The sequence below is a fragment of the Trichomycterus rosablanca genome, chromosome 2 (genome assembly GCF_030014385.1).
Source record: "Trichomycterus rosablanca isolate fTriRos1 chromosome 2, fTriRos1.hap1, whole genome shotgun sequence".
Classification (NCBI taxonomy): domain Eukaryota; kingdom Metazoa; phylum Chordata; class Actinopteri; order Siluriformes; family Trichomycteridae; genus Trichomycterus; species Trichomycterus rosablanca.
Genome location: NC_085989.1, coordinates 44,437,900 through 44,568,110, shown reverse-complemented (window position 1 = coordinate 44,568,110; position 130,211 = coordinate 44,437,900). Strand labels below are relative to the sequence as shown.

At 39.6% G+C, this 130,211-nt stretch overlaps 3 protein-coding genes across 5 annotated transcripts; 1 reads left to right on the top strand and 2 right to left on the bottom strand.

Moving 5' to 3' along the window:
* Nucleotides 1–5,069: 5,069 nt before the first annotated feature.
* LOC134334058 (phosphomannomutase 1) lies at nucleotides 5,070–28,945 on the bottom strand. Of its 2 annotated transcripts, XM_063016229.1 has the most exons (8): nucleotides 28,632–28,945; nucleotides 23,886–24,003; nucleotides 20,101–20,177; nucleotides 18,676–18,767; nucleotides 17,422–17,521; nucleotides 16,293–16,368; nucleotides 7,098–7,213; nucleotides 5,070–5,586 (listed from the first exon to the last, which is right to left on the bottom strand). In XM_063016229.1, the coding sequence occupies exons 1-8, from the start codon at nucleotides 28,728–28,730 to the stop codon at nucleotides 5,464–5,466; spliced, it is 801 nt and encodes a 266-aa protein (XP_062872299.1). In that variant the 5' UTR covers nucleotides 28,731–28,945; the 3' UTR covers nucleotides 5,070–5,463. The 2 variants fall into 2 exon arrangements, with proteins under 2 accessions (XP_062872299.1, XP_062872306.1); XM_063016236.1 differs by lacking the exons at nucleotides 5,070–5,586; nucleotides 7,098–7,213 and adding an exon at nucleotides 14,040–16,033.
* Nucleotides 28,946–49,382: 20,437 nt separating this feature from the next.
* On the top strand, nucleotides 49,383–97,601 carry gucy2ca (guanylate cyclase 2Ca). Its single transcript, XM_062990874.1, has 27 exons — nucleotides 49,383–49,578; nucleotides 52,375–52,487; nucleotides 54,774–54,841; nucleotides 61,064–61,282; nucleotides 62,168–62,286; nucleotides 64,217–64,313; nucleotides 64,458–64,572; nucleotides 67,855–68,005; nucleotides 69,710–69,792; nucleotides 71,160–71,271; nucleotides 71,377–71,458; nucleotides 72,827–72,929; nucleotides 74,134–74,196; nucleotides 75,427–75,498; nucleotides 76,553–76,657; nucleotides 79,262–79,348; nucleotides 83,528–83,660; nucleotides 84,394–84,531; nucleotides 88,359–88,447; nucleotides 89,914–90,005; nucleotides 90,309–90,467; nucleotides 91,581–91,773; nucleotides 92,393–92,567; nucleotides 94,505–94,603; nucleotides 94,904–94,998; nucleotides 95,979–96,055; nucleotides 96,887–97,601. Exons 1-27 carry the CDS (start codon nucleotides 49,383–49,385, stop codon nucleotides 97,059–97,061), a joined length of 3,210 nt encoding a protein of 1,069 aa, XP_062846944.1. The 3' UTR covers nucleotides 97,062–97,601.
* Nucleotides 97,602–99,586: 1,985 nt separating this feature from the next.
* LOC134309227 (nuclear body protein SP140-like) lies at nucleotides 99,587–125,201 on the bottom strand. Of its 2 annotated transcripts, XM_062990872.1 has the most exons (12): nucleotides 125,116–125,201; nucleotides 123,084–123,262; nucleotides 112,570–112,677; nucleotides 108,162–108,269; nucleotides 105,924–106,057; nucleotides 105,694–105,747; nucleotides 105,186–105,234; nucleotides 103,564–103,734; nucleotides 102,839–102,972; nucleotides 101,646–101,714; nucleotides 101,288–101,415; nucleotides 99,587–101,114 (listed from the first exon to the last, which is right to left on the bottom strand). In XM_062990872.1, the coding sequence occupies exons 2-12, from the start codon at nucleotides 123,247–123,249 to the stop codon at nucleotides 101,003–101,005; spliced, it is 1,233 nt and encodes a 410-aa protein (XP_062846942.1). In that variant the 5' UTR covers nucleotides 123,250–123,262; nucleotides 125,116–125,201; the 3' UTR covers nucleotides 99,587–101,002. The 2 variants fall into 2 exon arrangements, with proteins under 2 accessions (XP_062846942.1, XP_062846943.1); XM_062990873.1 differs by lacking the exon at nucleotides 112,570–112,677.
* Between the last annotated feature and the right edge of the window lie 5,010 nt (nucleotides 125,202–130,211).

The following is a 130,211-nucleotide window of genomic DNA, read 5'->3' as shown; positions in this document are numbered from 1 at the left end:
AAGGTAATTTAATAAAAGATGGAAAGAAAAAACGGTATGTCTTTTGTGTTATGAGGCCGTGTCTGTGCTTAAGAAGTACAAAATAGATTTACAGCATAGATATTCAATATAAATTTGGCATTTTTACACCAAGAACGGCGCTAAGTATGCTAAATTTAGCCTTCAAGAAAAACAACAAATTGTCCAAGAAATAAAGGCCAGACTGCAATCGCAGCAGGATACGTTACAAATTTGATGTAATGATAGTTACTCATTACACAAGATTCATCAATTCACAAGATTATATCGAACACAGTCATGGACAATTTAGTATCTCCAGTTCACCTCACTTGCATGTCTTTGGACTGTGGGAGGAAACCGGAGCACCCGGAGAAAACCCACGCAGACACGGGGAGAACATGCAAACTCCACACAGAAAAGACAAATGGCCCTTTGAGGGCAACCATAATGCTGATGTGGCCCTCGGTGAAATTGAGTTTGACACCCCCAATCTAAATGATTCTAGTTTATGTACCTGGTACAGGGTCTAAAGCAGGGTGAGGTATGTGATTTTACTTTTGTATGTGTTTCTGAAGGTAGATTCATTCCTGGCTGATAAGTGGGAATAGAACAAGAAAAAGAACAGACAGACCGATTCAGAGATTATTAATAACAGAAAGGTAAGTGATAGGATTCTAGTCTGAGGGTGTTACTACAGGTACATGGTAGTTTTGGCCAGTAGTTGGTGCCAGGATGAGAGATAAAAGGGAATTCTAGTCATTCAGATGACGTGAACTGTGAAAGAAAAAGCATCGATGTCTTTAACTCGTATGATTGAACCTTTTGCCTCAGTTGTTGGCCTTTAATCATTTCTTTTGATATTTGTTTATTCGTGTACCTGTGAGTGATTTTGTCAGTAATGATTGCCTGAAAATTCTGCGTCACACACTAAAATTGCACTTAAAGCTTGAAGCCCTATGAAAATACTGCCAAACTGACTCCCAGAACTGTAGTGGGAGCAATTCAGGGTAAACCATGCAAGATTTTGTGGTCCAATTTAGCAAACACGATTGGCCTCAAGAATGCACTTCTGTTTATTAGAGTAGAACGTCTTTCAGGCTGCATTTTGTCTGTTACAATACAACGTCATTTTAAATGTTGAACACCTCCTGTCATGAAAATTCCAACTGTCAGAAGTAGTTAATGTGTAGAAACTTTTAGGTTAGTCGTGCTTCACTTATCCTCGTTGCATGTTGTTAAGATTTGTCAAATAATTTCCTGAAATGAAACTTCTATGCATTTTTTCTATTCTTTATTATGTTTGTTTTCTATTTATTACGTCTTGCTTTTGTACTGTAAGTACTCAGCTGACAAGTCGGTTGTTTTGTTTTTTTGATTATTGTTACAGCACTTTTCCCCGGTCAGATCACTGTGTGGCTGGCATAATTTCATTGTAAACCAGAAAGAGTTAATAAAATTTAATTTTAGTAGTCACCATTTGTGATGCTGTTTCATTTTTATACTGAGTTTCATTTCACTTTCATTAGCTTTAGTTAAAATGTATAAAGAATTCCTAATGGTCATTCTCTTCTAGAGTAACTAAAAAAACTGTAAAATTCAAGGGTGTCTACACAGACATGATTGGCTATGTTTGAGTGGATGATGCTCAAACAGCTTAGCCATTGGGAGGTGCAGTTGCGCTCTCAGTGCCGGTCCCAGGGTAAATACATAGTCATAAGTGCAGATGCTTTTAGTCAGATTGGATTAAAATGGCAAGAGAAAAAACTCTTACTGGGACACATGTTAAAATCACAAAAAGCACCACTCAGTTGCCTAGTGTTTAATGCCATGCATGATCCAACAGCTTAGACCAGTGGTCAAGCTTAGACCAAGTATCATTCTGATTAAACCGAAACCCATACGCACCACCACACACACAACAGGTGTAAACAATAAGCCTGTGTATACAGTAAGCACATCATTTTAGTGACAGGGTGGGCCTGTTGAAAATCATGGTCTTGGTTTGTCTTTTGTCCTATTGTAAGTTCTTTCCAAAACTAGACAGACTTTCTAACACTAGCAGTTCTCAATTCAAACCCCTCATTTTTAACAGGCAGGGTAGATCCATCCCAGGTGGCATCATTACAGAACTTGTTTGCGTTTCCTTCAGCCATGACAATAATAATTTTTTGTAAGGTTTTATTTTTCCATGTTGCAGGATTTGGAAAGAAGCAATGCCTCAGAAGTAGTGAGCTTGGTCCCAACAGGTTTGTTTTTTTAATAAAACACCTAACAAAGTAATTTTAATACATTACACATATAAAATGTGCATTTTAAAAAGCATCTGGTTAGGGTCTGAAAAAGTTGTTTTGATTCACTGCATTGTCTTCTATCTATGAGACATTCAAATCCCTTTAAAGTAGCAACACATTCATAAAATACATAAATGATACAGATAATACATTTCAAAGCCACTGGTTTAATCAAATGTGTTTATGTGTTAGTTAATGTCTGGTGTGCAGCTGATATTACCAAACGTGATAAAAATAAATTTGTACCCTGGTCATGACATTCCCTAAAGGGATATAAGTGATTTTAATAATGTTATGAGCTGACAGTAAAATATATGTTTAAAATAAACAAGGGCTTTTCAACTGCATGAGGCTCTTAAACAGATTTGATCAGCAATATAATTTTCTCTAAATCTAGTCATTTAAAATTCCTGATTGTAAATCCGCTGCTGCTTCCACAACCCCTCAACTGATCAAAAACAGCCAGATCATCACACGCCCCCTCAGACACTTGATCACTCTGCGGCCACTTCTTATCACCTGCCAGTATTAGGTTCAGAAAACTCAATCAAATGGCAAGTTGATTTCTGAACAGTCCATTTAAAAATGTAGGTTGTTTACTAGTAGAGTTTAGGAAATATGTGGACGCCTATCAGAAAAATGTGGAAATAACCATGCTCGGTTTCAGTGGAGATCAGAGCTTTCTCCAGATGATTAATCCTTGTTCTTTTATCTCTGTTCAGTATGGAGTGCTGATTCCACACCCATCTAGCTTAATGAGTCTATAAAACTTACATCAGAAACATTAATACTTTATCATGGATATATTTAACAGCACATTTTGTGTACAATTGCACATTTTGTCACCGTCTGACTCTTGCTTGGGAAATTGGGACTTGATATGAAATACAGTGTGCATCAACTTTGACAAGGTAGGCCAGTCAATCGCAGTAGCCAGCTGCTAACCTTAACGTAGCAAGTATTTCACCTATGAGCAGGTTAAACTAATTAAATATTATTTTATATATATATATATATATATATATATATACATACACCGATCAGACATAACATTATGACCACCTGCTTGTTTCTACACTCACTGTCCATTTTATCAGCTCCACTTACCATATAGAAGCACTTTGTAGTTCTACAACTACTGACTGTAGTCCATCTGTTTCTCTACATACGTTGTTAGCCCCCTTTCATTCTGTTCTTCTATGGTCAGGACTTTCTATGGTCAGGAAGGTCGAGAAGATGACCAACTTAAACAGCAGCAATAGACGAGCGATCGTCTCTGACTTTACATCTACAGGGTGGACCAACTAGGTAGGAGTGTCTAATAGAGTGGACAGTGAGTGGACACGGTATTTAAAAACTCCAGCAGCGCTGCTGTGTCCGATTCACTCATACCAGCACAACACACACTAACACACCACCACCATGTAAGTGTCACTGCAGTGCTGAGAATGATCCACCACCTAAATAATACCTGCTCTGTGGTGGTCCTGACCATTGAAGAACAGGGTAAAAGCAGGCTAAAAAGGTATGAAGAAAAACAGATGGACTACAGTCAGTAATTGTAGAACTACAAAGTGCTTCTATATGGTAAGTGGAGATGATAAAATGGACAGTGAGTGTAGAAACAAGGAGGTGGTTTTAATGTTATGGCTTCAACGGTTATGGGTTCAAGCCCCATCTATACCAAGCTGCCATTAGGGGGCCATTAATCAAGGGCTTTAACCAATTCTTGGATTGTATTCAGTCACAATTGTACATCACTTTGATTAAAAACGTCTGCCTAATGCTGTCAATGTTTCTAGGTTTTGATATGAACTTCATATGAGAGTAAAAACTGTAAGAAAGTAGCAGCTGTATTCTGAATGCTGCCTTTTACAGTGCATAATGAACATGATATACAGTAACTGCTTACTTTACTGTATTCAGAATATGTTCATGTGTATGTATGTTTTGGCAAAAAGTATCCAGCACATAATAGGTTTGATATAAAAAAAATGCCCAAACATTTAAACAACTCGTACCTACCTATTTAACCAATTTGTACCTACATGTTATTTAGAAATACTGAACTGCATTAACAAAGCTGGTAAAACGGTAATGAATCAGTCTCCGCTAAACCGTAAATCAGCTTCTATCAGCACCACAATGGCAATTTCCTTTTGTCTCCAATCAGCCAGTACCAGCTTGGTCAGTCAGCAAATCACACTTTGGAAGGCCGGAGGTACCAAAGTGTCCGAAGTAAACACACACAGACATAGGAACAAGGTGACTGGAGGCCTAACAAAGTCCTAACAAGCCCTTAGGACCCATATTTCTGTGCAGCACCGCCAGTATAGGAACATACAGAGAACCTAAAGGTCTGTTTTGTGATAAAGACAGTGAGGATTTGCTAGAAAGAGCTGAAATATTAGTGTTTCAATCCTTATTTTTCTGTACCATCAGCACCTGAGAGCACCAGGAGGAAACAGAAGCTGCCACTAGGGGGCCTTTAAGCAAGGTCTTTAGCCAATTATTGGATTGTATTCAGTCACAATTGTACATCACCTTGATTAAAAACGTCTGCCTAATGCTGTCAATGTTTCTAGGCTTTGCTATGAACTTCATATGAAAGTAAAAACTGTAAAATAAAAATTGCTGCTGTATTCTGAATGCTGCCTATGTACGTTCTGAAATATCTGTGATTCAATCCTTATTTTTCTGTCCCATCAGCACCAGGAAGAAAACAGAAGCAGCATAATGTTCATCCTCAAAACATAAACAATGACAAAAATCCAGCAGTGTCACCAATATAAAGATCATACAGTGATTCACATATCAACACATCATGGTAAAAAAAAAGTAAAAAAAATAAAAAACAAACAGTTCAATCAGGTTTGATTAGTCTGAAGAGTGACGGGGTGAAATGTTAGTTCTGTCCCGTGGTAATTCGGGTCGTTGCTGATATAACTTCATTCTGGCACATTGCACAGTTAAAAACATTATTCTGACACAAACACTCAGTTCTCAGTAGTAGTGTAGGGCACTCTCATCCTCATCGTCATGGTCCATGGTACATGGTCCATACAACACAAGCCAGCTCTCACTGTATTACCCGACTCTGGACAGCAGGTGGTGGTGGTGAGACAGCTGAGCCGTGATGGTGTGTGTAGGGGGTTTGGAGTGTGCCTGAGTGTCAGGCCTCGTTGGGCGGTGTGTTGAAAAACAGTTCTCTACAAAGGCGTGCTGTGTTCTCAGGTGAGTACACGGTAAAACCGATGGTGCGAGGGTCCTCGAAGATCTCGTAATCATTTCCACCCTACACACACACACACAGAGATGTTGTTTCATCTTTACTTTTACATTTTCAGCATTTAGCAGACGCTCTTATCCAGAGCGACTTACAGAAGAGCTTCCATAGTAAACATTACCTTACTCTAGTTTAAGTAGACAGCAATCCAAGAACACAAATCTGCTAAAACCTGTTACTGTGCTTAGTAAAGAGGTGATGAAGGTTTTTAATCGTCTTTTGAAGACAGCGAGAGACTCGGATGCAAGTACAGAGAAAGGCCTTGATGCTGATGCTGGTCTTCCTCGAGTTCTGGGTGGAGGATCAAGTCGAGCGAGACTAGTGGCTCTGTTTGGGTGAGATTTTCTCAAATGTTTGTTTCACACTGAGCTGCTTTTTGACCCATTATTACCATGGGTTCCAAATATTTTGACTATTGGTCTAATATACACCAGTCAGCCATAACATTAAAACCACCTCCTTGTTTCTACACTCACTGTCCATTTTATCAGCTCCACTTACCATATAGAAGCATTTTGTAGTTCTACAACTACTGACTGTAGTCCATCTGTTTCTCTACATACCTTTTTAGCCTGCTTTTACCCTGTTCTTCAATGGTCAGGACCCCCCACAGGACCACCACAGAGCAGGTATTATTTAGGTGGTAGATGATTCTCAGCACTGCAGTGACACTGACATGGTGGTGGTGTGTTAGTGTGTGTTGTGCTGGTATGAGTGGATCAGACACATCAGCACTTCTGGAGTTTTTAAACACCGTGTCCACTGTCCACTCTATTAGACACTCCTACCTAGTTGGTCCTCCTTGTAGATGTAAAGTCAGAGACGATCGCTCATCTATTGCTGCTGTTTGAGTTGGTCATCTTCTAGACCTTCATCAGTGGTCACAGGACGCTGCCCATGAGGCGCTGTTGGCTGGGTATTTTTGGTTGGTGGACTATTCTCAGTCCAGCAGTGACAGTGAGGTGTTTAAAAACTCCATCAGCACTGCTGTGTCTTATCCACTCATACCAGCACAACACACACTAACACACCATCACCATGTCAGTGTCACTGCAGTGCTGAGAATGATCCACCACCTAAATAATACCTGCTCTGTGGTGGTCCTGGGAGAGTCCTGACCATTGAAGAACAGCATGAAAGGGGGCTAACAAAGCATGCAGAGAAACAGATGGACTACATTCAGTAATTGTAGAACTATAAAGTGCTTCTATATGGTAAGTGGAGCTGATAAAATAGACAGTGAGTGTAGAAACAAGGAGGTGGTTTTAATGTTATGGCTGATCTGTGTATTTCTATATGTCTGGAAATATATTATTTCTTCTGTCTATACATTTGTATCTGTGGGACTATTAGGTGTCTAGTTGGTTCTCCTGCTGTTTCTCACAGTTTGAGTTAATTTTCAGATTAAAAACACAGTAGTGGTACCTGACCTTTAACCTCTTCACATTCCTTTCACAGCACTAAAACAGGGTCAAACTGGTCCCTGCAACCCCCACTAACACACAGAGACGAAATCTCACCAGTGAAGTTTCGTTTCCGAAAAAGTAGATGGCATCCAGTCCCTCTCCCTCCAGCACGTCCAGACACAATCGCTTGTCCCAGCCCTCAGGAAAGATGTCGAAACTGATCAGTCCCCCTACACACACACACACACACACACACACACACACACACACACACACACACACACACACACAATTTTACAAATTGGATTGCAATACGAAATGATTGCAATTTAAAATGATTGTGATTTTCTGTGAATAAACTTTGTCATGAATAAAGCTAATATATCCAGACTGAAACAACTGAAGCGGCTCAGAAATACAGAATACAAAGTCATTCCCAGTGACAAAAGGGAGTAATCCCTGCCCCATGCAGGCTGAGGGGGGCAGCTGGCTAGTACATGCCTCTTCTGACCTTTTCAGCCATCCAGCCGATTACTACGTCAAATAATTCAGAGGAATCTTGACCAGACAGTTGTTGTTGTGGAAAGAGGGTCACCTTTTATCTGGATTTCTTTCAGACATGGGTGAGACTTTCACAGGTCTCCACGGTTAGTGCATAAGATCACTCAACATTGTCAAACATTGCACTGTCCCTTACCCCCCCCCCAATCTAATCGTGTCTAATTACCCTGATTGCGTCCTCTATACTGATTCGACCCTTCACCGCTGACTGAGGACACCTCTCAACTGACATACGCCCCCCTGTACAGTCAGTACAGACTGCATTTTTCACCTGCACGAGTCGAGTTCATACACTTGACGGGTACTGTGTATGGAGGGCCACACCCCCATCAGCATTATTCCTTAGCTCTGTGCAGGCGCCATCAGTCAGCCAGCAGGGGCCGCAGTTGCACCAGTTATGAGGAACTATGATCAGACTTTCTTACCCTCTAACCCTGAACAACATCCAATCGCTGTTCATGCCGCCCAGCCCAGTCGGAAAGGCAGAGCTGAGATTCGATACGATGTATTCGAAACCCCAACTCTGGTGCGCTACCATACTTTACCGCTGCACCACCTGGGCGGCAACATTGCATTGTCTTAAACTTCAAGGTAACGACAAGTCAATGGTCAAGCAAAGACACTGGATGTGAGGCAGAAATTCATCCTGGACAGGGTGCCAGTCTACTGCAGGACACCACAGTCACTCACTCATACCAAGGGCCAGTTTAGAGCAGCAAATCTACAACTTCAACTCAGAAAAAGTTGGTACAGAATGGAAAATGTAAATAATAAAAAAACACAGTGTTCCTTACATTTACTGTGACTGTTATTTTATTGCAGGCCGTATAAACCTGAGATATTTATGTTTTATCTGCTTGACTTTATTTCATTTATTAATAAACATCCATTCCTGCATTTCAGGCCTGCAACACATTCCAAAAAAAGTTGGGACAGTCAAGCATTTACCACTTTGTAATGTTGCCATTCCTTTTCACCACACTTTAAAGACGTTTTGGCACCGAGGAGACCAAGTGATTTAGTGTTTCAGCTTTTATTTTGTCTCATTCTTCCTGCACACGTCTTAGGATGTGTAACAGTACGGATTTTTCCTTTCAAAATTCTCTATTCTCTATTGGGGACAGGTCAGGACTGCAGGCAGGCCAGTCTAGCACCCGTACCCTCTTTTTCCGCAGCCATGCCTTTGTAATGTGTGCAGCAGGTGGTTTTGCATTGTCTTGTAGAAAAATGCATGGACGTCCCTGGAAAAGATGACATCTTGAGGGCATCACATGTTGCTCTAAGAGCTCAATGTACTTTTCTGCATTAATGCTGCCATCACAGAAGTGTAAATGACCTTTTCCAAGGGCACTGACACCGCCCCATATCATGACAGACCCTGGCTTTTGGACTTGTTGCTGATAACAGTCTGGATGGTCCTTTTTGTCTTTGGTCCAGAGCACACGGTGTCCATTTTTTTGCCAAAAAAGACCTGGAATGCTGATTCATCTGACCACAATACATGTTTCCACTGTGTGGTGGTCCATCCTAGATGCCTCAGAGCCCAGAGAAGTGGACGCAGCTTCTGGACATGGTTAACATAAGGCTTCTATTTCGCACAGTAAAGTTTTAAGCTGCATTTGTGCATGTAACTCTGTATTGTAGTGCTTGACAAAGGTTTGCCAAACTAATCCCTCACCCATGTGATTATATCAGATATTGTTGAGAGGCGGTTCTTGATGCAGTGCCGTTTGAGGGATCGAAGATCACAGGTGTTCAGCTTAAGTTTGCGCCCTTGGCCTTTAAGCGCTGAAATTCCTCCCGAGTTCTTGAATCGTTTAATGATATTCTGCACTGTAGAGGGAGAAATAAGCAAATCCCTTCCAATCTTTCTTTGAGGTTCAGTGTTTTTAAACATTTCTCATTTTAAATCATTTTCTCATGCATTTGTTGACAAACTGGAGATCCTCTGATCATCTTTGCTCATCAAAGACTCAGCCTTTTCTGGATGCTGCTTTTGTACCAAACCATGATTACAATCACCTGTTGACATCACCTGTTTGGAATCACATCATTATTTAGTTTTTTTTACCCCATTACTAGCCCTAAAATGCACACTTCCCAACTTTTTTGGAATGTGTTGCAGGCCTGAAAGGAATGTGTTGCAGGAATGGATGTTTATTAATAAAGGAAATGAAGTTGAGCAGACAAAACATGAAATATCTCAGGTTCATCCTCTCTGCAATCAAATAAAGTCAAAGTAAATGTAAGAAACTCTGTGTTTTTATTTTATTTTCATTTTCCACACTGTCCCAACTTTTTCTGATTTGGGGTTGTACCTTCTGCACAGGTGTAGTCCAGATAAAGACAAGGTTAATGGCTAAACTGGATGACTTTTCGTTCTCTTACTGTGGACGCTTCTCACTAAGGGTGCTCTAATGGGTTACTCAACACTGGCATTGTGTAAGTGTGTAAGTGTGTGTGTGTGTGTGTGTTTGCAGTCTCTCATGTATGAAAGGAAACAGCATGATGCAGCCTATCTCTCTTTCCCCACAATGTCCTTTTTTTCTTCTCCACAGATGCACGTATAAACCTCATCTAGTTTACTGTCTAATCACATACAGACAGATAGACTGAGAGGAACCTCCTTCTCCTCCTCCTCCTTCTGCTCTGGTTCTTTACGTGCGGTACGTGCCTCATTTCTCGGTCAGCATGGTTGCTCCATACTGCTAGGGTAAGGATTATAAACACCACTTAACAGTCCTGCAGTCCTGGAGGTCATTTGCCTCGCAGGGCTTTAAGACTTTCCTGCCATTAACACACGTAGCTTAATCCAGAAAATCTTAACGCCCTCGAGGCAGTGGGTCTCCAGGATTGCAGTTAAGGAACCCTGCCCAAACATACACACACAAACACACACACACTGTTTGTCTTTTTATTGCCTCATTCTAAATGACTACTGTGTCAGTTCCTCAGTATATAGCCAACAGCTGGTACAGCCTTAACCTATCAGACTGCTTCATTTCCAAACGCCCCCCAAAGGAGAAAAGAAAGCCAAAAAAACCAAAAGGATGTGTGCCTGTATGGGGTTATAGGGCTGTATTATGGTGAAAAGTGCTGACAGCAGAGATGGGGACTTGAGTCTGTGACTCGAGTCTGAGTCGCACGTAAATAGCACACACAGCTATCTAAAGAAAGAAGGTGTTTTATTGTTTGTGATTAACGGTGTAACAGTTAACGAACTACATTTGTGTTTTTGGTGGATTTGGTGACTTGACTTGGACCCTAGCCTAAAGACTTGTGACTTGACTCTAGCATAAAGACTTGTGACTTGACTCGGACACATACAGTGGGGCCAAAAAGTATTTAGTCAGCCACCGATTGTGCAAGTTCTCCTACTTAGAAAGATGAGAGAGGTCTGTAATTTTCATCATAGGTACACTTCAACTATGAGAGACAAAATGACAAAAAAAAAATCCAGGAAATCACATTGTAGGATTTTTAAAGAATTTATTTGTAAATTATGGTGGAAAATAAGTATTTGGTCACCCACAAACAAGCAAGATTTCTGGCTCTCACAGACCTGTAACTTCTTCTTTAAGAAGCTCTTCTGTCCTCCACTCGTTACCTGTATTAATGGCACCTGTTTGACCTCGTTATCTGTATAAAAGACACCTGTCCACAGCCTCAAACAGTCAGACTCCAAACTCAACCATGGCCAAGACCAAAGAGCTGTCGAAGGACACCAGGAAGAAAATTGTAGACCTGCACCAGGCTGGGAAGAGTGAATCTACAATAGGCAAGCAGGTTGGTGTGAATAAATCAACTGTGGGAGCAATTGTAAGAAAATGGAAGACATACATCCCGTGGAGTCAAAATGATCATGAGAACGGTGAGCAAAAATCCCAGAACTACACGGAGGGACCTGATGAATGACCTGCAGAGAGCTGGGACCAAAGTAACAAAGGCTACCATCAGTAACACACTACGCCAAGAGGGACTCAAATCCTGCAGTGCCAGGCGTGTCCCCCTGCTTAAGCCAGTACATGTCCAGGCCCGTCTGAAGTTTGCCAGAGAGCATATGGATGATCCAGAAGAGGATTGGGAGAATTTCATGTGGTCAGATGAAACCAAAATGGAACTTTTTGGTAAAAACTCAACTCGTCGTGTTTGGAGGAAGAAGAAGAACCCAAGAACACCATACCTACTGTGAAGCATGGGGGTGGAAACATCATGCTTTGGGGCTGTTTTTCTGCAAAGGGGACAGGACGACTGATCCGTGTTAAGGGAAGAATGAACAGGGCCATGTATCGTGAGATTTTAAGCCAAAACCTCCTTCCATCAGTGACAGCATCAGTGACAGCATTGAAGATGGAACGTGGCTGGGTCTTTCAGCATGACAATGATCCCAAACACACCGCTCGGGCAACAAAGGAGTGGCTCCGTAAAAAGCATTTCAAGGTCCTGGAGTGGCCTAGCCAGTCTCCAGACCTCAACCCATAGAAAATTTGTGGAGGGAGTTGAAAGTCCGTGTTGCCCAGCGACAGCCCCAAAACATCACTGCTCTAGAGGAGACCTGCATGGAGGAATGGGCCAAAAATACCAGCTACAGTGTGTGCAAACCTGGTGAAGACTTACAGGAAACGTTTGACCTCTGTCATTGGCAACAAAGGTTATGTTACAAAGTATTGAGTTGAACTTTTGTTATTGACCAAATACTTATTTTCCACCATAATTTACAAATAAATTCTTTAAAAATCCTACAATGTGATTTCCTGGATTTTTTTTTCTCATTTTGTCTCTCATAGTTGAAGTGTACCTATGATGAAAATTACAGACCTCTCTCATCTTTCTAAGTAGGAGAACTTGCACAATCAGTGGCTGACTAAATACTTTTTGGCCCCACTGTATTTTATGACTTGCATCCGCTGACCCCGCTCTGTCATTTTACGTGGCCTAACACTACGTGGCTGAGTTGCTGTCGTTCCCAATCGCTTCCACCTTGTTATAATAGCACTGACAGTCGACTGTGGAATGTTTAGTAGCGAGGAAATTTCACGACTGGACTTGTTGCACAGGTGGCGTCCTATCATGGAATTCACCACGCTGGAATTCACTGAGCTCCTGAGAGCGACCCATTCTTTCACAAATGTTTGTAGAAGCAGTCTGCATGCCTAGGTGCTTGGTTTTATACACCTGTGGCCATGGAAGTGATTTGAACACCTGAATTCAATGATTTGGATGGGTGAGTGAATACTTTTGGCAATATAGTGTATTATGTACATTCAGTGTATTCAAAAGTGTTCTTACATTTACATTTTTGGCATTTGGTAGAGGCTCTTATCCAGAGCAACTTATAGAAGAGCTTCCACAGTGAACATTACCTTACTCTAGTTTAAGTAGACAACAGTTAAAAAATACAAATCTGCTGAAAAGAAATAAATAAGAGCATTAGTAAGTAAGTACATGTCAGCTTAAGTGCTTAGTAAAGAGGTGATGAAGGTTTTTAATCGTCTTTTGAAGACGAGAGACTCAGATGTGGACAGACAAGGGAAGCTCGTTCCACCACTTGGGTTCATGTTCTTTAGATGCAAATAAAAGTAAATATATATAAAAACTGGTTTGACTTTATCTAAAACACACACTGTGGTACAAATTAGTATAGTCAACACATACTTTACCAGTGGTGTCACTGGTATTTTGACTTCCTATTTTGTTAATAACATGAGGTTTGGGATACGGATGCAGATGCAGGATGCTCTAACTTGGGATTTGCCTAAAAACTGTAAACTGATTCTACAACTGCCTCTATTCAAAGCTACTAACAAAAGCACTTCCTAAGTAAACATTTCATTACTCAACACAAATGTTCTGGATCCCTGGTAGAACACAAGTATATGTCGAACGTTTTTTTTGAAGTATCAAAGATTAGTAAGTGCATGTTAGTTTCAATTTAAGTGCTTAGTAACAAGGTGATGAAAGTCTTTAATTGTCTTTTAATGAGATGGCAAGAGACTTCCTTGATCTCTGACTGGTGGATCAAGATGAGCCAGACATGATGCTCGTAGGATGCATGGAGACTGTTTCATGACAGGAGTTTTTTTTAAGTTTACCCTAATTTACACTAACATTACATTATTCTCCAGAGTCTGACTAATGTACAAACTACAAGTCTTTCAAGTTATTTTGTTAAACAAATTGATGTTAAACTGGAAAGACCAGAACTGAGAGTGTCATTATAATACCTAAACAAGCAGTGGTCAGTGAAGTGACCCAGGTATGGTAAATAAACAATGCTGTTATTATATATAATACAGGTGACAAGTAGAACAACATTACATTACAAACAAAACTTTCCTGTATTGCACTAATAACGATCTGCTTCACAATATTCATAGCCTTACTGGCAGTGTTAACTTAGTAACAATCGCACATGGTGAAAACCGTTGTGTTAGCATTTCTGCACTGAGAAAACCTTTAACTTTGTAGCAAGCAAACATTTCTAAAACCGCAACATTCTGTTTATTTGTTTATTAGGATTTTAACGTCATGTTTTACACTTTGGTTACATTCATGACAGAGATGGTAGTTACTCATTACACAAGGTTCATCAGTTCACAAGGTTATATCAAACACAGTCCTGGACAATTTCGTGTTTGCAATTCACCTCATCGGAGCACCTGGAGGAAACCCGCGCGGACACGGGGAGAACATGCAAACCACACAGAAGGGACCCGGACCGCCCCACCTGGGGATCGAACCCAGGACCTTCTTGCTATGAGGCGACAGTGCTACCCACTTAGCCACCGTGCCGTCCAAACCGCAACATTCAGAATGTAACTTATAACTAAGGCCCTACCTAATTCGCGGCCAGGATAATCGCATCACAGACCGTGAAATGAGCCTTTTCCTGTGTAAAATTTAATGTTTGTGTTTAGCGATTTAACATTTTTATTCGTGTAGCGTTTAAGTGCCTAACGTTTACTGGTTAATTTGGACTATGAGGCGTCCTAGCAATCCTACGGCAATTCAGTTAGAAATCGCTTAGTCAAAATGTCTTAGGTAAAACATAACTTAGGTAACTGAGTTTGGAAAATTCCCAACCAATTCTGTGGATACAAATGGAGGGGGGTCAAAACACAGATGAGAATTTTCAAACATGAAGCCTCGCACCATCGCTGGATGTTCTAGGTTTACATTCAACTGTTAAGGTAGCTGTGCTGTGTATTATAGCTTCCATTTATTCTATCATTCAGTTTATGAGTGTAATTTAATTAATGTGATTTCCATGAAATCTGTGATTTTTGCAGAACAAGGTCCGTGAAATTAAGCACATATTCCCTGTGAATTTAGAAGAGCCTACTTATACCTTATAACTGTTAGCTGGAAGGTACTGTTCCAACTGTGGTGAGCACCTTCCAAGTAATAATTTTAGTTTAGAATTTACCTTTCCTAAATGTCTTATGGTTTTGAGAAGACTGGTGTTTGTACAAGAACAGAATGTACTAGTGACAGTCAGTGATTACCACACATTCTAATGTGTGTGTGTGTGTGTGTGTGTGTGTGTCTGGTTCGGCTACTGAGTTCGGTTAGGAATACTGTGTATTAGTGAGCTTAATGCCTAACAGATCATTAACTTCCTGATGCACACTGAGCAGAAAAACAACCCAACACGCTGCTCAATCAGAGATGGGAGTGACGACAATCACTAAACAAACTGAGAGAACTTTAACCTGACAGATCCACCCGAGTGAAACAAACAGTATAGCCTCCTACATTTAAACACTTACATTAAAGATACAGAACACCACAACCTGTCACCAAAACCCCACCACATTTAGCACAATGTAATGTTTATAGAGTGATACATTCACTCATTTTCATGTTTTTTCACTGGTCAGCCATCAAATCTTTAACAAACGTGACCTTTAAACCACAAATTTACCTCATCAACCAACGTGTTTGTTACATTTACCTCAAAAGGGGTGATGCTGTACTTAGATTTAAAAGTGAATCAGTGTACAAGCTGATATGGTGAAGTTCATAGTTTTATGTCTGTGTTATTATTTACAAGTGACATGTTAGCACTTAATTTTTTAACAACCATCTCAGACAGGCTGGAAAACAATATATATATAAACCAAGTCACACACACTGTTGAGTCACATTAGTATAACCACTTCCTACTTTCGACAGCTGTGGCAGCGTTATGGTCTGGGAAATGTTTTTGAGGAATCCTCTGGGTCCATGCGCCTATGTGGAAGGCACACTCAACCGATTTGGGTAAGAATCCACCCTTGCAGATCATGTACATCCATACATGCCGACTTGTCTTGCCTGGGGCGGATGGGATCTTTCGCACAGCTAGAAATGTTCCATTTTGGTTGGAAGAGCATGACCAAGACTTCCAAGTACTACCCTGTCCCCCTAATTCCACAGACTTGAACCCAATTGAGCATCTGTGGTACCACCTCGATCGTCCTGATCCTCCCCCAGGCACCCTCCAGCAGCTGTGGGATGCATTGCAGTCAGCATGGCTCCAGATACCTGTGACAACCTACCAGAACCTTACCGAGTCACTCTCAGCCCGTCTAGCTGCTGTCCGTGCTGCACACTGCGGTCACTCTGGATATTAGCTGATGCTCATAATAATGTGACTCAACTGTACCAGTTATCAATTCAAGAAAAAGCATGTTCAGCTGAAATTCTTAAGAGCCTGGTGGTTTATGAGTAAGCATCTGAGGATGGTGTATGGTGTTGAGTGCTCACCTCGGGTAAATCGAAGTCCTTTTCCTGCAAACTCTTTCTGCAGAGCCGCAACAAACTTCTCCCTGATCTTCTCTTTCTGTGGATGAAAATGAAGGAGTTCAGGCAGGGGTGCAAGGTATCCCTCTTGTGTCACATTTTTCAAGTTGGAAGAAATACAGTAAATGGAACAAACCTCTTCATTGGTTTAGAAAATAACATTCATTAAGAGGTAACGCCCAACAAACTGTCATGTTATAAGGAAATAATGGGTGAAGGGAAGGCCAAAAATACTATGATGCAATATAGAATTTGAGAATATAGAGTTTGGAGGGTATTATTTCGCAATAACACAGATGACAGATTCCCAATGTGCAAAACTTGGTACACACAAATGACTTATTAATTATATTAATTTTATTCTCTAACTCCAAGCTAGCATGGCTAATATGCAATTTGGACAGGGTGTTATTTTGCTAATATCACAGCCACCTGTCATTAATTAAATATATACGTATTATTGATGTTCCAGGATATTATCTAGCCCTCAGCTGAACCTGGCTATTACATTTACATTTAACATTTACACGATTTATAGGATGCTTTTATCCAAATGTAGGTTTGAGCCCCAAGGGCCCAACACTAACAACCAGGCAGTAGTGGAGCTCAAACCAGTGACCTTCCAATATCTATCCCTGTACATTAACCGCTAAGCTGTTTTACCAATATGTTCGTCTTTCAGATAAAGGGTAAAGACATTACCTGAAGATTACCTGACATTACCATAAATGATACTGATTATCTTAAAAGGCAGGCGAGGCATATAGGGATGTACAATTACAAACAACTTAATAACTGTAGTAAAATGAGAAAAACTTTGAACTATTTAGAAATATAACATGGTTTTAATATTGAGCTATTTTGTTCACATACAGCTTTAGTACAATAAATGATTAAATGCCAGACACTCATAAGCTACTGAGTGCAGATTCATATTGCACATCCATACCTCCTAGTCCTCTCAGGATTGTGCTGTGTTGTAAGCAGTGTTCTTTAGCTAAATGTGCTCCTACAACTCCATGTATACTTTCTGACAAAAGTGTATATTAACATAAACATGTCATACTTTACACTATAAGTTAAATTAATGTACCTTATCAATTTCTGCAAATTCTATTCGCTCTTCCAGGGTGCAGCTCCGCCCAATAGGAGAAATGTTCAGCATTCCATTGCGAAATTCAATGAACGTACCGCTGTAAAGAGAGAAAAAAATCAGTGTTAACATTTAATATTTTAACAGCCATGTCTATAGTTTTTCCCTCCATATACATTTTTTAATCATAATGATTTTTGTAAACTATTTTATTGACCAATTAAGCTATAAGACCTGAGAATGTTTGATCATTAAAATACAAAGAGAAAGTTTACTGTTTTTGACTGGCCAACTTGACTGTATTTTGTAACCATAAAACAAATTCACCAAAAACTCAGTAATGGGTCGTAGCTCACAATGTTAATGCTGAACAAGTTATTATGTTGACGAAAAGTCATATCTTTTCACATGGATGATATAGGGGCTGCATGAACTTTTTACTTCAATAAATGAAATTATTGAATCACTACACACTTTCTCTCACAAATCCTATACATGGTCACTTCTTTTAAGCTGTAAACAAATGAAATGATTAGATCACGACATACTCCCTTCGACACAGGTCTAATATATAGCCGGTTCTTATCACCTGCCAGTATTGGGTTCCCACACAGAGTCGTATTACATACAGTCAGTCATGCTAAGCTGAGCTGAGAGAGAAGGAAACCCTGCCTGACCTTCTCTCCCTTGAACATGACCAATTGCGTTTGTGTGGATGCCTGGCCAGGTTAGTGGCTCTGCTGAGTTTCTAACTCACATGTTAGCACATTTGACCACTGCGCCGCCCAAGCACCTGTATCATATTACATTTAATTTAAAGATCTGAGACAAAATAGAAGAAACCAGAGAAAATCGTCTTTTGCCTATTAGAAATGCTTTGCAATCCTCTGAAAACCTTTTGAAAACTGGGAAATATTTTAATGACAGAATGTCTGAAAATATCTGAAGAAGAATAAAATATAATTTACATTTTTAGCATTTAGCAGCCGCCTTTATCAAAAGCGACTTACAGTACAGTTACAGTATACAGTCTGAGCAACTGAGGGTTACGGGCATTGCTCAAGGGCGGGGGCTTGAACCAGCAACATTTGGATTACTAGTCCTGTGCCTTAACCACTAGGCTAGAGCTAGTAAGAACAGTGTATTCACAGCAAATGTATTAGACTCAAGCCCTGTCTTCCCACCCTTATCTTTACTGCTCACAAATGCAGACTTTCTAGATAGCACTACTGTAGTGAAAAAACAAGATTCTACCGTTTCTTGGGCAGTTTGATTAGACCCATGTATCTGAGGCAAAAGTTGATCAGATCCTGCAGTAGTTCCTCACCAAGCTGGTTCTGAATCGCCTACAACACAACAGACAATCATCAGTAAACACAGACTGCAAGATGATTAGTATAGGTACTTTTTAGTACAGCTTCATCGTGAATGGATAAAGGTCTTTGTTATTGACTCTTTGGTGGCTTGTTGAGCCAAACAGCTAATGTTGGGCCCCTGATTTATTTATTAGGATTTGAAACTCATGCTTTACACACTATTAAATTAAGAACATGCAAACTCCGCACAGAAAGGACCCGGACCGCCCCGCTTGGTGATCGAACCCAGGACCTTCTTGCTGTGAGGCGACAGTGCTACCCACTAAGCCACCGTGCCGCCACATACACTTTCTTAACAGTTTATCCAATTAGGGTCACAGGGGGTGCTGGAGCCTATCCCAGCTTTTCAATGGGTGCAAGGCACACAGTAACACCCTGGACAGGGGGCCAGTCCATCGCAGGGCAGACACACACACAACCATTCACCTATAGGGCAATTCAGTGTCTCCAATTAACTTGACTGCATGTTTTTGGACTGTGGGAGGAAACCCACGCAGACACGGGGAGAACATGCAAACCCCACACAGAAAGGACCCATACCGCCCCGCCTGGGGATCGAACCCAGGACCTTCTTGCTGTGCGGCAACAGTGCTACCCACTGAGCCACTGTGCCTCCCTATATCAAACACAGTCATGGACAATTTTGTATCTCCAATTCTCCTCACTTGTACATCTTTGTACTGGGGGAGGAAACCGGAGCTGCCAGAGGAAACCCACGCAGACACAGGGAGAACATGCAAACGGGCCGCTCCACCTGGGAATCGAACCCAGGATCTTCCTGCTGTGAGGTGACAGTGCTACCCACCGAACCACCGGGTCCCTTAACCCTCTCGGCTCCAGGGATGCCGTACAATGACTGACCCTGCACTCTGACCTTAGCTAGTTGGGATATGCAGTTTCACTGTACTGTACATGTGTGTATCTTTATATCACAAAGAACTCATCTAGGATGTAAGAAATAATATCAAACAAACATGTGGGGAAATGCAGGGCACACACGCTTTAAATAATTGTTAGTCTTTATTATTGTATTATTAGAAAGACACCAGGCTGAAAATCTATCCATGGTAAACCTTGTTTTATATTAGACAAATAAACATTTCAGAAACCCACAGGCCTTTTAATGTGTGCGTGTGTGTTAAGTTGTGTATTGTGTGTAAGCTTGTGTTACTCAAAAGTCATGACCCAGCTGACCTGGTGTGTGTTTGTATTCTAAAACTGTGTGCAATGCACCACATAGTTCTCCTAAACTGCACACGCCCACATGTACACCTCTATACACACGTATATATGCACAACCCACCTGTTTAGACAGCAGTTTGCCATCTTTGTATTGCACAGTTCCGTTTTCAGCAAACACATAGTCAAACTTGTCTATAACTGCAAAGAGAGAAAAGCAAGCAGTCATGTTTTATACATTTACACACCCAACAAATGTCATGTCGCTACAGCGTTAGCACTGATCATCATGATAATTGGCTTCACAGATGGGTTAGCTATCTCCTATGTCCTATGTCCTATGTCTCGTGTTGCTTGTAGTAGATTAATCAGTGATAATGCAATCCACTTTGAGATGTTGTCAATCCCAGCAAATTGATTACACTGTGAAGATAATGACTGTACTACAGTACAGTACTGTTTCTAAATACATGCAGATTGCATCAGTCTACACTGATTTCATTATATAACATACCTTTAGTGCATATTTGTTTTTTAACTTTGTAATAGAGATGATGTTAATGATTAACCGCTTAACTGATAACTGACAAAAAGTCAGTGTTTGATAAATGCTGTCAGTTAAAAAGGTGATTTAAATTTATTTCCAACAGCTGATGACTGGTTTGAACTGAGAGCGGAGCAACAGCATGTGCCAGCTAGATGTTTACATTAGGTTCTACAAACACATGGAGAAAGAGCACCGTTCTATCCAAACAGAAAAAAACTTAGTATGCATTTATGATATTTAAATCAGGAACAACTATTACACATTAAAACCACAAATTGAAAAGATATTTAGCATCAGTATAGAGTCTGAATGCATGTTAATGCACATGCAGATGTTTGTGTAACGTTATTTATAAATAGAAAATGATGTCCAGGTATGAAAGTGAAACTCTACTTATTATCTTATAATGATATTAATTACACTATATTGCCAAAAGTATTCGCTCGTCTGCCTTCACACACATATGAACTTGAGCGACATCCCATTCTTAATCTATAGGTTTAATATGATGTCGGCCCACCCTTTGCAAATATAACAGCTTCAACTCTTTTGGGAACACTTTCCACAAGGTTTAGGAGTGTGTTTATGGGAATTTTTGACCATTTTTCCAGAAGCGCATTTGTGAGGTCAGAGACTGATGTTGGACAAGAAGGCCTGGCTCACAGTCTCTGCTCTGTGCAGGCCAGTCAAGTTCTTCCACACCAAACTCGCTCATCCATGTCTTTATGGACCTTGCTTTGTGCACTGGTGCGCAGTCATGTTGGAACAGGAAGGGGCCATCCCCAAACTGTTCCCACAGCATGAAATTGTCCAAAATCTCTTGGTATGCTGAAGCATTAAGAGTTCCTTTCACTGGAACTAAGGGGCCGAGCCCAACTCATGAAAAACAACCCCACACCATAATCCCCCCTCCACCAAACTTTACACTCGGCACAATGCAGTCAGACAAGTACCGTTCTCCTGGCAACCGCCAAACTCAGACTCGTCCATCAGATTGCCAGACGGAGAAGCGTGATTCGTCACTCCAGAGAACACGTCTCCACTGCTCTAGAGTTCAGTGGCGGCGTGCTTTACACCACTGCATCCGACGCTTTGCATAGCACTTGGTGATGTAAGGCTTGGATGCAGCTGCTCGGCCATGGAAACCCATTCCATGAAGCTCTACACATTGTTCTTGAGCTAATCTGAAGGCCACATGAAGTTTGGAGGTCTGTAGCGATCGACTCTGCAGAAAGTTGGCGACCTCTGCACACTATGCGCCTCAGCATCCGCTGACCCCGCTCTGTCATTTTACGTGGCCTAACACTTCGTGGCTGAGTTGCTGTCGTTCCCAATCGCTTCCACTTTGTTATAATACCACTGACAGTTGACTGTGGAATATTTAGTAGCAAGGAAATTTCATGACTGGACTTGCTGCACAGGTGGCATCCTATCACGGTACCACGCTGGAATTCACTGAGCTCCTGAGAGCGACCCATTCTTTTACTAATGTTTGTAGAAGCAGTCTGCATGCCTAGGTGCTTGGTTTTATACACCTGTGGCCATGGAAGTGATTGGAACACCTGAATTCAATGACTTGGATGATGGGTGAGTGAATACTTTTGGCAATATAGTGTAACTGTTCTACATAACTGCTATGTCCACTACAGCACACTCTTATTTATTAAATAAAATACAAACCCATTTTGTTACATAAAACAAATGAACCAATTATGTAAAACAGATATAAAAAAATCTAATCAAATTTGGTTGAAAGCTGGTTTTAAAGTTTTAAATAATAAAATGTTAAATAATAATAGAATCAGCAGAGTATAAATTGTCGGATCACTCTCTCTCTCTCTCTACTAAAAAAACACCTTCCAGAATAACTGGTGTAACAAGAACCAGTACAGGATCTTCTCTGCATGTTCTCATCCTCAATGTCCTAAACATGATACTGGACAACAAGTCTGCCCCCTCAAACAGCTCCCAATGTTGTTCAGGGTAATAATAATAATAATAATATCAACATGCTGCACCCAGTGGACAGACAATAACTGAATAAACAATGATTAAGCAGTGATGGAAGAAATACACAAAAGATGTCTACAAACAACACATCTGTTACCAGACTGTTACTAGACAAGGCTACATTCTGTCACCATTCCTGTTCAAGTAAAACATATAATGACAGAAGCAAGACTGGAGAAAGATAATTGAGGATTCATGATCGGTGAAAGAAACATTACAGTAGACCCTTGACTTACGAATTTAATTGGTTCCGAAGGGCTGTTCTTAAGTCAAAATGTTCGTTAGTTAAACCTATTTTTCCCGTAAGAAATCATGTAAATAGAATTAATCTGTGCCAGACCTCCCAAACCACCCCCTTACCTAACCTCTCTAATGTCTTAAATGGTCTTTTTTGTTATAAATACAAGTATATTTTCCCTTAAATCTTAAATTATAGAATAGACATTCCTGTAATAAACTAATAAACATCAATACACAGTAATACTGTACATAAAACACACACATCACATTTCAGTACAGTATGTGTGCTGTACCATACACCATAATACATTTCCTTCTTTTTTTATAAAATGTATCTACCAGAAACAACAATAACGCTCATATTTCTTTATTATTTCCTTTATTTCAATAGTGTTGTATTTTGTAGGTGTAATTGCACGAAAGAAAGAATACTTTACTCAGCGAGTTCCTTCTTCTCTCTCTCTCACTCACTGTCTCCTCTGTCTGATACACAGTGACACTAGGCTTTCTCTGCAGCTTCTTTGGGGACATATTTAATATTGAATTTTACAAAATATAAAGAAAATACCGGAAAAACACCATCTGCTGTCCGAATGTTCGCTCACTGTGTATATATATATATATATATATATATACAGTGGGGGAAATAAGTATTTGATCCCCTGCTGATTTTGTAAGTTTACCCCCCTTACAAACACTTGAACAGTCTATAATTTTTATGGAAGGTTTATTTTAACAGAGAGAGACAGAATATCAACATATATATAAATATATATACTGTATATATACTGTATATATACAGGTATATATATATATATATATATATATATATATATATATATATATATATATAGAGAGAGAGAGAGAGAGAGAGAGAGAGAGAGAGAGAGATGGTCGGATCGTAATCCGAAATTTGTTCGTACGTTAAGTTCAAAAAGATCGTTCGTAACCCAAAATGTTCGTATGGTAAACCGTTCGTAACTCAAGGGTCCACTGTATTTTCGAAAATCCTGATGATCCCTACTTTTTCTTATTTCTTGTGTCGTTTTGCAATTTTATCTGAGAGAATAAAAGAGTGAGATGTGAGAAAAACAAAGGGTTTGGTATCTCACCGTCATCACCATCTCCAAGCTGCTCTGCAATTTTGGAGTAATCTGACCCCCCCACCACTCCAATTTTTACTTTAGTGCGCAGGTTCTGGAAAAACTCATCCAGCTGAGAGTCTATTTTCTGTAAGCACACACACACACACATTCTCAATGTAAAAACAGGTACACACTTCGCATATATGCACAGACAGCTACATTTTGGTCAGTTGTACAGTGGTACAGTGTATACAGGGATGAAGTGAAAAGTCATGTAATTGGATTCTGGCAGTTCATTCTGTCCCTGTACTCCACACACTACTTACGTAATCTTTCCCTCAGTCTATGTTTGCCTGCTCAGCCAACATCTTAACGCAGGACCCAAATGGGTTAAAGACTTGCTGTCAGTTGGGGATTTTTAGGTAACCAAAAGGGGCACATTTGGATTGAACTAATTGTCAATGCTGGGATGGAAACAGATTTCTGTCCACTAGAGAAAGATTGTTCATAAAAAACAGCTCTAGTCTCTACACCTACAATGAATGTTAACAGGCTAAAGATTAAACATTATTTCCCAACAACACTGCTGCATCTGATACAAGAACACCAGAATGGTCCACCAGATTGTGGATGGTGCAGAAATCTATTACGCTAGACTAACACCACTAAGAGTAGGGTTCGAATATCAGCTGTGCTATCGGCCGACCAGGCCTCCACACAGACATGATTGGCTATGTCTGGGGAAAAGGAGTAAAGCCCTGCCACGGATTGGCACACGTCCAGGGTGTTCCTGCCTTGTGTCTGGTTGAACCTGTCTTGCTGAAAATGAATGAAAAAGGATTGTCAAACACACAAACATCATCTGGTCAGTGGGGGTCACATGGCCCCTTTTGATTAATAAATGGCTTAAAAGAAAGCTTGCTTAAAACAGGATTTTTCTGTGAAACACTGGCCTGCTTTGTTTGGATCAAAATGTTTTCGGATCATGTGAATTTCTGTGGGTCATCCAAACACAAAACATTTGATGCCTCTCAGATGAGTCAGGATGATTATGGTATACAATACAAGATAAACGGTGCTAATGATGCTTCGTTTGCATATCGGTGCCTTCTGCTATTTCAGTTTTACAGAATAGTTGACATTGTGACAACAGTTACCTGTTTTTCATTGTGTAGCAATTGTGGTAAGTAGCCACAAATGAGAACAACTGATCACCACACCCAGCAATCAAAACAACACTGTTTAAGTCTACAGCAGTTTACAATGGTGTGCCATTTACTAGTGTTAATTATGTGAAGGATGATTGGAACTCTCATATAACCCCATCTCTTAAGCCTTATCTAAATTATTTTAACTACACCCTTATGAACACAGTCAAAGAAAAATATTAACCAATAAGGGTTAAACATCGATCATTTTACAACATGTTTATATATAAACAGACACTGTTTATTTTTAACATTTTATCTTATCCACTCCTCATAAGTAAACACAAAGTCAAATATAACCCCAAATCACAAAAAGTTGGGACAGTATGGAAAATGCAAATGAAATAAAAACACAGTGTTTACTTTTACATTTGCTTTGACTTTCATTTGATTGCAGACAGTTTGAACCCAAGATATTTCATGTTTTGTCCATTCAACTTCATTTAATTTGTTAATAAACATCCATTCCTGCATTTCAGGCCTGCAACACGGGGAAGGAAGGGGGGCAATGTAGGGCTAGTAATGAGGTGAAAAAACTAAATAATGATGTGATTCCAAACAGGTGATGTCAACAGGTGATTGTAATCATGGTTTGGTACAACTGAGTCTGAGTCTTTGATGAGCAAAGATGGTCAGAGGATCTCCAGCTGAAAACCTGTGATATTCTATCCCTCAGACGGCACAGCATCAAGAACCACCACTCAACAATAGCTGATATAACCACATGGGTGAGGGATTACTTTGGCAAACCTTTGTCAAGCTCTACAATACAAAGTTACATGCACAAATGCCACTTAAAACTTTACTGTGCAAAAAAGAAGCCTTATGTTAACCATGTCCAGAAGTGGCGTCGAATTCTCTGGGCTCTGAGGCATCTAGGATGGACCACCACACAGTGGAAACATGTATTGTGGTCAGATGAATCAGCATTCCAGGTCTTTTTTGGCAAAAAAATGGACACCGTGTTCTCTGGACCAAAGACAAAAAGGACCATCTGGACTGTTATCAGCAACAAGTCCAAAAGCCAGGGTCTGTCATGGTGTGGTGCTGTGTCAGTGCCCTTGGTTAAGGTCATTTACACTTCTGTGATGGCAGCATTAATGCAGAAAAGTACATTGAGATCTTAGCGCAACATATGCTGCCTTCATGACGTCATCTTTTTCAGGGATGTCCAGCATTTTTCAACAAGACAATGCAAAACCACATGCTGCACACATTACAAAGGCATGGCTGTGGAAGAAGAGGGTACTGGTACTGGACTGTCCTGCCTGCAGTTCTGACCTGTCCACAATAGAGAATGTGTGGATAATTTTGAAACGAAATATGCGACAACGACGACCCCGTACTGTTGCACATCTTAAGACGTGTTCGCAGGAAGAATGGGACAAAATAAAAGCTGAAACACTAAATCACTTGGTCTCCTCAGTGCCAAAACATCTTTTAAGTGTGGTGAAAATAAATGCAACATTACAAAGTGGTAAATGCTTTACTGTCCCAACTTTTTTGGAATGTGTTGCAGGCCTGAAATGCAGGAATGGATGTTTATTAATAAATGAAATGAAGTTGAGCAGATAAAACATGAAATATCTCAGGTTCATCTTGTCTGCAATGAAATAAAAGTTAAAGTAAATGCATGCTGTCCACCCTTTTCCAGTGGTACCCATACCAGTTCGAAAACCACTCGACTATAGAGCAAAACCTTTACTGCTGCACCATTGGGTGCAACTATCAAACATTTGTACAGGTTTTTTTTTGCAATGTAAACTAAAAAATAAATTGAGAATAATAATTATACACTGCCTGGCCAAAAAAAAGGTCACACACTCTAATATTTGGTTGGACCGCCTTTAGCTTTGATTACGGCACACATTCACTGTGGCATCGTTTCCACAAGCTTCTGCAATGTCACAACATTTATTTCTGTCCAGAGTTGCATTCATTTTCCCCCAAGATCTTGTATTGATGATGGGAGATTTGGACCACTGCGCAAAGTCTTCTCCAGCACATCCCAAAGATTCTCAATGGGGTTCAGGTCTGGACTCAGGTGGTGGCCAATCCATGTGTGAAAATGATGTCTCATGCTCCCTGAACCACTCTTTCACTATTTGAGCCTGATGAATCCTGGCATTGTCATCTTGGAATATGCCCGTGCTATCAGGGAAAAAAAAATCCATTGATGGAATAACCTGGTGGTTCAGTATATTCAGGTAGTCAGCTGACCTCATTCTTTGGGCACATAACGTTGCTGAATCTAGACCTGACCAATTGCAGCATCCCCAGATCATAGCACTGCCCCCACAGGCTTGTACGGTAGGCACTAGGCATGATGGGTGCATCACTTCAGCCGTCTCTCTTCTTACCCTGATGTGCCCATCACTCTGGAACAGGGTAAATCTGGACTCATCAGACCACATGACCTTCTTCCATTGCTCCAGAGTCCAATCTTTATGCTCCCTAGCAAATTGAAGCCGTTTTTGCCGGTTAGCCTCACTGACAAGTGGTTTTCTTAAGGCTATACAGCTGTTTAGTCCCAATCCCTTGAGTTCCCTTCGCATTGTGCGTGTGGAAATGCTCTTACTTTCACTATTAAACATTTCCCTGAGTTCTACTGGAGTTTTTCTACCATTTGATTTCACTAAAATGTTTAAGTGATCGCCGATCACGATCATTCAAGATTTTTTTCAGACCACATTCCTTCCTCGAAGATGATGTTTCCCCCCCACTGTCCTTCCACTTTTTAATAATGCGTTGGACAGTTCTTAACCTGATTTTAGTAGTTTCAGCAATCCCCTTAGATGTTTTCTCTGCTGGATGCATGCCAATAATTTGACCCTTCTGAATCAGATTAACATCTTTTCCACGACCACAGGATGTGTCTTTCGATGTGGTTGTTTAACAAATGAGAAGCTACTCACTGCATCAGTTAGGGTTAAATAACTTGTTGCCAGCTGAAACATAATCACCCATGCAGTAATTATCCAATGGGAGGCTCTTACCTATTTGCTTAGTTAAATCCAGGTGGTGACCTGTATAAATCCAATGGCACCAGCACAGCAGCTCTATTAAAATCGCTGCAGTGAGAATGAATGTGAACTTTTACCTAGATGTCTAGAAGCCAGACAGCATCAGTTTGAATATACACACCAGTCTGGTTTGTGTTTGTCTGTGTGAACTAAAATTACATACAACAAAAATATAATATTATCATTATTATAGATCCATAATGTATGAATCTACACGTCTGGTTATTATGAATAAATATGCAAGAATGTGTCGACAGTCGAAAGCAAAAGTAAATTAACTCAGTGGTGAAGGTACTGGACTAGTAATCAAAAGGTTGCCGGTTCAAGCCCCACCACCGCCAAGTTGCCACTGTTGGGCCCCTGAGCAAGGCCCTTAACCCTCTATTGCTGAAAGTTGTGTTCAATCATACCTGTAAGTCGCTTTGGATAAAAGCGTCTACTGAATGCCGAAAATGAAATGAAATATTGCACAAATACATAAAAATTTAAACTATAACTAAATCGTAATAAAAACATCATATTATTCATGAATCAAATCTTACCTCTCTTGGTGGAGTGAGTGTTCCGTCCACATCAAATAAACACAGCACATTTCTATCAGCCGGAACACTTTTTCTATCCATTTCACCCACTGCAGTCATTAAAATCCACTATAAATAATAAAAAAGCGCACAAGAGGCACGACCGCAATTTTATAAATAACAATAAACTAAATCAGACGAGCATTAATTCAACCTAACCTAAGTGTACTTGATAAAGTCCACGCTGTACTTTGTCATTACTGAGAGATAAAACACTAAAACCGTGAAATAAAAGACTAAACACTGAGTTTAATATCGCAACATATTCATCACACACACACACACACCGCTGCAGCTCCTGTAAATCGTGCATGTCAACACTTGCGGGTTTCCATCAGCCACACCCCGTGTATAAAACATCCAATCAGAAGCCGAGAAACCGATGACGTAGGAATGTGTGTGCGTCTGTGTGTGTGTGAAATTTCAGACCCAGGTGTGACGTCAGTGTGTTATTCTGACTGCTCCAATCAGTGCACTTCTTGGTACTAGTACATTGTGTTTAGGTCACTACACAGTGCACCAAGCTCTGAGCACGTCGAGCACGTCACAGCGAGGAGAAACAGGTTCTCAACCCTACTGCACATGTCTGCTGTAATTTTACACACATAATACCTGTTTACTTAATACTCATCCATATGAACAAAGATCCAGTTTATCCAGAGACTTACTAAAGTTCTTTGTTAGTACGTATTTCTCAGTAAATATTTCCTTTCTCTATTACAGAAGAGTATACATTTACATTTTCTCATTGAGCAGACGCTCTTATCCTGAGCGAAAAGCTTCCACAGTAAACATTCCCTACTTTAGTTTAGGTAGACAACAGTCCAATGATACACATCTACTGAAACTCTGTTGGAACAAGGGTTTGTTAAAAATAAAATGTCCTCCTCTACAACATCAGGAAGATTCGGCCATTTCTCTCCATGGAAGCCACTCAGATTCTAGTCCAGTCACTTGTAATCTCACGGCTGGACTACTGCAACTCCCTCCTGGCAGGAGCTCCCATGTTCACTATCAAACCCTTGCAGCTCATTCAAAATGCAGCTGCTCGCCTGGTTTTTAACCAACCCAAACACTGCCACATCACCCCACTGCTGCGTTCTCTTCACTGGCTTCCTGTAGCTGCACACATTCAGTTTAAAACACTGATGCTCGCCTACAAAACCAAAAATGGACCAGCCCCAAGCTACCTTCAAGGTCTAATTAAAGCCTGCTCTGTACAGCGCAACCTCAGAGCCACTAGTCTCGCTTGACTTGATCCTCTACCCAGGACTAGAGGAAGACAAGCATCAGCATCAAGGCTCTTCTCTGTTCTGGCACCCAAGTGGTGGAATGAACTTCCTCTGTCTGTCCGAACATCTGAGTCTCTTGCTGTCTTTAAAAAATTATTAAAAACCTTCATCACCTTTTTACTAAGCACTTAAGCTGACATGTACTTACTTACTAACACTCTAGTGTTACTAACACTTACTAACACACTATTCATTTCTTGAAAAAAAAAAACTTTGGTTCTAACAGGTTCTAGCAGATTTGTGTTCTTGGACTGTTGTTTTACTTAAACTAGAGTAAGCTAATGTTTACTATGGAAGCACTTCTGTAAGTCGCTCTGGATAAGAGCGTCTGCTAAATGCCGAAAATGTAAATGTAAATGTAAGATGGTATAGAAGGTCAGTAAGTGCATGTTATTGCTCAGCCTAAGTGCTTAGTAAAGAGGTTGGCCTTAAATCGTCTTTTGAAGACGGTGAGAGACTCAGATGTTCGAACAGACAAGAAAAGTTCGTTTAACCACTTGGGTGCTAGTACAGAATTGATGCGTGTCTTCCTCTAGTCCAGGGTGGAGCCTGGTTTGTCGCATATGGCTGAAAGAGAGTCTTTTACACTGCAACACCCATTTCTTACTTCTGCACTATCTCTGTTCTATCCCCTATTTTTGTTTGCGGACATAATATTTTGCCATCCTTTTTTTTTCTGTTGTTACTTTGTATTTAATAACTGGTCATGTTTCATTTCTATTCTATTTTCTAGTTAGTTTTGTGGTTCTTTAGTCTTATTATTATTATTTTATTTTTATTTGAACTGAGATTCTGGACAGGGGTTCTATTTTCTCCTCCTCAGGTGCGTGATGAAGCGCGCCCCAGCACTGCTCTCGGACATGTCTGTCTGTTCTTCTCCTTACAATACATTTCATTTGAATTCTTTTTATTTCTACATCGATGTGTTTTTGTGTGATGCTTGTGATTGTAAATTGCTGCTGTAACACTGCAATTCCCTTTCAGACTACATCCAATGATCCTCTCCACTGTCCTGATTATATGCTGGAGTTTTGCTCGTTCTTGTGATGTGGAGGAACCAAACCAGATGGTAATAGATGACGTGAGGATGGACTCAATGAGGTAAATTTTACTATGTACCTTTTCAATGTAGGTACATAGTAAAAAAGATGGGCCTGGGTGCTCTGTACTACTCTGTAAGTGCAAAGACGATCCTTGATGCATGTCCCCCTTGAGTCCTGAAGCATGATGAGACAGACTTGTGACTTAAAAAGTATAGTGTACAGAATAGACTTAAAGGTAACTACACTTGGCTTTGACTGCAGGTAGCCAAGTCAAGTAAGATTAATTTGTAGCCTATAGTGCTTTATACAATGGACATTGTCTTATAATGGACAGATTTCAGTACCAGAAACCCATAATGAGCAAGCACATGGGCAACACTGGCAAGGAAAAACTCAGTAAATATTGTATGGAAGAAACCATGAGATGACTAAAGACAAGGCGGATTATTAAAGGAGATATATGGGTAAAATTAAAGTGGATATACAGTGTATCACAAAAGTGAGTACACCCCTCACATTTCTGCAAATATTTCATTATATCTTTTCATGGGACAACACTATAGACATGAAACTTGGATATAACTTAGAGTAGTCAGTGTACAACTTGTATAGCAGTGTAGATTTACTGTCTTCTGAAAATAACTCAACACACAGCCATTAATGTCTAAATAGCTGCAACATAAGTGAGTACACCCCACAGTGAACATGTCCAAATTGTGCCCAAATGTGTCGTTGTCCCTCCCTGGTGTCATGTGTCAAGGTCCCAGGTGTAAATGGGGAGCAGGGCTGTTAAATTTGGTGTTTTGGGTACAATTCTCTCATACTGGCCACTGGATATTCAACATGGCACCTCATGGCAAAGAACTCTCTGAGGATGTGAGAAATAGAATTGTTGCTCTCCACAAAGATGGCCTGGGCTATAAGAAGATTGCTAACACCCTGAAACTGAGCTACAGCATGGTGGCCAAGGTCATACAGCGGTGTTCCAGGACAGGTTCCACTCGGAACAGGCTTCGCCAGGGTCGACCAAAGAAGTTGAGTCCACGTGTTCGGCGTCATATCCAGAGGTTGGCTTTAAAAAATAGACACATGAGTGCTGCCAGCATTGCTGCAGAGGTTGAAGACGTGGGAGGTCAGCCTGTCAGTGCTCAGACCATACGCCGCACACTGCATCAACTCGGTCTGCATGGTCGTCATCCCAGAAGGAAGCTGACACACAAGAAAGCCCGCAAACAGTTTGCTGAAGACAAGCAGTCCAAGAACATGGATTACTGGAATGCCCTGTGGTCTGACGAGACCAAGATAAACTTGTTTGGCTCAGATGGTGTCCAGCATGTGTGGTGGCGCCCTGGTGAGAAGTACCAAGACAACTGTATCTTGCCTACAGTCAAGCATGGTGGTGGTAGCATCATGGTCTTGGGCTGCATGAGTGTTGCTGGCACTGGGGAGCTGCAGTTCATTGAGGGAAACATGAATTCCAACATGTACTGTGACATTCTGAAACAGAGCATGATCCCCTCCCTTCGAAAACTGGGCCTCATGGCAGTTTTCCAACAGGATAACGACCCCAAACACAACCTCCAAGATGACAACTGCCTTGCTGAGGAAGCTGAAGGTAAAGGTGATGGACTAAACCCAATTGAGCACCTGTGGCGCATCCTCAAGTGGAAGGTGGAGGAGTTCAAGGTGTCTAACATCCACCAGCTCCGTGATGTCATCATGGAGGAGTGAAAGAGGATTCCAGTAGCAACCTGTGCAGCTCTGGTGAACTCCATGCCCAGGAGGGTTAAGGCAGTGCTGGATAATAATGGTGGTCACACAAAATATTGACACTTTGGGCACAATTTGGACATGTTCACTGTGGGGTGTACTCACTTATGTTGCAGCTATTTAGACATTAATGGCTGTGTGTTGAGTTATTTTCAGAAGACAGTAAATCTACACTGCTATACAAGCTGTACACTGACTACTCTAAGTTATATCCAAGTTTTATTTCTATAGTGTTGTCCCATGAAAAGATATAATGAAATATTTGCAGAAATGTGAGGGGTGTACTCACTTTTGTGATACACTGTATACACTGATAGCATATTCAAAAACAGAAGTGAATGAATAGTTACTTTATGCCCACTGCACAACAGCATGAGAGAGTTTCAATTTCACCATTTTAAAAATGTAATATTAATAAATGAATAATCTTTATTTCCTCGGCTGCTCCCGTTAGGGGTCGCCGGCGGATTGTGTTCCGCATTACTGATTTGGCACAGTTTTTACGCCGGATGCCCTTCCTGACACAACTCTCCCTATTTATTTGGGCTTGGGACCAGCACTACAATGCACTGGTTTATGCATCCTAGAGGCTAGGAACCTATAGGACAATTCAGTCTCTCCAATTAGCCTGGCTGCACGTTTTTGAACTGTGGGAGGAAACCGGAGCACCCGGAGGAAACCCACGCAGACATGGGGAGAACATGCAAACTCCACATAGAAAGGACCCGGACCGCCCCACCTGGGGATCGAACCCAGGACCTTCTTGCTGTGAGGCGACAGTGCTACCCACTTAGCAACCGTGCCACCCATTAATAAATAAATAACATTAAGTTTTATTTATGTCATTTTATTTATTAAAAGAAAAATGTGATCTAATACGAACAGACCCTAACACAGTGGTGGGCTTTGTTAATTAACAATGGTTTTCTGAAGAACTCCCTAGTCCATATATTTACCACAATAGCAAGACAGTTTCACATGCAATGCTGTCTGAAGGTTCAAAGATCATGCACATTCAACAGAGGTTTACGGCTATGCCCTTCACAGACTGTGATCTGCTTTAGATTCCATAAATCTAATAAACAATTCTCTTAAAAAGTCAGTGGTGAGTGGTGAGCCATGACCTGTCTTCGCTTGCAAAAATTAAGCCTTTGGTGGATCCTTCTTTCATATCCAAGCATAGCAAATTTGGCTATAAAGCTGCTTATTTTGTTATCTTTCAAAATAGTGTAACTTTAATATTCTATAAACATGAGTTGAAAAAAATTAGTTGGAGGTATTAAATTCTAAATGTGTTAATATTTACAAAACTAAAAATAGAGATGCAACAGAATTATTAATTGCTTTGCTGTGTAATAATGCTGTGGGAGTATTTTACACACAGTACACAAGAAAGCAATTTGGAATGCCGTCACTGTCAGACAGAATGGGCTCGATCCCCAGTAAACCCTGTTACACTTTACCTGATCCCACTTTAGTGCCAGGTTGTAACAAACAACATGAAATATTAATGACACAATCTGTTTACCAAAAGAAACCAGAGTCAGCTCCATTAGAACATTTTTAATCAGATTACTTTTAATGGATTACTTAATTGCATTTGAAGTCAATAATTACAGCCTCTGTGATGTATAATGTAGTAAACATGTCCAAACATTGCATAACAGCCACTGAGACAAAACATTGTTTTTTGCCTGATTAAGCAGTAAAGAAATGCGATTAAGATGAAGAAGATATACTTTATTTGTCTTATATACACATACACATGTACAGTACGATGAAATTCGTTCTTCGCATATCCCAGCTTGTTTGAAAGCTGGGGTCAGAGCTAAGGGTCAGCCATCATACAGCGCCCCTGGAGCAGACAGGGTTAAGGGCCTTGCTCAAGGACCCAACAGTGGCTGAATAGCAGAGCCTGGATTTAAACCGCCAATATTCCGGTTGATAGCCCAAAGCTCTACCCACTAGGCTACCACTGTCCCTAAATTCTACGTACAAATATAAAGTATTTTCATTTAGTACAAGATACATGTTTAGAATGTGGAAACAAACAGTGGCTGCAAGTGGAAGATCACTGACATTAATGCTATTTTACGAATCGTCCTAACAGTACCACAGCCACATAATTAACCATAATTTAATGAGTTTTACTTAATAACATTGTAAACATTGTAAAGTTTACAAAGGTAAAGTTTGTATCTGGTGTGTGGAATATGTTGTATATTAAAAGCCAGTGCTAGTCATAGTGTAGACCTGCCCCCAAAGCACTTCACACTACCATAATCTTTACTGCTAACAAATGAAAACATGGCAGACTACCATGCTAGGTGGTTAGTATTGTATGAAACTGTGATTGCAGAACTAGAGTAAAAATAACTTGGTAAAAATACTAATGATAACTAAATGATTTAATATGGCTGGTCTATTGAGATCATTTAATTTAATTGGCCGATAGGCTGGTTTTAAGATGATCATAAAATTATCTCACTTTCTTTTATGCAGCCCTATTAAGTAAAAGTCCCAACCTCCAGAAAACATGCTGAAGGCAAATTAGCTGCTCTAAATTCTCCCCTAGAGAGGTTTAAGTGAATTGATGAGCAAATATATGTTGCCCTTTGATGGACAGGTGCTCTTTCCAGGGTTTGTTTTTGCCTTGTGCCCAGTGTTTCAAATACTAATTCATAAATAAATGAATGAAAAGGAACAAGGCAGAGTACCAATCCATACCCTGGTTACTCATACCTACTGATTTACTGACCCATATACTGTACATCCAGGGGCAATTTAAAGCAGCCAGTCCTACTTCAGCTTGTTTTTTTTTTTTTTAGAAATGCCAAACTCCACATTGACAGAAGAAGTGTCAGAAGAAGTTTGTTGTCCCCCATCTAACAAAAATGTATCCTAAATTTATTCTGGATGTATTCTCACTAACTAAATACCTCACTTCTTAACATTCAGGCCAAGCCCTAAATGGTAAAACATTACACTTTTTATGGTCTTAGCAATAAATCATTAATGGCTAAGATGTCGAAAGTGAAACATAAAACCCCCTAAGACACTGACCACTCACAGCCTGTGCCAGCATTTACTATTTAACATTCAACGTCTCTGGACACAAGTGTAAAATCTTATAAACGATTACAATGTTTAAATGTGATAACCTGTATTTCTGCCCCATGTGCGGTGTGTTCTGTGTTAGTGGTAGCTTAGTGGTTAACATACTGACCTAGTACTAGAAAGGGTGCTGGTTCGAGCCCCACCTCTACCAGGTTGCCACTGGGCCCTTGAGCAAGTCCCTTAATCTGCATTTGCTTGCTTGGATTGCTGTCACTGGCACAGTGGGCGGCACGGTGGCTAAGTGGGTAGCACTGGCGCTTAACAGCAAGAAGGTCCTGGGTTCGATCCCCAGGTGGGGCGGTCCGGGTCCTTTCTGTGTGGAGTTTGCATGTTCTACCCGTGTCTGCGTGGGTTTACTCCGGGTGCTCCGGTTTCCTCCCACGGTCCAAAGACATGCAAGTGAGGTGAATTGGAGACACTAAATTGTCCATGACTGTGTTTGATATAACCTTGTGAACTGATATACTTTGTGTAATGAGTGACTATCATTCCTGTCATAAATGTAACAAAAGTGTAAAACATGACGTTAAAATCCTAATAAACAAACAAACTGGCACAGTGAGTTACTTCGGATAAAACTGTCCCCTAAATGCCAGGCATCAGCCAAAACTTTTTGGGCAGTAGTGACTCATTGATTAAGGTAGTGGATTAGTAATCAGAAAATTGCTAGTTCTAATCCCACCACAGCCACTGTTGCCACTATGGGGCCCCTGAACAAGGCCCATTCAAAAAGCTTTGAATAAAATATCCTCTAACTTCCATAATTGTAAATGCACACATTGCGACCCAAATCAGCCTACAGTTGAAATAGAGTTTGTGCAGGTTTATGTCGCCCTCTTGTGGCTACACTATGTGTACACACTGACTCTCAGTAAAGACACCAGTCCTCCTAGGTCAGTGGTGTCCAAACGTTTTTCTAGGAGGGCCAGATTTGATAATGTGAAAGTCCCTGATGATAATGTCAACAGTCCCTAAAGACTTTTATTTTAAACAATAAAATATGCATATAAATACGCTGTTATTTAATCATTTTATTCTCACACAGCGAACAAGAACCAAATGTACGCATTCAGGTGAACAAATCAAATCAGAACATACAGAACAAGCTATCTGAATTTCTAACTGAACTTTAAAACTTTTAGAAACTCTGTAAAATAAAATAGGGGGTACATTTACAAAAATAAAGCTTAACGTGGCTTTATGTACTAAAAGAACGACACAGGAACTCTGAGTTTCTCTAAATTATTACTGGGCATAAGTTCTCTCCTCTACTTAAATTCTTATGTCGTTGTTTTAGTACAATACGTCATGTAACATTTTGTTCCCGTTAATCGTTGTTTCTACAACCTGTGTCGCTTTTATCACCTCATATCAATGAGTAGGTCTCATTCACTGTTTTGCTGCTTCTCATGAATGCGTACTTACAAGCTGCGTCCGAAATCGCATACTTCCATACTCAATAGTACGCGAAAGCAGTACGCGAGAGCGGTTAGTATGTCCGAATACATTGTAAACATAAAAAGGTATGCGAGAAGTACCCGGATGACCTACTGCTTGGGCAGCTATGTTTGAGTAATGCAAACAATGCACACTTTCGGTCCGCTAATGTATCCCATAATTCAACTGGAGCTACGTAGGCGTTCGAAGAAACAAGAAAGATGGCGGAAACGGAGAGTCCTCTGTTTACAAGTGTAAGTAAGATAAACAAAATAAAAATGTTATAATTGCGTACAACCCTAAATAACGTTATGATTAGCGCAAAAAGACGATAAATATTAAAAATTTTGGCAAGTGGGGCTTGTAATGAGCACGCGGTCTGTAACTATGGTGATATTATGTCATCACGTCCTCACGTCATCACTTGACGTTGGTAAGATGGCGGATATAGTACGTAGGGGTGTTGCGTGCATACTGCATACTTCTGTACTGAAAGTGCGTACTTCTTTACTGGCCGAGCGGTGCGTACTTCCTCCAATCTAGTACGTAATCTGTAAGTACGCGATTTCGGACGCAGCTACAGTGTTGCTGCCACCAATTGGTAAAAAGAGGAATTGAAGAGAAAATTATTTTTCTGTTTAACTGTGCTGGTGGGTCACAAGTAATGCAATTTAAGACGCGGGCCATTTGAAATCCGAACTCGGGCCGGACTTTGGACATGCCTGTCCTAGGTGACAGGGATTGGGTTTACCTGTCCAAATAATTAGGTACCTAATGCCCATTTCCACTGCATGGTACCCTATAGTACGGTATGTTTTTAAATATCACATTTAGTTGTTGTTTCCACTGCCAAAGCGATGGGTTCAATTTTAGTTTTTTTTAGTTAAATGAAATATTAATATATTGACTGATAGGATTTATTTATTAATTCATTGTCTGTTTTACCACCGCTTTGTAATGGTCAGTGTCACGTTGGGTCCAGGAAACACCCTGGTTGCCAGTCAATCACAGGCTGACACACACAAACATACACATAGGACACTTTTTAGTATGTCCAGTTGGCCGGACCTGCATTGTGGGAGGAAACTGGTGCATCAAAAGAAATTCATGTGGATACAAGAAAAACATACAAACTCCACTTAGAAAGGACCCTGGGCATCCGGTTGGGAAATTTTACCCAGGCCCTTCTTGCTGTGAGGTGACAGAGCTACCCACTGCACCACTGTGCCACCCAAGAAATTGGAACTGTAAATAATTAAAAGGTTCCAATCATCTGGAATTGTGACAAACTTCTTTGGACAAGAACCCAAGTTTGTTATGCCCCCACACACATTGTGAAGGATGGTTAAACATTTGAAAAGATGTCCTAACATGAAACAGAAAGAGCTGAGATTGTTCTAATGAATTCATCTCACTGTCATGTTTCCTGTAAACGGTGTCTATGTTCATTTGCATTAATCTCTTTCCTGAATTGACCTTATATATAGGACATTCTGTACTGAGACATTTACACTGAGCAGCCATAACATTAAAACCACCTCCTTTGTTTCTACACTCACTGTCCATTTTATCATCTCCACTTACCATATAGAAGCACTTTACTGACTATAGTCCATCTGTTTCTCTGCATGCTTTGTTAGCCTGCTTTCACCCTGTTCTTTAATGGTCAGGACTCTCCCAGGACCACTACAGAGTAGGTATTTGGGTGTTGGATCATTCTCAGCACTGCAGTGACACTGACATGGTGGTGGTGTGTTAGTGTGTGTTGTGCTGGTACTGACTTTACATCTACAAGGTGGACCAACTAGGTAGGAGTGTCTAATAGAGTGGACAGTGAGTGGACACGGTATTTAAAAACTCCAGCAGCGCTGCTGTGTCTGATCCACTCATATAAATAATAAATAATATCTGCTCTGTGGGGGTCCTGACCATTGAAGAACAGAGTGAAAGCAGGATAAAAAAGTATGTAGAGAAATAGATGGACTACAGTCAGTAAATTGTAGAACTTTAAAGTGCTTCTATATGGTAAGTGGAGCTGATAAAATGGACAGAATGTAGAAACAAGAAGGTAGTTTTAATGTTGTGCCTGGTCGGTGTATATACAGTGTCTGTGTAATACATTACTCATTGATAAAGATTGTAAACCATGTCTGGAGTTTTGATGAAACATAGACACACTATACAGTGGTGGCTATATGTTTTACAGCTACTGTATAGGTTATCTTACGGGTGCAGTAAAACTGTACTTATAGATCTGTGCAACATAAACTGTACTAACCACAGTGCAATCACACACACACACACACACACACACACACAAACACATAACACACAGTGGATCTAAAATGAGTGCAAGCATATTAGTGAAGCAGTGTATGATGCCAGCATTCTTTAGTTTTCTGGGAACTCACCCTGTGTTGTGGCATTTGGGCCCCACTATATGGAATCGCCCTGGGAGTGCGAGTTGCATCTTTTCAAATGGGGAGTGCACCCCACCAGTAAATTCACATTATGTTCTGGGAGCACAATTTTTTGGGGTAGCGGTTCTGCTTGTGCATGGCCGAAACCATTGGTTCTGTGGGTTCAATATCTTCCATACCTTTTTGCGAGAGCTTGCTTATCACTTACGACCAGAGCAGCCTGCAATATTGTGATCTTCAGTTGTCAGTCCTTTTTTGTGTATTTCATTTGTTACTTTGTTTTTATTAAATTGGTCACCTCTTTTATTTGAGATTTCAATCTTATTTGTTAGTGGCTTTTTAGCCACAGTATTAAACATCGCACCTATTATTACGTTACCAGTGATTCATTTAGGCCTATAAGTAGCTAAACATTTCAGAATAAACCATAATAGACCATAAAATGAAATAGATAGAATAGCATTACATTAGCATAGAAAGTCAAGGATAAGTGTGATGTAATTTTTAGTTAAGAAAGTAAGTTTACCTTAATAAATTATTAGCATTTTACTAAATAGTAACTTAAAGTTTAAAAATATACCATAATAACTTTAATTTAATAAGGGTAGGACTAACAAAGTGTCACAAGCCCAGCCCCTCTGTGCTCCCAGAGCATGTGGAGTTTATTGGTGTAGGTGCCACACCCTTCTCTACAGGAGCACATGCTGGAGCCAACGCATCTTTTGTGATTGGTCTCTGGCTAATTAACCACAGCTGAACCTTGTCTGAGCTAAGATGATTTAAACAGGCAGTGGTGGACCAGTCTTTGGAGACTATTTTGGTTTGACTCTGTCAAGTCGCCAGGGCCTTTTCCTTGCCTTTTCAGCGCCTTTTCCTTGCCTTTTCCTGGCCTTTTCAGCGCCTTTTCATTGTCTTTTCCTGGCATTTTTATTGCCTTTTCCTGGCCTCTTAATTGCCTTTTCATTGCCTTTTAATGGCCTTTTCCTTGTTTTTTCCTGGCCTTTTAATTGCCTTTTCCTGGCCTTTTAATTGCCTTTTCCTGGCCTTTTCGTTGCCTTTTCCTGGCCTTTTAATTGCCTTTTCCTTGTTTTTTCCTGGCCTTTTAATTGCCTTTTCCTGGCCTTTTCATTGTCTTTTCCTGGCCTTTTCATTGCCTTTTCCTGGCCTTTTAATTGCCTTTTCCTTGTTTTTTCCTGGCCTTTTAATTGCCTTTTCCTGGCTGTTTAATTGCCTTTTCCTCGTCTTTTCATGGCCTTTCAATTGCCTTTTCCTCGTCTTTTCCTGGCCTTTTAATTTGCCTTTTTCTTGTCTTTTCCTGGCCTTTTCCTTGCCTTTTCCTGGCCTTTTAATTGCCTTTTCCTCGTCTTTTCCTGGCCTTTTAATTGCCTTTTCCTTGTCTTTTCCTGGCCTTTTCCTTGCCTTTTCCTGGCCTTTTAATTGCCTTTTCCTTGTCTTTTCCAGGCCTTTTAATTGCCTTTTCCTGGCCTTTTAATTGCCTTTTCCTTGTCTTTTCCTTGCCTTTTCCTGGCCTTTTAATTGCCTTTTCCTGGCCTTTTCCTTGCCTTTTCCTGGCCTTTTAATTGCCTTTTCCTTGTTTTTTCCTGGCCTTTTCATTGCCTTTTCCTTGCCTTTTCCTGGCCGTTTAATTGCCTTTTCCAGGCCTTTTAATTGCCTTTTCCTTGTCTTTTCCTGGCCTTTTCCTTGCCTTTTCCTGGCCTTTTAATTGCCTTTTCCTTGTTTTTTCCTGGCCTTTTAATTTGCTTTTTCCTTGTCTATTCCTGGCCTTTTCCTTGCCTTTTCCTGGCCTTTTAATTGCCTTTTCCTTGTCTTTTCCTGGCCTTTTAATTGCCTTTTCCTTGTCTTTTCCAGGTCTTTTAATTGCCTTTTCCTGGCTTTTTCCTGGCCTTTTCCTGGCCTTTTCCTTGCCTTTTCCTGGCCTTTTCCTTGTCTTTTCCTGGCCTTTTTCATTGCCTTTTCCTTGCTTGTTTGTTCCTTGCTCATGTTTGTTTGGTTTAGTTAGGTTAGCGCCTGTTAGCTCCCAGCTGTCTGTTACTGTTTATGCCTTGTTTTGTCTTGTTTCTGTTTGTCTTAGTCTAGTTCTTGTTCAGCTTAGGGTTTATGTTCATGTTTAGCATTAGCTTAGGTCTCAGGTTTAGATTTAGCTTTGTTCATGTGTATTTAGATTAGTGTTAGCATTTAGATTAGTATTGTTAGCATAGGTCATGTGTTAGTCTGTCTTGTTCTATCCTGTCTTGTGTTTTATTATCATTTTGTAAAACATCTCTGTGTGTGTGTCCGCCCCCTCTTGTCTTGTCTAGCCCTAATACGTTACACAAAGTGTGAAGGGTCTAACCTATATGCACCCATAGCATAGTAAAGTAGGGTTGAAAACATGGGATCTTATAATGATGTCTGTTGGATGTAATTGACTCAGAATTGCATCACTTATTGACATCAATGATAAATATCCCACCTCCTTAATTGTTGTTGAAAGCTTTGGTAAGCTTTGGCTGTTTTTATGATGATTAAATTAACATTTTTTCACTTTTACACCATTTTTAAATTGCAGTGGCATTTTTAGATTTCAATACTTTTTTAGTTTGAAAGACAATCTAAAAATGTTCTGTCATGTCCTGTAAGTGGCGCTCAGGTGGCACAGTGAACTAGTATTGTTAGCTATCAGCAGGCCGGGCGTCTACACAGACATGATTGGCTATGTCTGAGAGGGATAACAGAAGCCCTGTAAGGGATTAGTGCCCATGGTGTTCCTGCCTTGCGCTCAGTGTTTTCTGGTGAAACCGGACCTACAATGACCCTAATCTGGACAAAAAGTCCTGTAAGTGTCCAGCAAAGATGTATTTCCCATGTATTTAAAATGTAGTGGGTATTAGTGGGTAAAATCTTTTGGTCACATAAATGAAGCCAGATTTAATATTACTAATAATTAAACAACACTAAAGCTAATAAATTACTTATAAAGTGATGAGTGGTAATTTATACAGAAAGTAAGAAATCATTAACTAATCTGAAAGTGTGTGCAAGTGTGTTAAATGTTATTTTCACACCTCAGTGTCATATGATACAGCAGAGATGATAGTCAAAACTTTTAAACTGCTTGCAAACAAAAATATTTTAAAAATGCCTACCTTCCAGCCACATTGCATATTTTAATGTGTAGTCAATACAGTGACACATATAAGCTTTAAACAGCTTTATTTGAGCTTTTGGACATCCTGTTTTCAAAGAACTATAACACTAATCTAACATTTGCCTCTATCTCTTATCTTCACATGCTCAATAAAAGCAGGTAGTGTGTATGCTGGTAAACATTTGTTAACGTGAGTGATTGCACTTCCACTCCGGATCTAACATAAGAAATTGATCTCAAATCATGAGATAGAAACCTGTGTTAAATCCTTCGTGCAAAATATATGAAGCTTAGTGCTTACTGCTTTAAATTGGACTGTTTATTATTTGTACAGTGGCTGTTCTTAAGTCAAAATATTTGTTAGTTAAACCTATTTTCCCCATTAGAAATAATGTAAATAGAATTAATCCGTGCAAGACCCCCCAAACAACCCCCTTACCTAACCTTTCTAATGTCTTAAATGGTCTTTTTTGTTATAAATACAAGTATATTCCCCCTTAAATCTTAAATGATAGAATAGATATTCCTGTAATAAACAGTAATAAACAACAATACACAGTAGTACTGTACATAAACACACATCACATTTCAGTACAGTACGTGTGCTGTACCATACACCATAATACATTGTATTTACCAGAAACAACAATAACTCTCATATTTCTCTATTATTTCCTTTATTTCAATAGCATTGTAGTTTGTAGGTGTAATTGCACGAAAGAATAAATTCCTTCTTCTCTCTCCCTCAAGCCACTGGCAGGAGTAATTATACAACAACGAAAAACTGCACTTCCTCTGCACCTTCTTTGAGGACACTTTAATATAGAATTTTACTAAATATAAAGAAAACACCGGGAAAACACTGTCCGCTGTCCGAATGTTCGCTCACTTTATATATATATATTTGGAGAGAGATGGTCGGAGTGAACTTGTTGGTGAATTCACGTGTTTCGCGAATTTCGGTTCGTAATCTGAAATTTGTTCATACATTAAGTTGAAAAAGATCGTTCGTAACCCGAAATGTTTGTATGGTAAACCATTCGTAACTCAAGGGTATACTGTATAATAAACAGTGCACAGGGGTGATTTATAGACTACTTTAGATCATTAAACATTTATTCATTCATTCATTTTCTTATCCGCTAATCCAATTATGGTCGCGCATGGCGGGGTAACACCCTGGACGGGATGCCAGTCCATCGCAGGGCAGACACACATACACACACCCATTCACTTATAAGGCAATTCAGTGTCTCCAAATAACCTGGCTGCATGTTTTTAGACTGTGGGAGGAAACCGGAGCTTCCGGAAGCAACCCACGTAGACACGGGGAGAACATGCAAACTCCGCACAGAAAGGACCTGGACTGCCCTGCCTGGGGTTTGAACCCAGGACCTTCTTGCTGTGAGGCAACAGTGCTACCCACCGAGCCACCGTGCTGCCCGATCATTAAACAAGACATGATATTACACCAGGAGAAACCCTTGTTTTGTGTAATTCTGTCATAATAAAACATGAATGATTCCTTACTAAATCAACCATTTAACTAAATTTTATTGATAATTGGGTTCAATCAGACTACCTCCAGGCCATATTAATGCTAGTCCTGTTTATTCTAACCACCACTTAATACTATTTTCAAGGTTCAGTGAAATAGTATATCATAGCATAGTATAGCAAAAGCCATAGACTTCAAACTGAGAAAACCTTTTGGGCTGGACTATTTCAAATATACTCTAGTCCACCCAAGGAGAATTGGGGTTCCTGTTGAGTCTGGTTCCTCTTAGGTTTTCTTTCTCATAATATACAAGAAGTTTACCCTTATGAGTTTGCCCATAAGAGGTTGTGGACTTGGCATCTGTAAAGATTTGATATAATGTCCATTGTGAAAAGTGCTATACAAAGACATTTGACTTAAAAGACTGGAAGCATGGCTTCTAAATGTCTGGTCAAGAGCTTTCTATATATACATATATACAGTGTATCACAAAAGTGAGTACACCCCTCACATTTCTGCAAATATTTCATTATATCTTTTCATGGGACAACACTATAGACATGAAACTTGGATATAACTTAGAGTAGTCAGTGTACAACTTGTATAGCAGTGTAGATTTACTGTCTTCTGAAAATAACTCAACACACAGCCATTAATGTCTAAATAGCTGGCAACATAAGTGAGTACACCCCACAGTGAACATGTCCAAATTGTGCCCAAATGTGTCGTTGTCCCTCCCTGGTGTCATGTGTCAAGGTCCCAGGTGTAAATGGGGAGCAGGGCTGTTAAATTTGGTGTTTTGGGTACAATTCTCTCATACTGGCCACTGGATATTCAACATGGCACCTCATGGCAAAGAACTCTCTGAGGATGTGAGAAATAGAATTGTTGCTCTCCACAAAGATGGCCTGGGCTATAAGAAGATTGCTAACACCCTGAAACTGAGCTACAGCATGGTGGCCAAGGTCATACAGCGGTTTTCCAGGACAGGTTCCACTCGGAACAGGCTTCGCCAGGGTCGACCAAAGAAGTTGAGTCCACGTGTTCGGCGTCATATCCAGAGGTTGGCTTTAAAAAATAGACACGAGTGCTGCCAGCATTGCTGCAGAGGTTGAAGTTGTGGGAGGTCAGCCTGTCAGTGCTCAGACCATACGCCGCACACTGCATCAACTCGGTCTGCATGATCGTCATCCCAGAAGGAAGCTGACGCACAAGAAAGCCCGCAAACAGTTTGCTGAAAACAAGCAGTCCAAGAACATGAATTACTGGAATGCCCTGTGGTCTGACGAGACCAAGATAAACTTGTTTGGCTCAGATGGTGTCCAGCATGTGTGGCGGCGCCCTGGTGAGAAGTACCAAGACAACTGTATCTTGCCTACAGTCAAGCATGGTGGTGGTAGCATCATGGTCTTGGGCTACATGAGTGTTGCTGGCACTGGGGAGCTGCAGTTCATTGAGGAAAACATGAATTCCAACATGTACTGTGACATTCTGAAACAGAGCATGATCCCCTCCCTTCGAAAACTGGGCCTCATGGCAGTTTTCCAACAGGATAACGACCCCAAACACAACCTCCAAGATGACAACTGCCTTGCTGAGGAAGCTGAAGGTAAAGGTGATGGACTAAACCCAATTGAGCACCTGTGGCGCATCCTCAAGTGGAAGGTGGAGGAGTTCAAGGTGTCTAACATCCACCAGCTCCGTGATGTCATCATGGAGGAGTGGAAGAGGATTCCAGTAGCAACCTGTGCAGCTCTGGTGAATTCCATGCCCAGGAGGGTTAAGGCAGTGCTGGATAATAATGGTGGTCACACAAAATATTGACACTTTGGGCACAATTTGGACATGTTCACTGTGGGGTGTACTCACTTATGTTGCCAGCTATTTAGACATTAATGGCTGTGTGTTGAGTTATTTTCAGAAGACAGTAAATCTACACTGCTATACAAGTTGTACACTGACTACTCTAAATTATATCCAAGTTTCATTTCTATAGTGTTGTCCCATGAAAAGATATAATAAAATATTTGCAGAAATGTGAGGGGTGTACTCACTTTTGTGATACACTGTATATATATATATATATATACCAATCAGCCATAACATTAAAAACCTCCTTGTTTCTACACTCACTGTCCATTTTATAGGAGCACTTTGTAGTTCTACAATTACTGACGGTAGTCCATCTCTTTTCTGCATGCTTTGTTGGCCCCCTTTCGTGCTGTTCTTCAATGGTCAGGACTGTCCCCGGACCACTACAGAGTAGGTATTATTTGGGTGGTGGATCATTCTCAGCACTGCAGTGACACTGACATGGTGGTGGTGTGTTAGTGTGTTTTGTGCTGGTATGAGTGGATAAGACAGAGCAGCGCTGATGGAGTTTTGAAACACGACACTGTTACTGCTGGACTGAGAATAGTCCACCCACCAAAAATATCCAGACAACAGCGCCCCGTGGGCAGCGTCCTGTTACCACTGATGAAGGTCTAGAAGCAGCAATAGATGAGCGATCATCTCTGACTTTACATCTACACGGTATTTTAAAACTCTGATCCACTCATACAAGCACAACACACACTAACACACCACCACCATGTCAGTGTCACTGCAGTGCTCAGAATGATTCACCACCTAATCAGGCAGTAATTCTAGAACTTCAAAGTGCTTCTATATGGTAAGTGGAGCTGATAAAATGGACAGTGTGAGTAGTAACAAGGAGGTGGTTTTAATGTTATGGCTGATCAGTGTATATTGAGACTGTTCTGGTGGCTTGTAGAGGGACAACACCTTATTAAGAAACTTTACGTTGTTTTTTTTGTCCTTTTTCTTTGTCATCTGTCAAATACAATAACAAATGACTGCTACTGTTTTTAGTCATTCACCTTATTAAGCATAGTTTTTTGGTTGTCATTTTGCCATCTTGGTTTATGAATGGAAATGCTTTGTTAAATACTTTATACCTCATGTAAATGAATCACAGGAACTAAATAAACCAAACAGTGGAACTGATATGACCAACAGCTGAAACATGAAAACCACATTTTATATAGACTATATCACATTTCTGTCCATCACAAACGTCTTCATTTTATTTAATCAGGATCGGAGCATCTGTCTCTGGATTTGAAGAGGAGGAGGATCAAAACATTTTATGAGCACCTGGCAAACATTTTTACAGTCACACACTCGGCTCACTTTTATTGCATACTAATTCATCACCTTGCACCAATCATGTGTTTCAAGCCAACCTTTGGTCCCTTCACTTTCCTGCAAACCTTTTCTCACCAGGGTAAACTGTCTGGCAAATTCTGTAAATGAACATGATAGAATGTATCACTTTAATGTTTAAGACCCATACACACTGTGAAAAATATAAGATCAGGACCCATCACAGCAAGAACCAAGACAAAACCAAGACCTGTAATAACATTCACCCATACCAAAAGAGCACAAAAGACCAATAACCAATACAAGAACAACCAAGACCTACAGTATATTAACCAACAAAATGTAAATGGAGTCAAAGCAAAGATCTGTAACAACCAAGACCAAGATCCATACCAATACAATGTAAATGGAGACCAAGACCAGACTAAACCAACCCAGACATATACAAGTCCCATATCAACCAAGACCAAGATCTGTATCAACCCATATCAACCAAGACCAAATCTAAACCAAGACCCACAGCAACTGTGACCCAAGACACAATCAAGATCCTTTTAGCAAAATGGGAAGCAATGTAGGCCCTATTAGGGTACTCATAAAAGTGGGGTGGAGTTTGCTGATTGAGGCTGTGAAGGCATTCTTTACAAGACACTGAAAGCAACAACAACAATAGCAGTCTGCTGTGCTGTAGATATTGTGGTCTTTAATTTTTTAACACCCACTAAATGTGTGATTACAGATTTAAAACCTAAATGCTTTTTCTTAGGATGCTGTGCAATTAAAAGGGGCCATAAGTCTCAAGCTTGAACTACCAGCATCATCAAAGAAGAACAGTGGTCACAAGTGGAAGCTCAATGAAAGGGATTAACAGCACTTTATAGAATAACTGCTAAACAACCCCAAAGTACAGTCCTAAGAAACAGCCAAAGAGTTAAATGTGCACCATTTAGAGTAAAAAATTTACCTCTTAGCAACAGAGAAATAAAACCCAGTATGCTCTTATAAGTGAACATTAACCATATTTTACATCTGGACTTATTAAAATACAGTATACTGCTTTTTTAATTTTTTTCTAAATGGAATACAAATCAGACAAAATAATGAAATAAAGAGAAAAAATATAGAGAATACATTTACTGTGTTGTGTTTTGATTAGTTTTTATTTTATGGTTGTTTTGGTATGTTTAATATGATTCCTCCTCTTCGTGACGTGTTCGTTAATGTCAGGTCATTGATTAACCTGTGAGATTAACTAAACTTTGGTCGATTCCAGAAATCATGGAGCCGACTCCGACTCTGCTTCATAACTTATGGGAATCGATTCAGTTGATAGTCAAGCACTAGGTAATTTTATAAACTTAAATAATAAAGAGGCGTACATTTGTTTTACCATCACATCAAATGCAAATTTTTGGGCCATATGGGGTCGAAGTAAATCCAACAAGTAGAGTCGACTCCCTGTTAATGTTAACATGGAATCGGATTTGACACCTTTAGGCATCGACTCTTACTGTCCTAGCGTTTTACCTGAACTTACCTGTCAGACTTTTTTTTCTCAGGTGTGTCGGTTAGTCGAACTTTTAGTTTTAAAGTGCAGAAATATTAATATGTAGATAGATTAATGGTAATCTTTTGTCTACAAAATCATTATTTTACGGATGACTATGCAGACTGTTCGTTTTGGTGGATTGAATTATGACCTTGATTGCGGGTATTGAAATCTCATGTTTCAGCTGAAGAGCGATGCCTTAAGAAATCACGTTTGCGGCTTAAGAAGTAAATATTCTTATGAGAAAGTGCTGAAGGTTTAGAATTAGAAATGTTGGGGGGTTTAGTGTTGTTCTCGGTGCTGTTCTCTGTTTCGGTGGCGTTTGATGTGGAGAGATGTAGAAATTTACCGGTTACGTTAAACATTGTGCTGCTGGAGGATGAAGATTCATTGTGGAGTTTGAAATATGTACAATACGCTGTACAACAGGCCATCGAGAGAGAAAACCAGGTCATGAATGCGTCAGGTGAGTACAATAATATCCAATAACATAAATAATTTGTGATTATTATTAGTATTCGTATTATTATTATTTTACATGTATTTTTACACATTGAAATTCTGTAAACACACCTGCTAGAATGTTTTACTTTTATGTTCAAGACCATACACACTGTAAACAATATAAGATCAGGACCCATCACCACAAGAACCAAGACAAAAACAAGACCTGTAATAGATAGATAGATGGATACTTTATTTATCCCAAAGGAAATTATTGGATAACATACACCCATACCAAAAGACTAAAACAAGAACAAGAATCCAAGACCAGTAACAATAACAACCAAGACCAGGATAAGACCAAGATCCATACTTGTAGGTTTGTAAACCAAGACCAAGACCTACATTAACTAGGACCAAACACATTACCAAGACCCATACCAACGAAATGTGAATGGAGACCAAGTCAAAGCAAAGATCTGTAACAACCAAGACCAAGACAAGACCGTACCAATATTAATGGAGACCAGGACAAGACTGTACCAATAAAATGTGAATGGAGACCAGGACAAGACTGTACCAACCCAGATATGAACAAGTCCCATATCAACCAAAACCAAGATCTGTACCAACTCATGTCAGCCAAGACCAAATCTAAACCAAGAACTGAGACCCAAGACATACAGACAAGATCCATTTTGGCAAACATGTGTTTTTACAGATTTTTTAAAAGATGCATTAATGTTTCAATTCTGTTTTCAGTATTTTTGCCTTAATATTTATGTATTTTTGTCTTGATATTGAAACAAATATGTTGCTCTTTTAATCAAGTGTCATTCAATGTACAAACGTTTCTACTAATTTACTGTTTTGTAGCTGTATTTGGCCATGTCAGCTATTTATTTGTTTCTTGATTAAAAGACGGTCTAACACGAAGTTATGTATTTATTTTAAAATTGTCCAATAAGTTATTTTCTTCATTTTCTAATCTATTGTAAAATCTATATTATTTAATAATTTTGCTTCAGACTGTTCAATAAGCACATGTATACATTTATTTATCTGTAAACAGGCTACTGTATTTATTAAATTATTTAGTTACTTTAAATAGTCAAAAAAGTATTTATTTATCTTTAAATTAACAGTCTAATGTATTTATTCATGTAGCTTCAGATGATCCAAAAATGTATCTATTATTTTTTCTCTGTAAGAATCAATTAAATCTATTAATTTAGTTTTAGATGGTCTATTAAGTATGTGAGTTATTTATTTGTTCCCCCATAAATGTAGTGTTTACTTCACCACTTTAACAAATCTTTGTATTCACTGTTTAATTATGACTTGGTTTTAGAAGATAAATGATTCCTTGCGCAGTGTATCACACAAACAGCATTAATGGTAATACCTTAAGCAATTAAAGTACTTTTTCACTGTTTTACAACCTTAATTCCAAACAAGTTAAGACAGTTAATAAAATGCAAATAAAACAGAGAGCAGTGATACATTCTAAAAAGTTGGGGCAGGGACAGTGTAAGACTGTGGAGTTTGTGGAATAAAAGTATTTCTCAACATGTAGTTGTGAATACATTTGAATTAGGAACTGGGAAGTGTATAAAGACAATATTAAATATCTGTAACCTTCGATCCTGAAGGCAAACTAGTGATCAGAACTTGCCACAATGCCACGTTGCCACTGATCTGCTCTCAGTTGCTTGAATTGTATTTGGTCAACACTGTGAGTCATTTTGAATAAGTGTCTGCTAACTAATGTAAAATCCCTTTGGCAGCACTGCATAAAAAACAACATGCTTATGTAACGAATATAATCACATGTGCCTGGGAACACCTCAGAAAACTCATTCTTAGTAAACACAATTCATTCAATGCATGTTTAATCCCTGCTATGTAAAGCAGAAACCATTTATCAACAACATCCAGAAAAGCTTTCGATTTGACAAGCACAGTTAGGATGTACTGACAGAGTGTGGAAACCTGATGTCCACCTATTAAATTGTTTTTGGAAATAATGACCAGACCATCATGTTTTCCTGGCCAAAGAAAAAAAGGAACATCTGAGTAGTTAGTGTCTGTCATGGTATGGGTATAGCATGGGTAACTTGCACATTTGTGAATGTATTATTAATGCTGGGGGTACATGTGCTTTTTAAAGCAACATATGCTTCTATCTGGATGATGTTTTCTTTAGAGACATCCCTGGTAGTTTTAGCAAGACAATGCTAAGCCACATTTTGCATGTGTTGCAACAGCGTTGCTTTGTAGTAGGAAAGTCCAGGTGCTAGGCTGGCCTGTCTGTAGTCAGGACCTGTCTTTAATTAAAATCTTGTGGTGCATTATAAAACTCAATACATGACAACAGAGAGCCTAGTTTGTTTATCAGCTGTAGTGTTATTTAAAGGAGGAATAGAAAAAAATCCACTTTCATAACTACAACAATTACAAACATTTGCAGTTGATTAAATGGAACATTAAAATTGTTGTCTTTGTCTCAGTATTTTTAATACAGGTCAAAGGGTATTTGAAAATTGTTACTGTATGTTTTATTAACATTTTCTACTGTTCCAGCTTTTGTTTAAAATTGGGTTTGTAATTACCGATACTTGGATACAAGATTATGAGTTTAAAATGTTATCTGGAATTTTCCATCAGTTGTAAAACAATCAGTGAGTCAGTCTCCTTTGTGTTGTTCTGAAATTAACCATATGGACTTTATCTGATTCAAAATAACTGTGCAGCCCTAATTACAGCCCTAAATGTTACTGTTTATTATGTGTGTAAAATGTTGATTTTTTTAACACAGGCCTGAACTTCACAATCAAGAGCTACTTCCGTGGGTTTAACACCACATATTATCGACGCCGAGGCTGTGGCAGCAGTACGTGTGAAGGAGTAGAGATCCTCAAATCACTGCATGTAAGTACCAGATATCTCAGTGTGTCTCCACTTACAGTTTAAAACAAACAACATGCAAAATAACATGACCCAGACAGAACCAATAAACTGGAGTCGTATGTATGTGTTTTTAAGGAAGCTTCTTTTTGAGTATGGCTTTAAATCTAACTCAGCATTGCTTACTTCTGCTTTTTGGGAGTTTTAGTGTGTGTGTAAGACTGAGTGAGTGTTTTTTAACCTTTACTGCAGTTACCTGATAACAAACACTTATTACCCACTTTATTGGGAACATCATTCCACCATTTCATTAAGACTTTGGTCCATGCTTACTCGATTGCATCACATAATTGTGCCAGTAAGAAATTGCTAACAACTTATCTCATAATAATCAATACTGTTGGCAGTAGCCTTAAAACGGTTTAGTATTTAAAATATTTTTATTTGTTTAGCACATTTTCATTTTCTACACAGCTTTTTTTCATAATTTTTATTTATTTATTAATTTAAGAATTCTTTAATTAATAAAACGTATTTATTATCTGGTTTGGAGTGTAACCAATATGAAAGTGTTCAGGTATCACCTTTTAGATTATCTGTACTGGCCAGATAATTATATCAATTTTAGTGGTTTTGATTACTTTAAAGCTAAACTAATTGATCCTAAAGAATGTCAGTACTAGTAGTGCATGGTAATGCAAAAAAATTCACCATGCTCACTGGCATTTCGTAGTATTTTTTCCAGCTTTGACCTTTATTTACAGAAACATCCTCCAATCTTTCAATGATAATTTGCACTGTAGAGGATGAAAAACCTAAAAACTCTGGTATTGCTCGTTATGAGACTTTGTTGTTAAATTGTTGTATTATTTGCTTACTAATATTTTAGTGACCCATCCTTGATTAAAAAGAACTAGGTATTTCCTGAATGCTCCTCTTTTTACCCCAGCATACATCCATTGAATATTTTAGATGTTTTTTATTATTGTTTTTCATTATAATTGTGTAAGCATGGAGCCATGCACGTGCAAGGTTGCGAGAAATGAAATCAAGTGCAAGATAATTAACCCATGCACAACAATACTGTGGCTAAAAGGCCACAAACAAAGAAAAAAAAACGCTAACTAAAATAATATGTGGTCACTATAACAAAAACAAAATAAAAATGAAACGAAAATGTGCAGCCCAAAGCAGAGAGGCAGTAAAGCAGATGGACATCAGAAAAGGCATGTGCTCATTTCACATGGGTATCAGTGACAATCCCCCATGAAGTAAATGGCCACTAGAAATGCCAGAAATTGTAGATTCAAGAGAAAAGATGAGTTACCAATCATGCCAGCTGCTCGATCCACCAGCTAGTGGCAACCCACAACTCTCTAGGAAGAAGCAAAGGTAGGAGCAAGCAGGACTGTGGTAAAGGCACAGGGCTAGAAATCAGAAGGTTACTGGTTCAAGCACCACCACTGCCATGTTGCCTCTGGGGCCACTAAACAAGGCCCTTAACCCTCAATTGCCTGATTTGAGAGTGGGTAAAACAGATTTGAGCTGGTTTGAACAGTTTGATAAGATGATCTCTTTTTAACTATAAAATAGCAGTACCAGGCCAAATAGTAGATGGAAGATGAGATGATTGTGTGACTGGCATCATTTTTGAATCATTTAAAAATTGTGACTACTTGACTTTGTACTGCAATAACTAACAATTAACTAACAATTATACCAATAATGTTATCAATTCCAAGTAAAGTAAATGAAGAAATGCAAGAAATTATAGATTCAAGGAAAAAAGATGAGTTACCATTCATGCCAGCTACTCAATCCACCCACAACTCTCTAGAAAGAAGCAAAGGCAGGAGCAAACAGGACTGTGGTTAAAGTACTGGGGTAGTAATCAGAAGGTTGTCGGTTCAAGCATCACCAATGCCATGTTGCCATTGTTGGACACCTAAACAAGGCCCAATTGCTTGATTTGTATTAAGTCATGATTGTATGTTGCTTTGGATAACATTAACATGCAGCAAATGTACAGGTCTAAATAAGTTTACAAATCACTGCTTTGTGATTTATTTCCATTTCACACAGTCTCAACTTCTCTCAAAATTGACGTTTGTAAGATAATAAATAAATAAATGAATTAATAAATTAGTAATAAAAAAATAAAATCATTCATGTCAACTTTTTATGTGACAGACCGAGCTGCTAGTTTACTTATTTACTTTTTAACATGATGTTAAATCTTTGTGTTTTGTATTGAGGTGTTTGTCTTTTTTAATTCCTTATATTCTTATTAATGTGTTTTATTTCTCCCAGAACACCAGCGAGGTCGGCTGTGTGATGCTCGGACCATCCTGCACATTTGCCACCTTCCAGCTGGTTGAGTGAGTACTCTGTCTCTTTTTCTCTGTTCTTTTAGTATTAAAATCAGTGATGGTGTCAAACAGCTCCCACAGAAAAACAGAGACTGTGTCTAAACTGCATCAGATCACCTTATTATCACGAAACAAAATAAGGTTATGGGTAGGGATGTAACGATGCACCACAAGATAGTTGAAAATCGGTGCACACGTGCCACGATTCGAATCGGTTATTCATGTAAGATACATAGTATCGAATCCAGCTCTGCCTTACCGGCTCGAGGCTAAGTGGCTACATGAACAACGATTGGCCGGTTGTTCAGTTGTGGGGCGGGACAAGGGCCCGGAATTGGGTTTCTCTCTGTCAGAATGGTGCAGTTATGACCTCTGCTGGCTGATTAGAGGCGCCTGCACAAGATATGAGGTAGGAATGCTCTTAGGGTGTGTCTCTCCACATGCAACGCTAGGTGGCGCAACACTCACTTTGGAAGAGATATGGGTTAGCTTCGATCCCCTCGGTCGGGGCAGGGTTCGGCATAGGCAGAGAGGAAGCATGATGCAAATTGCATAATCGGATGCGCTAAAGGGGGAGAAAAAGCACTTTAAACAGCAGAGGGCACTGGCGCTATTTACATCACCTGGTTGACGGCACTTCACAAAGTTGCCAGGTAGGGGGATTTTCCAGCCAAATTTATTTATGTGAGGATACTTTCTGTATTTGTATTATTCATTTATTTATATGATGTTGGATTTGTTTTAAATTTTCACAGTTTTTTCACACAATAACCATTATTTGGCATAGTTTGGACCTACCTCAGAAATAAAAGGGCATTCATTATTTACATAAATAAAAGATAAGCGCAAATACAGTATTTTATTTATTTTTTTAAGAGAAATAATAAAAGGAAACTTTGTCATAATTTGTCTTCAATTTCATTTGTTTAAAAAAATCGGGGGAAAATCGTATTGTGAACCTAGTATCGTGAATCGTATTGCATTGTGGGTAGAGTGTATCATTACATCCCTAGTTATGGGTACAATTCATCTAAACATGATACATTTACATTCCAAATAATTTACAATGTGCTATATAAAATGTTTTATATTCTTAAAACTTAAGCGTTATTAAGCATCAGATTGCCCACTAATATCAATGCATTAGTGTGAATCTGCATCTCCATGTCCACTTGGAGATGTTTATGTACCTTTGTTGTGACATTTGTTTCATTTTTACCACTACTTTATCCTGGTCTGGGTTACCTTGGGTCCGATTTATTGGGCAAAATGCAGGAAACACCCCAGATACCAGTCCATGACAGGGCACACACACTCAGGGAGACTAGGGAGACTCAGGGAGAACATACAAATGCCACACAAAAATTATTCTGGCCACTCTGCCAGACAATGAAACCCAGACCATTGATGCTGTGAGGCCACTGCGCTACTGAATGCGCCACAGTGCTGCCCTACATTTTTAAAATTTGCAAGATTTTTAAAATGGAAGTGCAAGATTGACTAACTGCTTGAGTCAGTGACAACAGTTTATAGACACTGTATTGATCTTTGATGGCCAAACAAAAGTTTAGTTTGTGGAGAATTGCTGTGTAGTCAGTTTACCGCCTATGTTCTCCTGCCTATGAGCTATGAATAGTGATGAAAATAATAAGCTCTGTGTTATAAGCTGCAGTAATCAAGTTATATTTCCACTTACTGTCTGTGGCTGTTTTTTAAAGCATTAGAGTGGATAAGCTGAACTAAGAGTGGTTAAATATAGACTGGTTTGAACAGTTTTATAAGATGCCTTGTTTTTAACTATAAAATAGCAGTACCAGGCCAAATAGTAGATGGCAGATGAGATGACTGTGTAAATGGCATAAGTTCAAGTCATTTAAATATTGTGACTACATAGGATTCTTACTGTAATAACTAAATATTAACTTTAACAATTGTAACAATAAGTGCTTGAGTACTGCAGCGGACTGTTACACCAACCCACATACACTATCGGCCAGCTGGGGGTTTATACAGACACAGTGACAGATTGCCACCCAGTCTAGGGTATTCCCACCTTGTGCCTAGTGTGTCCTCTGAATCTGGACCTGCTGCAATTCTGACCAGGATAAAGCACTTGATCTATCTATTTCCTTGGCTGCTCCCGTTAGGGGTCGCCGGCGGATCGTGATCCGCATTATTGATTTGGCACAGTTTTTACGCCGGATGCCCTTTCTGACACAACCATCCCTATTTATCCGGGCTGGGGATCGGCACTACAATGCACTGGGTTATGCATCCTAGCGGCTAGGTACCTATAGGACAATTCAGTGTCTCCAATTAGCCTGGCTGCATGTTTTTGGACTGTGGGAGGAAACCGGAGCACCCGGAGGAAACCCACGCAGACACGAAGAGAACATGCAAACCAACCTGGGGATCGAACCCAGGACCTTCTTAGCCACCGTGCCGCCCGATAAAGCACTTGATAAAAATAAAAAAAAGTTATAGATTGGGTAGTCAACCATTCAAAAAGTAAAATCATATAATGCTCGAACTGGATGAAAGCAGCAGCAGCATTGTGTTATTAGGTCTGTAAACTGAGCCAATAAAATACCTGGTGTTAATTACCCTCACAATAGCTAGCAAACCATCCAGCTTTACAGATATACAAGTACTCACTTTGCTATGCCTGTATGACATTAACACACTCATACAGCCTGACCAGATCTGCTAAATCAACTCATGTCTCTTTATATTTAAAATCTGTTTATAGATTGTAATCTGTAGTGCTGCCTGTCAATGTCATCACAGTATTGTGTTAATCAAAAGGCTGTACAAACTTTATGTGATTCACAGCTTATCATTTATTTCATACCCCCATTGCCAGGAAACAAAACATCAAAATGCATGTTGTTACACCTCTGGTAATAAACAGTGATATGCTTTGTCCTCACATTATTAAATGTCCTTCACTTTTCTCACATTATTAAAAAACATGACAAGCAACTTGGCAATATTTGCTCAGAGTAAATGCTTATTCAATGCAGGTCTGGTTCAGCAGTATCTCATTGGTTTCTTAGAAGACTAAATAAAGCTCGTGAATTTATGGATGTGTGTTTGATAGTATTTGCTCACCCAGGCATACTGGATACTGGAAATACATGCAGAAATGATCCATGACTGTTAATATTATAAACACAGGAACAATCTTTTTAATAAAGTTGGTTTCCTTTTGTATGCGTCAAGGAAAATTTGGATTTAATATTTAGCAGACAAGAAAAATAGTTTAGTGTTTTTTACTTGTCTGATAAAGTCTGTGGTTTACGTGTAATATGTTCATGCTGTTGTGTCAAAAAGTGTTTTTTTTCTGAACATAGTAAACAATAGCATGTGGGCGGCACGGTGGCTAAGTAGGTAGCACTGTCGCCTCACAGCAAGAAGGTCCTGGGTTCGATCCCCAGGTGGGGCAGTCTGGGTCCTTTCTGTGCGGAGTTTGCATGTTTTCCCTGTGTGTGTGTGGGTTTCCTCCGGGTGCTCCGGTTTCCTCCGGGTGCTCCGGTTTCCTCCCACAGTCCAAAAACATGCAGCCAGACTAATTGAAGACACTGAATTGTCCTATAGGTACCTAGCCACTAGGATGCGTAAACCAGTGCATTGTAGTGCCGATCCCAAACCCGGATAAATAGGGAGGGTTGTGTCAGGAAGGGCATCCGGTGTAAAATCTGTGCCAAATCAATAATGCGGATCACGATCCACCGGCGACCCTAACAGGAGCAGCCGAGGAAATAGAGAGTAAACTATAGCATGTATTGGCTTCTAAACATTTAACTCATCACACTTTTTAAACATATAGTACAATTTAAATAAACAGCTAATAAACAATGTTTTTATTTTTCAGCTTCAAATACAAAAAGTTAAAACTTTAAACGAATCTGTTAGCAAATTTAGCAAATGCTAAACTGTTTAACATATGTTAGCTAATATCACTATTGCCTTGACAAGTGTACTTTCCAGTGAGATTTCCGGATCTCAGCGCTAGTGTGCGAGGGTATTTTTCCACTGCACTACCTGAGCGCCCAACATTTCTGAACAAAATTGCTTCTACTGCTTCTCTGATTAGAATTCATTAAGATTTGTTTGACGCGGTTTCTAGCATAAAATGTTAAAGATCAGATGCAAACTAAGGTACGATTCCGTATTTTACGGGACGGTTGGCAACCCTATTTCTACCTCAAAAACATTCAAAAATTGTTGTGCTACTTTAAATCGACCCAGGTGTAAATGACTGAACGAATGGTTTGGGGTAGTATATTATCTATAGTATATAAGTATATTCCTGCCCAGAGTGTTACTGAGCTTGTAGCAATCTCGATCAGAATGAATCTATTATTGCAGATGAATGATGAAGCTAAAATGTGTCTAGTTTGAATGCTATGCTATTTTTTACTGTGAATACAATTATCTAATTACTTACATTGTACATTCACCAGTGTTTATCTACTATTGCAATTTTTTTCATTTCATTTCATTTTTATCAGCTGCTTAATCTTGGTCGTAGTTAAGGTGGGTTTGGTTCAAGGGATATCCAGGACAGGGTGCCGATTCATCCCAGGGCTTTGGATGGGGTTTCTTTTTACCACTGCTGTAATATGCAATTTCTGGGACCAGTTGATTTGTTGACATGACAATTTGGTGTAACTCTCTGTACATGATAAAGCTCTGTGTAGGAATTCTGCCGCTGGGCTCTGGGTCTCTTCCTAGCCAAAACTGGTGGGTGCAGGGAAAGAAGAATAGCAAGAGGTTATTGCAGTTTCTCCAACTTCTTAAAGGCCTTGTAAGACCTACAGTGAGGGAAATAAGTATTTGATCCCCTGCTGATTTTGTAAGTTTACCCCCTTACAAAGACTTGAACAGTCTATAATTTTTATGGAAGGTGTATTTTAACAGAGAGAGACAGAATATCAACAAAAAATCCAGAAAAAAAACATTAAATAAAAGTTATAAATTAATTTGTATTTAATTAAGGGAAATAAGTATTTGATCCTCTACCAACCAGCAAGAATTCTGACCCCCACAGACCGGTTATGTGCCCATGAGGCACACAAATTAGTCCTGTCCCTGTATAAAAGACTCCTGTCACAGAATCAGTTTCTTCCGTTCAAATCTCTCGACCACCATGGGCAAGACCAAAGGGCTATCAAAGGACGTCAGGACCAAGATTGTAGACCTGCACAAGGCTGGAATGGGCTACAAGACCATCAGCAAGAAGCTTGGTGAGAAAGAGACCACTGTTGGTGCGATCATTCAAAAATGGAAGAAATACAAGATCACAGTCAAGAAATACAAGATTGACAAGCTCCTCCCGTGTAATTCTGGACTGACCTCACCTTTCTCAGAATCATTCTTACCCCACCAGGTGAGATCTTGCATGGAGCTCCAGAGTGAGGGTGATTGACTGTGATCTTGTATTTCTTCCATTTTCGAATTATCGCACCAACAGTGGTCTCTTTCTCACCAAGCTTCTTGCTGATGGTCTTGTAGCCCATTCCAGCCTTATGCAGGTCTACAATCTTGTCCCTGACGTCCTTTGATAGCTCTTTGGTCTTGCCCATGGTGGTCGAGAGATTTGAACGGAAGAAACTGATTCTGTGACAGGAGTCTTTTATACAGGGACAGGACTAATTTGTGTGCCTCATGGGCACATAACCGGTCTGTGGGGGTCAGAATTCTTGCTGGTTGGTAGGGGATCAAATACTTATTTCCCTTCATTAAATACAAATTAATTTATAACTTTTATTTAATGTTTTTGTCTGGATTTTTTGTTGATATTCTGTCTCTCTCTGTTAAAATAAACCTTCCATAAAAATTATAGACTGTTCAAGTCTTTGTAAGGGGGTAAACTTACAAAATCAGCAGGGGATCAAATACTTATTTCCCCCACTGTATATAGTGCACTATGTGCTAAATACGCTGGCATTTTAGATTTAGATTTTGCCTGACAACGATAAGGTTCAGCCTGTAAGGTGCACAAATGATAGTGCATTGGAGTTACAATAAATTAATGTTCAAAGTTCAGCAGATATTTTGAATTGATTGAAAAGATAAGGAGGCTGTAAAACATACTTGATAAGTCGAACAGGTGTATCCATTAAGTTGTTACTAAAGTACATGTTAAATACAATAATGTATTTACCATTTGTAGATGTGTGAGCTATTAATTGAATGTGTGTGTGATTGTGTACATGCGTTTTTCAGTCAAGAGGTGGGTTTGACTTTGACCATACCCATCATATCAGCGGGAAGTTTTGGCTTGTCATGTGACTTCAAGGACAAACTAACTCGCCTCCTTCCTACAGCGCGGAAAGTCTCGAACTTCTTTGTTCATTTCTGGAATGTAACACAATCTAGAATCAAGCCGTTTTGGAAGACTGCTTACGTCTACAAACAACCAAACATCTCTGAGGAATGCTTTTGGTAAATATTAATTCTTTTTTTTTTACTCTGATAAGTGGTACCTTATAACTTGACATCCCCTAAACTCGAAATCTTTGAAACTCTAAATTTGTACCCTTAAACTCAATGGTTACTTTAAACTCGACACGTGTGGGGCCGCTGCTTTGACTGGAATATGTGTGAATATGAGAATAATCGTCCATTTTACTCTGAAAGCATCCGCATGTATCTGTGTTTAGCTGGATTTTTCTCCTGTTTCACTTTTAAACTTGTGTTATAGCTCAGGTTTCTGAGAAATTGTAAGAATCAGCTTTTCCGAGAGTCCAAACACCCTTAAAAAAACTTAATGTGACTTAATGTATTAAAAGACCAACATAGGAACTCTAAACTTCTCTTAATTATTACTGCTCATAAGTTTTCTCCACTAATGAAATCATACACTTACTTACATACAGTCAACTCTAGAATTATTGGCACCCCTGGTATTCATGGTGCATACTCCTGGTATTCATGGTGCACATGGTGCACAAAGTATAAGTGCCGGCACCTGTTTTCTAAATGGGATTGAATGTTTTCGCTTGATGCAAAAAATTTTCCTGTACACCACTATATGTAACGTGCCCACCTCCCATACCCACACTGACTAGCTGTGGTTTGAAAGCTCAGATTTACAAAAAGTGCAGTTTTCTTTAAATTGCTATTCAAAGCATTCATTGTCAAATCAAATGTTCTCAGCGTGGGGTTATGTGATCTATTTGTCAGTACTGCTTGTTAGCTCTATTTGTCTGTCCAACATGTCTGGCTTATGGTTGAACTTGACTACCTGTCAGGCTTCTTTTAAGGATTTTTTGCTGCCATTTATTTGTTCTGGTTTTCGGGGGCCTGACAAAGTCTTTTTTTCTGCAGGTACATTAATGCACTGGATGCATCGACGGCTCAGTTCTCCACTCTGATTAAAAGAAAAGTTTTACGCAGTAAGGATGACATTGATCCTCTCATCAAAACAGCTAAGAGACACAGCAACAGTGAGTCCTAATCCATTTTCTCCTACTGAAACACACAGTTGACTGCGGCAAATGGGACATCATTTCAATGAGCTTGACTTGCTTGACAACCCGAATGAGTGGTGTATAATGTCCTACGAACTATAATGGATCATAACTGGAAATGTTGAACCGACAAAATAAGAGTAAAAGGTTTATATTATATTCAAGTTGCACTGTTTGGAAGCATTCATCAATTAGCAGGTGAATTAGTCACCACTTTGTGTCAAACCTTTGTCATTCTGTTAAAAAAAACAGCAAAGAAAGATGGCAAAAATGTAGTTTTTTACCATCTACTGTTGATAATATTGTAAAAAGATTCAGGGGATCTGGTGAAATCTTACTCTGTGTAGGGCAAGATCAGAAAGCACTGTTAAATATGTGAGATCATCCAGCTTTTGGATGGTATTAAATGAAAGCATGTCATTCTTCTGTAATAAATAAAATCCCATTGGCCAAGCCGCTCAGTTGGCGCAGCGGTAAAAAGTACGCTAGCGCACCAGAGTTGGGGTTTCGAATATATCGTATCGAATCTCAGCTCTGCCTTTCTGACTGGGCTGGGAGGCTGCATGAAAACGATTAGCTGTTGTTCATAGGGGTAAAAAAGTCGGACCATAGGTCCTCATAACTGGTGCAACTGCGGCCCCTGCTGACTGACTGATGGCGCCTGCACAGGGCTGAGGAATAATGCTGTCATTATATGAGTCAGTGTATGAACTCGACTTGTGCAGGTGAAAAATGCAGTCTGTACTGACTGTACGTGCCGGAGGGGGCGTATGTCAGTTGAGAGGCGTCCTCAGTCAGTGGCGAAGGCTCGAATCAGTATAGAGGACGCAATCAGGGTAATTGGACACAACTAGATTAGGGGAGAAAATTGGGGGAAAAATTCAAAATCCCATTGGCCTGAAAAGACCTCTGCTCATGCTACAAAATCATGACTTTGTAGATACAGAGTGTGTGTGCTTCATTGGCCTGCCTACAGTTCAGATCTCTCTCCTCTTGTAAACATATGATGCATCATTAAATACCATTAATAAGAACAGTTATGGAACACACAGGTAAAGATGTCTTTGTCCCAATTCTTTGGGTGAGTTTAAGGCATTAAAATTAATTCATACTGACAAAATGAAATGAAAAGTTGGTCATTGAAAAGATTGAAAATCTACTAATTACTTTTAATAATTAAATAAAGATTCAAGGTAATTAAATCACATTCTTTTTTTTAATGCATTTTACAAAAATAAACTTAACTTATAAGACATTGTGTGTGAATTTGAAGTGGTTATATGCACTGAAAGTTCAGTATAGTATATACTGATCAGCCATAACATTAACACCACCTCCTTGTTTCTATACTCACTGTCCATTTTATCAGCTCCACTTACTATATAGAAGCACCAACAGCAGCAATAGATGAGCGATTGTCTCTGACTACAAGGTGGACCAACTAGGTAGGAGTGTCTAATAGAGTGGACAGTGAGTGGACACAGTATTTAAAAACAGCAGCTCTGCTGTGTCTGATCCACTCATACCAGCACAACACACACTAACACACCACCACCATGTCAGTGTTACTGCAGTGCTGAGAATGATCCACCACCAAAATAATACCTGGTGGTCCTATGGTGGTCCTGATCATTAAAGAACAGGGTGAAAGCAGGCTTAAACAGTTTGAAGAGAAACAGATGGACTACAGTCAGTAATTGTAGAACCAGAAAGTGCTTCTATATGGCAAGTGGAGCTGATAAAATAGACTGAGTGTAGAAACAAGGAGGTGGTTTTTAATGTTATGGCTGATAAATGTACAAGTTATTTTATATGTTAAATACTTGTTTTAACCTCACTGCAGAATACATTTTTGCTTTAGTGAATTTTCACCATGAATTGTCACCTTTCTCTTGCTTTTATTTAGTTTTTATTCTCTGTGGAACCCCAGATGACATTATTGCCATTAAAAATGGGACAAATGTACACAAAGACACCGCCTTCATCCTCATAGACCTTTTTAAGTGAGTCTGTTCTCTCTTTCTGTTATGCTTAAGCCTTGTGTTATACAGATAATATAACAAGGTATTTAATTTATCCCTGTTTATAAGAAATGATGCTACTCACTATAAAGGTAACTCATGATTTATTTTTTCTGCTCTTTGCAGTCATGGCTATCACACCAACGCCTCATCATTTGACTTTATGAGAGACGTACTGGTTTTAACCATACACAGCATGAGAAACTACAGTATGTCCATTGACTGGCCCTACAATTCCACTGTAAGTGCTTTCACACACACACACACACACACACACACACACACACACACACACACACACACACACACACACACACACACACACACACAGATTACTCTTGTGTTTCTTTGTACCAGTGCTGTGTGAATTGGTCTTTTTCTCTTTATGCTTTATGTATCTGCATTCTTTTTACAGATGTAATAAGTACCTGTAATTTTACAATTGCAATCATTTTACAGATGTAATAAAAATTGCATTTTGTTTAATGTAAACCAGTAATAGACCTGCTTAGACTTGTTATTGAATTAAAGGTACTATCTGTGTACAGTAGATCTGGCTTGGCAGGATAGTCTGTGCTAAATACCTACCAGGCATTAAATTTAGTTTCAAATGAGTAATATGTGATTTGGTTTAATGAGTCAATTGGTTTAATTAATCAAATTGAATACACCCTCAAACAATCCTAATAGTATACGTATATTAGGCACATTACAAAGTAGATAAAATGTATTGTGTACCTTATGAGCTTGAGACACAGTTATAGTTTATTTTATTTATTTATTTGGATTTTAACATAATATTTTACACACTTTGGTTACATTCATGACAGAAACGGTAGTTACTCATTACACAAGATTCATCAGTTCACAAGTTTAATGTCAAACACAGTCGTGGACAATTTTGTATTTCCAATTCATCTCAATTGAACGTCTTTGGACTGTGGGAGGAAACCGGAGCTCCTGGAGGAAACCCACACAGACACGGGGAGAACATGCAAACTCCACACAGAAAGGACCCGGAAGGCTCCACCTGGGGATCAAACCCAGGACCTTTTTGCTGTGATGCAACAGTGCTACCCACCGAGCCACAGTGCTGCTCGACATTTATAGTACTGTACTTTCTAATGTGAATATATACATTCAAAATATGAGGAACCGCCCCAGCAACAGTAAAAGTATGTTTTAGTATGTACATTTTGAGAGTGTAGATTTTAAAGCAGGACAGCATTATAATACATTTGATTTAAAAAAGCATTTTTATACCAAGGAGACCCAGATTTTAATACAAAATCAACCCTAATGGTGAATCACCACTTTTTAAATGCATTTTCTCCCTTTTTCCTCACGATTTTTACCCAATTGCGTTATGCTTCCTCTCTACTGGTGCTGACCCCTGCCACTGGTTGAGGAGAGTGAACTGACACACACCCCCTCCTTTACGTGAGCAGTTGCCGACTGCGTCTTTTTAACTGCAAGAGTCGAGTTCACATGCCATCAGCCTTGTGTACGGAGAGCCACACCCTGATCAGCATTATTCCTTTACTGTGTGCAGACGCCATCAACCACCCAGCAGAGGTCGTAATTGCATCAGTTATGACAGGGATGTCAAACTCACGGGCTGCAGGCCAGATCCGGCCCGCCACGTCATTTTATGTGGCCCGCGAGAGCTTAAACGACTGTACGATTGTTGTGATGGTTCGAGTCGTTACAGAGATGTACTTATAATTTAATGGGACACCTGCGCCTTTAAACGGCAACCAGTGACATCGTAGTCATGGCAACTAACTTTTACCTTCGCTGAGAAGCCATGTGACTTTTACGGCAAAAGAACGCGGGTAGTAATGTAAACAATAATAATAAATATAAATAATTGTCTTGCAGTATAATACCAAAGCATCGTCTGTAAGTAAATGTTTAGTGAGTATATCACAGCGTTTTAGTTACAAATTTACCGTAATTAAATACAATTGTTACCGTTACTATAGCAATTAGTATCTTTACACAAAATGCTAACTCCTTAGCGCTATTTTACGTTTGGTTAAATCTCATATTGTACCAGATGTAACACTTGACTACAGCTGTGTGCTTTTACTGTATTAAGTTCTTTATTGTTTTTATTGTTTGTATTTTTACTTCATTCTGGTGCACACAGTGTATCACACAGCTGGCGAGCAAATAAACCGACTGCATTCTGAAGAGAGCTGTCTGTCTGTCTAGCGGAGCAAGGGGGATAAACTATTAGTGAGGGCAGAACAATTGTCTTAAAATACACTGTAAAAGCCTACATTAACTGCATCTCTCAAAATGCATGCTGATTTTGTGACCTGCAAAGTGACACATCCCGCCAGTAGATGATGTTAAGAAATATTTACACATAATCCCAAAATGTACAAGAAGATAAGTAAGAAAATTAAGCAAAAGGAGGATATTTTATGAAAATGAAAACAAGTTTGTGCTTCAGGAAGAGAAAATGGTGCGTCTCTTGTGTTATGAGGCTGTGTCTGTGGTAAAGGAGGACAATATAAATGCAAAATTTAGCCTCCAAGAAAAACAACAGACTGCAATCACAGCAGGATACGTTACAATCGGCCCTTTGAGGGCCACAATAATGCTGATGTGGCCCTCGGTGAAAATGAGTTTGACACCCCTGAGTTATTAGGTCCCTATCCAGCTGCCTTACCTGGATGAACAACAGCCAAACGTTGTTCATATAGCCGCCCAGCCCAGCCGGATGGCAGAGCTGAGATTTGATACGATGTATTCGAAATCCCAGCTCTGGTGTGCTTGAGTGTTTTACCCCTTATCCACCTGAGCGGCGAATCACCACTTTTTGTCAGCTAAACTTGATTGAACACAATAGGTGTTCGTTGTTAATTCAGTATTAGGATTTTATTTCATGTTGTGTGCACTCATTTAACCATTATTTATATTAACGTATACGAGGTCATTTCATTGCGCCAAAAGGGCGGAGGGTGTAAGAAAACTTCCAAGACCTTAATCATTCCTGGGAGTTTTGTCAGAAAGTTCCAAACTTGGTGGTGAAATCACAAAATTTTGTGTGGAGGCTTTAGCAATCATTTGAGTTACTGCAGACTTCACCTGATCACCTGATAAATGCTGGGAATAATGTTTCAGTGGCGGTCACCTTAGGAAGGTCACCTAACAACCAAGGGCTTCATGACCAGACTCCATGACGTGCCACTCTTGGATAGGAATGGGTGGAATACATCAAAAAGAATTGGAATAGACCTGCAGAGGTCTGGGACACAATTGTAGAGGCTTATGACCAGAACAATACTGTCCCCATGCTCAAGCATGGATGTGAGTCAGTGTGGGGATGGTTTTCACAGAAATATCAAGACATTTTAAGGAGGAATGTTCTGCCTTCTGTGGTGTAATTAAACCTAGGTGATAGTTGAACTTTATAGCAATGTAGGAAATCTGAAAAAGACACTTCACTTTTAAATACAAACTGCTTAATTACTATAAAACAACAGACTCTGTTTCTCTGTTTCCTCTGTAGACTCTGAATGATTATGTCGCAGGCTATTATGATAGCGTACTTCTTTTTGGGAAGATAATGAGGGAAAAGTTACAAGCAGCTCAGGACATGGACTCTGGAGACACACACAACACCAGCAGTGAAAACCCCTTCCGAAACAACATCTTTCAAGGTAGGGTCTATTGTAACCCCTATTTGATTAAGTAAAGTCTCTGTGATACTTTGCACCCTAATGCATCTGGAAATATCATGCATGGAAAAACATACCAGAAATTCTCATGCTGTGTTTTGGGTTAAAGCTCTTCTGTGTGCCAGTATAGTGTTAATATTTAACTTTTTAACTACAGTTATATGGGTTGTTTTGCCTAGTCTGCTGATCTGCTTTTTCGTGTTTTCCCCACTTATAATAACTAAATAAAATATGTTTGTCCTTTTGGGTAACTAGCACATTGTATTTTTTAAATATCTATTCACACAGATATTTATCAGCTCCACTTACCATATAAAAGCACTTTGTAGTTCTACAATTACTGACTGTAGTCCATCTGTTTCTCTGCATGCTTTGTTAGCCCCCTTTCATGCTGTTCTTTAATGGTCAGGACTCTCCCAGGACCACCACAGAGCAGGTATTATTTGGGTGGTGGATCATTCTCAGCACTGCAGTGACACTGACATGGTGGTGGTGTGTTAGTGTGTGTTGTGCTGGTATGAGTGGATCAGACACAGCAGCACTGATGGAGTTTGTTAACACATCACTGTCCCTGCTGGACTGAGAATAGTCCACCAACCTAAAATATCCAGCCAACAGCGCCCCTGGGCAGCATCCTGTGACCACTGATGAAGGTCTAGAAGATGACCAACTCAAACAGCAGCAATAGATGAGCAATCGTCTCTGACTTTACATCTACAGGGTGGCCCAACTAGGTAGGAGTGTCTAATAGAGTGGACAGTCAGTGGACACGGTATTTATAAACTCCAGCAGCGCTGCTGTGTCTGATCCACTCATACCAGCACAACACACACTAACACACCACCACCATGTCAGTGTCACTGCAGTGCTGAGAATGATCCACCACCTAAATAATACCTGCTCTGTAGTGGTCCTGTGGGGGTCCTGACAATTGAAGAACAGGGTGAAAAAAGAAGAGAAACAGACGGACTACAGTCAGTAATTGTGGAACTACAAAGTGCTTATATTGTAAGTGGAGCTGATCAAATTGACAGTGAGTGTAGAAACAAGGAGGTGGTTTTAATGTTATGGCTGATCAGTGTATATCAACAATGTGTTTCATATTTACAGATCTCCAGAATCATAAAGACAAATTTAAGTATGTACAGGCTTGGGCAAACAAAACGAATAAATTATTCTTCTCGTCTACTTCCATTAGAGGTTGCCACAGCAGATTATTCGACTGCAAATTTTATTTAGTACAATTTTTACACCGGATGCCCTTCCTTCCAAACCCTCCTTTTTACCTGGCCTAGGACTGACACTGATATGTGCACCCTTAATGATTCGGGTCACATAACACCACACAACTTCTGTATTTGTGAGCCCAACTCAGGATTTGAACCCTGAAAATTAGGCACTGCTGTTACCAGCAGTTTGTCTCTTATGTTTATGCCACATAAGCTCACATTTGGTCAAACAAAATATTTTAAAAAGTATTATGGATAAATGAATGAATACAGAATTGGGTGTGCTAAATCCATTTATGTACTAGAGAATTTATTTCAGTGGCAAACTTGCCTTATTAGTCAACGTGACTGAATACTGTGGCAGTGTAGGGTGTGATTAAATGTTTACACTAGCCTGATGAGATTAATGTTGTTATTTATGCGTGTCTCCTGCATTTATGTATGTTTTTGTGAGCAGGAATTGGTGGTCAATATGAGCTGGATGAGAATGGAGATCGAGATGTGAACTTCTCTTTAGTTTATACATCCAACACCAATCAGGTCAGTCTGAGAAATGGACATGCTCTCATTACACAAAACACATAACAGTGTATTCAAAGCTGTTTTTTAAATGTATATGATGATTTGTTTGGTATTTTTGTAATATGGTATATCATGGTGATATCATGGTAATTTTTGTGAGAATAGCTGGGCATCTGGGTTTGATTCTCAGCTCTCGTCTGGGCATCTGGGTTTGAACCTTGGCTCCGGTCTGGGCATCTGGGTTTGAACTGTGGCTCTGGTCTGGGCATCTGGGTTTGAACTGTGGCTCTGGTCTGGGCATCTGGGTTTGAACTGTGGCTCTGGTCTGGGCATCTGGGTTTGAACTGTGGCTCTGGTCTTGGCATCTGGGTTTGAACCTTGGCTCTGGTCTGGTCTTTTCTTGATGGTTTATTCCCACCTCCCAAACACATGCAGAGAGTGTGAGGAATGAGTGAATGTTACCCAGTGGTGGACTGGTGCCCTATCCAGGGTTTGTTTATGAATTGCACCCAGTGTTTCCAGGTGGCATCAGACCCACTGTGAACCAGATCAGAATGTTAAAGGAAGGTGCTCGGGTGGCACAGTCTAATGCGCTAGAGATGAGATCTTGAGCTCTCCAGTTTAAGTCTCAGTGGTTCTGTTGATCTGGCTGGATATCTATTTGCCTACTGATCAGTTTGATTGACCAATCTCTTTTTTTCCTTTAATTTGGGTGTTTCCAATTCCTGTTTGCAATGTGTTTTAAATGCTCTAAATGCATAATAGTTTCCACGTGGGATGCATTACATATCAGGCTTAACACATGAACAGAACAGGTCAGCTTTCAGCACCTTACTTGCTTTCTCTACCTGGCTCTGATGTTCTTAGTGTTTTAGTGAGGCCCTTGAGTCAAATGTTAATTATTAGCTATTTTTAACTGGCACTGTTTCTTACATAATATGGCCACATAAAATGACTTGTCTTACACTACAGTTACTGAGGTCCCTCTCCGGCTCCCTAACCCTGGATGAACAACAGCCAAACGTTGTTCATATAGCCGCCCAGCCCAGCTAAATGGTAGAGCTGAGATTCAATACGAAATGGCTGCGCCACCTGAGCGGCTGTAACCATGTTTATTAAGATTAATTATAATTTTATTGTAGCTTTGGCTGAGTAATTTTACAGGTGCACAAAAGGGACGCATATAAGTGCTGTTTCTGGTAAAGTCCGCAGCACACTTACCCATAGTCTAGCAGCAAATATAATCTTGGCTGTACACGTAGACCACATAGACACATGCACTTACATTCATACTGATGAATACTGGTGACCATATGAAACATTCTTTTTCTTTTAGTTTTCTTTATGTTTTTTTTACTTTTCATCTCTTGTTCTTGTCTTTTTAGTACAAGACATTGTTTGTATTTAACACAGCCACCAACATGACCAAACTAAACCACAGTAATCCTGATCTACCCTGGTCAGGCTCTAGTCTGCCCCATGACCAACCTGATAATGGTAAGAGTGCATTTATAAAACAGAGAACAGTACTTAACATTTGCATTGAATAGCATTTTCTGCTGTTGTGATACTAAATGTCTGTGTGTGCAATGTACCCTACAGGCCTGGAGCCACATGATATCATAATGATTGTGCTTGGGATTAGTGTTGTACTTGTTACTGCTATTGCATTGATCTTCTACAGGTAATAAAAATGTTATCTGAATTTTTATTTAGCAACTACACAGTTATCAACTACACATATACAGTATATATAAAGTGGTGTTCAAGAAAATAGCAGTCCAACACCATTAACCTGATTTTGCTGAAAAAAGCAAAAAATTTACTTGAAAGTGTAGTAGAGTAATGAAAACACAACAAACCCGACAATTAGGACATGCATGCTGTTCATTCTGAGTAATCGAAGCATTGATTGAAAGGGGCTTGTTCAAAATAATAGCAGTGAGGATTTCAATTGGTGAAGTCATTCATTCTGCAGAAGAACGGGTGTTAATTTTGGCCCTTATTTAATTTATGAGGGTGGCAAATGTTGCACAGGTTGGTCATAGCACATTTCCTTCTGAATTACTGGGTAAAATGGGTTGTTCCAGACATTGTTCTGATGAACAGTGTACTTTGATTAAAAAGTAAATTTTAGAGGGAAAAACATACAGAGAAGTGCAGCAAATTATCGGCTGCTCATCTAAAATGATCTCAAATGCCTTGAAGTGACAACCAAAACCTGAAAGACGCAGAAGGAAGTGTGGAACTACTGTTTGAATGGATCGAAGAATAGCCAAAATGGCAAATACTCAGCCAATGATCACCTCCAAAAAGATCAAGGAACATGTGAAGTTACCAGTGAGTACAGAAGATGATTAAGTGAAGCTAATTTACCAGCAAGAACTCCTGCAAAGTCCCGTTATTAAGAAAAAGACGTGTCCTGAATGGGTTAACATTTACCAAGGAACACATTGACTGGTCCAAAGAGAAATGGCTCAACATTTGGTGGACTGGTGAAAGCAAAATTGTTCTTTTTGGGTCAAGTGGCCGTAGACAGTATGTCAGACGACCCTCGAGCACTGAATTCAAGCCAAAGTAAACTGTGAAGACAGTAAAGCATGGTGGTACAAAACTATGATATGAGGATGTTTCTCATACCATGGTGTTACGTCTATTTATCACATACGAGGGATCATGGATCAGTTTAAATATATCCCCAATTGCTCAGATTGTATACTGTCACAATTGTAAGTCGCTTTGGATAAAAACGTCCACTAAATGCTGAAAATGTAAATGTAAAGTATTTTACACTTGTAATTACACTTAACCAAATTATTGGCAGTGTAATACTTAAACATACTATTTGATATGCTAGGGTGCAGATTGGAATATAGTGTTTTTGAGTCACTGCCTGTAAAGATAAACTCTGTTTTATTGACATTAGAATTTAAAGAATTGCACAGATGTTTGTTACCTGAAGTCTAGGGTAAGGGATGGTAAGGGTTTACTCTGATTTGTCTGTGTATCAGTCACTGTATCTGTGTGTGTGTTTATGTTTTCCTTCTTACAGACAGAACAGGAGGCAGCGCTATTATCAGAAGAAATGGTCTCATATAAACTCAGATCTCATCACTCCTGTAGATAACAAAGAGTCAAGCCATATCTCTCTCAAAGTAACACACACACACACACACACACACACACCTGTACAGAAACACAGTAACTATTTATGATATGGAACACATATTGCATATTACTGATTAATATATGGTAACTAAGTCATTTTTTATCCAAATAAATACATTTAATTTCTATAGTCTGCACATATAGTCCTCACATACAGGACAACAAATCACATCTAATTGTCATATTAAACGGAGTAGGTTAAGGGATTTTTTTTTATTTTGTTTAATCTTATACAATAAGTGCAGATGTGGGTTTTATTAAAATCAGTCAAAACAAGCTTTAACGACAATTACTGCCAACAGTATAAATTTAAGTGGACACATTCATTATGTTTTACATAGTTGATATTGTCATGAGAGGAGTTTTATCTAATGAACTTACAGAATGTTAAAAAAATTTAATTATTATTAAAAAACCAAAAGGATTGATTTTGCCCAGAAATTGGAAAGGAAAGATTTTTTGCCCAGAAATCAATATTAATGGCTTAATGTTAATTTGTAAAGTACAGCAGTTATTAGCAACATAAGCAACGTATTATTATTAATTAATAATCAGTGTTTATGCTTTAAAATAAACTTTTATTTATTATTAATAAAATAATCATAACACGAGTATTACTTGGTCTTAGAAAATCTAACTGAGAAATTTTACTAAAATTTGTGTTACACAAACACAATTGCAAAAAAGTTGAGACAGTAGGAAAAGTGCAAATAAAACAGATAGCTGTGATTGTAACCTGGATTTCACTTGTATTTGATTGAAAACAGCAAACAGAAAAATTATTTAAATTATTTATTTACATCAACTTTAATCTAATAATTATTAATTTTATTGATAATTCCTATTTTTATATTGGAATGGCTCAAACTAGAACCAGGAGTACTGTGAAACGTTAAAAAAAACCTTAGTGCTGTAATGGTTAAGAATAAAAAGTGTAAGGTGCAGTTGTTTACAAGCAAATATGGGTTGAAGTTTTCAACTTTCAGAAAAAATTCATTGTGTGAATAAATTATCCAAAAGTTGATTGCAAGAAATTTGGATATTTTACCTTCTACAGGCCCTAATGTTATCAATATCCAAAGAAATCTTTGTGCATAAGAGGCTGAAAACCAACAATAAATTCCTGAATATATTGAATTATACATTATATATTATATATCTGTCTCTCATGTGTCTTTTTGTGTTGATCAGATTGATGAGGATAAGAGGAGGGACAGCACTTATCAGAACCAGAGGGGCCGCTATGACAAAAAGGTTCTACTATTCTTCCTGCTTACATTTACATTTACATTTTCAGCATTTAGCAGACGCTTTTATCCAAAGCGACTTACACAGTGAGCAGAACACAATGAGCAATTGAGGGTTAAGGGCCTTGCTCAGGGACCCAACAGTGGCAACTTGGTGGTGGCGGGGCTTGAACCGGCAACCTTCTGTTTACTAGTCCAGTACCTTTACCACTGAGCTATCACTGGCCCACTGGTCCTGCTTCTTTTGCTATGTGTGTTTAACTATAGCAAATGTTACTGTCACCCAAACTGAAACCTTGAGTGTCGTGTCCATCATGTAATAATCCTAGCACCTCTGAGCACATCTTCAACAAACGAATTAAGAATACAATCTAATGTTACTCTACAAACAGAAATTTTAGTAAATTTAAATGCTTAATAATATTATATATTTTTTTATTATTTTATAAGATACACTGTTTTACAAAATAAATAGTGTGTTAGGTGCTACATACACTTTAGTTCAGTTAAACTATGAACTTTAAAAATGAATTGAATTAAAAAAAAATAATTCAGCGCTGTGATCGGAGAGACACACCCCGACAGAACTCTTTTTCCATCTCTCGCCATCAATCAGCCAGCAGAGGTCATAATTGCATCAGTTATGAGAGAGACCCTATCCAGCTTTTTAATATCCCACCCATATCTAAACAACAGGCCTGAGCGGCATGACCTTTATTTTGAAGCTGGTTTGATGAAATACTTTGAGCCTGCAGCATCTTATGTTTTAGATCTATTTTGACTCTTAATACTGTGCAAATTGCTTCATTTATTCATTTTAAGTTGACAAATATAGGCTAGAATCTACCAAAAGATTTTGTTATTCATGTTTTTTATCCTCCTATTCATACAATGCCTTTATTTATAGTCCTGATATTATTCGACTAGGGAGGTCAAAATGATTGATGAAAGTGTGAATACCAAATAAAAAAGTGCACACATTTAAATAACAACTAACACACAACTAATAAAGTAGCTGAAAACTAGGTTTCAGGTTTGTAGTTTCCTTCTCTTTACATTTCTGTGCAAGAGTGTTAAGTCCATGACACTTGAGTCAAAGTCTGTAGAGCACAAGAGTGTAAAGTAGACATTAAGCACTAAATAGTGATTTCTATTTCTCTGATTGAGTCTTTTTTCATTGCTAATTTATGTTTTTAAATATCTATTGTGCTATCTGTCTGTCTGTACTTTGTTTCAGCCTGTGATTCTTAAAGAGCTAAGACAAACTGATGGGAACTTCTCAGAGGACCAGAGAATTGAATTAAACGCTGTAAGTCAAAATCCTTCCAGCTATCCAGTGGTGTGGGATGTTTTTTTGCTAAGTGGAACTGTAAAATTTGGAAGAAAGTCCTGCTTAAAATAATAATTAAAAACAAATTACAAATTAAAGTCATAACTGAGTCAGGATGCAGAAATACACACCTTATCTGGGCTGTGTGACCAGATGCCCTAAAGCACTCACAGCTCATTCCTGTGTTCATAAACAAATAACAAATGGGCCGCTCAGGTGGCGCATTGGTAAAATATGCTAGCACACCAGAGCTGGGATTTCAAATACATCGTATCGAATCTCAGCTCTGCCATCCGTTGTTCATCTAAGTAGGGAGCCGGATAGGGACCTCATAACTGATGCAATTACGACCTCTGCTGGCTGATTGATGGTGCCTGCACAGAGCCAGAATAATGCTGCTCAGAGGAATAATGCTGATCAGGGTGTGGCTCTCTGTGCACAAGGCTGATTGGCATGAGAACTCGCCTCGTGCAGGTGAATAGATGCAGTTGGGTACTGCTCACGTGTCGAAGGGGGCGTGTGTCAGTTCGGTCTTCTTAATCAGGGGCAGGGGTCAGCACCAGTAGAGAGGAAGCATAATGTAATCGGGTAAAAATGGGACATGCTAAAAATGGGGATAAAAAGAAAGAAAATGCATAAAAAAAACAAATAAATAAAAAATCAGTATTACATTTTAAAACCACAATTATTCACTCAACACATTAAAATTGTTCACACAACACAATAAAATAATAAATTTTTATTTTATTAAAAAATTTACGCATTTTCAACCTGTGATTTATTCTAAACGTTGCTGGACGAGGAGGATCACAGACTAGCAAACAGCCCCATTAATCAGTGTGAAGCCAATAGCCACTTCTTTTCACTAGCCAGTGACAGACATGTATATAGATCTGTAACATTCCTGAAAAAACTGCAGTACTTCATGCTTGTGCTGCTGCTTTAACACTTCTGCACCTACAGACATGTAATGTTTAATGATGCTAAATGCTGAAGAATTTAAGCTAAACTGAGCATTATTTTTCTTTCTCAGCTGCTGCGGATCGATTACTACAACCTGACCAAGTTCTACGGGACGGTGAAGTACGAGTACGGAGTGTTTGGCGTGTTTGAGTTCTGTGAAAGAGGTTCTCTCAGGGTAACACAGACACACATACACTGTGCTTATTCACTTTCTCTTGTATCTGTTGCACACTATACAGTTGTTAGCCACTTTTTCCAGATGCTGATCAATTAATGGGAGGTGTCCTGGCCTCACCCTTCATCAGCTTGTGTCCATCAGTTGCTGGATGCTTATTTTCATCTGTCAGCAGCAGATTCTCACATAGAGTAGAATCATATATAGAGAGTCATGATATGCTCTCCATGAATCATCCACCACTTGCACCTGCAGGGGCAAGGAAACACCACCTAACTCCCTCCCTCAGGCAGAGCCAACTGTGCCTGTTAGATGTCCGGACAATTTATAGGCATTTTTGCTGTTTTATTTATTGATTTTCTTACCTTTTTTTCTCCCAATTTAACACTTAGTCTTGGTGGCTGGAGACGGGTAAGCCATAGCCTAGTGGTTAAGGTATTGGACTAGTAATCAGAAGGTTGCTGGTTTAAGCCCCACCACTGCCAGGTTGCTGCCGATGGGCCCTTATCCCTCAGACTGTATACTGTAACTGTAATGTTACGGTAATGTAAGTCCCTTTGGATAAAGGCGTCTGCTAAATGCCGAATATGTAAATGGAGACCCCGAACGCATCCGAAGAGGGTATATTTACCTGACACGCTCTCTCTGATGCATGCGCAGTCCACCAACTTCTTTTTATTTTCCCATACTTTGGTGGTCTATGCATTCTTCCACCTCTGTACAGGCGCCCCTGTCCAAGACCCCACACCCTTTTTAAGCCCCGTCTTTTCCCACACCGCAGACTAGTGGCCACTAGTATTTTGTCTGCTGCAGGTATTGCCAATTGTGTCTGCTAGGGTACGCCTAAACAACCGGTAGCAGAGCTGAAATTCAAACTCAAAGAGTTCAGAATCCAAGTGATGGTGCTATAGTGGGATATCCCTCTTCGCTACCTGGGTGCTTATTATTCAGCCTTCTTTTGAAAACGTTATGCTGATTGGAGTTGCTCAGTCTTTATACAGCACATTCTGCAGAAGCTGCTGTTTTGTCTCTCATTAAACAAATCTTTATGTATTGGTCTTGTGGTGGGGTGGTCACTTCTGGTCTGCCTGATCATGGTTGTTATACAAAGTGCTGTAGAGTGCACTGAACTGCTATCTTAGAAACCTTAGGGTTAGCCATGACTTGACACGTCTTTTTTGCTTGGAGTAAATATTTGATTGACCTGTTTGCATTTTTATTTGCACACTATCAGAATTCACATTTATTGTGTGTATTCTTGTAAGAAAGCAGATTCTGTGATGAGGTTAATTGATTCTGATTTTGAAGTGTGCACTAACTTATAATCAAAAGAAGTCCAATTTCAAATAATGAAGTCTTACTAACCCCTTTTCCACCGACGCGGATCCGGCTCCGTTCCGGTTCGTGAACTTGATTTTGAATCGCTTCCGTGTGTTTCCACTGAAAAAAAGAGGTTCCAGACAGCGAACTAGCATTCTAATCTGGCACCACGGAATACTTGTTTTTTCAGCGTGAACCGTGACGTCATCTGTGGGCATGTCACAGTGTAGAGTTTGGGTGCTTTCACATGAGAAGCAGCACTTTTATCTTTTAAATTTCACCGGATTAAATCTTAAGCCAGTTTGCCGCTAATATTCGCTGATATTTTCAAAGTGATGAACTGTGTGATATGAAATGGTAAAAGTGACCCAGACAATACGAAAAATGCTTAACATTAAAAAAATAAAGCGTAACGTGGCTTGTTGTACTAAAACAATGACCAATGAATTTGGGCAGTACAGAGCGCTTATAACCAGTAATAACAGAGAGAAATTGAGTGTTTCTGTGTTGTACTTTTAGTACATTACGCTTTTTTACATGAAACTTTTTCGACTCTCCCGAGAAGCGGATTCAGAACCCCAAGCTGCATAACCACCACATGTGAAGTTAATACGGTTAAACACAGATACATGTGAAGCTTTTAGAGTGGATTTCATGGTTATTTCACACAAATGGATGTTCGTGTCGTGGAACTTCTCAAGCCAAGCAGAGCAAATCGGCTATTTGCGCCGAGGGTCCCGCTTCTCACGTCAATCAACTAAAGAAAACAACAACTGAGACAAACACGTCTACGTCTTCTTATCACCAATAGTTCAGCGATGTTCATCTGTAACAACAGCACAAATGCTCGCACATAATCTACACGCTCCATCATTACGTCACTACTCTTTGTCATTGTGTAACACCCAACGTTGATGACGCAGGATTGGTTCCCAAAAACTGGTGGAAACGCAGGTCGGTTCTCTATAAAACACCAAGGTTCGAAGAAACCTGAACAGAACCGGTTCAAGTCTTTAACAGTCACACAGAGTGCACTAGACTTTACTTCAGTTGCAGTTTAACAAAATGCATACATAGTATTTACCTCAGTGCATAGTATTGGGCATTAGTGCCACTTCATTAATTACTTACCACACTTAATTACTGTGCTCCCGAACACACTGGCTTTTAGGTGCAATATTAATCCCACCAGCTTTTGGAGAATTTTTAAACAATGCATGTAAAGGAACTTTACTAATGCCTAAAGTTTAATTTTTAATGCACTTGTTTTCTTTATTATGTCAGTATGTGCTCAATGATAAGATCTCATATCCGGAGGAGAGCTTCATGGACCTGGAGTTTAAAATCTCTGTCATGTACGATATAGCAAAGGTACGTTTACTAGTCCTGAGGAATGTCTTGCTGGCATTTTTCTCATCTTCCTTTTGCTATTTTCCCCTGAAGGGAATTCTTTTAACTAATAGTATTTAACAATTACTACATAGTACTTTATAAAATGCTTTCTTTAGGTCTGTACTGGACACGCTGGAGCTTCTTGTAATAGCTGCAGACTGCATTACTTGATTTTGCATCAGCCTTTGTTTTATTATTGCAATATTGCAAACTGTAGACATTAGTGATATTCGCTCTCAAATGGCACTATAGAAAATTATTCATTCAGTTGTCTTAGAGTCACAATGTAGTGTGCCAAATGTACAGGGGTTGGACAAAATAACTGAAACACCTGTCATTTTAGTGTGGGAGGTTTCATGGCTAAATTGGACCAGTCTGGTGGCCAATCTTCATTAATTGCACATTGCACCAGTAAGAGCAGAGTGTGAAGGTTCAATTAGCAGGGTAAGAGCACAGTTTTGCTCAAAATATTGCAATGCACACAACATTATGGGTGACATACCAGAGTTCAAAAGAGGACAAATTGTTGGTGCACGTCTTGCTGGCGCATCTGTGACCAAGACAGCAAGTCTTTGTGATGTATCAAGAGCCACGGTATCCAGGGTAATGTCAGCATACCACCAAAAAGGACAAACCACATCCAACAGGATTAACTGTGGACGCAAGAGGAAGCTGTCTGAAAGGGATGTTCGGGTGCTAACCCGGATTGTATCCAAAAAACATAAAACCACGGCTGCCCAAATCACGGCAGAATTAAATGTGCACCTCGACTCTCCTGTTTCCACCAGAACTGTCCGTCGGGAGCTCCACAGGGTCAATATACACGGCCGGGCTGCTATAGCCAAACCTTTGGTCACTCGTGCCAATGCCAAACGTCGGTTTCAATGGTGCAAGGAGCGCAAATCTTGGGCTGTGGACAATGTGAAACATGTATTGTTCTCTGATGAGTCCACCTTTACTGTTTTCCCCACATCCGGGAGAGTTACGGTGTGGAGAAGCCCCAAAGAAGCGTACCACCCAGACTGTTGCATGCCCAGAGTGAAGCATGGGGGTGGATCAGTGATGGTTTGGGCTGCCATATCATGGCATTCCCTTGGCCCAATACTTGTGCTAGATGGGCGCGTCACTGCCAAGGACTACCGAACCATTCTGGAGGACCATGTGCATCCAATGGCGGTGCCGTGTATCAGGATGACAATGCACCAATACACACAGCAAGACTGGTGAAAGATTGGTTTGATGAACATGAAAGTGAAGTTGAACATCTCCCATGGCCTGCACAGTCACCAGATCTAAATATTATTGAGCCACTTTGGGGTGTTTTGGAGAAGCGAGTCAGGAAACGTTTTCCTCCACCAGCATCACGTAGTGACCTGGCCACTATCCTGCAAGAAGAATGGCTTAAAATCCCTCTGACCACTGTGCAGGACTTGTATATGTCATTTCCAAGACGAATTGACGCTGTACTGGCCGCAAAAGGAGGCCCTACACCATACTAATAAATTATTGTGGTCTAAAACCAGGTGTTTCAGTTATTTTGTCCAACCCCTGTACATTAGATAAATAGTCATTAAATAAAATGACTATGCTTTGGACATTCTTCTTTTATGGTTTTGGTAGAAAATAAGAGTTAATCATTAACTTTTGTGCAAAGTCCATAACAGTGCTGCATTAGCTTACAAAACAGTTTCCTTCACTTTCATGGAAGATGTTAGGGAAATGTTTTGCTTTTTTTCCTCAGAAATGTTGACAAATGGTATTTTTTTTCTACATTACTCATGGTTTAACTGCATGCTTCCAACTTGCCTACACATTTATGGTGGAAATAATGTGGTGATTGGACAAAATTGCAAACCTCACAAATAAGATAGATATCCTTTATTTGTCATACACTATATTGCCAAAAGTATTCACCCATCCAAATCATAGAATTCAGGTGTTCCAATCACTTCCATGGCCACGTGTATAAAACCAAGCACCTAGGCATGCAGACTGCTTCTACAAACATTAGTGAAAGAATGGGTCACTCTCAGGAGCTCAGTGAATTCCAGCATGGTACCGTGATGCCACCTGTGCAACAAGTCCAGTCGTGAAATTTCCTCTCTACTAAATATTCCACAGCTGACTCTCAGTGGTATTATAACAAAGTGGAAGCGATTGGGAACAACAGCAACTCAGCCACAAAGTGGTACCATGTAATATGACAGAGCGGGGTCAGCGGATGCTGAGGAGCATAGTGCGCAGAGGCTCGTCAACTTTCTGCAGAGTCAATCACTGCAGACTTCCAAACTTCACGTGGCCTTCAGATTAGCTCAAGAACAGTGTGTAGAGAGCTTCATGGAATGGGTTTCCATGGCCGAGCAGCTGCATCCAAGCCTTACATCACCAAGCGCAATGCAAAGCGTCGGATGCAGTGGTGTAAAACTTAAAGCTTATAGTTAGCAGTTAAGCATTCCTGAATCATAACACAATGGCTGAGTTATACAAAAACCTCAAATAAATGTAATTTTATGGTCCCTCATATTATAACAATGTGTTAGGAGTGGCACTAAGCCAGTAAAGGTTTTTTTTGTGGAACCACAAAAGCGAACACCACACAACAGAACAACAGCAAAATACTCAGGGCAGAATGAATTGGAAGGAGCAGCGAGGGGACCAGGAGGCTGGGAAAGAGGCAAGGAGGAACCGGCGGGAACACGAGACAGGAGAGGAGGAAGGTAGTGAGGAACAGGGGATCCAGGAGAGGTGAAGGCTTGAGTCCAGGAACAAAAAGAAACAGGGCATCCAGGAAAACCAAAAATAAGATGTGCTCAATTTCAGCAAGCTGCACAATAGCTGTGGCATCAACAGACGATCTGGTGTGGATTGGAGAGAAACCAGAGGCTTTTGAAGGTAGAGTGGTGATGAGCAGATTGGAATCAGGTGTGCCTAATCAGTAATGGAGGAGATCTAATGGCTAAGCTATTGGAGGAAAAAACTGGGGCAGTTCTTTTCAGCTTCACCAGATGTCGCCAAAGCTTCCCAGAGTGGATACAATGATAAAATGTTTTATAAAAAGATGCAAATCGATGTTACCTTGATGACAGTAGTAAACACATGTTGAAGCTGAAATCATTTTGCACATTGTGGTCAAGTGTAGGCCACGATCTGCCAGAACATCTTTAATGTGCCATGGCAATAATTCTACAAAACTCTGGACCTGTAATGGACAGATAGAATACAATTCTTCCTCAGTTAGTGTTTTAATGATGTTGCTGGAGGGCGCTATTTAACACACTGGTCCAAAATCTTTGATGGGTGTAAAACTAGCTTAAACTCCTATTTACACCATGATTTTCAGACTTATCTAGTGGGTTAGCATAATTTCCCAAACAACTTTGTAATTAAACATCATCACTGGAATGTTTTTGTTCTTTCCCCAAAGTTTTTCAGGCCTGTAACACTTAACAGTTGCAGGATTAGTTTAAATTTACTTCTGAATTTTGAAGTTAAAAAGAGTAAAAAAAGGAATGAGATGCAGGGTTGGTAACTCACATAAAGCATAATGTTACACCGACGAGGCATAACATTATGACCACTGACAGGTGAAGTGAATAACACTGATTATCTCTTCATCACTGCACCTGTTAGCGGGTGGGATATATTAGGCAGCAAGTTAACATTTTATCCTCAAAGTTGATGTGGTAGAAGCAGGAAAAATGGACAAGCGTGAGGATTTGAGCGAATTTGACAAGGGCCAAATTGTGATGTCTAGACGACTAGTTCAGAGCATCTCCAAAACTGCAGCTCTTGTGGGGTGTTCCCGGTCTGCAGTGGTCAGTATGTATCAAAAGTGGTCCAAGGAAGGAACAGTGGTAAACTGGTGCGGCCAAGGCTCATTGATGCAGGTGGGGAGCGAAGGCTGGCCCGTGTGGTCCGACCCAACAGACGAGCTACTGTAGCTTAAATAACTGAAGAATTTAATGCTGGTTCTGATAGAAAGGTGTCAGAATACACAGTGCATCACAGTTGTAGGGCTGTTTTGGCAGCAAAAGGGGAACCAACACAATATTATGATCATAATGTTATGCCTGATTGGTGTATAAGCTTTAACTAAAACAAAAATAAATGTACTTGATAATAAATGTTTTCTATGTTGTCTCTCCCCTTTGATATCAGGGTATGTCTTACCTGCACTCCAGTAACATAGAGACGCATGGCAGACTCAAATCCACTAACTGTGTGGTGGACAACCGTATGGTGGTGAAAATCACAGATTTTGGCTGTAACACTATTCTTACACCTAGTAAAGGTTTGTAATGCTTTAATATTTTCTTTTTTTTTCATTACATTGTACATCAACCGCTTTGTCTTGGTTTGGGTCAATGCAGGTCCTGGTCAGGAACACTGGGTATAAAGCAAATAATACCCTGGTCAGGGCATCAATCCATCACAGGGCTTTGGCCAACCCCTCCTTTTCCCCAGACATAGTGAATCATGTCTGTTGTGAGACCACAGTCTCATCTGTTTGAGACCAGGTTCGAATCTCAGCGGTTGTGTTATACAAGTTTTTTATTGGAGGGGAATTTTCCACAGATACATAAATCAACAAGACTTGCAACAGATAACTCTGAACATGATTAGCTTTAGATCCCGATGTGTCAGTGACTTTATTTGTATTCTTTCATTAATTAATTAATTTAATATGAATGTGTTTAGATTGAATTTCTTATTGTTACTTTTACTGTAAAGCACTATGAATTGACATTTACTATTTAAACAAATCTGCACTGTCTTTTGCACCCAATGCACAGAATGGCCCGTTGTGTCTGTTGAGAGGCAGACCAGACTCAGACTCAGACTCAGCTTTATTGTCATTCAAAACCATGTACATGATTAGGACGAAATGCAGTTACTTAGGTGGCTGTAATGCAGTTACACACCGGTGGCCAAGACTTATTACTTATTACACCACTGCATCACCCGAACAATTAGAGTTCATTTGAGCAAATCACTTTTTCCCTGTTTTTCTTCTCTCATATCAGATCTGTGGACGGCTCCTGAACACATGCGAGTGCTGGGAACCTCTCAGAAAGGCGATGTGTACAGTTTCGCTATCATTGCTCATGAGATCATGCTGAGAAAGTGTCCTTTCTACACAGAAAGCTGCTCTGATATATCAGGTAACATCTATAACACATCTTACACCTGAACCTCTGAACCTTGGATCTTCTAGGTTAAGCTGAAGCTGTGTAAGATCCAAATTAAAGTATAAATGTTAAAAGACAAAATTAAAATACTTGGTAAATAAATTAGAAATAAACTGGAATATAAATATACATGAAGCCTGATGCTTAGGTGGCTCAGCAGTCCAGCAATCTAATATGATAGGCTGCCACCACCAAGACTCTAGTCTTGGATTTGAGTCTCAGCAGTGGCACCAGATGTGCTGACAGACACAATTGGTTATGTCTGAGGGAGTAAAACCTGGGTGGGGATTCACCTTATTGCCTCTGTAACAGCAGCTCCCACTGTCAAGTCAAGTCAAGTCAAGTCAACTTTATTTATATAGCGCTTTTTACAATAGACATTGTCTCAAAGCAACTTTACAAAATCCAGGACCAACAGATACAAAAAACCCCTGTTGAGCAAGCCGAGGGCGACTGTGGCAAGGAAAAACTCCCTGAAAATTACAGGAAGAAACCTTGAGAGGAACCAGACTCAGCAGGGTCCATCCTTCTTGGGTGGCCAGGAGGATACTTTAAATAAATACTGTCTGGTTATGGTACAAGTGACAAAATAGTGTAATCTAGGATTGTTTATAATCTAATTGTAAGAAAGATTTTTGTACAGGATTCTAATGTGTCATTGTTAATTAAACTTGGAACAAGATGTAGGATACAACTTATACTATTACTATACACCGATCAGCCATAACATTGAAACCAACTCCTTGTTTCTACACACATTGTTCATTTTATCGGCTCCACTTACTATACAGGAGCACTTTGTAGTTCTACAATTACTGACTGTAGTCCATCTGTTTCTCTGCATGCTTTGTTAGCCCCCTTTCATGCTGTTCTTCAATGGTCAGGACTCTCCCAGGACCACCACAGAGCAGGTATTATTTAGGTGGTGGATCATTCTCAGCACTGCAGTGACACTGACATGGTGGTGGTGTGTTAGTGTGTGTTGTGCTGGTATGAGTGGATCAGACACAGCAGTGCTGATGCAGTTTTTAAACACCTCACTGTCACTGCTGGACTGAGAATAGTCCCCCAACCGCCAAAAATATATCCAGCCAACAGCGCCCCGTGGGCAGCGTCCTGTGACCCTGATGAAGGTCTAGAAGATGACCAACTCAGACAGCAGCAATAGATGAGCGATCGTCTCTGACTTTACATCAACAAGGTGGACCAACTAGGTAGGAGTGTCTAATAGAGTGGACAGTGAGTGGACACGGTATTTAAAAACTCCAGCAGCGCTGCTGTGTCTGATCCACTCATATCAGCACAACACACACTAACACACCACCACCATGTCATTGTCACTGCAGTGCTGAGAATGATCCACCACCCGAATAATACCTGCTCTGTAGTGGTCATCCCAGGAGGGTCTTGACCATTGAAGAACAGCATGAAAGGGGGCTAACAAAGCATGCAGAGAAACAGATGGACTACAGTCAGTAATTGTAGAACTACAAAGTGCTCCTACAGTGTATCACAAAAGTGAGTACACCTCTCACATTTCTGCAAATATTTCATTATATCTTTTCATGGGACAACACTATAGACATGAAACTTGGATATAACTTAGAGTAGTCAGTGTACAGCTTGTATAGCAGTGTAGATTTACTGTCTTCTGAAAATAACTCAACACACAGCCATTAATGTCTAAATAGCTGGCAACATAAGTGAGTACACCCCACAGTGAACATGTCCAAATTGTGCCCAAATGTGTCGTTGTCCCTCCCTGGTGTCAAGTGTCAAGGTCCCAGGTGTAAATGGGGAGCAGGGCTGTTAAATTTGGTGTTTTGGGTACAATTCTCTCATACTGGCCACTGGATATTCAACATGGCACCTCATGGCAAAGAACTCTCTGAGGATGTGAGAAATAGAAATGTTGCTCTCCACAAAGATGGCCTGGGCTATAAGAAGATTGCTAACACCCTGAAACTGAGCTACAGCATGGTGGCCAAGGTCATACAGCGGTTTTCCAGGACAGGTTCCACTCGGAACAGGCTTCGCCAGGGTCGACCAAAGAAGTTGAGTCCACGTGTTCGGCGTCATATCCAGAGGTTGGCTTTAAAAAATAGACACGAGTGCTGCCAGCATTGCTGCAGAGGTTGAAGACATGGGAGGTCAGCCTGTCAGTGCTCAGACCATACACCGCACACTGCATCAACTCAGTCTGCATGGTCATCATCCCAGAAGGAAGCTGACGCACAAGAAAGCCCGCAAACAGTTTGCTGAAGACAAGCAGTCCAAGAACATGGATTACTGGAATGCCCTGTGGTCTGACGAGACCAAGATAAACTTGTTTGGCTCAGATGGTGTCCAGCATGTGTGGCGGCGCCCTGGTGAGAAGTACCAAGACAACTGTATCTTGCCTACAGTCAAGCATGGTGGTGGTAGCATCATGGTCTTGGGCTGCATGAGTGTTGCTGGCACTGGGGAGCTGCAGTTCATTGAGGGAAACATGAATTCCAACATGTACTGTGACATTCTGAAACAGAGCATGATCCCCTCCCTTCGAAAACTGGGCCTCATGGCAGCTTTCCAACAGGATAACGACCCCAAACACAACCTCCAAGATGACAACTGCCTTGCTGAGGAAGCTGAAGGTAAAGGTGATGGACTAAACCCAATTGAGCACCTGTGGCGCATCCTCAAGTGGAAGGTGGAGGAGTTCAAGGTGTCTAACATCCACCAGCTCCGTGATGTCATCATGGAGGAGTGGAAGAGGATTCCAGTAGCAACCTGTGCAGCTCTGGTGAATTCCATGCCCAGGAGGGTTAAGGCAGTGCTAGATAATAATGGTGGTCACACAAAATATTGACACTTTGGGCACAATTTGGACATGTTCACTGTGGGGTGTACTCACTTATGTTGCCAGCCATTTAGACATTAATGGCTGTGTGTTGAGTTATTTTCAGAAGACAGTAAATCTACACTGCTATACAAGTTGTACACTGACTACTCTAAGTTATATCCAAGTTTTATTTCTATAGTGTTGTCCCATGAAAAGATATAATAAAATATTTGCAGAAATGTGAGGGGTGTACTCACTTTTGTGATACACTGTATATGGTAAGTGGAGCTGATAAAATGGACAGTGAGTGTAGAAACAAGGAGGTGGTTTTAATGTTATGGCTGATCAGTGTAAATGGTGATAAAGCAATGCATGGTAATGATGTAATATCAAAATGTATGAATAATTCTCAGAAAGTGATAAATGGACTGTGAGACTTTTAATATATGTTTATTAATTTGACCTTTTTTCCAAATTACTCATGTCTAATTTCTTATTGCTTACCCAACTGTGTCCGTAGAGGCCTGATAATGCAGGTTACACAGCCACGTCTTGAACATGGGATGTTGAGATAATAAGCTACTGCACTGGACTGCTGCGCTACCAGAGAGGTTAAAACTGGCAAATTAGTCCTGCCTTATAAACCCCACCAGTAAAATAAAAAGAATTTTGGTGGAAATTATGTCAAATTCTGCTTAGTTTTGTTGCCAAATTTACTTTGAGCCTAGTCTCTGACTCTCTTACATAAGCAGAAACTTTATCAGCTGAAAGGCTGAAGTGGATGATGGTTTATAAGTTGGCAATAAAAACTCCTGAAGTATGAAACGTTATTTACAGAGCTGGTTTTAATTATTTTAAAAACATTATTTAAAATTTTTATTTATTTTTTTACATAGACTTTTTTATAGATGTTTCAATTTTTTTTAAAATGCACCATTCACCTCACTGCCATTCCTGTCTTCTCTATTACACTCTGTAGAAAAACTGTACCGAGTTCAGTGCCCAACTGGACCCAACGTTTTTAGACCAGATCTCAACTTTGAGACTGCAGGAGAGAGGGAAGTGGAGGTAAAAAAACGTCTTTAATTATTTATACTACACTGGTTTGCAACTTTACATTTTAAGATTTACTATTGTTTCATAGATTAAATTCAGTATTTAATTTGTTGAGAAAAATTGTACTGATAGACTGGCGGCCTGTCCGGGTTGCTCCCTGCATTTCACCCAGTGAACCAGGATAAAGTGGTGGTAAAACAGACAGTGAATGAATGTCTACATACAGACATGATTGGCTAAGAATGAATGTATGAATTACACTGTATTAGTGGATATTAATCAACAGTTTTATTGACTATATATACACACTTGTTACTGATATGAAGAAAAAAGTAAATTAATATAGTACAGTTAACTCAGCCTAAACAAGCTGGGTAGGACTGACCGCAATCTAGCACTGTTTTTATATTACATATTACATAGATACAACACAGTTTATTGACAAATATCTCTCAATAGCAAATCTTAAATATATAATTGATTGATTTTGTATAGTTTCTATTTCATTTAAATGTATTATAGCTTGTTCTTAGGCCTGTCAAAATCATTACATAGTCATCTAATTACAAATATATTAGCCTATCATAATTAATTTAAATGACTGCAATTAGTCACTAGGTTTTGCATTAGAGTCATATGAATTAGTTAATTATTATTATATTTAATAAATATTATATTTTAATAATTACTTTTAGTAGAAGCTTTTTCATCTTGTTGTTTACTCTTTGTGGATTGGCTACTCTTATTGAAGTGTATATTTAATTTTTATTTATAACAGTAAAATGAAATTATAATATAAAATATTTCATTTCATTCCATTTGTATCTTTTTCTGCCTCTTTATCCTGAACAGGGTCACATTGGGTCTGATTTCCTTAGAATCACTGGGTGCAGTGCAGTAACACAATCTTGGCCATTCTCCCACAGGCATAGCCAATCATGTCTGTATGTACATTCCCGAAAGGCTGATAGCACAGCTGGGGATAAAAAACCCCTGAATCCCAGCAGTAGTGGGCTAGTGTAATTTATGGCTGCTCCACACGTCCTGATAAACATTTTGTTTTGTCTTTTGACTGCTCCTGTAATAAGGGGTTGCCACAGCAGATCTGGTCCGCATACCAGACTTGGCACAGTTTTTACACTGGATGCCCTTCCTGACTCAACCTTCCTATTTCTATCTGAGTTTGGGACCGGCACTGAAAGAACACTAGGCTGTTTCGACCCCCCCCCAGACGTTAGCCAATTATGTCCATGCAGATGCCTCACCTGCAGATAGCACCACTGAGATTTAAACCCTGGACCCCCAGATCTCATCAGTAGTGAGCTGGTGTACTTTGCCGCTGTGTCACATAAGCGGCCACCTAATATAAAATATAATAAATAAAAATATGATTGCCATAAATAAAAAAAAAGTCACAAACACACCAGTCATAAGCTTTATTACTAAATATAACTAAAGGAATCTTTGTTTATCTGTAGCTGTGTGTGCTGATTAAGAGCTGTTGGGACGAGGATCCGGATAAAAGGCCAGACTTTAAAAAGATAGAGAACACCTTGGGGAAGATTTTCAGGTTTGTTTAAGTTGACCTAAATCATCAAATCCTTGTCATATCTTTGGGATCGTCACATTGTTGTGTGTTACTAATCCACGTTACCCCCAAGGTTCTTTCTACTGAACTTTTTTCCTCACCAGTGTGCCCTTAGTCTTGTATATTAGTTGTCCATGTCTGGATTTCCATAATGCTGCTTTATGGCAATGTTTATTGAATGTTTACTCAGATTAATTATAGATTTAGTGAAACTACATCAATATTTAACCAACCCACATAATAAGTTGTTGTGTATATGTGTGTTTGTTTGTGTATTATAAACAGTAATCTGCATGATCAGGCTAATGCTAGTTACATGGATAATCTAATCCGACGTCTGCAGATGTACTCACGCAACCTGGAGCATCTGGTGGAGGAGAGAACTGCTCTGTACAAGGCCGAGAGGGACCGAGCAGATCAGCTCAACTTTATGCTGTTGCCAGGGTATGTTATTTTACACACGCACTCACACAAACAATTCAATTCAAACAGGAATGTTATGCCTAGTTCACACTACATGATTTTTGCCATGATTTTCGCTCGCTGACTGATCACCGCTGAATTTGCTGGCTTGGGAGCAACTTGGCATTTGCTCGGCGATCGAAACTCGGCTCTCAATCGCTATGTGTGAATTGCTCAACAACTCGATCAGAGTGGCTGAAGAAATATATCTAGCATGTCAAATATCTGGATATGAGTCGGCCAACTGGCAATGAGTGCTATGTCAAACACCCATTAAGATACGGTGTGAGGAGAAATGCAGGGGAGGAGTGTAAAAAGGTGGGACAGGAGCATAATATAATTTATATCAGAATACATCGGCACACACTCAAGTTTTACAGTATTTCTGACCTTATCGTTCTCTACAAAACATAAAACCAACGTTGCATTGCAAAAAATATTTATTAACCTCCAACTCACTATAGAACAATCCATGCTGTTTGCGTAGCCAAATTCATTTATTTTTTACGCTGCACATCAGCACACAAACTTTGATCGCTCACTACTTGTTGATGTGCATTTTTGGACACTTCTCACGTGTGTTTTCGTGACAAACTGTAGTTTGGGAGACCACAGAAGCTCGCATGCGATTTCAGTTGGTGATAGATCATGTAGTGTGAAACCCCCTATCACAGATCAGTTGTGTAGTCTGAAATCCTCACCAACTTGAAAGACTCCTGATTACAAGAGATCCAGTTGTGTAGTGTGAACTGTACAGCGACCTGACGATTCGGAAAGTCGTGTAGTGTGAACTTGGCATTAGTTAAATAATAGTGTGAGCTCATCTGATTGGTAGATGTAGCTGTTATTATCAATAAATATAAGTACCAGACATGTATGTAAGAAAGTGCTCAGTGAGTGTATAACATCAAACAAACTGAAGACCAACCAAAAACTTCATATCATTATCTAATCTAATCAGAAAAGTACAATAATAAATTAGGTTTATAAATGAAAAGTACACAATCTTACACAATGTTAGAGATCTATATTGAGATCTGTTTTTTTTTTTGTAGAGGCTAATGTATAAAGCTGATTTTACTTTCTATTACACAGGCCAGTGGTGCGTTCTCTAAAGGAGACGGGTCGCGTGGAGCCTGAGTTGTTTGATGAGGTCACCATATACTTCAGTGATATAGTGGGCTTCACCACCCTGTGCCATTACAGCACGCCAATGGAAGTGGTGGACATGCTGAATGACATGTACAAAAACTTTGACAGCATCCTCGACAGTCATGATGTCTATAAGGTACACCTTACACCTTAAAGTGGACTTTGTAATACTTTGTACTAAGACAAAATCATAAAGGTATTCTAAAAAAGGTTATGGTAAGCATTAGCTTTAGTTATTTTAATAATGGTTATTGTAAACTGCAGTTGTGTATCTACAATAAGGGAATTAAAAATGATTAGTTTGGGTGAAGAGGGGGGCATCTTTTACAGTTAAATTTATAATAAAATACACTTTGGAAAAAAAGATGTTTGTTTTTTAATTGACCTGTGATAGTAGGCTTTAGAGTTGCTTCCTATACTTTACAACAGTTAAACCATTGTATGCTGGGTACAACTGTCCAGCCGAATCCTGCTTCCCTTGATGGGACCACTTTTTGCCAGAGAATATATTTTGAAATCAGCTTTTTTTCTTACAGGATTTTCTATCACAAGAAAGACTTTCATGTATTTATTTTATTTGTTTATATTATTATTTTATCTAATAATAAGAAAATCACTACCCACAATTTCATATAACAATAAGCCAAAATGTCTCTAAGAACAAATAAAGTTTAAATGACAAACCAATGAATCTACATCTTTCAGTATTGTCCTATTTCGAATTAAACTTGGAGATGCTCTCTCTCTCTCTCAAGGTGGAGACTATCGGTGATGCGTATATGGTGGCGTCTGGTTTGCCCAGGCGGAATGGGAACAGACATGCGGTGGATATCTGTCTCATGGCTCTGGATATTCTGGAGTTTATGGGAACCTTTCAGCTCCGACACCTACCAGGAATACCGCTGTGGATCCGGATAGGTGTCCATTCAGGTATACACACACACACACACACACACACACACACACACAAAAGCATTTCATAGCTGTTTTGTCAGCTTTGTAAAATATTGAATTTGAATGGTTATTCTTTTTTATTACAGTCCATTGTCCACAACAGAGACATTTCCAAGAACTGAACCTTTTCTGCCTCAATGACTTTGTCCATACATATAGGTCTTAGGCTAACATAACAAATACCAATATTTTTTTATTATAACATATTAGACAGGTTCTTTGATATGATTTGTAATGTTGTAGTATGGTTCAAAAGCAAAAACGGGATGGAAAGAAGGTTCCTGAACAATAGTTTCTACCCTATTCTAGTTTTACTTGCTACTGTAAGTGTAGTTTGCAATGGCACATGCAGAGCTCAACAGAATGACTGAAGGAAACCATGTATAAGCCTGCAGATTTAAAATACCAGCATTTAGCAAACATTTCACCGTTTAGGAAATCTAAGCTCATATCTTTGCACTGTTTTAGCAGCCAAGTAATTATTTTTATGTAACTGCACAATACCCCACGCTTTAAAACAAATTTTTAATTAAAATTTTCTTAAATTAAATGCTAATAAAACTTACATTAAATCTAACAAATTCTCAATGATGATCGAGTTGTCTCTCCTTCCACTCATGTTAAAAGTCTGGGTGTCATCCTTGATAACAACCTTTTATTTCATGCACATATTAATTATTACCATCTACATAACATAAATCGTCTACGTCCATTCCTTTCTCTTAAAAGTGCTGCTGTTCTTGTTCATGCCCTGGTCACATCCTGAATTGATTATTGTAACTCTCTCCTTTTTGGTCTACCTCATAAAGCTATACATCAGCTTTAATTAGTTCAGTATTCTGCTGCTCGTATTATCTCTAGAACACCTTCAACTGAACATATTACTCCAGTTCTCAAGCAGCTTCTCTGGCTTCCTGTCCAGTATTGCATCAATTTCAAAATCCTCCTTACGTTCAAAGCTCTCCACTCTCAATCTACTCCTTTGGCCCGTCTGTCTACTATGGGGGCTAGAGCTTTTAGCTACTCTGCCCCACATCTTTGGAACTCTCTCCCTGATGACATTCACACCATTCATTCTTACCCTAGTTTCAAAACACGCCAGAAAAATGTAATTATCTCTATATGCTAAGGGAAAACGTGTCCAAATGGTCAAATGTAATCCTATAACTAGAAACAATACAGTAAATTTAAATATGCTGGAATATAAGCTGAATAAATTTGAAGCTGCTGGAATATGGTTGCACAGTCCACGATTATACAACCTTATTATGCTTATCATTTGCTCTACAAGAAAGGAACACTTTCTCCTTCTTTTCTTGTTGTGATATTTGTATTCACGTTGGAAGTCTAGCACCATCATCAAGCTATAAATGATGAAAGCCTTGGTCTAGCCAGTAGCCACATATGAATGTGAAACCTGGACACTAAAAGGAATATGAAATCAGGCTTTCGAGAAGAAGTGCATCAGAAAATTGCTGAAAATGTCAAGCTGAGCAAGTGTACGAGATGGCCAGAACAGAAAAGAAGCTACAGAACCACATTAAGTCTTGCAAGTTCTGTTACTTTGGGCATGTGATGAAGCACCCACATGACAACACTGAAGTCAGTGTTATGACAGGACTTGTGGAAGGACTCAGAAGACCAAGAATAAGCTGGATTGACAGCATTGTAGTGTGCAGCCAATCACTGCAAAGATAAAGACGTAGTGATATGATGAGTTGTTGCTGTTGCTAAACACTTACTGCTAAATATACCAGTGATCTTAATGTAATTTTATGATTAAGGTGATGCATGCAAAAACTGGACAATTTGGTCCTTAAGCTTGAAAAGAAACCTGACTTGTATGACATTTATGCATTACATTATTTCATCATGATAATTTGGAATATAATATAAATACAATTTGTGTGCAGGACCCTGTGCTGCAGGTGTTGTGGGGAATAAGATGCCGAGATACTGTTTATTCGGGGACTCGGTAAACACTGCCTCTCGAATGGAATCAACAGGACTGCGTAAGACGACACATACAAGCACTCAAAGCAAATGTTGTATTCCATTTAAGTTTTAAATTGAATAGGAAATAATTGTATTATGCCCTGTTTAAGGACGTTTGATTTCTTTAGCTGATCTCAGTTCTCTATTTTCTGCTAGAAACATAACTTATGTGGTATAGTTGTACCATACAGTCTTTACACTCCTCAAGTCTATGGGCTTTAAACTATATGTAAACATAGACCCTACCTACACTTAAAGTAAGTTGACTTAGCATGATGGGTACATCTGTGATTCTTTCCCTCATTCTTTCTACACAGCTCTGAGGATCCATGTGAGTCAGTCCACCATTGACATCCTACAGAGGACAGACTGCCAGTTTGAGTATGAGACAAGAGGAGAGACCTTCCTTAAGGTGAGAGTTACAGTATGTCCTGTTCATTTGTGCTATTTCTAAATATTGTAAGAAATGTAAAGTGTATAGTTTTACAGGGTAAAGTGTTCACACAGCAAGTGTGGGCAGCCAACTGGGCTCCAGAAGTGGTGCTGTTTCAAATGTTTTGGCATCAAGCCTTGTTTTTTACCATGTTTTACATAATGCTGTAGCCTAGAGGTTAAGGCTAGTAATCAGACTGCCAGACTGGTTTAAGACCCACCACTGCCACATTGCTAGGTTAAGGCCCTTAACCCTCAATTGCTCAGACTGTATACGTATATGTAAGTCGCTTTGGTTAAAGGTTAAAATTTGTTGGTAAATAATGTGCTCCCAGTGCAATTACTAAATTATAGTAAAATGGTTAAACACTACAGCCAAAAAATATTTACCCTCTTCTTGTTTTCTTGTATTTCTGCATATTTGTCATATTTAACTAGTTCAGAATTATAATCAGAATTTAATATAGAAGAAAGGCAATATTATTAAACAATCAACCAATGAATTTAAGATTAAGATTCCATCACTGATCCCCATTGGGGAAATTTAAGAAAACATAGCTTACAGCACTCAGTATTCCAAAGCAGTTTCCCATCTAGGTACTGACTGAGCCCATTTATTATATGTATATCTGTAATTTTTATATATTGTATATTTTCTATTACTATTATTGTTTTTTTATTTCTTATTTTCTAATTATGTTACCAAGCTTTGGCAATACGAATGTCCATATTTTGTCATGCAGTGGTGTCAGTTATCAGCTTCATTAACTATGCACATAAAGAACATCTCTGAATATGTGGCTACCAAACATTTTTTAAATAAATGTATAGTCACTATAGTCGCTGTACTATATAAAATGCTGCAGCGACTAAACATGCACACAAATGTTAACATTAAACACTTAAACGTAAAAGACTACACAGTGTGTTTGTAACTGACTGTTTCTTTTTTGTTGTAAGGGTAAAGGAAAGGAGATGACTTACTGGCTGAAAGGTGTAACAGGAGCGCAGTACAACCTGCCCACCCCACCAACAGCGTAAGAAATGCACCACGTTTCTTATAGACCACATCAGGCGGTTTTTTTTTGTATAAGGGTCAGTGCTTACTTATAGAAGTTAGACTTAGACTATAGAAGTTTTAATTTTAATTTCCTTCCATGCTGACCTTTATAAAAATATACAAAAATGGAAAGGGCTATTAGGGATTTTTCAGATTTCATTTCCTAAAAGATTCAATTTAGAGGCATGCATATACCTTGTATGTTAAAAATGAATTGCTTGAATAACATTAGACCTACCGTCATATATACAGCTATACTGTAGACATAGCTGTCAATATCTTTATTTCTTATGGGGTTGGGTAAAGTAAAGCAAAATCACAAAAATATCACATACAATGTACAGATTAGGAGAAAATGTATATACTTATTTAAGAAACTTGTATGTCATGCATCAGAAATATTCCCCACCAGACCAAGCTCAAGGTGATGTAAAGCTCACTTGACAATGGACAGTGATACCAGCAGCTTCTAATTTATGGGAGACTTTTGGTGGTTTATGGATTATATCTCACCATCCAGACAAATATTCTTCAACTATACAAATATTACAAATATTCTTTAGTTTGTGTCGATGATCAAGGACCTAAAGTTGCTTAAAAAAGTTCCAGTTATATTCTAGTTTCTTAATCTAATTCTCCCTTCCTAGGATTGGAAAATAGCTCTTTATGCTTTTTCATTGAAATGTTTGTGCTAATTGCTAATAATTATTTATTTTGTATGTATGAGTATAGAGCTGATATCGTGTAACTGTACCACTTAATAAATGTAATAAACTTACTGTATATAACCTTGTGTCCTGTCGCTCAGAGAGAATTTTCAGCGGCTGCAGCAGGACCTGGCTGATTTAATTGTGTCCACACTCTCCAAACGAGGAAACGAGATCCGGAAAACACTGTCCACACGCCAGCGCAGGAGCCAGAGACAAGGCAGCGATGGTCTTCCAGAGTACTTACACCTGACTGACCCAAGCACTTACCTATAGTTCTTTCTTTCTCTGTTTCACACGTACACACACACACAAAACCATTAATACTATGATGGAAGCCCTGATAACTGTAGAATCACAGCTGAAACTGAGCACAGTTGTCCAGTTTCCTGCATAATTTAACTTAAACGCTCCTGACTTGTCAAAAGATATTTTGGACAGGGTACTAGTTTATCACAGGGCATAACCAACCAACCCTCATACTTAGATTATTACACCTGCGGCAATTAAGCAACAGCCAGTCAACTTACTGGCATCTATCACTGAGCTGAAAGAATAAGTGCCCAGAAGTAACCAGCAAAAACACAGGAAGAATGTACTAAACTCTGGTCAGTGATCAGAGACAAGGATAAAACCCAGTTTAAAGACAAGTGTAAAGACTAACAATAGTAAAATAAGTTGTATTCTGATTCATTCAGAAGCTTCAGAACTTACAACTGTGCACTCAATAATCAGGAGATTGAAAGGTGCAATGGTGAGGAACCATAGCATATGCAGGCAGGGTGGATTTCTGAAAAGATAAGTGCACAGTAAAAATACAACATATAATAACATGTTCAAAACATGTTCTTTTAAACCTGCAGTTTTGTTCTCTGTATCATAAAATAAACAGGGTCTTATGCAGGTGCTGTGTATTGACATGTAAATATTACTGCATAACTACAGGTTAAATGTAGTGAGGTACACAATGAAGTAAAATCTGTGGTTTTATTTACAGGTTGTGATACAGCTGTATCAATAAAGACAGTTCATTATCTAGCTCAATCCCCATGACAGTTTACTCCAGATTAAGTAAAATTGTGTCTGATTGAAAGAAAGTCGTGTCTAATAACAGGGCTGAAAATGGCAGGTGACTCAGGTTGCAAAATACATCTCTTGGGTGCGCTGGGATGCATCATCAGTGATGTTCCTGGGGTTACAGGGGGTTTCGGGTCTTTCAACATCAGACCCCCTCGCCCAGGTGACCCATCCAGGGTTGATCCTGGATTGCACCCCAGCAGCGGCGGTCCACAAGCTCACCCTCTATATCCAAAGCCACCGTGTGGCTTCCTCTGTGGCTTCTGTGGTGGAACGAATGGCCCTCAACTTCGCTGCTCCAGTTAGTCCTAGGCCTGACAGTGTTTTACAGAGTGAGCACCCAGCAAACCCCCGGTAGCCCACTTCAGCTGGCTTGGCTCCTGCACTGCTCTACTAGCTCCTGATATTTGGCCAGCTTCCTCCATATTCTCTTCCCATGGCACCGTCAGCTCCCACATATTCACTCAAAACAACAACAATTAATTTCAAACAGGCACGACTTTCAATAACACTCAAGTTATTAATAATTGTTTGTACAATAGAACGGGAGAAAAAATGAGACAGTGCATGCAAAAATATACAGTTGGTCACTCAAGCCTGAAGAATGCATGCACATTTCATGACGTCATGTCACTATGAACAGCCACCTGAACCTGAACACTCATGGAGAAAATGTGGGCTCAATAATATAATATAATTATATAATATAATTCCTATATCTTGCTCATTTGGCCACTATCCTGATGAAAGCTGGTTCTGTTAGGCTTGCATTTTGGTTTAATCCTCAGACGTCTTGGAACAGGGTTCTAAATTTCCCTCAGCACAATTTCTGTGATGTCTCCAGATTCATAAAAGCTATAAAAATAACTTACACTTGTAAATAAGTCTGTGGAGCCTTAATACCAGTCGATTTAAATGGCTTAACAATATATCTGTTGGATACTAAAGTGAACTTATAATAATATGTCTGTTTTTGCATACTTATTGTGTAATCAGGATAACTGAAGATAAAAATAGCTTCATTGTATTTAGCACTTTTTATATACTAGTGGTTGAGTTTTTCGATGAATACCAGATTGTGTAGATATTTGTTGATCCCCATGCTAACATTACATATTTATAGAATTATAGTTTTAACTTGCTCAGTAAAACTGCAAACAAAAGTGAGACTGGTGATTAGCAGCATAGCTCGCAACCTAACAGGCATAATAAGTTAAACAAAATACAGAACATGGTTGTCACTTATTTTAATGTACCTGTTTGTAACCTGTTCTATGTTTAACACTGTTTTTAAAGATACATTAAAAGTATATTTCTTATTAACACATTGTTCTACACTGATTTATTTCTATTCATTCAGGACATTTTTAATGTTATGAGTAGGGATGCAACTATGCACCACAAGGCAGTTAAAAATCAGTGCACATGTGCCACGATTCGAATCGGTAATCCGGTAATTCATGTAAAATGAATCGATATTCACTTTAAGCAGCAGAGGGCACTGGCGCTTTTCACCTCACCTGGTTGCCATCACTACACAAAGTTGTACAGGACTTTCCAGCCAAATTTATTTATGTGAGGATTCTTTATTTGTATTATTCATTTCTTAATATAATGTGGGATTTGTTTTAAAATTTGAATCCAGTTTTTTTTACACAAAAAAGGGAATTGTGCAGCATTGTTCTGCATAGTTTGTACCTACCTCAGAAATAAAAGAGCATTCATTATTTAGATAAATAAAATATTTTATTTTTTAAGAGAAATAAAAGGAAACTTAAGTTGTCTTAAATTTCATTTTGTTTAAAAAATAAGGGAAAAAACGTATCGCATCGTGGGTAGAGTGTATCATTACATTCCTAGTCACAAGTAATATTTATGTACACCATTATGTCCAAATGATTGATGTAATAATTTCATTGAAGATAATACTTAAAGCAGTGGTAGCTCAGTGGTTAAGGCACTGCACTAGTGATTATAGTCTTTTATTCAAGTCCCCCATCACCAAGGTGCCACCTTTAGCTCGTAAAAGAAATGAAATATTTACATTAGCCCAGTAAAGCCACCCTAAATTTGTCTCTCAAGCCAGTCATTATTTCATCTTTATTTCTAAATCTTTGCAAAAGCTGGCTGTAAAACCTACCTTGTTAAATACGTCAGTGTACTTTTACCCTTATAGTGATAAAAATGCACAGAGGACTTATTTAGAGGAGGATGCATTTCCTCTTTAAGTTTTGTTTCTATGTACTTTATATGTATTGATATCTCCGGCTTGCATATCTTGGGGTCTAGAACTGGTTTACACATAAATAAAAGAATTAAAAGAATCATAAATAAATTGAACTGAAGTGGCCATTTACATCAAGTTTACACCAAGAACAATCCATGATTATTCATCTACCCAGCCAATTAACTTTTCTAACAACTAGTTGTGCTAGTAATTGTTACTTGTGCTAATCTTTCATGCAATCCAAGCCTCTCTGATATTAACATTCCAAACAACACCTATGCTTATTAAAACCATAACGCAATCAACTCCATCATCTGTTTACACCAGTTTCACTTTAAGTGGTAACGTCCTAAACTATCCTCCAATCACCCATTCAGGTTTGAAGCTGCAACTTGTACAACTCAATATGAACCATCATGTGGTCATGTGGTTCAAACCCCAGTGCGCTGCTCATCACAAGCATATCACAGTTAGAGAAAACATATTTAAGACCTCAGGAAAGGTTCATAAACAGCTTGCTGTGCTATAACTAAAGCTTTTTATGTCCCGTAAATTAAATCTATAAAATAGCAACGACATACATACCCATAATTAAATACTGTATACAGCAACAAATTCTGCAACACACATCCTCCCAATTTACTTCAGTTTTCAATCTTTTTTTTTTATAAAAACAAATATAAAAAAGCAAAAGCAGAGTTCCTCTTTCCTATTCCACAATTTTATAATCGCCTTTATTACACTGCTGTGGGTCGAAAACATCCTTTGGATTTATCGAAATATCCGTTCATTCAGATGGAGAAAATATGGAGGAAGGGGATTCATCAGACCATAGCGTCATCCAGCGTGCAGGGGTCCTGGTTTATGTCTTTACACCAAGTTATGCATCATTCTATTCTGCAAGATGCTCTCTTCACAGTGAAGCCTCTTTTTCATCATTTACAGTCTGTGGTGTGTGTAGTTTAACCACGAGGATGCAACATCTATTTCTTGTCGCTGTACAAAAGCAACAGATCCAGTTCTCACTGCATACACACAGACAGAAAAACAGACACACACACACAATGGTTTTACTGTGAGATGTTCTATTAACTTGCATAGTAATAATAATAATGGTTACAACACTTTAGTATTGATGCCATTCTGTAGTCTGCTTTTTTTATTGATCTTTTTTTCTATTCACTTTTTAAGCTCTTACCCGATTGTGTCATCTTGTAGATTCGGTTCATGGCAGTGGTGATGAAAAGCTCGTGGACAATTTTTACAGGTGACCAGGTCTCCCTCAGCTTTACACATGAAGCACACATCGTCATTATTCTGATCCCGCTAGTTTTAAGAATAGGCAGAAAAAGTTACATTATTCAGTAATTCGAGTATTTATATGCTGTGTAAGGACCCTGATTGGCGGAAGAGATGCCTGTGCAGAAATACACAGTAATAACATGCTGATAGAGAAAGGACCAATGCTGTGGTAAGCTAGCAAAAATAATTAGCTCTTAAAATAGGGGTCATTGGGCAAAAAAGCATTATACAAACATAGAAATAATTTGACATACCAGATGTAAAGGATCTCCTGTGCAGATGGGACACTCGCAGTTCAGTGTGTGAAGTGTTAGCACCCGTTTCTAAAACAGCCGTCAAACAGTGTGTAAACGTAAAGTAAAGATGGTGAGCAAAATAACATACACCGATCAGGCATAACATTATGACCACCTTTCTAATATTGTGTTGAACCCCCTTTTGCTGCTCCATACGCAACAAACTGTGATGCACTGTGTATTCTGACACCTTTCTTTCAGAACCAGCATTAACTTCATCAATTTGAGCTACAGTAGCTCGTCTGTTGGATCGGACCACACGGGTCAGCCTTCGCTCTCCATGTGCATCCATGAGCCTTAGCCGCCCATGACCCTGTCGCCGGTTTATCACTGTTCCTTCCTTGGACCACATACCGGAGAGCTGCAGTTTTGGAGATGCTCTGACCGAGTCATCTAGCCATCACAATTTGGCCCTTGTCAAATTCGCTCATATCCTTACGCTCGCCCATTTTTCCTGCTTCTAACACATCAACTTTGAGGATAAAATGTTCACTTGTTATATCCCACCCACTAACAGGTGCCGTGATGAAGAGATAATTAGTGTTATTCACGTCACCTGTCAGTGGTCATAATGTTATGCCTAGTCGGTGTATAAAGCAGATGACAGAAAACTTGATGTAATTTAATTGAACACACACTTAATATGTCAAATTATTTTACACATTTTTAAAGCAGTTGTAGCCTAGTGGTTAAGGCACTGGACTAGTAATCAAAAGGTTGCTGGTTCAGTCCCCACCACTGCCAGGTTGCCACTGTTGGACCCTTGGCCTTCAATTGCTTAAACAAAATACTGTCACAGTACTGTAAGTCGCTTTGGATAAAAGCGTTTGCCAAATGCCTAAAATATAAATGTAATATTGGGCAGTTGTAGCCTAGCAGGTAAGGTACTGGACTAGTAATCAAAAGGTTGCTGGTTCAATCCCCACCACTGCCAGGTTGCCACTGTTGGACCCTTGACCTTCACTTGCTTAAACAAAATACTGTCACAGTACTGTAAGTCGCTTTGGATAAGAGCATCTGCAAAATGCCAAAAATGTAAATGTAAAGCAATTAAAAGCTTTTTTAAGCAATGCCTGATACTTGGGTTTACATTGTAAAAGCTAGCTTTAATTAAAAGGTTGGGAACAGGTGAAATTTAGATTTTTGTTTACCATTATTAGCTGTCCGAGAGGGATGCCATGGCCTTTGATGTCTCGTCTCCAGTTCCCACTGGACATGTTCTGATTGAGGAACTCTTCAGGAGTGAGCCAGGCATTCTGCGTCCTTATGCATTTTCCACAAGTGGCTGAAACACAGAGACAAGAAAAGAGTGGATCAAAAAGCAGAGGTGTTATTAACATCACAGTTGCCCAAAGGTTACCCACTAGGAGAAGATGTTTGTTTGTTTGTTTATTAGCATTTTAATGTCATGTTTTACACTTTGGTTACATTCATGACAGGAACGGTAGTTACTCATTACACAAGATTCATTAGTTCACAAGGTTATATCAAACACTGTCCTGGACAATTTAGTATCTTCAATTCACCTCACTTGCATGTCTTTGGACTGTGGGAGGAAACCGGAGCACCCGGAGGGGACCGCCCCACCTGGGGATTGATCCCAGGACCTTGTTGTGAAGCAACAGTGCTACCCACTTAGCCACCGGAGTCACTTAGTGCAGGAGGAGATGAAGGACATGTAAAAACGTTTGCCAACATATAAAATTATTACAATCATTACAATTATATAAAATATCTTTTTTATAACCTAAACATTATCAGACAAGGTAACTGATGACTAAATTGTAAAACTGTATTTTGGTTTGATGATCCTCTGTGAAGCATCCTAGTGCTTTACTAGCATTTGCATTTATATAAAACAGACACAAATCCTCACCTGTAGCAAAGCGCTTCACATTTAAAACCCCTTTTCCTCTGAAACACGTAACAGAAAAAGAGTCGCCTTGAAACTGTGACATACTGTCATCATCACTCTCTGCATCACTACTGACGCTGTTCTGCTCTGAACTTGTCTCTGAAGTGCTTTGAAATTCGGATGTGTGACCATCTACAAGCAAAACATCAAGAGATCAGTGTTATCATATAACCTACACATAAACCAAATTAATAAAAAAATACAGTGGTACCATTAGTTCCTTGTAGAGGAGAAGCTTACTAACAGGGATAGACACAGCTTTATAGAATGCTAGATGTGACCAAACGTACCGCATCACAAAAATAACCACAGAATAGAATAAACACCGGTGGCCCTGTCCTAAATCAGTATAAATGTATATTTGTGCTAGCTGTTCAGTACAGTAGGGGTCCATATTTAAATGGGTAGCCACCTGGTGTAACCTATAAAGTCAGTGATTGCTTTCAATGTTTGCATATTATACTCCTACAAGAGATTTTTGTTGCCCCTATAAATATAAATTGCATTTAACCTTTTATGGAAAAGTGTGGAGAAGCACAGCAAGAAGGTCTTGGTGTGACCTTCTTTCTGTGCGGATTTCCTGCGTGGGTTTCCTCCGGGTGCTCCGGTTTCCTCCCACAGTCCAAAAACATGCAGTCAGGCTAACTGGAGACACTGAATTGTCCTATAGGTACCTAACCACTAAAATGCATAAATCAGTGCATTGTAGTGCCGGTCCCAAGCCCGGATAAATAGGGAGGGTTGTGTCAGATAGGGCATCTGGCATAAAACTGTGTCAAATCAATAATGCGGATCACGTTCTGCCAGCGAGGTAATAGGTAATAGGTAGTCTTTTTGGACCTGAAAGATTTTCTTTAAAACTGCTCCAACCTTCCACCAAAAAACATTTTGGACTTGTGTAAAAAGCATTCCAAGAGGAATTAAAGCTGTTCAGAAGACTCTATATTACTTATTTCACTCTACATATATCATTATGTAATAATTATTATTACATATTATTGCACTGAATTTTAAAGGTTATGTATGTCATGATAAACATGAAGGTTTTTTAAGGTTCATGTTCTAACGATGATTACAGGATAAGCAATGTTCTTATACTTAGACAAAAGGCATCGATCCATGTCTGAATTAACCTCGCTTTTTGCTCAGTCATGCTCAGACAGTCACAAAGTTAAAAGTCAAAATCAAAGAAAATCATTTATTTTATTTAATTTTATATAATTGAGGTATCCACATACTTTTGGCCGTATAGTTTACACTGCTATAATATATACAGTAAGTCATAATATAAGTCAATTTTAAAGGTTATGTATGTCATGATAAACATGAAGGTTTTTTAAGGTTCATGTTCTAACGATGATTACAGGATAAGCAATGTTCTTATACTTAGACAAAAGGCATCGATCCATGTCTGAATTAACCTCGCTTTTTGCTCAGTCATGCTCAGACAGTCACAAAGTTGAAAGTCAAAATCAAAGAAAATCATTTATTTTATATAGTTTTATATAATTGAGGTGTCCACATATACTTTTGGCTGGAAAGTTCACACTGCTATAATGCCATGTGTTTTATATTACACTTACTTTTGCCATGTCTACTACTTCTTCTGGTCTTTAACAGTTCCATTCTTCTCTGTAATTAAAAGGATGTACATTAATATTACCTTACATTTAGTCATTTAGATTATTCTAAAGATTATAGATTAAAAATAAATATGTATTGCGAAAACTGAAATTCTTTAGTTTTAATCTCCTTGATCAGGGTGGCAGTGGCAACAAGAGAGAGGTAAGTTCCAATTTGCCCTGACTGATTTGGGTGGAAAAGGGCTAGTAACCAGGGGTCTACTCCCTTTTTAGCCCAGCCTTTTTCCACCCAGCAGACTTGTAGCCAATTTTGTCTGTTGCAGGCATTGCCAGTTGTGTCTGCTAGGGGGCGCCCAGCTGACCGGAGAGCTCAGAATCCCAGTGCTGAATCAATCTAATTAAAAAACATGTTTAGGGAACTTTTTTACCATTGTGTGAGAGAAAATATTTACACTACTGTATTTTGACTACATAAAGGCACATATTTGAAAACAAATGGCAGCCGTACCTCTTTATCCCGTGTGCGCTTTTGTTTAAACGATGGAGATGAAAGTAAACGTTCCTACAACACATTAGAATGAGTGATCATAAATGATTAGCAAAACGTTAAATATAAATAAATCATGAATATTACGTATATATGTATTATGTAAGTTGTGTACATTATGTAAAACATTATTAGTTATGGTTTCAGTATTCAGTCATTCTGTTTATACTGCAGTTATAATGCTTTGTTACCTGGATGAGTGTTTGTAGCTGAATCTGGTAGCAAGAAACGCTAGTCTTCCATTTTTTGTTTTTCTCTTTTCCTCCAAACTTCTCAAATTCACCTGGGGTGAACCACTGACCTTCAGAAAAGATGCACGTCTCACCTAATTAGACAGGGTTATAGTAAAAAAAACACAGTTAACAATAACTTCAGATAAGCATGACTGTTTATTAAGTATGACCTGCACAGAGCCTGGATCTCAACCCAATATTACACATATGGGGTGAATTGGAACATACTAAAGTTAGACACCTAATTAAATTGATATTATGACTGGCCCAGCAAGACATTCTTACAACATATTCTATGTATTCCATAAAAGACTACATCTGCTTACACCTTATGCTCAAGAAGCTCAAGGACAATGCCTTCATCAACTGTCTTAAAGGCGGCACTAGGATGTTAGAGCATTAGGATGGCACAGAAGAGAAGGAGAAGGAGAACTCATAGCCAAACAGGAGATTTTGTGCTCTAAAAAGCTTTGAAACCAGACTGGATCATTGTGGATTCCACTTAATGTCAACTGACAAAGAACAATTGTTTTCAGTACTGTAGAAATAAGTTCTATAATTTATATAATGTTGTTTTACTGTGTGATTAAACACTTTTAAAGGTTTTTCTACTTTATAATGGAGAGAACGCTAGGACCTGTTGCATTAAAGACAAGGGAGTTTATAATGCAAGGTAGTGGGCTTCATTAGAGATTGGGACTTGAGTCTGCGACTCAGACACACAGTGACTTCAGACTTAACTCGGACTCATTTCAAATGACTCGGACTTAACTCATGACTCGCAAAAAATGACTTGTAAACAACAAAAGTTTTTAGCATCAGCATTTACATTAGTTACGTGTGACAATTAACCCGTCTTTTTTACATTTGCAACGCACACAATGGGTAAATGTTCCAGCCAGCTTCCGGCGTAGTGATGAAGTGTCGCTCCCTACACAGTTTGAAGTTTACTTCATTTGAACATTTTCATTACCTTTGGATTGGAATCTCACTTAAAATGGTGGAATACCCTACGTAGTGCACTTTACAGAAACAATTGTAGTGAATGGAACACTCCTACAGAATTGGCACAAATGGTTGAAAGACCGCTTTCTGAACCAATCAAACCTTCAGATTTTTATGTTTAGTAAGAAATGCTGTTATTTGCATTTATTCAGTTTGCGTCACACAGATGATGTGCCAGTAAAACGCTTGATTGGCTTTTTAACGAGTTGTTTTACTTCACAACAGGGAAAAGTTTGGAGGTTTTTAATTATAAGCACATTTATAAAATAACGGATTATATTCCTAATGGGACACATGGTTATAAATTTAAGGTGTGTTTTGGATTTTGGCCGCTGTGCCGTAATTTATCGCGTGCTTTTGTTTTGCAATAAAAACAAAACGTATCAGTTTAAGCTTTTAACTGGTACCTTCTTGTTACAGAAATTACATTCATTTGCACAATGACTAGGAAAGTAAAGGCACTAAGTCAAATGGCAAAATACAGTGGCTTATCTGTTGTTGTTTTTTATTTAAACTTGACTTGGACTCCAGTCTAAAGACTTGTGACTTGACTCAGACTCTAGCCTAAATTCGTATTTTGTGACTTCTCTGCTTTAGGTTAAGAACAAAGTTTCCTAAAAAGGAGAGAGAGACTTGATTGATGGGTTCAATTAAACCGATGAACTGCGGAACAATGTACATTTATATGTAAATCAGATGGGTGACTACAACCACAGGTTAGGAAATGTGATCTTCCTGTCTCATTTGTAGAAAAAAAAACAAGAACTTGAAGATTCTGCATAAAACAACACAAGCATTGTAGTAATAAAATGCAATTAAATTGTATTTGATATAACAAATACAATTATTAGTTAATTATTAGTAAATAAAGTTATTTGATTTAACTTTATGATGTTTTCTGGAGGTAATGTTAAAGGTTAAGGGCTCTGTGTGGGCCAGTTAAGTTCTTCCACACCAAACTCACCCAACCGTTTCTTTATGGACCTTGCTTTGTAAAAAGAAAAGGGCCTTCCTCAAGCTGTTCACACTAAGTTGGAAGCATACAATAGTTTTCACAACCTCTTAAAAGTAACCCCATAGCATCATCCCTACTACAATAACTAAAGAAGCATACGTAAGACACCAAACACCTCAGCTGATTTGCTACTTTTACAGTGAAGGTAAGAAAATAAATGACATAATATAACATACCGTTGTTATACTTCTCCTTATGCAGGGTGCCTTCTTTGTCTCCACATATGACAGGCAGCTGATCGTTCTTCCTGATGGTCTCTCTCAATTTCTTACTTATTGAAGAATCTGAAATGATGCAAATATATGAATTATGTTGCCTTTACAGGGACACTACCCACAACTAGTCTTAATGTCTTATAGATCATTAGATCATTATAGATCATACCCTGTACATGATAGTGTAATTGAACAAGGTGCATAAACAAACAAACACACACACACACACACACACACACACACATTATGGCAGTGGTAGCTCAGTGGTTAAGGTACTGGACTACACTGTGTTCCAAATTATTATGCAAAAAGTGTTTAGGAGTGATAAGGTAAGAATTTTTTTGTTTGTCAGTTAAACTCATTGATGGTGATGTGTGTCAGGGCTCTTTATATCACTGAAAGCAATTGCAGACACCTGTGCTAATTAGTTTGGCAGGTGTGTCCAATTAAAGGCAAGACTACTTAAGAAGGCTGTTCCACATTATTAAGCAGCCTACATTTTCAGCCAAAATGGGAAAGAAAAAGGATGTGTCGGCTGCTGAGAAGCAACAAATTGTGGAGTGTTTAGGTCAAGGCATGACTACAATCAACATTGCCAAGACACTTCATCGTGATCATCGCACAAACAAGAAGTATGTAGCTGATTCAGAGCACACACTTGTGCGTGCTGATAAGGGAAAATTGAGGACTCTTTCCAACAGGCAATTACGTCAGGTTAAAAGAGCAGCTGCAAAAATGCCTTGTCATAGCAGCAGACAAGTTTTTGAAACTGCTGGTGCCTCCAACGTCCCCCGAACAACAAGATGCAGGGTCCTTCAGAGGTTTGCAGCTGTGCGTAAGCCATCCTGTCGACCTCCTTATCCACTGCACACAAGCAGAAACGGCTCCAGTGGGCCAAACAATACATGAAGACTGACTTCAAAACTGTTTTGTTCACCGATGAGTGCCGTGCAACGCTCGATGGTCCAGATGGATGGAGTGGAGGATGGCTGGTTGATGGACACCCCATGCAAACAAGGCTACGGCGCCAACAAGGAGGAGGTGAAGTAATGTTTTGGGCTGGAATCATGGGGAGAGAGATTGTCGGCCCCTTTAGGATCCCTGAAGGGGTAAAGATGACCTCCATAATGTATGTGGAGTTTCTCAAACAGCACTTCCTGCCATGGTTCAAGAAGAAGAACCGTGCATTCCGCAGCAAGATCATTTTCATGCATGATAATGCACCGTCTCATGCTGCAAAGAACACATCTGCATCTCTGGCTGCTATGGGCATAAAAGGGGACAAACTTATGGTGTGGCCCCCATGCTCCCCTGACCTCAACCCCATTGAGAACCTCTGGAGCATCATCAAAAGGAGTGTCTATGATGGCGGGAGGCAGTTCACATCTAAGCAACAGCTCTGGGAGGGTATTCTGTCCTCATGCAAAACAATTGAAGCAGATACCATCCAAAACCTGACAAATTCAATGGACGAGAGAGTTCAGAAGCTCCTTTCGAACAAGGGGTCCTATGTGCAAATGTAACATCACCTAGAATAAAGTTTTGACTTGAAAACTGTTTGATTTCAGTTTGTAATAACCTGCTAATGCTTATAATTTCACAAATGACCATTTTTTTGTTCTTTATAAAAATTAAAAGGTTGAAAACTCTGCTGTGCATAATAATTTGGAACATGCATTTTGAGTGCATTTTGAGTGTTTTATTTTTTTTTAAAATATACTGTTATCATTGGCAGTTTGTTCAAAAACCTTTCAATTGTACTCTAATAGTTGATGACTGGAAAATTACAATGACTGCAATTCATATAGGTAATTTTGGAAAATCTGAGAAAATATTATTTGCATAATAATTTGGAACACAGTGTAGTTATAAGAGGGTTGCTGATTCAAGCCCGACTACTGCCTGGTTGTCACTGTTGGACCCTTGAGCAAGGCCCCTACCCCTCAGTTGCTTAGGTGCTGTATATTGTCATCACTGTGAAGAGTCGCTTCGACTAAAGGCGTCTGCTTAGGGTCATAAATGTAAATGTACCAGTTTCTTTGACGCCCGAGTATAAAGTACAATTATTTAAATGTTTCAATAAATTATATAATAATGCCTACAAATAGGATCATATGTAATAGTTTTACATAGCAAGAGAAACATGTCAAAATATAAATATTAATATAAAATATGATATGTGCATGATAGTAAAATTAAAGAACATATGTATGTGAGTGACTCATTAAATTCCACTATCATACGCTGAGGCCACACCTCCCATACTAGACCTGACATGCACAAAATATGCCTCCTTACCCTACATCTGACATGTACAGAAACCATGATTCATACAAAATCAATGCCTCTTTGCTAAAAATAATATGCCACACTTTATTTATAGATACAGAGACAGAGGTCTCGAATCTCTCACTAGAACTAACAGGTACAGAGCCAAACCATCTTTTTTAAACTGACCGGCATTGAAACTACGCCACCTTAAAAGAGACTGACAAGTACAGAGGCCTCCTCCTGCTTGTCTGGACTGAGAGTTTTAGATATCAAGCGTCACTAAGACTCACAGACACAGGCACACTTCATTCATTAGGAGCGAGAGTTCACACTACAGGATTTTCGCCCTGATTTTCACTCACCCACAAGTTGCCAACAGATGTGGCAGCTGGGAGGCAAATCAGCATTCGTACTGGGTTTGAAAATCGACTCTCGATCACTACGTGTAAACTGTTCGTTCCAAGCGACTCGCTGATCATCAGCCCACTGACACATTTAAAAATTGACACAATTTACTCAGGCAGGTAATGTTTTCCTGGCATTCACTAAACCCAGACTCGTCCTTTAGAACGCCAGACAGAGAAGTTTAATTCAGCACTCCACAGAACACATTTCCACTGCTCCAGAGTCCAGTGGTGGCGTTCTTTACACCACTTCATCTGAAGCTTAGCATTGTGCTTGGTGATGCAACGCTTGCATGAAGCTGATCAGCCATGGAAACCATTGCCACAAAGCTCCCAGCACACAGTGTTTTTTTTTTTTTACTGATTTTAATGCCAGACGAGGTTTGGAACTCATGCTCCCATAACTAAACTAACTACATAAGACACCAAACACCTCAGCTGATTTGCTACTTTTACAGTGAAGTTAAAAAAATAAATGACATAATTAGGGATGCATCAATACCATTTTTTCCCAACCGAGTACAAGTACAAGTACATGTATTTTTGTACTTGCCGATACCGATACCAATACCTAATGGATCAGATATCTGACATGTTAGAACAGGGGTTTTCAACCTGTGGAGTACTTGGCTGGGGGGGCGCGAGTGAGACATATTTGATTAGTCTCACTGACCACGCACTCAAGCACGTTTAATGTTATTCAGTTCAGTTTCAGTCTGAAAAAAACCTTCAAAATAGAGCTAACAGTGAAGATAATCGGTGACAAAAGCAACGACCACTGTTATAGGACGTGTGTGTGTCTTTAAGAGAGGAGATGCTCTGTTCACTGTATTGATATAAGTGATTCAGGAGTCGATTCATTTTAAGCGCAGCGTAAGTTTCTTTTCTCAGTCATCTCTGTTTTTACTGTTATAATGAATGTTGCGGTTGTAAATAAACACCAACTACTAAAGAACATTTTTTTTAAACACCAACTACTAAAGAACAACTCGCTTACCTTAAAAAGCTCAGGCTTAATTATACTGCTTATTACCGAACTAACCAACTTAGTAATTGATGAACTTTTGTCTATGCTTGACTCTGTGAAGTAACGTTTTCTGCTCTCATCTACATCAAAAAGCAAGAACCGCTTATGATTTACCAAAGTGAACCACAAATTTATATAATGTGCTGATAGAATCAGCTCAGATGGGATCGGGCTGTATTATTTTTTTAAAGTAATATTTTCAATCAGCATCGTATGTATGATGTGCACAACGTTATTTTAGCTTGTCTGAAGCCTTCTCAATGATTCCGTGGCACAAGTTCGCGGTTGGCACACGAAGGGGGGCGCATGTCCAAAAAGGTTGAAAACCCCTGTGTTAGAAAACTTGATCCGGTCGCCGAGCGCTCGTTGGATAGTTGGATAGTTCACACTTAGCGATCGAGAGCCGAGTTTTGATCGGCCGAGCGAACGCCGAGTTGCTCCAGAGCCGGCAAATCTAGCGCCGACCAGTCGCCGAGCGAAAATCAGGGCAAAAATCGTGTAGTGTGAACTAGGCATAACGCAGCAACGTGCACTAGGCACACGGTATCGGATGTTTAGTATCGGAGCCTCGTTTGCGAGTACGAGTACAAGTTAATGAGAGCGGTATCGGGCAAATACCTGATACCAGTATCCGTACTCATGCATCTCTAGACATAATACAACATACCGTTGTTATACTTATCCTTATGCAGGGTGCCTTCTTTGTCTCCACATATGACAGGCAGCTGATCGTTCTTCCTGATGGTCTCTCTCAATTTCATACTTATTAAAGAATCTGAAATGATGCAAATATATGAATTATGTTGCCTTTACAGGGACACTACCCACAACTAGTCTTAATGTCTTATAGATCATTTGCTTTTCTGTTATACCCTGTGCATGATAGTGTAATTGAACAAGGTGCATAAACACACACACACACACACACACACGTTAGGGCAGTGGTAGCTCAGTGGTTAAGGTACTGGACTAGTTGTCAGAGGCTACTGCTAGGTTGTCACTGTTGGACCCTTGAGCAAGGCCCATACCCCTTAGTTGCTTAGGTGCTGTATACTGTCACAACTGTGAGGAGTCGCTTCGACTAAAGGCGTCTGCTTAGGGTCATAAATGTAAATGTACCAGTTTTTTTGCCCCCTCGAGTATAAATTATTTAAATGTTTCCATAAATTATATAATAATGCCTACAAATAAGCTCATATATAACAGTTGTTTTAGATAGCAAGATAAACATGTTAAAATATAAGTATTAATATAAAATATGATATGTGCATGATAGTGAAATTAAAGAACATATGTATGTGAGTGACAACAAATTCCACTACCATATGCTGAGGCCACACCTCCCATACTAGACCTGACATGCACAAAATATGCCTCCTTACCCTACATCTGACATGTACAGAAACCATGATTCATACAAAATCAATGCCTCTTTGCTAAATATAATATGCCACACTTTATTTATAGATACAGAAACAGAGGTGTTGACTTGGTCTACAAATCCCCCAGATCTCAATGCAATCAAGCATCTGTCGGATGTGCTGGACAAACAAGTCCGATCCATGGAGGCCACACCTCACAACTTACAGGAGTTAAATGATCTGCTGCTAACATCTTGGTGCCAGATACCACAGCACACCTTCAGGGGTCTAGTGGAGTCCATGCCTCGACGGGTCAGGCCTGTTTTGGCAGCAAAAGGGGGACCAACACAATATTAGGAAAAGAGTCATAATGTTATGCCTGATCGGTGTATGTGGACCTGTTGGCAACTCAAAATCCTGTAGTGTAAAAAGTGTTATGTTGAGCGATGGCCAATCAGAGTGCACGATGAGAGAGGGCAGTTGTAGCCTAGTGGTTAAGATACTGGACTAGTAATTGAAAGGTCACCAGTTCAAGCCCCACCACTGTCAGGTTGCTACTGCTGGGCCCTTGAGCAAGGCCCTTAATGCTCAATTGCTTAGATAACATACTATCACACTACTGTAAGTCGCTTTGGATAAAAGCGTCTGCTAAATGCTGAAAATGTAAATGATATGTAGTGAGAGGAAACTCGGAGAAGTTATAAATGTCAACAAGCATGGCTACAGCAAAATATAGTTTCTATCAGAATACATCAGCGCACACACACAAGCTTTACAGTATTTGTGACCTTATCCTCCATGCCAAACTATAATACCTACGCCTACGTTTTCATTGATATTTACTTAACTTAGCACAGTGCCCACACCTGCATCACTGAGATTGTCCAGCACAAACGTTCTGCCTGCTACACTAGCAATGACAGGCACAAAGATTTAAAGGTTATTAAAGCCACACTGTTTTAACTGGGACAAAACTTTAGCCATGTAAAACCTGAGTGATAACAGTGTTTGGGTTTAGAGACATGATGACCTTGCAGTCATACAGAATTGTTATATGTTTTTGAAAACTAGCTTTAGAAACAAGTATGACATATAACAGTTATTATGCAGGGCAAGCAGTAGCCTAGTGGTTAGGGTACTGGACTAGTAATGAGAAGGTCGCTGGTTCAAGCCCCATTACTGCCAGGTTGCTGCTGTTGGGCCCTTGAGCAAGGCCTTAACCCTCAATTGCTCAGATTGTATACTGTAAAGTCGCTTTGGATAAAGGCGTCAGCTAAAAATGTAATGTAAATGTTATTTGAACAAGCTGTAACCCTTGTATGTGCAGCTGAAATCAAAAGTTTACACACCTTTTTAGAAGGAATGTCGCCCCTATTTCATTTTCTTCCATTTTTGCACTAATTTTAATATTAGACAAGGATACTCCAATTACATTTTATTATGCTTTACTGATCATTTATTAAAAAATAAATGCTGTGCAGCCCTATCTGGCTCTATGTGGAAGACGTTATTGTCCCCTTAGATACCAAATCAACCAGTTAACCAAATTCAATTAAATATTGGTTTCAAATGTACTAATCACTAAAATGTGAAGCAGACTATGAGGTCTCAAAAACAGCACATTCTAATAAACTTCAAATATTTACATTTATGGCATTTAGCAGACGCTCTTATCCAGAGTGACTTACATAAGTGCTTACATAGTAAACATTACCTTACTCCAGTTTAAGTAGACAATAGTTCAAGAACACAAATCTGTTGAAACCCTGTTAGAACAAAATGTGGGTTTTTTTTGCAGGAAATAAATAAGAGTGTTAGTAAGTAAGTACATGTCAGCTTAAGTGCTTGGTAAAAAGGTGATGAAGGTTTTTAATTGTTTTTTAAAGACAGCGAGAGACTCAGATTTTCGGACAGATAGAGGAAGTTCGTTCCACCACTTGAGTGCAAGTACAGAGAAAAGCCTTGATGCATGTCTCCCTCGAGTCCTGTGTGGAGGATCAAGTGGAGTGAGACTAGAGGCTCGGAGGTTGCGTGGTACAGAGCGGGGTTTGATTAGGCCACGAAGGTAGCTTGGGGTCAATTTTTGGCTTTGTATGCAAGCATCAGTGTTTTAAACTGAATGTGTGCAGCTACAGGAAGCCAGTAAAGAGAATACAGCAGTGGGGTGATGTGGCAGTGTTTAGGTTGGTAAAAAACAGGCGAGCAGCTACATTTTGAATGAGTTGCAAGGGTTTAATAGTGGACATAGGAGCACCTGCCAGGAGGGAGTTGCAGTAGTCCAACCGTGAGATTACAAGTGATTGCACCAGGATCTGAGTAGCTTCCGTGGAGAGAAATGGCCGAATCTTTCTGATGTTGTAGAGGAGGAACCGGCACGATCTCGTCATGCCGCATGGCTACATGAGCAGAGAAGGTCAGTTGGTTATCCAGGACGACACCAAGGCTCCTTACATTATCAGACGGTCTGATTTGGGAGTCATCAAGAGAGATGAGTAGGTCCTTGGTTGGAGATTGATCTCCAGGAATATGTAACAGCTCAGTCTTACTTACAAATACAGATGCCAAAGAAAGTCATGCAATATACCAATATGGAAAGGGTTACAAAGCCATTGCTAAGGCTTCAGCAAACCCCATTAAGAGGCATTATCCACAAATGGAGAAAAGAGGTGAACCTTATCAAGGTTGCCAGCCTACCTGTTTCACTGCTGCATTTGTATTCTTGCAACAATCCACATTTGATTATTCGGCTTTAAATCATTCAGTAGCTCAAGAAATTTGCAGGAAGCTGTTATATTAAAAAAAGTATAAACCTATGAATCATGTTGTAACGCTAAATGGGCTATGACAGGAGGGGCAGACACACAGAGACGTTTAAACTAATTATTTAATAATAAAAGACATGACAGGGATTACAGATTTAAACACAAGACAGGTTATACTTTACAAGACAAGACCAGATACAAACACACATAATTTATGCTAAGCTAAATGCTAACGCTAATGCTAACAAATGCTAAACACACAAACAAAGCTAAATGCTAATGTAATCTAAACATACAAGAAACCTAAACCCTAAGCTAATCAAGAACTAGACAGGACAAACAAGAACAGAATCAAACAAGGCATGAGTAAGACAACAGGCTAAGACAGACAGGCTAAGGCTAACATGCTAAACAGACTAAGCAGAGCTAAACAGACTAAACTTACTGACAGATAGGAACAAAGGCAAATGCAAAATTCAAAGTAAATCAAAATCTACACAGAGTTCAAGAGCACAAGCAAGGCAAACCAGAGTCACATCAAAAACCAAACCAACAGAGTTACAGGAAAATAGTTCCCCCCAGACTGCTCCCCCCAGACTGCTCCCCCCAGACTGCTCCCCCCAGACTGCTCCCCCCAGACTGCTCCCCCCAGACTGCTCCCCCCAGACTGCTCCCCCCAGACTGCTCCCCCCAGATTAATGGCAGTTGGCATACCAACTTCAGGTGCATTACCACTACCTACTGAGCTGGGGTGTGAAGTGAGACTGCAGGATAGTGAGCTAGATGAATTGGTACATCCCTATATTCTTCAGAAACAAAATAATTTGTTTATGTACCAGACTCATCCATGTCTCTTGAGACAGCAATCCCTTCAAATTAAATTTTTTGTGACCTTTTACCATAAGTACTGTATATCAAATAGGAGTTGTCTTTGAATAGAATGTTCCACACAGTGAAGTAGTACATGTTCAGCAGTCCCTATGCATGCAATACAGACAAAGCCCTGTGTCGTGTTTCTGAATGCGGTGTAGTGATGAATTCAATAAGGTGTGACCTGAACCACTTCTTGTCTCTGCCCGTATCCATCCAACTGTACCTGTACCTATCCTAGGCTGGATATTGTACAGATGTCTACCCTTTGACTCATGTTCCCACTCACTCTGCCATAGGGTTTGAACATGCCTCTTAAGGAGTACTTTCACCTCTGTCTTAATGAGAGGAATTGCCATTTTGCATCTGGATCGTTTCAAACATTGTTTCGCTACCATATCAGCTATTTCATTTTCACCTACTCCCACATGTGCCGGAACCCAAAGGAATTTTACACCTATACACTGCAAGCCTAAACAATAGCTGCATCCGCAATCACATACTTCCATACTCAATAGTACGCGAAATGAGTACGCGAGAGCGGTTAGTATGTCCGAATACATAGTATACATAAGAAGGTACGCGAGAAGTACCCGGATGACCTACTTCTTGGGCAGCCATGTTTGAGTATGCAAGCGATGCACACTTGTGGTCCGCTAATGTATCCCATAATGCAACTGGAGCTGCGTAGGCGTTCGAATAAGAAACAAGAAAGATAGCGGAAAACGGAGAGTCCTCTGTTCACAAGTGTAAGTAAGATAAATAAAATAAAAATTTTAAAGACGAATAAACAACAAAAAGACGATAAAGATCCAAAATGTTTGGTGAGTGGGTGTTAGTAATGAGTCTGTAACTATGGTGATATTACGTCATCACGTCATCACTTGACGTTGGTAAGATGGCGGATGTAGTACGTAGGGGTGTTCTGTAGTATGTAAAAGTATGTACTTTTTTACCGGCCGAGTAGTGCATACTTCCTCCAATCTAGTACGCACTCTGTAAGTATGCGATTCCGGACGCAGCTAATGTCTGGTAGTTTTCTAATATTAGATCCAGCCTGCAAGACGACTTCCCCCAGACTGTTCCCCCAGCTTCCCCCTTAAATACCCTCAGATGATGGGCAGCTGGGGCTAATTAGCAGAAAAGACCAATCATAAAGAAGGGCTTCGGCTTGAGACTGAGAGCTCCACTGAGAAAACCACAGAAAGAGCGCTCACTTTTCTACATTGCAACCATCACAGACTTTTTTTAAAGGGTTAGGTAAACACACATGGGCCATTTATATGGATACACCTAAATAAAATGGGAATGGTTGGTGATATTAACTTCCTGTTTGTGGCACATTAGTATATGGGAGGGGGAAAACTTTTCAAGATGGGTGGTGACCATGGCGGCCATTTTGAAGTCGGCCATTTTGGATCCAACTTTAGTTTTTTCAATGGGAAGAGGGTCATGTGACACATCGAACTTATTGAGAATTTCACAAGAAAAACAATGGTGTGCTTGGTTTTAACGTAACTTTATTCTTTCATGAGTTATTTACAAGCTTCTCTTTGTTTACAGCCATTGACATGTCGCAGAGGTTAACACGTGAGGAGCGGATATAAATTGTGTTGATGTCTGGTGAACGCAGTACCCGGGTCATTGCAGCAGATTTCAATGCAAGACACCCTACGAGACCACCCATCTCCCATGCTACAGTTAGCAAACTGTTTGCCAAGTTTTGTGAAACTGGTTCAGTGTTGGATTTGCCAAAATGTGGACGCATTAAAACTGTCACTAATGAAGAAACATCAGTGGCTGTCCTAGCTTCATTCAGCAAGAGCCCACAGCGTAGCACTCGCTGCATGTCACTGGAGAGTGGCATCAGTCGAACATCCCTTCGGCGGATATTAGCTACTCACAAATGGCACCCTTACAAACTCCAACTGCTGCAGCATCTCAACGAGGATTACCCAGATCGGCGCACTGAATTTGCAGAATGGGCAAAACAAAAATTGGAACAGGACCCTCAGTTTACACAGAACATTTTGTTCAGTGATGAGGCAAACTTTTATGTGAATGGTGAAGTTAACAAACAAAACCACCGCTATTGGTCTGACACTAACCCACATTGGATAGATCCCTCCAAGACTGTTGGAACCCAAAAATTGATGGTATGGTGTGGTATATGGGGTACAAAGATAGTGGGGCCATTCTTCATCAATGGAAACCTCAAGGCCACTGGATATTTGAAATTGCTACATGATGATGTGTTTCCCTCTTTATGCACTGAAGCTGGCACGTTCCCTGAGTTTTTCCAGCAAGATGGTGCACCACCACATTATGGGTGTCAGGTCCGAGCATTCCTAGATGAACGGTTTCCTGGAAAGTGGATTGGTTGTCGTGGGCCAGTTGAATGGCCCCCAAGGTCTTCCGATCTGACCCCCTTAGACTTTTATCTTTTGGGTCATCTGAAGGCAATTGTCTATGCTGTGAAGATACGAGATGTGCAGCACCTGAAACTACGGATACTGGAAGCCTGTGCTAGCATTTCTTCTGCGGTGTTGCTATCAGTGTGTGAAGAGTGGGAGAAGAGGGTTGCATTGACAATGGGCAGCACTTTGAACACATTTTATAAGTGGTCAGAAACTTGTAAATAACTCATAAAAGAATAAAGTTACGTTAAAACCAAGCACACCATTGTTTTTCTTGTGAAATTCTCAATGAGTTCGATGTGTCACATGACCCTCTTCCCATTGAAAAAACTAAAGTTGGATCCAAAATGGCCGACTTCAAAATGGCCGCCATGGTCACCACCCATCTTGAAAAGTTTTCCCCCTCCCATATACTAATGTGCCACAAACAGGAAGTTAATATCACCAACCATTCCCATTTTATTTGGGTGTATCCATATAAATGGCCCACCCTGTACACACACACAAAGGCCAAATCTACTTCATCTAGGACAGTGGTTCTCAAACTTTTTAGACCAAGTACCACCCATTATCAAACCAAAACTTCCAAGTACCACCTATGTTTCTCATCACAGAACCACATATGGCACACATTAATTAGGTGTGTATGTGTATATATTAGTGATGGGAATTATGGCTTCTTGAAGGGAGTCGGATCTTTTCGCTCGGTTCCTTTTAAAGAGCCGTTCAAAAAATGGCTCTTCGTTCTTCGGGAGGCGCTACTAGGTAAACTATAAGACAGCCCCGATATTAATATCAAGTTTTGCTACCTTGCATTAAATGTATTCCTAATTCAAACAACACTTAAATGAGAAAAAAAGATTTATTTCAAAAGGAAAAAGAACAGGGAAGAGACACACTGTGGTTGCATTTCATTAAGTTTCAAAAAAATCCTCTTTTGTGCAGAGATGCGACTGTTTGTTTCTGCTTTAAAACATAAGCACAATGAAATTTAACACAATTAAACAAGTTTATAGTTTATTTCTCAATTATTTGTCATTATACTACTAGCTCTAGCTCTGTGTGTGTGTGTGTGTGTGAGTATGCATGCGTGCGAGTGTGTTTCTGTGTGTGGTGTTAGTGTATGTGAATGTAAGTGTGTGTGTGTGTCTGTGTGTGTGTCTCGCTCGCTCTCCGTGATACTGAAAGTGCAGCTCTTATTACGAGTTATGATTAATTCCCTCTACTGATGCGAAGCTGAATGGGTGGATTACAGTCGATAAGAACCGGAATCGGATCGTTCACAAACGACTCATCACTAGTATATACAGTGCCTTGCAAAAGTATTCAGCCCCCTTGAACTTTTCAACCTTTTGCCACATTTCAGGCTTCAAACATAACTATATGAAATTGTAATTTTTTGTGAAGAATCAACAACAAGTGGGACACAATCGTGAAGTGGAACGAAATTTATTGGATATTTTAAACTTTTTTTAGAAATAAAAAACTAAAAAGTGGGGCGTGCAATATTATTCAGCCCCTTTACTTTCAGTGCAGCAAACTCACTCCAGAAGTTCAGTGAGGATCTCTGAATGATCCAATGTTGACCTAAATGACTGATGGTGATAAATAGAATCCACCTGTGTGTAATCAAGTCTCCGTATAAATGCACCTGCTCTGTGATAGTCTCAGAGTTCTGTTTAAAGCGCAGAGAGCATCATGAAGACCAAGGAACACACCAGGCAGGTCCGAGATACTGTTGTGGAGAAGTTTAAAGCCGGATTTGGATACAAAAAGATTTCCCAAGCTTTAAACATCTCAAGGAGCACTGTGCAAGCGATCATATTGAAATGGAAGGAGTATCAGACCACTGCAAATCTACCAAGACCCGGCCGTCCCTCTAAACTTTCAGCTCAAACGAGGAGAAGACTGATCAGAGATGCAGCCAAGAGGCCCATGATCACTCTGAATGAACTGCAGAGATCTACAGCTGAGGTGGGAGACTCTGTCTATAGGACACAATCAGTCGTACACTGCACAAATCTGGCCTTTATGGAAGAGTGGCAAGAAGAAAGCCATTTCTCAAAGATATCCATAAAAAGTCACCTGGGAGACACACCAAACATGTGGAAGAAGGTGCTCTGGTCAGATGAAACCAAAATCGAACTTTTTGGCCACAATGCAAAACGTTATGTTTGGCGTAAAAGCAACACAGCTCATCACCCTGAACACACCATCCCCACTGTCAAACATGGTGGTGGCAGCATCATGGTTTGGGCCTGCTTTTCTTCAGCAGGGACAGGGAAGATGGTTAAAATTGATGGGAAGATGGATGGAGCCAAATACAGGACCATTCTGGAAGAAAACCTGTTGCAGTCTGCAAAAGACCTGAGACTGGGACGGAGATTTATCTTCCAACAAGACAATGATCCAAAACATAAAGCAAAATCTACAATGGAATGGTTCACAAATAAACGTATCCAGGTGTTAGAATGGCCAAGTCAAAGTCCAGACCTGAATCCCATCGAGAATCTGTGGAAAGAGCTGAAAACTGCTGTTCACAAATGCTCTCCATCCAACCTCACTGAGCTCGAGCTGTTTTGCAAGGAAGAATGGGCAAAAATGTCTGTCTCTCGATGTGCAAAACTGATAGAGACATACCCCAAGCGACTTGCAGCTGTAATCGCAGCAAAAGGTGGCGCTACAAAGTATTAACGCAAGGGGGCTGAATAATATTGCACGCCCCACTTTTCAGTTTTTTATTTCTAAAAAAAGTTTAAAATATCCAATAAATGTCGTTCCACTTCACGATTGTGTCCCGCTTGTTGTTGATTCTTCACAAAAAATTACAATTTCATATCGTTATGTTTGAAGCCTGAAATGTGGCAAAAGGTTGAAAAGTTCAAGGGGGCTGAATACTTTTGCAAGGCACTGTATATGCAGTTACCACTGATCATTACAGTGAGTGCGCCTGTTTAGCGGAGCAGCCTTGTGATGTCAGGAACGAGATCAGTGAGCTTCAAATGCAGATCTGGCTCTGACAAAAGCGTTTCGGAAATTTCGAGATGGAAACCGCGAACTTGAAGTATAGACGTAATGAAGTACGGTGTCTGCGTAGCCCCGAATATTTTTTAAAACACATTCGTTATAATTAAACTGATTTTATTATTAAATTAATTAATTTAATTATTAAATTATTTATTTTTTCGGTGCATGTAATTACTTTTCCGAGATTATCTGGCGTACCACCTCGTGCTGCTTCACGTACCAACAGTGGTACGCGTACCACAGTTTGAGAACCACTGGTCTACGAGATACAATCCTGACAGAACCTTCTACAAATGCCACAAAGCCTCCCAACACAATATTAAAGGTTGATGTTATGCATGAGCTGTAACTGAAACTTTTAGTTCTGAAAGTTGCACAAATTAGAGGCAATGTTTATGTATTATTGTTTATTATTATTTATGCCTTAGTTTTAGGTTGCCTGTATACATTTCAAAAGTTATTTGATTTATTTTTGAATTTCAATAATGTTCTTTTTAAACTGTCCTGTATGCAATGAATAAAAATGTACAGTTTGTTTTAAGAGATGCGTCTTATTTAATCTTATATGTATTTAATTTTGCTCTTTATTAAAGCAAAAGTATTTCTGATCCGATTACTCAATTAATCGCTGGAATAATCGATAGAATACTCGATTACAAAAATAATCGTTAGCTGCAGCCCTACTCACGTGTATGCAAAGTTTTGACTTCAGCTGACATTAAGTTGATTCTTATTCCTACTTACTGTGTGTGTTTCCTTTCTGATATGAAGCATGGGCAGAGTTCCTACACCCTCTAGTCATCATCTTCCTTCTCTTGTTTTTGGATTTTTTGGGAATTCCGGATCCCTCTTCGTTCAGCCAGTCAGAGTCTGAGTCACCACTACTTTCTATTTCTGAATCTGAACTCATTGTGAGCACTTTTCTGCACAAAAAAACAAACAAATAATAAATATATTATGTATTACTACCTGCAACATCATGTAATCATCTTTAACAACCACTTTCACATTTGGTCCAGAGCCACCCAGAATCACTTGATGGTTAAAATTAATAAAAAATGGCATTCATCTGTCTGTTAATTTCAGTAAGTAAAATGTGATGCAAAACTAAGTGATGCAATAAGAATCTTCTTCCCACAGTCAACATACTGGCTACATTATTTCATTGTTGTTCAACAAACTACTTATAGTTATTTTAATTAAAAATCATTTGGTTTACAGTTAACTTGGCCAATACAAGTCATGGACAGCTTAAGGCAAGCTTACAAAACTGTGGAGTTGGCTTTTCATAAGCTTGTTAGTACACCAATCAGGCATAACATTATGACCACCTCCTGGTTTCTACACACACTGTCCATTTTATCAGCTCAACTTACCATATATAAGCACTTTGTAGTTCTACAATTACTAACTGTAGTCCTTCTATTTCTCTACATATATTTTTAGATTGCTTTCACCCTGTTCTTCAATGATCAGGACCCCCACAGGACCACTACAGAGCAGGTATTGTTTAGGTGGTGGATCATTCTCAGCACTGCAGTGACAATGACATGGTGGTGGTGTGTTAGTGTGTGTTGTGCTGGTATGAGTGGATAAGACACAGCAGCGCTGATGGAGTTTTTAAACACCTCAATGTCACTGCTGGACTGAGAATAGTCCACCAACCAAAATTATCCAGCCAACAGCACCCCGTGGGCAGCGTCCTGTGACCACTGATGGAGGCCTAGAAGATGACCAACTCAAACAGCAGCAATAGATGAGCGATCGTCTCTGACTTTACATCTACAAGGTGGACCAACTAGGTAGGAGTGGACAGTGAGTGGACACGGTATTTAAAAACTCCAGCAGCGCTGCTGTGTCTGATCCACTCATACCAGCACAACACACACTAACACACCACCACCATGTCAGTGTCACTGCAGTGCTGAGAATCATCCACCACCTAAATAAGACCTGCTCTGTGGTGGTCCTGTGGGGGTCCTGACCATTGACGAACAGGGTGAAAGCAGGCTAAAAAGATATGTAGAGAAACAGATGGACTACAGTCAGTAATTGTAGAACTACAAAGTGCTCCTACATGGTAAGTGGAGCTGATAAAATGGACAGTGTGTGTAGAAACCAGGAGGTGGTTTTAATGTTATGCCTAATCGGTGTATCTATGGCTAATAATGGGCAGCCAATCTGACTAAAATAAGCTTGCTACATTTGTTGGCCACCATAGATTATGTTAAGGCAAGGCATTATGTGTGTGCCCATGAATATATTTACTTATCTATTTTTATGTTTATTCAATGCAGCTTTAATTCAAAGATGTAATATAACTTCAGAGCATTCATTTACCTATTTTTCTACACGTCTTTGCATTGAGTCTCAACAACTCAAAACAAAAACTTTCCTCAGCTCTTTACTAAGCACTGAAACATGCATGTAATTGAAACTAACATGCACTTACTAATCTTTTACATCATGTTACTCTACTCATTTTACTCTACTTATTTTACTAGTAAGTCGAAAGTGAAAGTGGTTTTGTTTCCTCACAGATGGATTTGAAATTTGAAAATACAACGTGATACAGATACACAAAAATAAAGCAAAAACAAATGTTCCAGAAAAGAGAAAAATCAGCTTAAAGACTGACAGGCTGCGATACAATAAACATCGATAAATACTGATAAATACATACATCTGAAAACTACACGCAGCAGCAGATCTGCACACACACTCACACACACATGCGCGCGCGCCCGCGCACACACACACACACACACACACTTACCTGGTTTGGAACACAAAAGTCCAGTAAATCAAAGTTTATTAAAGTTAATTAGAGCCTTCCGGGTTTTTCTGTGTGTAGAAACTCCTCTCTTCTCTCTCTCTCTCTCTCTCTCTCTCGCTGTTTACTTCTCCTCCTCTTCCTGTCAGTTCAGTAGTGTTTGAACAGGCACACTGCATACACATACCACATACTACCATACTGAATACTACAATACTACCATACTGAATACTACAATACTACCATACTGAATACTACAATACTACCATACTGAATACTACAATACCACATACTACCTTACTGAATACTACAATACTACATACTACCATACTGAATACCACAATACCACATACTACCATACTGAATACTACAATACTACCATACTGAATACTACAATACCACATACTACCATACTGAATACTACAATACTACATACTACCATACTGAATACCACAATACTACATACTACCATACTGAATACTACAATACTACATACTACCATACTGAATACCACAATACCACATACTACCATACTGAATACTACAATACTACCATACTGAATACTACAATACTACATACTACCATACTGAATACTACAATACCACATACTACCATACTGAATACTACAATACTACATACTACCATACTGAATACCACAATACCACATACTACCATACTGAATACTACAATACTACCATACTGAATACCACAATACTACATACTACCATACTGAATACTACAATACCACATACTACCATACTGAATACTACAATACTACATACTACCATACTGAATACCACAATACTACATACTACCATACTGAATACTACAATACTACATACTACCATACTGAATACCACAATACCACATACTACCATACTGAATACTACAATACTACCATACTGAATACTACAATACTACATACTACCATACTGAATACTACAATACTACCATACTGAATACTACAATACTACCATACTGAATACTACAATACTACATACTACCATACTGAATACCACAATACCACATACTACCATACTGAATACTACAATACTACCATACTGAATACCACAATACTACATACTACCATACTGAATACTACAATACCACATACTACCATACTGAATACTACAATACTACATACTACCATACTGAATACCACAATACTACATACTACCATACTGAATACTACAATACTACATACTACCATACTGAATACCACAATACCACATACTACCATACTGAATACTACAATACTACCATACTGAATACTACAATACTACATACTACCATACTGAATACTACAATACTACATACTACCATGGCTGGATTACTGACCGGGCCAGTGGGGCCAGCGCCCAGGGGCCCTTGAGGTCAGGGGGCCCCGGGGGGGCCCTGGCCCAAAACATTTTGCGATGCCTATCAACATTTATGATACAATATATTTTTATTTCCGAGGGCCCTCCATTTTAAGGATCCTCTGACTATTAGGGACTTTGACCCCAGGGCCTCTTGGGGGCCCTAGCCATGCTTTTGGGGCCCCTAGCCATGCTTTTGGGGCCCCTAGCCATGCTTTTGGGCTCTAGCCATGCTTTTGGGGGCCCTAGCCATGCTTTTGGGCCCTAGCCATGCTTTTGGGCCCCTTATGAAAATGGATGAGGTGTTGTGGCACTGCTCTGACTTCGACTTCGACCTGTACAGAAACAGGTGAAAACCTGGCCAGAAGGATCCATCTCTGCTCTTCAGGACTGTTTTGAGTGCACTGACTGGGACATGTTTAGGGAGGCTGCAACATACGGCGATTACACTCCTCTAGGAGTACACGACTTCAGTGACCTGCTACATCAGCAAATGCATTGAGGACGTCACTACCACTAGAACCATCACTTCCAGACCCAACCAGAAGCCGTGGATGACTCCAGAGGTGCGTGCACTACTGAGGGCCCGAGACTCCGCTTTTAAAGCAGGTGACCAGCCGGCTCTGAGAACAGCGAGAGCCAGACTGTCCCGGGCAATCTGAGAAGCAAAGCGCGCACACGGCCAGAACATCCACAGCCACTTCCAGAACAGCGGTGACACACGGCGCTTGTGGCAGGGCATCCAGGCCATCACCAACTACAGGACGACTCCACCCGTCTGTGACAGTGATGCCTCCCTTCCAGATGCGCTGAATGACTTCTACGCTTGGTTCGAGGCGCAGAACAACATGTTGGCGAGGAAGATGATCCCACCTTGTGACGACCAGGTGCTTCGTCTCACTACAGCGGACGTAAGGAGAACTCTGCACAGAGTCAACCCACGGAAAGCTTCTGGACCAGACAACATTCCTGGCCGAGTGCTCAAAGGATGTGCAGACCAGCTGGCAGATGTATTCACTGACATCTTCAACATCTCCCTGAGCAGCGCCATCGTTCCAACGTGCCTCAAGACGACCACCATCGTACCCGTGCCAAAGAAGTCATCTGTGTCATGCTTCAATGACTATCGTCCCGTAGCACTCACGCCTATCATCATGAAGTGCTTCGAGAAACTAGTCATGAGGCATATTAAGACCCTACTGCCTCCCACCATGGACCCACTGCAGTTTGCGTACCGTCCTAACCGCTCAACGGACGACGCCATATCCACTACACTCCACCTGGCTTCTACACACCTGGACAGAAAGAACACTTACGTCAGGATGCTGTTCATAGACTTTAGCTCAGCATTCAACACCATCATTCCTCAGCATCTAATTGGAAAGCTGAGCACGCTGGGCCTGAACACCTCTCTCTGCAACTGGATCCTGGATTTCTTGACTGAGAGACCTCAGTCCGTCCGGATCGGTAAGAACACCTCCAGCACCACCACACTGAGCACCGGCGCTCCCCAAGGCTGTGTGCTCAGTCCACTGCTGTTTACTCTGCTTACGCACGACTGTACAGCAATGCACAGCTCGAATTCCATCGTTAAGTTTGCAGACGACACAACTGTGGTGGGACTCATCAGCAACAACGATGAGTCAGCGTACAGACAGGAGATACAACATCTAACGGACTGGTGCCAAGTCAACAACCTGTCTCTGAACGTGGATAAAACCAAAGAGATGGTCATTGACTTTAGAAAGACACTAAGGGACCACTCCCCACTGCACATCGACGGCTCATCTGTTGAGATCGTCAAGAGCACCAAATTTCTCGGTGTTCATCTGGAGGAGAATCTCACCTGGACCCTCAACACCAGTTCTATCACCAAGAAAGCCCAGCAGCGTCTCTACTTTTTAAGAAGACTGAGGAAAGCTCATCTGCCACCCCCCATTCTCACCACGTTCTACAGAGGAACAATCGAGAGCATCCTGAGCGGCTGCATCACTGTCTGGTTCGGAAATTGTACTGCGTCGGACCGCAGGACTCTACAGCGAGTAGTGAGGACAGCTGAAAAGATCATCGGGGTCGCTCTTCCATCTCTCACGGACATTTTTAACACCCGCTGCATCCGCAAAGCTCTCAGCATTGTGGACGATCCAACCCATCCATCACATGGACTTTTTACTCTGCTCCCGTCTGGGAGACGATACTGCAGCATCCGGACTAACACAACCAGACTGTGTAACAGTTTTATCCCACAAGCAATCAGACTCCTCAACTCAGTACTGTAACAATTTCCTCCGGAAATTTTCTGCTGCCACACACTGATCTGTATTGACTATGTTACTTGCATTTTTTGCACACCTCCTGGAACTGCACAAGTAATTTCTGCACCTTACTTGTATTTTTGTACCTTATTTACTTTTTAGGCACCTTATCGGCATTGCCAATTTTACGCTGCTAATGTACAACGTCACTACCTCATGAACCATTGTACCATCTATTCACCATCATGTACTAACACTTGTCTTTAGTCCTGTCTTCTAATTACTTGTTTATATTAGGGATAATTAGGAATATCTTTTGTAGTTATTTATTATAGGATTTTTTGTATTTATTGTTGTATTTACAGTGTTTTGTATTGTCTTGCACTTTTTGTACCATGTTACACCGTGATCCTAGAGGAACGCTGTTTCGTTTCAATATGTACTTGTATGTAGCTGAAATGACAATAAAACCTCTCTGACTCTCTGACTCTGACTCTGACTTCTGGCTATTAGGGGTCCTAGGAAAGAGGGGGGCATATTTTTAGAGGGCCCTGGTTATGAGAGCCCATACCAGGGGGCCCTAGAAAAGAGCAGGGCAAACCATTAGAGGGCCCTTGACTTCCATAGAAGTCGTTTACCATGGCTCCTTGACTTTCTAGGGACCTACAAATTGCCAGGCAAGCTACCATATTTCATAACAGACGTTTTGTTGCAAATATGCGATTCAGGCCCTTACTTAATGTTTCTGAATTTGTATTTTTTCAAAATTATTATGTTCAATTTCTCTTAAGCGCAGAGACACAAATTAATTTAGCAATTTTGCAATTATTTAAATTTAAGACAAGCAATTTCAAGCAGTTTGAATGCATACACACACTTAACTGAGCTATTTGATGTTCTTTTCATGCCTGACAATATGTCCAACAGTGAGCTCACTTTAAAGGCTAACTCACTCGCTGCAGCATATCCTTCAGATCTGAACATGAGCCTGGCAGATGAATTGATACAATACAAATCATTCATAACAGAAAAAGAAAAATGTCCTAGTAAAATGCTCAAAACCATGATAAATTTGAATTTACAGTCAACCTTTCCAAATGTCTACATAGCACTTAGACTTTTTTTGACTGTGCCTATCACAAATTGTGAAGGGGAGCGTTCATTCTCCAAACTGGCTCGTATTAAGAATGAACTCAGGATTAGGATGCGCCAAAACTGCCTGAACTCACTGTCACTTCTGGCCATTGAATCAGATTTGGTCAGACAGCTTAATTTTGATGAATTAGTGGATGACTTTATAATATAATAATAATAATAGAATTTTATTTATAAGCGCCTTTCAGGTCACCCAAGGACACTGTACAATTCAAATATGAGCAAAAACAAAACAAATGACAACCAATAAGGTACATTATAACAGATTAATACAGGGAACACAGAACAGCACAACAAGCCAGAGAATCAAGTATAAAAGGAATAAAATAAA

Excerpts from the sequence above, each read along its gene's own strand:
- LOC134334058 (XM_063016229.1), bottom strand. The coding sequence starts at position 28,730 with ATGACTGCAGTGGGTGAAATGGATAGAAAAAGTGTTCCGGCTGATAGA. Across the intron at positions 17,522-18,675 it reads ATCAAACTGCCCAAGAAACG|CGGTACGTTCATTGAATTTC; the intron begins GTAGAATCTTGT and ends CTCTCTTTACAG. Across the intron at positions 16,369-17,421 it reads AATTTGCAGAAATTGATAAG|AAAGAGAAGATCAGGGAGAA; the intron begins GTACATTAATTT and ends TTTCATCCACAG.
- gucy2ca (XM_062990874.1), top strand. The coding sequence starts at position 49,383 with ATGTTGGGGGGTTTAGTGTTGTTCTCGGTGCTGTTCTCTGTTTCGGTG. Across the intron at positions 64,314-64,457 it reads ATCCTCATAGACCTTTTTAA|TCATGGCTATCACACCAACG; the intron begins GTGAGTCTGTTC and ends TGCTCTTTGCAG. Across the intron at positions 91,774-92,392 it reads ACAGTCATGATGTCTATAAG|GTGGAGACTATCGGTGATGC; the intron begins GTACACCTTACA and ends CTCTCTCTCAAG.
- LOC134309227 (XM_062990872.1), bottom strand. The coding sequence starts at position 123,249 with ATGAGTTCAGATTCAGAAATAGAAAGTAGTGGTGACTCAGACTCTGAC. Across the intron at positions 105,235-105,693 it reads AGCGCACACGGGATAAAGAG|AGAAGAATGGAACTGTTAAA; the intron begins GTACGGCTGCCA and ends TTTTAATTACAG. Across the intron at positions 101,115-101,287 it reads CTACAAGATGACACAATCGG|TGAGAACTGGATCTGTTGCT; the intron begins GTAAGAGCTTAA and ends GTGTGTATGCAG.